This window comes from Eucalyptus grandis, chromosome 8 (genome assembly GCF_016545825.1).
Source record: "Eucalyptus grandis isolate ANBG69807.140 chromosome 8, ASM1654582v1, whole genome shotgun sequence".
NCBI classification, from domain to species: domain Eukaryota; kingdom Viridiplantae; phylum Streptophyta; class Magnoliopsida; order Myrtales; family Myrtaceae; genus Eucalyptus; species Eucalyptus grandis.
Window position 1 is genome coordinate 1,734,760 of NC_052619.1, and position 141,449 is coordinate 1,876,208.

The window sequence follows — 141,449 nt, forward strand, 5'->3', positions numbered from 1 at the left end:
CCAGGTCTCGACGTAATTTTGCCAGTGCTTTCTGAAGTGCCCATTTGGCACAACATTGTTGGGCACAACATTGTTATGTTTAACCATGACTTACCTAAAAAGAAAAAAAAAAAAAAAAAAAGACAAAGCTTTTAAGGTTGAGATGGACCTGAGATGTGGATATATCTTATCAGCAAAAGCTATAAGACAGTCAATACATGACAGATTGTGATCCAAACACATTAACGAAAAGTACAGCAAATTTGTTATACAACTTTATAGTTGTATATACAGAAATTAACAGCAAGAAGAAGACACTAATGAGATTATACAACTTTATAGTTGTATATACAGAAATTAACAGCAACAAGAAGAACAAAAATAGTTAAAAGAACGCGTACTCTTAATTGCTCAAAATCTGTGTGGAATAAAGTCCCGTAGTAGTTTTCATGTGGTGATCACTTTACAGGAACTTGAAATAATGAGGAAACGATAAAGGGCATAAAAAGATTGATAGAGCTCGAGAGTGTTTGTTTTGTGGAAAATGATTAGTTTGAAAATTATTTTCTTAAAAATGATCGCTTGTATTGCTAATAAAAATAAATAAACAAAAAATATTTTATTATTCACGAAAATGTTTAGATTTAAATTGTTATAGGTAATGAAAATAGTTTTCATTGACTAATTATTTTAAGTGATACAAGTAATTATGTTTAAGAAAATCTTTTTCCAAATCATTAATTTTTTGCCAAAAAAAAATGGAGCCTTAATTATAGTTAAATTTTGTGAGTGCTGACCATAGAATTAGATGAATCAACATGGAAGGAAAAAAAAAAAAAAAGATGAATAGAAGGTCTAGAATAATGGAAGATATATAAAGGCCTACTAGAGAATGAAGCAAGATGAATATGTTGAAAGAAAAATTGAGCAAATAGAGTGGAAATTGGAGCTCGAATTCTCCCGCCAGCTTGACCATTAATTCTGATCATGTTATATTCTTTTCACATCTTTGCACAGAAGAAAGAGGATCAAACTTGAGAGAGGAAAAAAAAAGTCAATAGATTAATCACTAACAGCACTTACCAATAGGGTACATCAAGATTTGACTTTGGGGTTCATATTTGTTGACTTTGATAATGGACGAGTTTATCAAGATCGAGGGCTCTATTGTCAAGTAACATTTTTCTAGATGATCTTACTAACAGGAAAAAGGCCAGTGACCTTCCTACAAGTTAACCTTTTCATCACTTTATCTTAAGGGTCAAGATTCAAACCATGGATCTATTCTACTTTAAAGAGGAAAATATATAGTTAGGATATATCCGATGTTTATAGATGGAATCCCAACATAGAGTAAAGTTGAAGCTTTTCTTCTGTTTTAAGGGTTCCTAGTTGAGTTGGGAAGATATTGTGCTTTGAATATAAACTTCGTAAAGCTAAACATTCTTAGGAACTATGAGAATCAATGATATCCAAAAGTAATGAAACCGAGCAATTTCGATTTATTGAAATCCTCATTTTGCAGTTGATGATGAATATCTCAACTACATGAATGACACAATGCATGCAATGATAACAAAGTAGGTGAAGTACCAACATGCGCACATGATGTTTGGGAAGAAAATGTCAAGTTCTATGTAGGAATTTCAGAAAAGACAAAATTAATAATAAGTGGATTCAAGAAACAGCTGTAGTGATGTCAATGGAGTCTGAGATTGAGACTCTTATGATATGTGGAACGATGACTGTAGACCACCCAATGAGAAGATACAGGTTTATGATGGGTTAACGAGGAAAAGAGGAGTAAAAAGGAAAATACGGACATAGGTTTTATGGAAAAATCTTGAGTTTGTTCATCTTATTCAAGACTGCAATACTAAATTGAGGTCTAGGAAGAGAGTAAAAACTTGTTATCCTTCAAACTTTCGGTAGCATTGTTGAGATATATTAGACAGAAAGAAATCATAGCAAAAACAGAACTAAGTTTTTATTTGACCGGACATAACTCGAAAGCAAGCACCTAAATACATAATTTTCAAAGGTGAAATAATTTTTCTTATTTTGAGGTAACTTCTATGTACAATTCATATCCCATATGGCATAACATATGTTGAAAGGTTAGTGTTTCAATTGTATGAATTTCTTTGATCTGGACTCCCCTTGTTTCAAAAGAAAAATTAACAAATTCATGTGATACAACTAATGTGGCCTCAAACAGCAAGAGATACCATAAAATCAACAATCACAAAATGAGTTGAGTAATAGAAAGTATTAGTTGTACATACATACTTCCAAAACTCATACAAACTAGACTTCCAATAATGAGAACGGTAAACTATTTAAGAATGTGAAATACCACATTTATTGGGAGCCTAATCTATAATAAGAAATCAAATTGCAGCTTCACTCTCCACATGTTGTGTAATAAAAGGACTCTAAACTAGTTCTGTTATTCTTCCGCCCTCGTCTTGTTACATAAAAATTTTAGCTAGGACAATAAAGAGAGACTCAAAAAACACATATTGCGTTACAGATTTAGAATGATTAGGAGATCAGCAGCAACATTTTGAATTGACTCTTGCTTTAACTGCCCCTTCACTACCTACATTCCATTATTCCCCTCCCATTTTACATTTGCTGAGCAAACATTTCTCTGTTTTCTGCTGAGTACAATATTGAACAAGATCTTGCAATTATATTAGAAGCGGAATCATAAATGCCAAGGTGAAAAAAAATGGCTTTTACACACTGCCGATAAACATAAATCACAGTCAAGCCCAGCCTTTTCCCATATCGTATAGCAAGCCAACCAATAACAGACACTTATGCCACAAACAAACAAGCATGCTTCAAGGAAGATGAAACTCATGGATATTAAGGAGGTTGAAAAATGAGTAACCACCCCCAGCAACTATTTCCTATTACCAGTGTGCAGCTCTGATACTGCCGGTTAACCAGGATTTGAAAACATTTGAGAACCTAACGATGCACATGCCATATTAAGTTGTCGACAAACCATGATGTAAGTAAGAGCGCAAAAAATAAATATGTACACAATTTAATGTACTCCAAAAAATTTACTTGATAAGGAGATGGAAATCCAGCGTTTGGAAGGTGAGATCATGGCAAATATGATCATGGATGGCATAAAAAATTCAGATTCTGTATTATTGAAAGAAGTTCAATAACAATTGATCCTTGAGACTGAGATCTGTATTGTTGACCATTTATTAAAATTTTGAGATTAACATGCAACTCAGATAAAAAAAACTGTCATTGGTCATTTCAAGCATAGCACAATAGTGTGCTTCAGAATACTTAGAGAGCAAAGTGAACAAACTTGTGCTTACTTGCCAATTGCCTTAGTACTCCCTTTTTCCACTACAACAAATCCCATCTTAGATAGGTAAATTGCAGACATATGAAATGCTCATGTACGATCAACTCAAGAGACGAGTCAAAACCCAAGCAGGTGACTTGAAGATGATATTCATTCTTTAACTGCTGAGTTAAAACTCATTGGATCATGCCTTGATACTTGGTATTTGTTTATACTCTACGTAAAGTAAGTGATTAAATTTTTTGAATTGCATTCATTCCTTCCCAAAGAAACCATCGAAGGTTAAGAAAATAAAGGTGTAGCTCAATTATTAAAGTATTATTGAAAATTTGAGGCACTGGTATACCTATGATGAAAATGTATGATGCCATGTAAGTTAAGTCGATATTGCGTTTCATCATTGAATCCACGTTCAGCAAAAGACGCGAACCACTCCTTGACTCGAAAGAAGTCTTTCAAGTCTTCCACTAAGCTGAGAATGAGATGGCGGCCACTTCAACTTTGACAGCATGGAAAATGCATAATCATGATTTTGACTATGATCAGAAGCGTGCCTCTTAATGGTCAATGCACTTAACTAGGTCTTTGAGCTATGGTTGAAAAATCTGTATTATTTAGAAAAGAAAGTGGGACAGACTCTGACGTCTGAAGTTGGACAAGTAATCTTCTCCCAATCCCAGGAAATTACATGACATATCAAGACTGTGGCCATCATTTAAATTGACAAATTCAACAGTTCCTAGAGTTTTCTCAATCCTAGGATCACAAAAAGAAAAGACCGCAATCATCGACTAAATATATTTTCAGATTTTATATATCATTATCTCATATTATATAAAATTAATGACAAATTATAGATGATTACAATCAATTACAGACAAGCATAAATCTCTTGGAAACTCTCTTTTTTTTTTTTTTTTAAGCATCAGTGGACCATTATTGTGGAAATGTTAGTTTTGATGCGAGAATATTCTAGTCCAGACAAGTAAAATGAATTGAATTTCAATCCAAATAAATAAAATGGATGCTTCATCAAAAATATATTTATATAAGCTAATCACTTCTATGTAACAATTTTTTTTTTGGAATTTAGCAATGAAGTGGTATTGGGCCAACTTTCGCACGCCTCAATTAATTCACTTTTCTAGGCGATATTAAGAGCACACTCCTACATATCGACATGTTGCATTTTGGATTTTACTCGTAAAGTGCCTCCAGGAAGGCTTGATACTCAAGACCACAAGTAGAGGAGAAAACTTTTAAACCATCTAAACCAGTTGTTTCTGTGTAGCAAATACAAGCGCCCGAACTTATTTAAAAAAAAAAGATAATGATAGACAAGATAAAGTGAATATTATATTGAATAATTCTGTTGATAATGCGTGGTCTGCACAATATTATGTTAAAACGTATGCTTTTTCAAGATCCATGTGTCGATCACGCTATTTTCAGATCTCCGAATGATATCAAAAAAATACATCCCAATGCCTCTTTTCACACATGGCATACGATGTGAGTAGCGAGAACTTCCATCGAAGCAACCGGCCATTGCTATCTATAAAAGCTTCTCAATGGCACTTTACCTAGCACGTATTAACCAACTCCAGCAACGAACAAAAGTCATGGCATCCTTACTCTATGAGCTTCTTTTTCGGATCATCCTTCTCTTGATGATCCATACTTCACTTGCTAAGCCACTATGCCATCCAGATGAGAGCTCTGCCTTGATGGAATTCAAGCGAAGTTTTCAAATCACCACAGCAGAATTTCGTTGTGTTTATCCAAAGGTTGAATCGTGGTTGCCAAATGGACATGGAGATTGTTGCTCATGGGATGGGGTTGAGTGCAACGAGGCCAATGGTCACGTGACAGGCCTTGATCTTATTAGCAATTGTCTCCTTGGTAACATAACTTTCAACACTAGCCTCTTTCACCTACTTCACTTGGAATCGCTCAATCTCACTTTCAACAACTTCAACTCTTCCTCAATCCCATATGGTTTTGGCAATCTTTCTAGGTTACAGTACCTTAATCTCTTTGGTTCAGAATTTTCCGAGAAAGTCCCCTCAGATATCTCACGGCTCTTGAGATTAACTTCTCTTGACTTGTCTTCTAAGTGGGCATCTCTTGAGATGCCTAGCGTAGAGAACTTTGTTTAGAACTTAACTATGCTTAGAGAACTTGATCTCTCTATTATAAGCATGCCATCACCATTCCCCCATATACTTGCGAACTTCTCTTCTTTGAAGTCGCTTGTATTGAGAAATTGTGGATTGCATGGAGAATTTCCAATAAGCATCTTTCAATTACCAAAACTAGAAGTTCTCGACATCAGTTACAATGACAATCTTTCTGGTTTTATTCCTGAACAACAATGGGGTAATCCCCTGAAATCATTGTCTCTTGAGGGCACGATTTTCTCAAGTTCACTTCCCTCTTCACTGAGTAACCTTTCTCAGCTTGCTTATATAGATCTATGTGGAAGTAAATTTATGGGTCAAATCCCCGCTTCCTTCACTAATCTCACCCAGATATCATATCTAGATCTCTCTAAAAATAATTTCACATGTGGTATTTCTCATTGGCTTGTCGACTTGCCAAAACTCAACTATTTGAACCTTTCAAGTAATATTCAATTAGCAAGGTTTTTTTTTTAAGAAAAAGAAATGGAAACGACATGATTCGATCGCTAGCTATACTAACAAGTCTTGTCTCTCTACACTTGGCAGTTAATCAGCACAGTGGTGCACTTCCATTTTCATTTGAGAACCTAACACGGTTGGTTTGGCTTGACCTTTCATTCAACAACTGGCAAGGTGAAATTCCAAACTCCTTGTGGGAACTCAAGGATCTTGAATATTTGGCACTTCAACACAATAATTTGAGTAGCACTATGGATTTACACAAACTCAATAACTTGACAACATTGCTTTTAGACTTCAACAACATATCTTTTGTTAGCAAGACCGAGATCAATGCTACTCTTCCAAAACTTTCCACCTTAAGTTTGGTTTCATGCAACTTGCATGACTTCCCAAGGTTTTTAGGCTACCTAAATGGATTGGAGTGGGTAGATTTGTCAAACAATAAAATCAAAGGGAGTATTCCTACATGGATGTGGAATGGTAGTAAAGAAACATTGATGAATATGGATCTTTCTCACAATTTTCTAACTAACTTTGGGAGCAGCCCATAAATCTGCCAATGCCCCAGTTGACATAATGGATCTTTCTCACAATCTACTCACTAGCTTTTTGAACAAGCATATCAATCTAGCATTGCCCATGTTGAACTATCTTGACATTAGTTCTAACTTACTCAAAACAACGCTTCCTAGTCCACCTCCGTTAGCAATATATTACAATATCTCCAACAAAAACCTCTTCGAAGAAATTCAATCAATTTGTAGAGCCAGATCCTTTGTCATTCTTGATTTGTCCATCAACATTCCGAATGGCACAATTCCTTCATGTCTAGGAAATATTGATTCTTTGAAAATTTTGAATCTTGGGAGAAATAAACTTGAGGGCATGATTCCTAATAGTTACCCAAAAGTTTGTGTGTTGAAGATTATTGACCTCACAAATAATCGATTGAAAGGGCCTATCCCAAGATCTTTGATAAAATGTCCAATGCTAGAGTATTTGAACATTGGTTGCAATCAAATTGATGATGGTTCTCCTTCATGGCTATCGAAATTGACAAAGCTGAGAGCTATTATCTTGAAATCCAATAAGTTTTATGGTCCAATAGAAACATGTCGAAGCCAGTTTAACTTTAGCAATTTGCATATCATGGACCTTTCCAACAATGGTTTCACTGGTGAACTTCCATCTAAGTTGTTGCAAAGTTTCCATGCCATGAAAGTGATTGTTAGTCAAGACCAATTTGAATATATGAATACTTCTCAAGGGCTCCCTCTGTCCTTGGAAACATATGAAAAAATGGTGGACTATGATATGAAATTGATGAGTAAAGGCACGGAGAGGGAATACACAAAGGTTCCATATGCCCTTAAGGGAATTGACCTCTCCAACAACAAATTTGAAGTATGCATACCCGATTTCATTGGGGATTTGAAGTCACTTGTTTTGCTTAACCTTTCAAACAACATTCTCACTTGTTTCATTCCACCTTCCTTGGCAAATTTGAGAGTTCTTGAATCTCTAGATCTTTCTCGAAATAAGCTCTCAGGAGAGATCCCACAACAGCTTGCCCAGCTTACATTTCTTTCATCTTTCGATGTCTCTCATAATCAACTGTTTGGATCAATACCACGAGGGAGTCAGTTCAACACATTCGGGGCCAGTTCATTTGCCATGAATGAGGGGTTATGTGAAAGTCATTTGCCAAAAAAATGCACAACAATTGGGGATGACATACCATTACCAACATCACCGCTAGAGGAAGAAAATGGCGACAAGTCTCTGTTTGACTTGGATTGGAAAGTTGTGCTAATCGATGCTGGAGTTGGCTTTTTGATTGGTGTTGTGTTAGGGAACTTTTTCATTGACGAGAAGAGTATGTGGTTTTTGTACTACTCGCAATAATGGCAAAAGGATGGAAAACATCAAGAAGGCGTTGAACAATAAGGAGTTGCAGATGCAATTATATTACATGACACGGATTAGTATTAATCATCATGTATCTAGTTTGTATTAGACACAGGAGAAACACCATCGATGTATAAATAAAATTTCACATACGTAGTTCCATCCATCCTTGATTTAAAGGGTCATGACCATTGGCTCTCTCCAATCAATGTTGTGCAATGCTGCTTGTGTAAAAAAAAAATTACCCCACTAGTGTAATTACTTAAAATAATTATAATATGATTTTTAAAAAAGTAAAATTTCACTTGTTTGATTCATGTTGAACAAGTGTTTTCCATTAGTTATTATATGTAAACGCTATTTTCCTGTTCGTTATGTTGCATTATGATTATATTATATGATTTTTAGGAAAATAAAAGTTTACTTGTTTGATTAATATTGAACGAGTGTTTTCCATTAGTTATTATATTAAATGTTGTTTTCTTGTTCGTTATTTTATCCTTCCATTTGTTTTTCCTAAAATCATATTATACAGTCATATAATGCAACATATACATTGGCGATCCACGTTCTAATGTATGTTGTGTTTATGTGCCAAGCAATATTTTTTTTTTTTTTTGGTCGGCTTCTTGGCTGTAACATTAGCTACTTATACAATCTAATTGTGGAAAGCTACTAAATATTGGAGCCCATGGACATGGTAGAGACAAGAAGAAAAATATGAACTCATTTATTTGCAATTTATTCATTAAACAATAAAAAGTGATGGATTGTTACTCTTAAACACCAATTTATTTCACAAAGAAATTCCTTAACTTTTCACTTAGAAGAACGAATGCTACATTTGGCCGGCTTAGCCGCCGGTAAAAAAAAACCAATTACAGAAAGGTGTGGATGTGATAAAATATGCTATCCAACATACTAATAAAAATTATACCAAAAAGAAATTGACCTGCTAATACATGTTTTGTTTGAAAAGAAGCTTATTTACATCTGCCTATTGATAGGATCTTGCCTGATGCAATGAAAATCCCTTACTATATTTTTTATCAATTCAAATTATCCAAACATGTTAAATGGTTTTGCCGGACTCGCTTTCAAAATGCTATTCATTCCCACAGAAAACGAAATATGTGATGATTTAAGCTTGTTAAATGCTTTTTCCCCCTTGGTTCTAAATTTCAATTATTGGATTTAATAAAAAGAACATGTAATTATTTTAGTCATAGAAACTTGGATCCTCCACAATAAATTGCCTATTAACTAATAAAATATCTAAAATAAAAGAAGACTATTAATTATATCAGTTTTAAATGAAGATTGTATAATTTTTTCATTTATTAATAAACTCAAGTTTGACCCAAAAGTTCAGGTTCATCTTTCTGGCGAGACTCTTCCCACTTCTCGAGAGGGAAGAAAGGTCTCTTCAATTTCCACATGGTGAAAGGAAATAACAAAATCAAGGAGCGAAATAATATTGGATTAGGAAAAGCTGGCAATTTCTCCATAGACCAGAGAAACAAATTAAGGTTAAAAAACACACAAATATAAAGAATTGAAAAATGATTTGTGAGGCTTTTTTTAAATTTCTTTCCCGAGAATCTAGAGAAACATATACGAAACTCAAAGAGACAAGATATTGATGGAGGATTTTTCTCTCACGATAATATTTTATTTTATTTTATTTTGCAAATTTGACTAATAAGAGATTATTGCATTAATTTTTTTACAAGAAAATCATAAAATCAAAATAAAATTTAGTTGTACCAATTAATGGCGAATTATATTTAAATATATTTTTTTAAAAAAACTCATCAAAAATAGTAAAACAAAAGTAAAATGAGTCATATAACCTAAGTTACATCAATGATAAAAAAAAAAAAAAAAAAAAAAATGAGGCTGTGTTAAGACTCTTCAAAATCCAAAGAAACCTTCAAAGTCAACCTCAAAAGCCACTCGAGTTGGTGGTGATTTTGACAAAGTTGCCCAGTTAAAACACTCGCAAGACGTCCGATAGGGCTAATACATGTTTGCAGATCACATCAAAAATAATCATATATCGCTACAACTAGTTACAACCAAGTGATGCAGGTTTTTCAAGATAGGAAGGATTTCACCGACCTGCAAAAACCTATAATGTAGACATGTTTCAAGAATTCGGAATCTAAGATTTATTTTGTAGGCTCTCCGAATGATCTTAGAACTTGAAACCCTCAATATCGTCCAATTTTTTATACCGAATATTACCTTTTACTTTTAGTTTTTTATCAAGTTCAAAATTGGCTATGATTTTATCAAAAACTAACACATTAAACCCAAAGATGGCCAGGAAAAAAGAAGTAATAAAAACATAAAGGAATGAATGTATCTGTTTTTTTTTTCTTTAACTTCTGGCATGGTCAATCTCTATAAGAAGGGGAAGGGAGGGCGCCTTTAAGGGAGGGAAGAGGAGATAGAGTGGGGATAGAAATGGGGCTGGAGACTCTAGTTAGCTAAGGCTTCATGTATTTAAATGTAAAAAATTGAACATGAGTTAGCAAATTAATAATTACAAATCACAATAATGAACTCGAATCCTAAAAATTTCATTTTGAGCATTTAAGTCTTAAAACTAGATACATTTGAGTCTTTTCATTAATCATGTCAGTCTAAAATGGACAGAAAATGTCAATATGACTTGTGTTAATTATTTTTCCAATCCTAAGCGTCTTTTGTTAAAAAAAAAAAAAAAAAAAAAAAAAAATTGCAATGTAACTTTTTCATCCACTAAAGCCTAAAAGAGCTACACTATAACTAGTTTTAGGACGTAAATGCATGAAATGAAAGTATTAGGACCAAAGAGAACACTTGCAGTAATTGCCCCAACAGTTAACTACATTTTACAGAATAAAAGGAGTACGCCAAAATTTTTTGGATCCTATGACCTTTATAATCTATGCTGAAACGTATCCAATCATCCGCATATTCTCTTGTACTTCTCTAGTTGCAACTTGCAATCGGTCATTGCAGGCATCTCATGGTCCTGTCAAGCGAGCCTTGAATTGCATCATGACTCAATATGAGAATCCACAATTGCGTCTTGCCCCTCAAATTAGCATATTAATATGATGAGATGAGAACCCAAGTGTGTTGATTTTTATTATTCGTTGACAAGGATAGGTTGGAACGATCCTACTAAACTTATATGCAGCTTCCATGAAACAAAAGACCAGTGATTTCACCGGCAATTGCAGTTGGTTCCTGAGCTCTTCCAACTAGTTATAATTTGAATCTATTCAATTCCTGATCGCCAACTTCTTGCAATTCCTTCCTAGTGTGTTTGGATATAGAAATTAGCATATTTATATGATAACAATGTGGCGTCAACAGCTAGAGATGCCATAAAATCAACGATCACAACATGAATTGAGTAATAGAAAGAATTGGTTGTATATACTCACTGCCAAAGCTTAAACAAATTAGACGTCCGCCATAATGAGAAATGTAAACTATTTATGTAGGCCAAATACTAGCTCCGCTGGTACCCACTGTAATTAGAAATCAAATTGCAGCTTCACTCTCCACACATTCTGTAATAAAAGGACTCTAAACTAGTTCTGTTGTTTCTTTCCCAGTCATCTAGTCACGTGATGAGATTAGCTAGGACAATGTAAGAGAGATACTCAATTCACATCTCACATCACAAATTCAGGATGATTAAGAGATCAACCACAGCATTTTGAATTGCCTCTTGCTTGAATTCCCTTCACTACATATATCCCGCTATTCCACACAGAACCAAACACTTGCTGAGCAAACGTTTGTCTCTTTTCTGCTAATTACAAATATATAACAAGATCCTGCAATTACATTAGTAGCAGATTCCTATATGGCAAGGTGACAAAAAATGGCTTTTCCAAACTACCTATAAATATAAATGAGGGGAAGGCCCAGCCTTTTTCCATATTGTAAAGCAAGCCAACCAGTAAAAGATACATATGCCACAAACAAACAAGCACGCTTTAATCGGTTTGCACTAACTGTGCAAGGCAGGTTCCTGGTTGGATGCGACCGATGCCGAGATTTGATCTGTTGAAAAAGTCTGATAAAACTCATTGATATTAAGGAGGTTGAGAAACCAGTAACCACCCCAACAATGGTTTCCCATTTCCAATATTTAGCCCTGATCTTGCCAGTTACCCAGGATTTGAAAATCTCCAAGAACCTGACAATGCACGGGCCACGTTAAGTAATATAGAAACCACAATTTAAGTAAGAGACACAACAAATGAATATGTACAGTGAAATGTAATTTAAGGGCAACTTTGAAAGGAGATGGAAATGCGGCATTTGGAAGGTCACATAATGGTGAATATGATCTTTTGTGAACCAGAAAAAATTCAGATATTGTATTCTGCAAGTTCAGTAACAATTGATCCGTAAGCAGATGAGACAGTAATCTCAATTGCATTTGGGCTTCAGAAAAGAAGAAATTACAGCACAATCAGATGTACATGGTACATGGCAATGTTGGCCTGCAATGATTCTTGGGAGTTCTGTATTAGTGACCATTTATTACAGCATTATGATTAGCAGGCAACTCAAATGAAAAACAGTCATTGGTCAATTCAAACAGAGAAGAACAGTATACTTCAAAATAGTTGCACAGCTGGACTAAGACTGCAAAAGTGAACTAATTTCAGACATGCCAAGATCCTTCATCTTTTAGAAAGACACTGAACCAAACAGAATGAAATAGTGGCAATTTGACCATTATAAACTACATGATTAATGCAAGATTTTAAAAGTCGGATTGGACTGGCCAGTTCTGCTGATTGACCAAGGTTAGATATCCAGTCCAGACCACCAATCCATGAGTGGTTGAAATCAGATTGAACCGATGTTGACCTCATTCAACTTAGGCAGCCGTTGCTTGGCAGTTTGCTGAGAGACCACATTCCACTTTGTTACCAGAACAGACAAGAGACATTTCATGCTACACACAAGCCAAGGTAAAAATGCAAATTGCAGTGCTGGACGTGGTTCAAACTACTGCTCAGTAAATCATGCATTGCTTCCAACACTTTCATCCACCAAGCCAAACTCCCATGCGATCATAACTTAAAGTATAAAAGAATATTAAAATGGCAGTACCAAGAAACATCTAAATGACCATGACACAAGCCAGTCAGGGTCTGGTTTAAAATAGTGCAGTTATTTTCAGCACACAGGAAGTGCCAACCCTTTTGCTGTAACATTCCTAATACACAAAAAGGAAAGGAGGCGCAGAAAAGGAATCGAGTACTCACAATATATAGTATCTCCTCATCATCTCCATTGCAGATGGATCTTTGGCTTGACAACTGAAGAAGTCATCATGATAGATGCTTACTTTGGAATTGCTAGATGCATACCAGCAGTCATAAGTATTATTCACCTAAAACCAGTGTGAGAATAAGTAACGAAGTTGTGCAATCAAAAAACACATACAAAAGGAACCACAACAATCCCAATGAAATAAACATAATATTCAGGATGATTGCAAAAACCTACATATAATGGTTTGAATTTAGCTGATAGCACAAATGTTAAAAAGGTGCATTTGTTACCTTAAATTTATCTTTGGTCAACCAAGCAACCCCAAAACCAGGTCTGCAATCAGCAGGAAGGGCCTCGTTTGGGGCCTCTGCAAGTGCTAATTGAGTCTGACCTGATAAATGATCCTTATATTCTACCTGCAATTGTAAGAAGGTGCAAAATAGTAATGTAAATTCGGCAGTCAGTAAATGTGGTAGCTTTCTTTTCCTATAACTGCAATTGCCATTCTTTTACCTCTACCTGCAATTGTAAGAAGGTGCAAAATAGTAATGTAAATTCGGCAGTCAGTAAATGTGGTAGCTTTCTTTTCCTATGATTGTAATTGCCATTTTTTACCTCTTCTGAGTTAAACTAAGATACTTAGCCTGATAAAAACATCTGTAATCTCTATCTATCTATGCATGGAGCACAAATGATTAATGACTACAGTAAAAGTTCATAAACACTCATATGCACCAATTCCCAGGAATGCCTGATTTGGAAGGAGCATAACAAGGCACTCACTCAAGCTAAGAAGAGCCAACAAATTGCTATCAGAGTTAATTCCAAACTATACAAACCAAAACACCCAAAGTATAGACATACACAACCCCAACATATGTTCAATCTTAAATGAGCATCAAAAGGATCAGATTAGAACTGAGTGACTGTTTGAATAAGAAGACTGAACAAATAGAAACAAACCAGCAAACTATGTCTGATGCTTTTGCCAATTTTGTCAACTATATGTTTAGATCAAGCTGACTTGGTTCATTTTCACTATGATAACAAGTCTCTTTATTAAAGTAAGATTGGTGAAACTAGGCAATTAGTAAATTAAGTGTCTCTAGAAATACTATGGGAAACCGGATTTAACATCAAATGATTCAACAATCCATTCAAGGTACAATTTATCAAATCTAAACACAAGGAGGGCAGTTGCCGAAGACAGGTTTAACCTAATCAAACAGATTTTACCACCCCCTTCTCCTCTTCCCACCTTCATCCAAATCATAGAAGAGTTAAACTTTCAATCTCTTTTTCATTTTTATCTAGAATGATTCTTTTAACTTTTATTTATCTCAAGTGCAGCAAGAATACTCACTTCCATGAACATTTCTAAACAGGTTCAAACTTCATTGTATCCAATGTATCAACTAACATGCAAATGCCTTTTCAGCTTCACAACAGCTCATAGTATTCTTACATTTGAACACTATTTTTGCAGAATCAATACCAGCACATTCACAAGGTTCCCCTGTGACTTAAAGAATGATATGGCATTCATAAATATATCGGCACGTGACATTGTTAAATAAATGACAAAATGACAATGAGCATAGAGTGAAATTACTATAACTATATTTCCTTAATTGACATTCATAGCTAAAAAAGACAGTAAAAGGTTGATTATGATAATAGGACAGATAACATAACAAGTAGTTCCTTCAACACATGCTTGATTCCTAATTAGTTGAACCTCCATATAATAAGTGATGTAAACATAAGATTCATTGCGCACTCAAATGAATGAAAAGATAGCTTCTACTGGTCATGCACAACATTATCCAATCTAAAACTCAGCTTGAAATGGCATGGGCACACAGGGGTGTGCATGCTCCTGCACTCAGGCGCAACAGAGATGAGTAAATCCTAGATAGTACTCTATAGCATTACAAATGTATGTCAAATATTACAGACATTTTATCAGGCAGCTGTATAGACAATAAGATTTAGGCCAGAGAAAAATATGCAGATAACTATGAAAATTCCGCAGTTCCAGACAAAACAAGGCGACAATGGAAATACCGAAACCGAGCCTCATTGGCCACAAAAGATAACAGGGATAACTGAAACTCCCAACAGACAAGAAATGCACACTAAAAAACGGTAATTACTCCTCAGAGGACATAGAATCACCTTAAATACTGAAGCCCAATAGTAATCATAATGGCACCGGAATTTCCTTTTCTCGGACGAGCTGAAGACAATCTTGGCGTTATAATTCAACAGCCCAAGCTCGCAAACTTTAGACGACCTTATATCCACACCTGCAAGAAAAAATTCAAAACTCAGCATACGACACTCGAGCGCACAACACGACCGACAGTACGAAAACGAAACTCGCTACGTTTCATTGATCAAACGAGTCATCACATACTACATCCTGTCCATTTATCATCATTAGCTAGCAGCTGAAGTAGCACAAAACGGCCAAGACGGTAACAATCCACAACTTAGCTCAGCCAACTCGAATGGTGAAGACACCAAAGCATGAGCAATCATTCAACGAAACTTACTGCTGGAGACGATTTTGCACTGAGCAGGCAGCGACATAGGGCTGGGGATCGAGAAGTTACTGACGAGGAGGGCGACGACGCCGATCACGAACGACGAGGAGAAGAAGAAGACGACGGGGAAAAGGAGAGCCAGGAACAATCGGAGCAGTACGGAGAGATTCCCGCTCTCGCCCCTCGCCCCGCGATGAGGCGGCGGCGAGGCCGCGTCGCCGGCGGAGGGATCCATAGCTCCCGACGCCTTATCCGGACGGCCGATATCGGGACACTACGCGCGACGGAGAAGCATGGGGCGAGGAAACCCCGAAGCCCTCTCCGCGTCGGGCCGAGCGATTCCGGAGGTGGCGATCGGAGGGAGAGTCTCCGGCCGCCGAGGAACCGAGGGTTTTCCGGCGAGGCGGGCCGTCGTTCGCGGCCTCTCGCGGCGGAGAGGGAGAGAGAGGGCGGAAGCGACGGGACGGTGGAGGAAGATCTTTTGGTCGTCGGGAATGGAAGCGAGTTAAGTCAACGGATCGTTTTGGGCTTCGGACGGGCGCTTTGACTGGGCCCAGAAAAAGGCCCACAGAGAGAGAGAGAGAGAGAGAGAGAGAGATGCTCTCTCCAAACTCAATTAGAATATCCTCCGTTTAATTTTATTTCACGAAATATAAATAATTTAATAGATATCATTTTTATATCGCTTGAATTAATTAATTAATCAAAAAATTTGTTATAGATAACAATTTATGTTTAGATACTGTCATCAACAATAAAAATATTCTTTATTGATTTATTTTTATAAGTAATATAAGTAATTATTTTTAAATATTTATTTTCTAAATCATTCATTTTTTATGAAATTATCAGAGTCATAACATCATTCTCCTCGAATCCTTGAATTCGAGTGACTTGAATAATTTGATTGAGACGAGATTTGAGCTTGATTTTGACTTTTGGAGATTATTAGAAGCTTGATCTGAGTAAACATCAAGATAGAAAGATTTATGCTACAAGGAAAAAAAAATCGAGCCTAAGTTGGACTAGAGCCGTTCACGATTGCTAAAGGAGTGTTAATATCACGATACAACTCCATTTCTATGTCATGTAACTAATTTGTGCGATGCTAACTGATGCCTTCTACACACACCTCCGGTCAATTCCCAAAGGTTACAACGATGACATCTAGACGAGTCAAGTTCTAGTTTTGAGCTCAAATGACTTTTAACGGTCCATTGGTAACAAGGATATTCTTTGCGAAAAATAAGGAGTTGTCCTTAACAACATCGTTGAACAAATGATAATTTGTCCTTCAATCTTGAGGCACCTAGATAATTAGTAGCTTTCCAATATTGATTAATGACGTCGGGCCTGGGCTTTTTCTCGAGAGCCATCATCATCTAGGCCTCTTAATCATCTGCAATCATAACATATGATATAAAAGTCAAACTCTTCGAAAATTTATGAATATATAATATAATTTCTCTTTCCAGACGAAATTATTGGACCTAGCAGTTCTCTTGGAAATATCGGAAATGGTCAAAGCTAGATTTACTCCTGTCGATGTTTTATTGGTGACATCAGGGTCGGCTCTGGACCACCCCCGTCTAGACTTAGGATTGAAGTTTAATTGTCCAGAGCCAATGATTATTTCTTAAATAGAATATCACTTCGAAGTGAAGAAAAAGATTCACATCTCAATTGACTTTGAGAACTGCCGAATTTTCTTAAAAAGCACAAATTTTAAATCGGATCTCAATTCTAATTCAGATTTCTTTTTACCATGTAAATAGAGCCAACTTTGATCGGTCTTAATTCTGACCTAATTTTTTTGTCTAAAATAGAACACCAACTTTCAGTTGATACTCATCTTTAGCCCGGACTTTTTTTTTTGGTTTACATGAAAAATCATAAATTTTAAATTGGGTCTCAATTCTAACCTCTATTCAATTTCCATTCAATGATACCGTTAAAGATCGGACGTATCATTTCACGTGTACATCTCTATCTTTCTCCACCTTCTCATGTCATTTTAAGTGATCTTTGTTTATTTTCCTATGTTCTTTCCTTCAAAAAAATCTCTTGAGGAGAAGCTTGAGATCTAAGTTCATCGTCAACTAAGAGTTTTATTGGGTCTTAGACTCCGCAAGATTTAGATTGATGGGTGCTTTTCTTCGCGAAGGAGTTCTTTGGAGACGAGGAAGATGAAAGGAAAAAAAAAAGGCGGGTGGAAAGATAAAAGACAACTTGGAATGGCACATAGAGGGAGGGATGGAGAAAGAAAGATGTACATGTGAAATGCCACATTTCTTTAATGGCATAATTGGACGGAAGCTTAACAAGGGACCCAATCTAAAATTCGTTTTTTTAATAATACAAGAAAAAGTTGGGATAGAATTGAAATATGAACATAAAGTTTGTATCTTTATATGAAATAAAAAAAAAAAATGTCCATATCAAAATTGGAATCAGAATGAAAATCGATACTTCTTAAAGGAATTAGGGCATCTCAAAAAAGAAACCTGTTGCTGCGTAGTAACCCTTGAGAGAGCATCAAAGAGCCATTGGAGGGGAACCCAAAATTGATGATCGAGTTCATCACCCATCATACAATTTTCGTTGTCCATGCATTAATGGACGATGTGAATGAAGGCCATCCAATGATGATGATCTTTCGCATTCTTTGCCCGCGGGGGAAGAGGGAAAGCTATGCTCAGCAAATGCAGACACAGACACACGTCCTTTTTCTTGTCAGAGATTAGTTGTTTCTCGTCTGGTTCTTGGAGCATTTTCTCTGTCCTCTCCCAAGTTCCCAACTAGGAACAAGCTCGTCTTGCCTTGTATATTGTCTCCATACGATACCTGCAAAAATGCTAAAGTTAATTGATATTGGTTTACAAAGTTAATTTAATGATGTGGGAACTGATTTTTGAAAACTCCTCAAAGGACCACTCACCCACATTGATAAATAATTCAATTTTGTGAGTTAGTCTTCATAAGACTAGTATCATGCTATAATCTACACAGAATGGCTGGTCCAAAATGAAATTACAAGTACAGGATGACTTGACTTGAGCTTGAATTGACTATAGAGCAAAAGATAAATGTACAGCTTTAATATCTACTCAGTTCACCATTCGATTGACATCAAGTTATACGCTTCACAAATTTCGTGATCTCATGATTGTTGGTTCGCTTTCAATTGGATCGAAGAGGTGGGGCAAATTAGGTCCGTGTCACTGGAAGTGAACATTCATGTATTGGGGACCACCTATTGACAAAGAAAACATCATGTTGGGAACCCCTACCATCGAACCCAAAATACATCTAGCTACTTCCAAAATAAGAGAAAAACCTCAAGATGGAAAAAACGTGAGCCGCTTCAATTTTTTTTATACAAATGACTACTTTAAGTATGACATGAGAACACATTGGTTTTGAGAAAAATAAATGATTTGAAAAACATTTTCCAAAATTAAAAACTTGTATCGCTTGAAATTATTAATCAATAAAAATATTTTCATTTTCAATAATAATTTTATGTCTAACTATTTTCATGAACAACTAAAAAAAATTTAATTCATTTATCTTTATGAGCAATGCAAGCCATCATTCTTAAGAAGACATTTTTCAAATCATTTATTTTTAACAAAATTAACGGACCCTTAGAGTGGTTACCAATGCCTACGGCATTAAATTTTGAAATGAATAATGACACGGTGGTCTCTAAACTTTTCTTCAATTTTAATGTGGTTTTGAACTTTTCTTCAATATTCAATGTGTTTCTTAAATTTTCAAAAAGCTAATATATATAATGTAGTCATTCCGTTAATGGTTCTAACACCATTACCAGCGCTGAATCTAACCTTAGATTTGCCACGCTGATTATATGCAGCTATATTTTTTTTTTCACCCCAAAGGAATGAAAAAGAAAATGGCAAGAAAGATTTGTTGACTTGAGAAAACAACGAGGTAGTTCACATTCAATAAATATTAATAATGTGACAGCCCACATGAAAAAATTGCATGTGATGTGACTTTGCTTAACGGAACGGCTTACCTTACATAGGGCCAAGTAATGTCATGTCGAGATAGTGCACAAAACAGGGAACGGCACTCATAGCTTTTGCTTCTTCGTTCACCATTCTGGTCCCAAGCTTTTGTATTTTCTAGATCAATTATCACGCAACCCCAACAGGAAAATTTAACATGGAGGAATTGTAATTGTCTCGTTCTCGAGCTTAATTTAAAGAGTTCTATCTACTATTTTTGTTTTTTAATTAAGTTTTCCAATCACTTAAATCTAAGCGTCTGTTTGTTTACACTTGAAAAAAGCACAATATATATAGAAATATATATATATATTTTTTTATATATATATTTTTTTTGGGTTCCCTTCGAAATTTAAGATATCAGTCAAATTCCAAAAATAAAAAATATCATTAGAATGTTACATATGAATTTATCTATAAACATTTGAATTCGAATTGTAGAAAAATCAAAATACGTGAACTGCAAAATTCAGATAAAGTAAAATACAAATGTAAAAATCAATCTACACAGTCCCTAGACAAAGTTTAAGAAGAATTATAATGGGCATTCAAATGGGGAAAAGTGCCAAAAAAGTCCTAAACCTTTTGCCTTTGTGCCAATTTAGTCTAAACCTTTTAAGTTGTGCCAATTCAGTTCTTTCCAGCCAATTTTAGCTGGATTTTCTTGTGAACACCGGCCGGGTGACGTGGCATGATCGGCGCGTGGACAACTTTAATAATATTTTTTATTTTTATTTTTAAATACTTTTATTTTATTTTTTTTTCCTCGGTAGGTCGCCAAGGTCCAGTGACCGGCCGGGCGATCCGCGCGGGCGAGGCCGACCTCGCCGGATCTGGGTCGAGCCTCGCCGGCTAATCTGCGAGGCGGCCATGGGCGAGGCTCGCCCTCGCCGGATCTGGCGAGGTCGAGCCTCGCCGGCCCTCGCCTGCCATGGGCGAGGCCGCGAGGTGAGCCTCGCCCATGGCTGATGCGGCGGGGCCATGGGCAAGGCTCGCCCTCACCCGGATTTGGCGAGTCGAGCCTCGCGGCCCTGCCCATGGCCGATCGCGAGGTTGGGCGAGGGCGCGAGGCTCGACCTCGCCCGGATCCGGCGGGCGAGCCTCGCCCATCGCCCATGGCCGGATCCGGCGGGCGGCCATGGGCGAGGCTCGCCCTCGCCGGCGATTGCCTCGGCCGGTCGCCGGACCCCGACGACCTACCGGAGGAAAAGACAAAAACAAAAAAAAAAAAATTAAATTTAAATTTAAAATTTAAAAAATATTAAAATATTATTAAAAGTTGTCCACGTCGGCGCCGATCATGCCATGTCGGTCGATCGGCGTCCGAGTCAGCAAAATCCGACTAAAATTGACCGGAAATGACTAAATTGGCACAACTTAAAAAGGTTTAGGATCTGAATCGGCACCAAAAAAAGGTTTAGGACTTTTTGGCACTTTTCCCCATTCAAATGCGATGAGCAATCTTTTGCAATGTTTAGCTGAAGAAAGTTGGGAAATAAGGTGTTTTCCCGTATATGTTTGTTTACATTTAAATCTGCAAGATCAATTAGGGTCTAGACAACAATTTTAAAAAATTCCCAAATTACTCTATAAACTCTCTTCTGAATTAATTAAGAATTCTTACTATCCTAAGGTTATCTTTTTTTTCCCTTTGATTTTCACATATCTTTCTTATTCGACCTCTAGAATGGAGAGGGTTTGAGCCAAATCTCTCTCTCCCCCCCCTTTTTACCTTTCTCATTGATTGATTTGGTTCTCAGCTCTCTCTTTTTTCCCTTGCTTTCCTTTTGTTTTGTGGAGCTTTTCTCTTCTTATCTTGTCTAAATCTAAAGGCTTCTCTCTCTCATTTCAGGAAGGTTTCTATCCCACTCTAATCTAAATTTAGGGATTTTTCTATGCATGATTTCAAGGTTTTTCTTTCCTCTGGTTTCATTGGTGTATAAGTTGAGTTTGAAGAAGATCGAAGGAGCTTTGTGAAGGATTTGCTCTCACAAGTGTCAGATATGTGCTCATTCAATCTTGTTTGGAGATGCCAAACCTAGGCACAAATCATCAAAAGCCAAAACCATAACAATAAATGGAGATCTTGATATTCATTACTGAAGAAGATCTAGTGATTGGCCCCAATGTTCTTTTGAAGAAGTCAAAAATTCGCTCTTTGAGTGAGGGTGACTTTTAACCTTATTCTGGTTATTCATCTTTTTTATATAGAATTTGTTTATTTTGAAATTGTCCTGGGCTTGTCTTGGTTTGCAGACTTGCAGTTGAACTGCCCTGCATATCTTTGGTATTTATATGGAAATGGATTAAATGTTTGAAAAAAATAATTAAGAATTCTTAAATCTTGATTCGTTTAATTAATTCAAGATTTATTTATCTGGAAAACCTCCCAAAAATAGTAAACTCTATTGTATTCGTTACAGGTGGAGGTGGAAAATACGTCGCTTGCATGTCGGCGACGACTACGACTATTCCTCTTTCAAATTTGGATTATTTTATTCAGAAAAGATAAGGAATGTGCCAATGGCTATGGTAACGAGAAGAATAAAATCGGAAACCGACACTTGTCGGTGATGGAGATTTTTGTTTTTGCATTAACTTGGTTATTATAATATTTTATCTTCAATCTTTGAAAATGCAAAAAAGGTACAAAGAAAAAAAAAAAAAGAAAGACGTGCATTCATGTATGTGAGTGTCATGGACAAGGTGGAATCACGTGTTTACAGTCTTATATTAGAATAATATCTTAGATGGTTAAACGCACACTAAATTAGATGGTTATGTATTGACATATTTGTAATTTACCAATCGGAAAATTAGTCAGATATTTAGAGGACATCCGGGGTAAAGAAAAGCATGTGTTAGTTTCAAAATTGGTTAAACCTTATATTTTGCTTCCACTTGAAATGCTATGAAGCCGTTTTCTAGTTATTTAATGAAATTTTTCTTATCAAGGAACAAAAATAAAATTACCAAGGAGGAGGACAAGTGGGTCATGTCTGTGCCTCTTGGAGTCATCATCCATGTTCATTAAGTATACATAGAACAATTGATGTGCGACAAGTGTCCACGCGCGTGATGGAGAAATCAATGATTTTTTTTTAGATTAAGTGATAAATTGACACGTGGTATGAAAGAATAGAGTAGGAGAGATATGCAACACATGGATTCTAGGGGGAGGAAGGGGACCTAGCTATCACCACCTACATACCCATCTCCCATCACAATCCAATTGAATTGGTTTGATGAATGTATGGCACAAGACAATTTAACACCAAACTAGGAGGGAAAAGCAAGCCTAGTATGGTGCAAGAACATTATAATGATGGTATGGAGAGAGCAAGGAAGTGAACTATATGACCCTTTTTATTACACGGTAGACCCATTCATGGTACATCTGAATGATCTAATTAATGGATGCATGGAAGAAACACAAGAGATGGGTATAAGAGGAGGAAAGACCTCATCACTATCTCCGATCACCATCTACCATCACCATTTAGACGAATAGTCAAATGTGTGGCACTTGACAATTTAACATCACACCAAAAACTTTGCAAATGTGCAACGACAATCCTTTGTTCATAAACCCAAACAAGCCTAGGTTGTCTCGATTTAAAGCAAATCCTACAATTATGTATAAAGAAGGAGATGGAGCTTTTAATTCAAGACATAATTTTCAAACTAGGGATTAAGATTTTGCAATGGATATCTTCACCTAACTACAGACACACGAATTCACCTCAAAATTCATCCATACATTATTTTATAGACAAATTTATCGATTCAGAAACCTAAAGCCAAAGTACCATCTGTTCTATCCTTTGGCTCTTGTTTTCTTCTCGCTAAACTAGTTTTCTCCCAGTTCTCTTACACGCATTGTGTTTGTGTAAGTGATCCTTAACAAGAATGCAAGTTTCTAATGCAATAACAAGCACGGCAGGCTTAAACATGGTCTCTCTTTTTGGCAATATGTAGAGAATCCAAAGCGTTGAAGGGAGGGGGATTTAAGAGATGGTTGGAGGAGGGGTTGACATGACATGCTCTCTACCCTTCGATGCAAGGGGAGCAAAAAACAAGGACACAACCTTTGAGATCTCATCAATGAACAATGTCAAGTCTCGTGATCCTTGTCTGGATCTCCAGTCATAAAAAAAGAGGGGCGTTGACTGTTCGACATGTGAAGGCCATGAGAGGATGATGCCACCATCGAATTCAGTGCCTTTGCTGGCTATTGATAATTACTATAGTCTCTGTCTGCCGCTTCTCACCAGCACCGTCACGGTAATGTAATAATGGAAGGGAGCATCTTGCATTGTTGCTGAGAGACGTACACTTTGGTCAGCGATTCTAGCGATGTTAATTACTGCTTCCCATACACGGCTTAGTCCACATGTGAGAGATCACAAATCCATGTGCCCCAGGGAAAATTATTGAAAGAGTTTTAAATCTATTGAACGTTTACCAATTAAGTCCTAAATTTTAAGATTTTACTAATTAAATCCTTTAAAAAAATCGATTGTCTCGATTGAGTCTATTATTTTCTTCTATTTTCCTTCTTTACTTCTTTTCATTTTTTCTTTTTCCCTTCTTCCTTCCACTAGCCATCGCTGGGCCTCATCAACGGCTAACGAAGGTCACCGGCCTTAGATAAGGGCCACCATCCCTTGATTTGGGGAGGGTGGCCCTTGCCGTGGCCCTTGCTGTCACTCACTTGAGGTCAACAACCTCCATTGGCCATCAACAAGACCAGCAATGGCCAACAAAGGGAGGAACAGATTAAAAAAAAAAAAAAATGAATAAATAAAGAAAGAAAATAAAAAATTCAGAAAAATATTGTAAACAATAAATCACGTTAGCGCCAATTGTATCACATAGGACGGTTAGCTTCCTAATTAGCAATTTCCCGTCAAAATTAACTAGATGAACTTAATTAGCAAAATGTGAAAATGTTTCGGACCCAATCGACACAATTAAAAGATTTATAATTGAATTGACAAAAATACAATAAATTTAAAACATTTTAGACAATTTTCCCATGTGCCCTATATGGCCCACTTCTATCTTCCACATATCTAAGTGAGGATTTAACTAACAACAGGTAGATTAGGATGCTTGCTCAGCTATTAAATAAAGACTTCTTCTTCTTTTTTTAAATATGCGATCAAGTGTCCATACATATCTTTCATTTTTAAGCGTGCTTTTCTTGTCATTTTCGCCGGACGCAGTAGATGTGTAGACACTTGAGCGAGTTGTAGTTCAATGTAAAGGACAATAAATTAATGTGGGAGCTATCAGTATAATGTTTAAATCGACACTATATATAGCATGTCCCGAATAATGTAGTGACCTTCGGTGCTAAGGACAAAGCCGCCTATGAAGAAGCAAATCATAAGCGTCACATCAGATGGTTCGAATCGGGACCAATTCCAAAATTAAGATAGTTTATAGCAATTCTCCATTAGCTTTGACCTGGCCTTTCACCGCGTTGGGTGGCCAGACACTCCGAACCAAGTTTACACCCTTTTTTTTTTTTTCCATGGCCGATTCGAATACGAGGAAATCTCTTGGTATTTTCTCTCTTTTGGGTGTTCCGTGGTACTGTCTCTTCTAGGGAAAAAATCAAAGAACGTGGGCAAACACGAATCCAACTGGTGTCTCATGTACCTAAACCATGGAATGAATCCGACCCATTTCGATCTAGCTTAGAATATTCTCTCTCCCATCTCTCTGAATGCCAGTACGGCGCTACGCAGGTGGGGAGTGAATTTTCTCTCCTGGGTTCGATCATACGAATTGCAGAACCAGAAAAGGCCAAAAGAAGAAGAGCGTAAAGGCCACAGAGAGAAGAAAAGCGGGGGGCATTCTCTGATCCAATCTAAAACCGTGTCTGATAGAGAGAGAAAGGGAGAGAGAATCTCTCACCTCGCCACGCCGAAGGAAACTTCGAGGAAGAAGGCCGGGGAAACGTATGATGTAGAGAGAAAGAGAGAGAGAGATTCACGATCAGATTTCTCATCATGGCTTAAAGCCGTACCGCAGGTGTTCATAGTTTAGTCCGAACGGTCTTATTGTTTCCCGGCACGGATTCTGCCGAAAAAATTCTTGGAATGAACCGAAGTTGAGTTTTCGAAAAAGAGAGAAAAAATTGGGCGTGGCGAGGGCTATAATTTCATCAAATTCCAATTCATTGATATATATGGACGAGAAGCGATCAATAGGGAAATCACAGTCGCGTGTATGGCTTTAAAATTGGGGGAAAATTATAGTTGAGGCCTGCTGATGAACGGAAAATTAGAGGTAATTGATTTTCAGTCAGGTCCAATCTTATCCCGAAATTGAAAACCGGATTTGGTCCATTTTCAAGGTGGTCCAGTGGAACCGGTTGAGTTCAAAGGAAAGACTAGAGGCGTGAGCATCACGGGACAAAAAAGAAAGACCCAAAGAAAAAAGGAAACGCACGTGAGACATTTAAAAGAAAATAAAAAAGGGGTTGTCCAGACTGCTTGAACATTGGTTCCACTTTTAGGAACTGGAAACTAGATTGACATTTTTTAGAATTAGATGGAACTGGCTAATTTGATTTAGTTTGAATGGTTCCCAATTTAGTCAGTCCATCTTACTCACCCCTACAGAAAAATATATTTGTGCGTGCACATGTGAGCATAAGTTAGTCCTATAACTCAACCTAAAGATGTCTCCAGGCACTTTTGGCTCGAATCGGGTTTGGGTGGGCTTATAGACCGGCACGCTTGTGATTGGATCTAGTATAGACATCACCCATGTACAAATTTAGTCAACAAGAATTATGGTGAATGTCACCATCGATGACGGCAAGCACGATGGCTACAATTGTCGCCTCTTCAGTAGATTTACATATCCAATATCAATCAAGGTTCGCCAAAAATAGTGTCGAGTAATATATACCCATTTCGTAGTTACGTCCGATTTTTCTCAAGCAAGAGATAGCATGTCTTATCTAACTATATCCTAACCTTAGCTGAGATTGTGTGTGAGTGACCAAACATGATTCATAACCTTTTTTTTACCATAAAAATATAGACCGATCTACAATATTGATATATTGTACCGCTCTTGAATACAAAATAGAAATTTATCGCGTTATATATTAATTTCGCAAATCAAAATTTATTCCACCTAAGATTCCTGTTGAAAGAATTACAGATTTCTTGTCCTTTCTGCGTGCAATTCCGGTCCATGATGCTCCACGGTGGAAACCAATCAATGGCCGCCCCCGCTTTTTACCTGATGATGACGACTCCTGGAGATGACAGTGAAAAAGGGGCAGAAAGAACCCAAAAGCCATTAACAAAATCTTTTAAAAGGAAAGGTAAAGAACCGCCAGGTCGGTGGGCAAAGCACCTACCATAAGAGGAGAGAGAGAGAGAGAGGATAGAGGGAGCAAGCAAGCAAGCCAACCCAGCGAGGCAGAGGGCGAGGGAAGAAGAGAGAGAGAGCTGTTTCAGATTTAACACACTTAAAAAAACAATCTTCTGACAGAGAGAGAGAGAGAGAGATGTTAATGTTGATGCTTATATCCCTGTGAGTCCTAGGAGCTCATCTCAGTTCCTCATCTCATCTCTCTCTCTCTCTACATCTGTTGAGACCTGAGACCCCACAAGTGGTGGGTTGCTCTGCATCTGGGTCTCCCCAAGATTTGAAGCAGAGTGGTGTCCAAGGCTCTCCTCTTTCTCTCTGTCTCTCTCTTTAGAGTCGAGTGAGGTACTTTCTTGAAACACGTTCGCTCCTCCTTTTCCTGACTCTTGTTCTTGTTCTTGCTCTGTTTCGCGACTGTTCATTTCTTTCTTTGGTACTTTGCTTTTCTTCTTCCTTCTCTGTCGCACGTAACGCAGATCCCGTTGACATTTGACCCCACATTCGTCCATTTCTCCCTTCTCCGTTCTCTTCCAAAGTAATTCGCAGAGGATCTGGTTGTTCTTGGGTGTGAAGTTCGTTTCTTGTTCTCTTCTTGATCCTAGCTCCGCAAATTCAGTTGACCAGTCATTGCTTATCACAGTTAGATTTTGTTTGAGCAAGGACTAGATGGGTCGTCACAAATTTACTGATTCTTGGGTGGTATCCTTAGATTTAGTTGCCCCTCGGCAACAGAGTGCTCTCACTTCAATTGCACTCTGCATTCTTTATGTTTCTTCTGCGGATCTTGGTTTGCTAATTAGGTTCTGCTTTAGTCAAAACCCAGGTGGATGTGACGCTATATACTTTGGTGGGCGTCCATTTCAATGAAGATCTTTGGAGTTCTTGCTTTTCCTTTTGTTGCCTGTTCTCTTTTAATTGTGAGTTTTTCTTGTTGAAAGTCAACAGTTATTCTGAAGAGAGAACATCGATTTCAAAGTATTACCGACAGCTGAAATGGGGAATGCCTCTCATCTCAAGGAATTATGAAATCACATGAAGCGTGTCCAATTAGTTTGCTTTCCTTGATTATCTGTGGTTTCTTTTTGCCTTTTTTTATCCTGTGGGGGCTTCTCACAGAGAGAGAGAGAGAGAGAGAGAGAGAGAGGGGTCCTACTATTAATGTATTAGGTCGGCTGTGTTTGTTGAGTTTGGGCCCATTGTCATGTGAGAAAAGGGGAAAGTGACATGAACATTTTTTATTTGTATGAATTTGCTGTCCTGTCTTGTGAGCATTGAACGGTTTTGCGAGTCCTCTTATGAAGTCGGCATTAGAATATTGACCGCTAATAACACTAGATCTGGTATATCTAACTATCTTTCTTAGATCTGTTTATACTGATCTGTCTTTTATGCCAAAATGGATACTGTTGAAGATAGCCACTAGTCCTAGAGACTTGATTTGAGTCCTACAACCACGCTCACCTAACCCTCTTACAATGATCGCTCGCTTTCATTGACAATGCATTATTGGTTTTTTCCTCTTCTGAGGTTGATCTATGGGTTCCCTTTGGTTAAAAAAAACTAAAAATGCACGATGTCTCTTTTCACTACGAACTAAGTTCTTAAATGCAGTTCTTCTTTACCAAAAAAAAAAAAGTTCTTAAATGCAGTTCTGTATTGACTGGCTACCTAGGGACTAAACTTCTTTGATTTAATGTATAAAAACTATTCAGATTATTGCATTTGCAATTGGCATTGCGTGCTCAATATCTTGCTTTATGAACTATAAGTGATGAGAAAGTCATCAACATTATACTGCTGTACTTGTTCGAATATCATTTGTCTGATCAGTGACCTTTCCCAGAAATTCATTTATCTAAGCATGGTGAAAAGTTCATTGTGAAGTAAGCTTCAAGTAGCTTTCAAACGTATCTTGTTAGGAGGTTTGACTTGAAAACCAACATCTGATCTGTGCAGAGAGTTGTAATTTAATAACGATAGGATGATGAAGCATAAGGATGGAAAACCAGGGTCCCTACAAGACAAGCGAACTAGAGTTCTTCCAATGACAATTTTGCTCATTGCCTTATGTGGCTTGTCATTTTATCTGGGAGGTATTTTCTGTGCTGAGAAGAACAAATTCGAGGTAAAGAATGTCAAGGACATTGCTAAGGCCGTCCCTTCTCCTAAAGAATCGACAGTTGCTCCACTTCAGATGAAGTTTGTCACGTTCCCTGAGTGTAGCTCAGACTACCAAGACTACACTCCCTGCACAGATCCTAAGGTACGAGCAGACCAAATAGTTTGTTGTGATCTGATCTACCAGAACGAATCTGAGATATGTGGTTTTCTTCTTTTGGGCACAGAGGTGGAGGAAGTATGGCATGCATCGTCTGACTTTCATGGAGCGCCATTGCCCAGCGGTTTTTGAGAGAAAGGAATGCTTGGTCCCGCCACCGGAAGGGTACAAGCCGCCAATCAGATGGCCAAAGAGCAGGGATGAATGTTGGTACAGGTAATTGTGTTTCCTCAATCATGCTAGAAAACAGAAATTTCTGAATTCATGACACGATAGTGAAAATGGATATGTGGATCGGGTCATAGGAATGTGCCATATGATTGGATCAACAAGCAGAAATCAAACCAGAACTGGCTGAGAAAGCAAGGAGAGAAGTTTCTTTTTCCTGGTGGCGGTACGATGTTTCCCAAGGGTGTGAGTGCATATGTTGATTTGATGCAAGATCTGATCCCCGGTATGAAAGATGGCACAGTTCGAACAGCCATTGACACGGGTTGTGGGGTGAGTTTGTACTTACTCATGAAGGGAAAAGAATTGTGGTACTTTTTTTAATAAGCATTTCTGAGATGTGCAGATGCTTCTGTGGTTTAATAGATTTGGCACTTACAGTTCTAGTGGTAGTTTTAGCTGATGCCTACAATATCTTTAAATTGTTTCAGGTTGCGAGCTGGGGAGGCGATTTGTTGGATCATGGGATATTAACTGTTTCTCTTGCCCCTCGAGATAATCATGAAGCTCAAGTCCAATTTGCCTTGGAACGGGGGATTCCAGCAATACTAGGCATCATCTCCACGCAACGGCTACCTTTCCCGTCGAACTCATTTGATATGGCCCACTGCTCAAGATGCCTTATCCCATGGACTGAATTTGGTAACTCCTTTTCCTGATGCGTTGAATCTAAATACCAGGAAGAATTGGATGTCGGGTATGAAATCTCTCTTTTCTTACTTATCAAAGTGCATTGGTCACAGGTGGATTATACCTCCTAGAAATCAACCGGATACTGCGGCCCGGAGGTTTCTGGGTCCTCTCAGGACCACCAGTCAACTACCAAAACCGCTGGCGTGGATGGAACACTACCGTGCAGGAACAGAAGTCAGATTATGACAGACTGCAGAAGCTGCTCACCTCAATGTGCTTCAAGCTGTATAACAAGAAGGATGACATCGCCGTGTGGCAGAAAACCTCAAACAGCAGTTGCTACAACCGCCTCGCGAAACCTGATGCCTACCCACCCAAATGCGATGACAGCCTTGAGCTGGACTCTGCTTGGTATACTCCGCTCCGTCCTTGCGTGGTTGTTCCGGATCCGAAGCTCAAGAAGATCAGTCTCAAATCCATCCCCAAGTGGCCTGAGCGACTGCACGTCGCACCTGAGCGCATGTCAGAAATACACGGAGGAAGCGCGAGTGCTTTCAAGCACGATGATAGTAAGTGGAAGGTGCGGGCAAAGCACTACAAGAAAGTACTACCTGCACTTGGGACTGATAAAATAAGAAATGTCATGGATATGAACACTGTCTATGGAGGTTTTGCAGCTGCTCTGATTGATGATCCATTATGGGTTATGAACGTTGTCTCGTCCTATGGTGCCAATACTCTTGCCATCGTTTATGATCGCGGGCTTATTGGAACATACCATGACTGGTAACTTCAATGTTGACTTTTGTTCGTAGGATCTTTTACGACTTTAATTGCATTTGATCATTCCAATTTTTATCTGTTTGTTCTGGTTCTTTTGGTAGGTGTGAGGCGTTTTCAACATATCCTCGAACATACGACCTTCTTCACCTCGATGGTCTCTTCACTGCTGAGAGCCACAGGTATTGCCGGTGTCTTCCATCAATTTTCTCATCACCAGGAATGTGCATTTAATAATTGGCGTCTTCTCTAGCCTCCTCTCTAAGCACTTCAGATGATGACGCCATTATTATGGTGTGCTTTCAAATTGACCCGAACACGGCCATTTCATGGTGCAATGAATGACAAATAATTTAGTTGTGAAGTAATGCCATGAACAATCCTGTTTCGCCTATATAAAAAAATGAGTACCTCCAGGAACACATATATATTTCCTGAAAGTGGAGTTGTTTGAATCTTGGCAGGTGTGATATGAAATTCGTTCTCTTGGAGATGGACCGAATCCTCCGTCCCAATGGGTATGTGATCATGCGGGAGTCTAGCTACTTCATCGAAGCGATCGCGACCATCGCAAAGGGGATGAGATGGGGGTGCCGCAAAGAAGACACTGAGTACGGCATTGAGAAAGAGAAACTGTTGGTCTGCCAAAAAAAGCTTTGGTACTCGTCGAGCAAGAGCTCACGGCAAAAAAGCGAGTAAGACACACACTTCATGTACAACAAAAATTGCAGAATAGTAGTATAGACAGTTGAGAGTTCAATCCAATCCTGCATATCAGACACACAAGGAGATCAGTCGAAGGAAACCCAACAAGGGTTCAGGGATTTCTGCATTCAAATTCTTTCAGGCAATGAACAGTGACTAATAATTATCTGATTCTGGTTAAGAGCCTTCTCATACAAGTATATTGTCCTCAAGGCTGGAGATGTAATTTCATTTTTTCTGTTTCTTCCTTCTTCTTTTTTTCATTCTTTAGTCCTCTTTCTTGCCCCCCTGTCTCTCCTCTGTTTCCACACTGAGCTGGAAACTGCAGGAGCTATACTCAAATGCGGGAGGTGTATTCAAATCAATTTTTTCCTTTTTTATTCTGGCAACAGTGTGAGATATGCTGCAATGTCATTACCCTCTTTTTATCATGTTCAACTCTTCTTGTGAACGCAACAAAAGCGAAAGGGGGCGCTCGGATGGTGTTGAATGTGGTGATAACAAAGGCGGTTCTATAAACAAAGATGCAAATGGCTCTCTCTTCTTTTTCAATAAGAAAAAGAGTGGTTTCTTCCCGAGCCTGTTGCTTGCGTGCTCTTGTATATAGGAAGATTCCGTCGGTTGTGTTTTGATAGGTGGGACCTCAGAATTTGCACGGAGGCTTTAGTAAAATTGAAAGTTGTCCTGTTTCTGCAGAGAGAGAGATGGAAAGTTATGAATGCAGGGTTGCTCTTTCTGTGACTGTACCTTGTCTTCTGCTAGAATCATCTGATTGGGTTCGATATGAGGCCAAAAGCTAGATCCTTATTGCGCTGGAACGAGGGAGGATTTTAAGTTGGTTGGAGTGTGGAGTGATTTTCAATTCCCGAATTCAACTTGTTCAAGTCCACAGGTGCAAAATGGGTCTAGAATTCATCTTTTAACCCATATTTGGTAAATTGGGTCATAAATGGATAGCCTTAAATTATAAAAAGGCTTAAATGGGTCATGAATGGTTGTCTAACAACTAGGGGTGAGCATCGGTCCCAGGTTAACCTCGGCCCAATCCTAAACCGGCCCAATCCCACTAGTCCCGGTTTGGTTCCCAAGGGCACTAAGCTAGTCTTTGGTTTTAGGATTTCTGGATCAACATTATGCAGTTGGTCATCGGTCCTAAAAGTTTATAGTCAATCCAATCAACCCTAAGTATATATATTATATATAATATATTATTTATAATTTTTTTATATATTAAGACTTAAGTCAAATAATGTGGATAGTATTAAACAACTTCTCATGACATTCAAAAATGACTCATCACGACATTCTCCTCCAATACTCGTTCTCTTGTCTTCTTTGTCTTCTCAGTCTTCAATTTGCCAAATAAAAAGAAACAATTTCCTTGTTTGCCACTTGACACTTGCCTCGCTCAACTTCCCGGCTCGTTGCTCAACTTCCTATCTTGTCTCATATCTCTATAAGAAGTCTTAATTGTTTTTATGATTTCTTGCTTTTAGCAAATGTGAAATTTTTATTGTTGTCTTATCTTAAATTTGTTGAATATGTACTAGTATTTATAGTTTGGTTGCTATACATTACATTGTCGATAGATATGTACTTTGAAACATTAGGTTTACCTTTTCAAGAAGTACAAAAAATGAAACAAAAAAAAAAAATATTGTTAGTCCTAAGTTGACCTTGGAACTAGACCGAGCTCATTAGGTTAATCCGATTCTCAGTCCTAGAACATCAATCCTTGATCCCAAAAATTGAGGATCAATCATATGCGAGTTTGTCTTGGGATTACGGAGTGGATCGGTCCAACCCGGACCATACTCACCCTCAATAATAAATTAATGGATCTTAAATGGGTTGATAACTAACCCATATGAAAAATAGACAAACAAACTCATTTCTAACTCGTATTAGGTGGAGTTGGACTTAAGAGATGTCAAGCCAATATTTATGATTTTTATTTTATTTTGTTTAATTTTTAATTTTTGTTATTTTATTTTCCTCTTAGAAGAAAACATATAAATAAAAAATGAAAAAAAAATTAATTTAAAAACCAATTTATTTAAATTCGATCTTTAAAAAAAAAAAAAATAACCACTAAATTTGTATTGCATGAAAGTGTCTTGGTAATAAAATTTTTTTTAAAAATCATTAAAAAAAAAACAAGTTTTCCTTAAATTAGATTAAATATGAAAATGTTCCAACAATATAAATGATGTTGGGTATAAGCGTTAAATTTGTATTACATTAAAATGGATCAAAATGAGTTAATTAGATCAATTTTGGTCGGACCATTTTTTATCCAACCCATCTATTTTATAGTTCTACTATCAACCACCTAGGCTTAAAGGTAAGCATGATTTTAGAGTAGAGTTGAGCACTAGATCAATGGGAACCGAGTCGATTCTACGCTCTAGGATATGTAGGTTAGGTTTCAAATTCAAATTTGTTTCAATAAGTAAGTTATAAGTGAAACCAAGAACTCGAGATAAGTCTTTGTATTTTTGTTGTTTTATATCTTTGCAATTTTATGATATTTCATCATATATAATGATGACCATAATTTGAAACTATTAATTTGAGTTTTCATTTTCGATGATCTTAAGGATTTCATAATTTTTTTTATGTCTAAATATGAGTCATGACTAAGATGTTAATTATTAAATGTGATAATTCGTGACCATCATTCATTTGAAAATACAGATGAAACCTACATAAACCCCAAAACCTGTAACGAGGTAGTTTCAGATTCCTGAATATGCAGGTTTCAGATTCTTGAATATGCAAGGTAAAAAATCGCAAGATCCACTAAAATTCCAAATCCCAAAATTTAGAAACATGTTCGATTAGATTTAAGATAGAATTTAGAAGTAACCCAAAACCGCTCAACCCTTATCTAGGCCTCCACGTTCCTGCCTAGAATTATCTCATTGCTTGGAAGCCGCTTAGTGCTTATAATTACTTCATAGGTTAACACTAATTATAAAGAAAATTTGTCTTTCCCATCTGGCAATTCAAAGTTTCGAGGCCTTTTCCTAATCGAAAAGGTTTGTTGAGACTCGACAGGCTTTGATGAGCCTTTTTCAAGTCTCAACAGACCTTCCTGAAAGAAGCCAAAATCTCTGTTCTCATAAAGACTAATTTTTCGAATTCCGCGGCATGCATGCTTATGAAGCATTTGAAGAATGATGTCGGTTCAAATTCCTTCCGACTTGGCTTTGGCATGCCTTCGCTTTCAAATCGCATTACAACAGAAACCAAACAATATAGGCGACGACAACTTATCAAGCATCTGCTAAGAGCCATTTATTTCGACAAATATAAGCTCCCAATCACTGGCACACAACAAGAGAACATAAGTTGCCATAGAAATAAATATCAGGAACTCGAAATAACCACAAGCAAAGTACTGCGAGTCTGATTTTATTCTCCAAAAAGAAAGGCGGAAAAACGGCACCCCTTGCACATTCATCCCGCTACTTTACGGTTATAGCCTCGGCCAGGTTGAATCCACTGTCCATGGCGTTGTCCATAATATGCATGCACCGGTTCATCACGCCATCCACCAGCCTTCAGAGGTAGCAATTGCTGCATCTCCGGACCTTTGCGAGGACCAAAGCTCATATCTGCCAACTTCTCACTTATATCAGCCACTTCTCTGGACATTGGACCCTTTATCACAGAAGCTGCAACATTAAGAAGCATTATTTGTTAACAAGTAATAAATGACTAAATAAATGAACTTTCCTGAACATTCTCCAGAACCTAAACCACCGATGACAGGTGGGGTCTAGGACCGTGGGTAGATTCGTCATCTTTTCTGAATGAGGGCATCTTATTTATGGCTCATGATGAGCTAATATAAGTTCAGATTTTAATTTACAACTCATTTCAGAGTTACATAGTTTTAGGTTCCGCGCAATGAATGAACATAAAGTTAAGTGTCCATAAGGAATCCAGGAAACCTCGCTCGTAGAAACATCACAAAAGGGAGCAATTACATACCACACATACCTGAATTTTTACCCATTCTTCAAATTGGATACCTAGCTTTTCTTAAGTTTAATGAAGTGCTTAACTTTTCAAATGAGGGTCAACGTTAGGCGTCCATTAAAATCGCGGAAAATGTCAATGTGGTCACTAACGCCGTTAAATGACAATCAATTGTCCCTTTTGACGTACAATGTGGCCTCTTGAGATAATGCCACGTCAACAAATCAGACAACTAAAATCGTCAAATCAAAATCATCACTCGATGTCTAGAAGGAAATGGCACAATTTTTCATAAGTAAGCCAAACCATGTAGCCAATTGTACTTAAGTGAGCCACGCCAGCACATGACATGGTAATTTATTTAATGAAAGCATCACATTGAGCTAAATTTGGAAAGATGACATACTTGATTAAATAAACAAAAGGCAAAGGTCCGAATACTCACGGCGCCATTACCGCATAAAGAAATTAGACTTACTTGGGCTGTTGTTTCCTGATGGTCGAAATCTTGGCTGTTTGACAGAGGAATTTGAATATGGCGCAACCTTGTTTGAATCCTTATGGAACAAAAGAAACCTGTTTAGTATTTCTTGACATGCGATATAGTGATACATTGATAAACTTAGAACTCCAAACCACTCCAGCTACTCACTCATACATTACAATGGATGGAAGCAACTATTATTAAATAGCACGTATGATACATTACCTAGGCCCAAAAACGCAAGGTAAAAACCACACGAGGACTTAATCTTAAATGGTCATGAGCATGTATGATATCCATAGTCAATAAGTTGAAATTGTTTACCAATTGCACGCCCAAACGATTTACTTCACTAACTACCCGACATGTTGAACAGTTCTAACGATGATAATCAATATTTTTTGATAGGAAAGGCACGAGTCTCACCTGGTTTACCATATTAAGCTTCCGCTGAGCTCCTGTAAAAGTACAAACAATTACACTTCTCTTCGCTTGGAAAATTGATATACATAGTGCTCATAAATTGATAATCACTTCAAATAACCAGTAATTTATTTCATGCTACCTGGCTTCAGAGCCACTGCTCTTGGTGATGAATTGTTGACACCAAGCTTTCGATTATCCGACATCCCAGGATACCTTCTGCCATTTTGCACCTGCAAAGAAACTCTCGTTCCCACTGCAGCGAAACATGACAAATTAACTCCAAGCTTATGACTGATGATAAAAAGTAAAGTCTAGATAAGAAGACAACCAGGTGGAGGCGTCCTATTGGCAGTTAATCTCGATCGGAGGGCAGGAGGAATGTAGTAGCAACTCTGGCACAGAAAAAATAAACAATGAACAAATATACCAAAAGAGAGCCCAATCTGTATCATAAATTTAACAACAAAAATTCAAGAAAAGTATAAAAGGTTCACCTGAAAGAAAGGATGTTGAAGGGCCTCAGCTGCTCCGGGCCTCTGGAATGGATTCCATGAACAGAGGGACTGCGATTCACAATAAAATATTATGATTGAACCTAGAGCAAGCTATATGTCATAAAAAAGGTGCTCACCCTAATGAGATTGATTGCATCCGCACTGGCAGATGGTATCATTCTGGACAAATTCACACCAGGAAACTACATTGCAGAATAGCTGAGTCAGACCATGCCTGCTGAGGGGGAAAAACATCGATCAAGCAGGTAAAACTTGTAAGGGTACCTGTGGAAATTGATAATTAATGGACCTGGCAAGATGAAGACCGTCGGCCCATGACTCCCAAGTAGGACTTCCTATTACACCACATATTTTGAAAACTTCATCCGCTTCACTGCAAAGCAGGCGCAAGCAAGGAAGATCATCAAACACTGAATGTCCAACAAAGAACTAGAAGAGAAACTTGAACCCTGAACTAAGCATGACGATTATGAGAAAACATTATATTTGACAACAACAAACGAAAAATAGATAAATATTGATTGGACGGTAAGTGAGACTTGGAAAAGAAATGGATATGCCTTAGCAAAAGATCATATACCTGATGCCAGGGAAGAGTGGCCGTAGTGTGAACATTTCAGCCATAATAGCACCCATAGCCCACATATCTGTAGGAACATCAAAATCTCAAAGATTCAAAAAGGCACCTACAAATGCTACGTCAGAAGACATCTATTTTTTTCTTCTGGGACCCTTACCAACTTTAGAACCATACAAGTGTGACTGAAGCAGCACTTCTGGTGCTCGGTACCTGCATTAATGTTTAAGATTTATCATACTGTTGAGACAAAAGCGGAGTGAATCAGTCAGAGATCACATAAAGGAGAAACAACCCACCAGCGTGTTGAGACATATTCAGTGTATGGTGGATCTGAATTTATCTCACGAGCAAGACCAAAATCAGCAATTTTCACCGTGTCTTTGGTTTTCAAAAGGTTCTCTGCAAAAGACCAAAAACAGACATAAGACTGAAACACAAGCCAGCCAAAAAGAAACCTACAGTGGCTTTGGCACTTTCTATGATCAGATAGAGACTAAAGAAACCACCCAAAATTTTCCAGTAAATAAAGAAGGGGATCAATAAGCTGATCATGACTATAACTCCTAATAAGCATCATTTACCTGGCTTCAAATCACGGTGGAAGTACCCATGATGATGCATATAAGCAAGACCTTGAAACACTTGAAAGAACCAATTTCTTATTTCAGCCTCTGAGAAGAGCTTCTCTCTGTCCTTCATGAGATGGTAGAGGTTGCATTCCTGACAAAAGTAGACATAAAATCAGCCAATGAATTCCAAAAGATCAGAGAAGGAATAATGCGGCACTACTTACCATGTACTCAAACACAAAATACAGGATATTATTTTCCCAGATGAGTTCTTTAAGCTTCACAATACTAGGATGATTCATTTTTTGCAATGACTGCCACAAGACAAAAACATCAGAATCAATACATAACCACAAAATTATATGATAGAGAAAACACAAAAAGAAAACTAAATTCTAGTACCTTCACTTCTCTCAGGTTCACGCACTCCTCCCGAGAATAGTATTTCCTCTTCATTTTCTTTATTGCAACCTGTTAAGGTTAAAGATCAAGTAAGGAAGTTTACGCATGCAGAAACCTAGTCACAGCACCAAATATATGGAGAAATTGCAGTTCCAGCCAAGTCATGAACAACTTACAACTTCTCCAGTATGCTTATTAATAGCTCGCCAAACGTTCCCAAATGTTCCATCACCTACTTCTTTAAGTAATTCGTACCTGTAGAAGTCAAAAGGGTGGTCAAATGAAGTCAAATCCCAAAACCTTCAGTCTACAATAGCAAAAGAAGAAAAACTCACCTCTCCATTGTAGCAGCAACTCCGGTGCAACAAGGCTCTTTCTTTATTCAAGAAAACAAAAGAAACTAAAACAGAAATATGGCATCTACTTCAGTGGATGTCTTGTGCTGAACACCTCCGAATACTAATAAAAGCACCAAAGCCCAGGTCCCAGCTGAAACATCCGTTGCTTTCTATGAGCTGATATGAGAAAGCATGAGATGAATATACTGCTGATGGATAGGTTTCTCAGCTTTCCTCACTGCTGGAGCCATGGATTGTTGATCACAAATTGGCACCCTTGGCAAGAAAAGACGATGAGCGAGAATCATGTCGACAGCGACAACAAGCTTAAACAAAAGACAGCCTCAGGGATACAAGTGCCAGCCGAGGTTTCAGAATTCCCTGCAATCTCCAATAAACAGCTTCCTCATCACTCTAGCCCACTTGCCACAAAGAGAAACTTCCAATGACGTATCTAAGTGCTAAATAAGAAAAGCCAATACTCAATATCTCAATATCCGCCAAACTTCAACTTCAGATATGCGGTAGCAGAATTCAACCCTGAAATAATGCCACTAATTGGGTTAAAAGAAATAAAACCACCTAGAAATTGACCAGATACCGAAAAATTGGACATAAACGGAGACAAAATGGTAAACAATTCACAGGATTGCTCTTACCTCTGAAGAGGTTCTCCCAGAAATTTTCACTTGATGGCCTGTTGATGCACCAAGTGCATTAAAGATCCACAATAAATCACAGCTTGCATTACGCCTCCAGCAGTGATCATTCACAGAAGGCGACCACTAAGTGCAATTGACGAAGGAAACCAGAAGAAAGTCACCAAGCATAAGAAAACGCCAGTCGAACACTTCCCCAAATGAAAAGAGAAGAGACTGATCGCAGGTTGACCAAAGGCAGGCTTGCTCCATATCTGAGAAAATAAGAAGCTCCTTAAAGCCAGATCCTTAAAAACCTATAAACAAAGAACCACATGAGAGATTTCGTCATATTCAGGAAATCAGACCATGGACAAACATTCATCAAATAGCTTCATCACAACTTACCCGAAATAAGCTAAAAATAAGATATTAAAATCTATCGCTGGAAACAAAACAAAAAAATATTTTCACGGACAGTGCCCTAGGACAATATCAATAGAACCTGCGCCTCCATCAACCGGATTAAAATATTTCTCCACAGTCAAAGAGTAAAAGACCCACTATTTGAATTTGCAGGCCCTTCATTCATGTCCTAATTATCATGGATTCTGTGCTCGGCCTTAGGTTATATACCAAGTCGGAAGAGAAAATAATACCAAAAGGCATGTAATTAAACAATAAACCAATCCCAACAATAATTAACAGGGAGTGATAACTACCGCACCATCACCCGTCTCCACCAAATAGAAATCGGCTAATGTCTTGGAAAATAGTGGGCAAAAATTCACCTCAGAACAATTACCCCAGGCCGCAAAACCCTAAATTCACACAAGAGACCTAAACCTAGCCCACACCCAGCCTCCAAAGCTTGCAATTGTAATCAATGACGGAAACAGTGAACAATTATCAAAATTCGCGCACACCCAGCTCACAAATCATTCCAAAAACTCGCGAACCACGCAACCAATCAAATCAACGCAAAATCCCAAGGCAGCAAAACCCTAAATTAACAGGATAGACCAAAACCTAGCCCCCAGCGAGCCTCAAAAGCTCGCAATCGTAATCAAAGATGGAAAACAAGTAACCAATTATCAAAATTCAAGCAGACCCAAATCACGAATCATTCCGAGCCGCCCTAAAATCACACCCAAAAAAAAAAAAAACTCGCGAACACGCAGCCAATCGAATCAACGGAAGACCATATCCCCAAAAAAACCAGACGAATTCCTCAAGATCGCGCCGCGACGAGACAGCCAGCGACCGATAATCCACGCGCAACCAAAACCGATCGCGACGGCGAGCGCGCGCGAGCGAGAGAGAGGATCGGATCGGGACCTGAAAGCCGAAGCGCATAAGAACCGGCGCGGGCTCCGGCGGAAGGAGGAATCCAGAGCTCTCCCTTCTTCACGATTCTCGTCGGCAGACGCGCCCCACAAAGCTCGCGCGAAACAACCTTCCCCGAATCTCTCTCCCTCTCTCTCTCTCTAAGCTCTGCGAGAACGCGGCTTCCAATTTAGAGAGAGAAAATTTGCCCTGCTCCCCGCCCCCTATTTATAGCAGGAAGAACCGAGAGAAATCGCGTCGCCGTTTCTGCGAAAGGAAGGAGGGGAGGGAGATTCCCGAGGGAGAACGACGCCGTCTGACGTGGCGCGCGGTTCGGATCCGACGGCTGGGAAGCGCCCGCGGCGGGGCCCCCTCCCGATCTAGCGGCCACGGACGCGAGTTCGGCCTCGCGTGCTGGTTTTGCGGTGCTGTGCCGCCCCGCCTACTCGACTTTGCCGCGGGAGCTTCCTATCGCGGGGGGGCGCGACCTAATTTTTAGGCGCGATCCGGGCCGTCCGTTCCTCCCGGCTCGACCTAACTCCGCACCCAATCTGGACCGTCCGTCCCGTAGGAATTTGACTTTCGTGTTTCGGACATAAATTAAAACTCGGATTTGGAGCACAACGTGGATCACCATGTTCACATGTGTCGATAATTTCGTCGAGGAAATTTCCATTGCGAACTCGATGATCATTCACTTCACGGATAATATTTATTTAATGTTTTTCAGCAAAAGTCTTTAGTTTGGTGGTGTCGATCGTCACGCAGCATTTTTCGATAGGATCTTATTGAAAATATTCTTTTATTTTTTGTTTGAAAAGTCCATGACTTGACAATTTATTATGGTGTATCGAAAAAATTAATAAAAAAATCATCATTGTCGTCATCATCTTCATTATTATTATCATTATGGAAAGTGAGTGTGCCTAGGAAATTATTAGCATAACGAGGCTTTGTTTTCACGCCGTCGGTAGAGGAGAGAGCAAACCTTAATGAACAAATGTGAGGAGAGACGATAGAGAATATGCTCGAGGGCTGATTTTTTCTAGATCATTCTTGTATAGTATAATCTTGGAGCATGTAAAATTTACAATCCTTCGAAGCCTCCGCTTTTGACTTCTATGCTTGCGAATTATTTATTGATTTCCTCGTTAAAACTATAAAATATCATGCAAATTGCGAAAAATCGCAATAAGATAATACTAAGATCAACATGATGGATTTGTAAGTTTTGAGGTATTCCAAGCACTTCATGAAAAAAGTTGTTTTATCAAAAAGTATCAAACTACGAGTTGATGGCTCAATTGATAAAAGAATGTGAATAGTATTTTACTGATTGGACGAGAAACGTGAATCGATGAGAAATTTGAAGTATCGAAGCCGAAAAAAATCGTATGCAACTATGTAAAAGGTTAACAAGGCGTAAAGGTAAACTAAAAGTAAAATTGAATAGCCAGTGTTCATTAATTGATCGGCAGTCCTTCGCACAAAGTATAATTCAAGTATTAATACTTACTACTTAACAAGGTCACAAAGGAATTAAATGCACCTTATATGACTCCTGAATTTTGGCAACTTCTATTATTAGACGGTTATTTAACACTTAGACAACTCCATTACTCAACGGTTGTTTCTTCTCCACTCTTTCACACCTAGCATCGTTGGTCACCTTCAATACTCTTTGATCCACAATTTGATGGTTACAATAGCCCACACTGCTTAGCTTCTATCATTAATTGCATCCGATATTTATGGCTACCCGATCTATCAGTTGTGTCACTTTTCCCGTTAGTCAAACCTCATTTAGAGATGCCCATGGTCTAGGACTTGGTTATTTCCTTTTACACCTCTCGTTGCCTAGAACCATTCATCTTGCCAACCATATGTATTTACCGACTAACACCCCACAATTTTTACCTTGTCGTGTTTTGCTCAACCTCTTTCAATCCAAGTCAATAGTCGAAGATGTGGGTTTTTTTTCTCCGTGTCAACAAAAAAAATGTCTAGTATGCCTGTCACAATTTTCATGAATAAAAATAAGAATTGCTTCAAATGGACTTGGATTGATAATGCAAGTATAATGTTTCACGCAAGATTACAAGAAAACACTACCATATTCAACGTCGATATGAATGTCCAAAGGTCACGAACTCGATCAGTCCAACATTTGAATTTGTCCAAAGAAGCTCGACGTACCCCAAACGGCACTCAAACCATACATAAAAAAGTTCCATTCCACTCGTTTCATTATCGTCAAACGTGTCCACAAGTTAAAAGAGCACAAGGACACAACATGGAATGAAGCGTATACGACATATGTTACCTTGACTATTCGTACTTAATTTCTTTTTATTGGGAGTCAAGAATTTAGCATGTGGGTCCCCTTGGTTTGGGCGCCCGACAAGAAACGCCGCTTCATCTAACCTTTACCGAGAGGATTTCATCGGGGCTTCTCAATTCATCGTTCTTGAATATCGGGGGAGCTAGAAAATTCTCGAGGGTTTCTCAACGTTTCCAGCGTCTGACCTGCGAGTTAAGCTAGAAAATTCTCGAGGGTTTCTCAACGTTTCTAGCGTCTGACCTGCGAGTTCAGCATCGATCGATCGGGGCGTAGAATGATATTTTAAGATTACTTATCTTCACGATGAAAAAGGCAAATCAAGATGGAAAAGATATGAAGGGGATTGCCGGGTGATGATGACTTTGTTTATGTTGGGTGGACGTGGGGGAGGCGGCGTGATGATGACTTTGTCGACCGTGTGGTTGTTCGCCAGGTTGCTGCTTGTTTTCTTTCATTTCTTTTTTTATTATTCGAGTTTTAGACATTTTGACAATTTATTTATTGAGTTTAACCAATTAATTTAATTTAAAAACATTGACTAGGCGCCGACTATCTTATATAGTACATCTAGTACTACTACTAATGTGAAATTTTTTATAATTTTTCTGATTTTTCTTAAGTTTTGTTTTTCTTTCTTTCTTTTTCCTACCAAATTTGACGAGGCTCACAACCATAGACAAGGGTTAGTCAATCCTCGCCTAGATATAGTGAGGATTTTGTGGCCCTCACCTAGTGGTTTACAAGGGTTGTTGGCCCTCACATATGGTCGATGAGGGTTAACTGGCGACCCTTGCTGGATTTGTTAGGAAAAGATAAAAAAGAAATGAATTAAAAAAGTTTCAAAAAATTTATAAAAATTGTCCACGCGAGCTTTGATCGTTCTATGTGACACTATTTGGCATTCATGTCACTAATTTCCAGTTACTATTGGTTAGACAAATTCAAGTGGCAAATTAAAAAAAAAATTATGATTCGATTGACAAAATTGAATATATCTAAAATCAAATTGACAACTAGACGATAGTTTTTAGATTTTGTTTCCTCTTAAATGGGTAGCCAAAAGTTTTAGTTCTTAAATTAACAAAAAAAAATGAAAAGACAAGAAAATCTCATCTATATTCATGCTTTTATTGATGTTCCTTAGGGATTTTCAATACTGGTGTTGTCAATGCCGGTAACATTTTCGAAGAACTACTTGGTACCAATGTTAGGACAAACTCATGTCCTTAAATTGAGTCATTTATCGGAGTCAACCCCAAAACGTAAAATGGGGTAATGACAAAAAACTACCGGGGTTTGTAACCATTTGGCAACGTCCCCTCGGGCTGAATTCCCGCGATGAGGCTGCTTGGCATGCCAGTCCACATGATGGTAGGGACCAAGACACCTTACAGGAAGATGAAGGCAGCTAGTTACAAATGGTTACAAATGGTGACAAAATTGAATATATCTAAAATCAAATTGACAACTAGAAGATAGTTTTTTAGATTTTTTTTTTCCTCTTAAATGGGTAGCCAAAAGTTTTAGTTCTTAAATTAACAAAAAAAATGAAAAGACAAGAAAGTCTCATCTATATTCGTGCTTTTATTGATGTTCATTAGGGATTCTCAATACCGGCGTTGTCAATGCCGAGAGCTCTTTCGAAGAGCTACTTGGTACCAATGTTAGAAAAGCTTTTCCGATAAACTATTTGGCACCACTATTAGTTTAATTAAACACTACGTCAATCTCATCAAAAGTGGCTAACTTTTAATAATTAGGCTTGGAGTACTGGCCCCACTACTTTCTAATTTTTTAAAGCACGATAATTTGCAATAATTACTTGGAGATTATTAAGATCAGAGGCGAGCATGTGCATTTTTTCTTTCTTTCTGATAAACCAAAAGGAGGGAGCTGCGATCACACGTTAGCTAATGATGTATTTGATTTCAGCCATTATTATTCCACCGCACCACCTGCAAATCCAAGTTTCAAGATTGGCAAAGCCCATCATCGTGGCCTACCAACCAAAGTGCTGATATGCTTAAGAAGCCTAACTGGGCAATGTAACATAGAACCATTTAGAGGTTCACTTGTGACGGAAATCAAATTCGTGACCTTACGAAAAGATAGTTGACATTTGTACCACTAGGCCAACCATCTTGATAGTAATTGGAGGTGAAAGACGGTCACCGCAACCTACCAAGGTGCTGATAGCTAAGAAGTTTAACTAGACAACGCAACACAAAGCCACTCAAAGATTTGCTTGGTCTTGTGAAAAGCAATTGACATCTTTATCCACTAGGTCAACCACCCTTGATAGCTATTTGGGGTGAATTCGTTCAAGTGTGATTTTGTTTGCCATTTGAATCGAATCAAATAACATTAGGAAGTTGCTTAATATAACTTCCAATGACAACTCCACCTTGTGGAAAAAGAAGCATTGCATATCTCAATACAATGCACAGATTTACTGTTTTTGATATTGTCTCCAAAATGGAATTGCTCAAAAGAAAGTACTTTCTCTGGATTCACAAATGGTGCATTTTTGACATCATGAACTTTGTAACATTTTATTCTCGTCATTTAAATAAATATTTGCCATATCTATTTTGTAGATGAATTTTTGAACATTTGAACATATTTGATAATTCCACATGATTTCTATTCTCAAAATAGAAAAAAGAACAAGAATATGTTTCGTACAACTCTTAATTTATTTTTGTAATGTATAATTTTTTTTAGTTTTAAAATAATTTTATAAAAACTTTCTAGAATTTTTTCTATTCTTTTTCCCTCCCTTCTTTTTCCTCCTCTACTTAGGTTTTGGTGATGGTTGACGATCGGCCAAAGACGAGACCCGACCACCTCATTAGCCTTTGGGGAGTTTGCCCATTAGCTAGAGGAGGAGGAAGAAAAAAAAAAAAAAAAGAAAAAAAGACATGTTTTAGATTTATTATAGAAATAAAGAAGTAAGTTTTTTTTTATTTTTTTGTTCCAAATCTATTTCTAATTACTTATTCGTTATAAGAATAAAAAATTAATTGATGTTATCAAACTAATTTTTACTTTTCTTCTATTTAGCGGAACAAAAGAACAGAAATATTGAGGAACCGAAACGTTATCAAACATACTCAAACTTGTCAGGTTAAATTGATTTTCAAAGGATTCAAACCAATATTTTCTCCGAGCATATTCGTCACGCTTCAACAAAAGTAAAACCAGACTCTTTTTTCCCTTACACCGAAATTCACAGTGCCGTCCTAATTCCGAAAACTTAACGTACAAGTCAGACCCCCGGTTTCGCCCCTCGAAACTTAGGTACGCCGAAAAGGTCCGGACGTCACGGGGTAAAAAAGGAAGTCAAAATGCGCTAAGATTCGAACTAGAACCAGAAAAAAGAAAAAAGAGAAAAAAACCGCGAAAAGCCCAGTCGCCGTCGAGATGGGTCGAGAAACGACGCTTTCAAAATCGGGCGGAGGGAATGATGCTGTGCCGTGCTGGCGCACCCGAACCACTGCTTTTTTCAAAATTCTCTTCTTCAGCGGGTCGCTGCCCGCTCGCCTTTTCTCTTTAATCGTATTCGCCGGTCAATTCCCGAATTTCTCCACGTTCTCCCTCTCTCTCTCTCTCTCTCTCTCTTCCTTCTTGGATCTCTGAACTGGGCCAGCTCGGGAATCGCATCCCGCCTCCTCCGCCGCGGGCGACGGCGACGGCGACGGCGGCACCGCGCGACGCGCATCCGCTGCTGCTCCGGCTTCCCGGAGAAAAAAAAAGAGCTCCTTTCCAATTCGGGATTCCGCTGCCGTCCCTCGGCTCCTGGTGAGCTGAATCTGCTCGGAGTCATCGCCGCCGCCGCCGCGAGAGCCGCGGTTTGCTCCTGATCTCGAGAGAGGGGAGCCCGCGCGGGGAAATGTCGGCGGCCTGAGCTTCGGGAGTAGCGGATTTCGGGGGGGAATTGGGGGTCGCGCTTTTGTGTGTCTCTCTCTGTGATCCCGGGCAGCGGCGGCGGCGGCGATGTCGAAGGTGGTGTACGAAGGGTGGATGGTGAGGTACGGGCGGAGGAAGATCTACAGATCCTACATCCACATGAGGTACTTCGTGCTGGAGCCCCGGCTGCTCGCTTACTACAAGAAGAAGCCTCAAGACATTCAGGTCCTCCCTCTCTCTCTCAAGATATTCCTTTGGAGAGTAGAAGAATGAGTATGGGCAATTCGCATGCTTGGTCGCCTGTAGCTGTTTTTTCTATGATGCGCAATTTAAATTTTCGATCTTCGGCTCTTTTTTTCCCCCCCTGAGTGGCAAAGAAGGATTACCATATTGGACTGTTGGCTGTTTTGTTTGTTTGTCTTAGGTTCCGATCAAGACCATGGTGATCGATGGCAATTGTAGGGTGGAGGATCGCGGCTTGAAGATGCAGCATGGGCACGTGAGTTTGTCGTTTCCCTCGACTTGCTTATTTTTCGAGCATCCTATGTCCGCATCTAAATCTGCGGAAATCGATCGGCCTGGAGCGTGTTATTGCTTAATCTAAATTGCATTGATATGCAGGCGATTGAATCTTCTATTGAGATAATTAACTGATCTCACGTCACCTTGTCATTGCGCATAACTATACCCAGTTCCTCCGGTGCTTTTTATGTTGCTTATAAAGTGATCCTCTGGGAGGTGTAGGTTTATTTGTCTGAGCTTAGTTCAGTCTGCCTTTCTTGACATCCTTGTTTTCCCACTATATCCTTTGTAGACTTCAATATTGGAATTTCTGTGGTGTTGCGAGTTAAATTCTTAACATAGTACTATCCTTTTAGTATGGTATGAACCAAAAGTCGTTTATTTCATGAACTGAACTAAATGAACCATGTCGTGTTTTATCTAATGGGGTGCTATTGATTGCAGATGGTTTATGTACTGTGTGTTTACAACAAGAAGGAGAAGCAGCATCGAGTCACGGTGTGTGGTTTCTATCATTTGCACGGATTCTCTTTTAAAGCATGGAATGTTATAATATATTCTTTCTTAATCAGCCGACAATGATGAATAGGAGATTGAATTTGTTTTTTTTTGGTCGAAAGGAGATCGAATTTGGTTGTATTGGTCTTTACCAAAAAAAAAAAAAAATTGGTTGTATTGGGGATTTTTATGTGGCTTTCTTTCCTTTTTGGATCTTTTCGTGTTAGTTATTATGTATGCATGGGAAGATTACTGTAGTTGCCTATGGTGCAGAAGGAAATAAGAGCTCAAATTATTCTAATTTCTTTAAATGGACGAACCACATACAAGACCTTTAATATTGATCAAATTCCTGTCTGATATTTTTCATAATAAATCCAAATAATTCATTGTTTATTAGACAATGATGTCAATGGAAATTCTCCTGATGGTTAAGAGCAATGTTTATAGTGTGAAAATTTTGGTCCTTTCCCGAATATAGCCATGTTTTTCTAAAGCTGCAATACATTAAAGCTCGGTGGAGTAGTTTCATGGAAGTTGCTGTGAGATGCTGCAATACCTTAAAGCTAGGTTTTTTGGGCCAGATGGAAGCTGTACAGGACGCCCATTGAGTCTGCAATATACAACTGTGCGTCTATGGCAGATTTTAGCCAGCATGAATTAGTACACTATCTGTTGCAGTCTCCATCAGGAATAGATAGGTGAAAGTATCCAGGACGTCCTTAGTTTTCCTTTTGGCCCCTCGTTTTCCTCTTTTTCTAATGATTTTTTTGACCATTTCTTTGTCCTGAATGAACTGGACAACAAGTTTAAGGTAACTGAAATCCAATTTCGTGTCCTTCCTTCTGACTTTATTGCAGAACTCTAGATGTTCTTTTTCTTTTTTGTGTACTTGCAAAAAGCATCTGGCAGAGAAAGTGGGGGCGGGGTTGTGGATCCTGCAAATACTTCCATGCTAAGTTGGGGAGACGAATCTGGATTGTGGTAGTATTGAGGAATGCGATTAACTATCAATTATACATTTGCCAGGTTTAAATCAAAACAAAATGGCAATTTATCTACACAGCATCACAGATGTGTGCCAGACAACTATATTGACGATTGCTATTGCAGTCCTGAACCTTGATAGTGCTATTTTAAAACTATTTATTATACTCCCTCAACAGGAAAAACAAAACTCTGTATGATACAAACCTAGACCAGTTATAAGCAGTCAAGAATAATGATTATATTGTTCAATTAGTTGGGACTAGTTGCCAAGCTACATCTAGGTAGCTTCAAGCACTATCTCTTGTAGAGCCTACACTTTTGAGCGAAGAAAAGCTTCATTTAATGGTTTACTTTTGCTATAAACTGCTGGTACTTTATTTGTTTTGCTGTAGTTTTAGTAGTGTAATGGGAAATCTTGATTGTGAACTTTGCAAACTTTTTTAGGGGAATGAATAATCATACTATGCTCTTGTTCCAGATGGCAGCATTTAACATCCAGGAGGCCTTAATATGGAAGGAAAAAATTGAGACAGCAATCGATGAGGTTTGTATTTCTTTAAAGCAATTTCATAATAACCTCTCTCAAAACTCCGATTCTTGGTTTTAAATTGCGTCCTAACTTGAGTAGCACTAGTTAGAATTGTTCTGTTTACTAAGTGTTGTCGTTTGAGTAGACTTCCACGCCAAGTCATCCAACATTATTACTTTCTGTGTTCAATGCTTAAATATTTCATAGTGTTTGAGTTTTTGATGTCACTTGAGTCTTAACTGTGGATGAGGAACTAAATACTTGCTGTTGTCACCAGCAGCAGGAATCACGAACTGTAAATGGCAATAAGTATGTTTCTTTTGAATTTAAGCCTGGGATGGACAATGGAAGGACTGCTTCATCTTCAGACCATGAAAGTCAGTGAGTGCTTCGGATAAGATCTCTCTAACCATGTCATTTGGCATGACGCTCTTTTTGAGTTTGTTGATGCTTGTCTCTTTTCACCAACATTTTCTTTGTTTTGCTCTATGGCATCATCTAACTTCGGACGCCAATTCTAAGTTCTTTATTTTGCTGCATAGCATCATCTCACTTTTCTCAGGGAATTCGCTTGTATCCTTAATTTTCTGAGTTTTAAAATGTTTAGGCTATGCTTGCTACACGGAATGGAGGTTGGAATGGAACCGCCATTCGGTCTCCATTTGTATCATTAGCGGAATGAGTATTCCGATGGGAGTGCAAACTCCATCAATGGATGGAATTAGCATTCCTTGCCACAAGGGAAGGAATTGGCATTCATTTTTTTTTTAAACCAATTATTAATTTTTTTCAAGTTTAACCTAACTTTTTTCTCTATCTCATACTTCTTTATACAAGGGCATATTCAACAATTGACTCCGATAACTTTTCAATTCTCACATTGTTTTCCTATCACAGCCAAACATAAAATTAGGGATGCCTAATCTGTTCTATTTTCCTAAATAGGTAAAAGAAAAAATTATAGGGAACCAAGAGAGTGCAGTGCAAACCCCTTGGTTTGTGCTGGAGCATAGAGAAACCTCACATTGTGGAGAATAGTTGTTAGGATGCATGGGTTGCAGTTTGCTCATTGTGAAGTGGGCCTCTACTTTGATTATGGAAGGAGTCTCCTTAAGTAAATACTGAAGATCCAAAGCAGTTCTTATTATGTCTATTCTTTGTTAATTTTCCATTCATATTTAGCTGTAAAATTATTCTCCTTAGTGTCCTGCTCCAGGCTGCTGAACTTAGAATTTATAAACTTAGTACATGCCAGTGTATCCATAGAGTCTCCCTGGGCACTTTGACAGTAATAATATGGTCATTCATGCACATATTTCTGAGCTCTAGTGTGAATTCTCTTACTAATTTTGATATTCAGGTTCAGTGCACCGGAGGATGAAGATGATGCTCATCGAGACCTAGAGCGAAGGAAAACAATTGGAAATGGTTATTCAGTCCCCTTGATTTCTCATATTTGTCACGATTGCATTATCTACCTATCTAACTTGATCTCCAAACTTTTGGTAGGTCTTCCTGACTCAATCCTTGATTGGACCAGGGAAGTTGGCTCAGAAATGTCTTATCAGAATAACAATAACCAAGGATTTCCCAAAAAGCACTGGCGTCTGCACCAGTGTCAAAATGGTAGTGTGTTGTGACTAAATTTAGTTAAAGTTGGCCATCCCTGATGCAAAAATAAAACAATTGATTTTTCTATTGGTGACAGGTCTTCGGATTTTTGAAGAGCTTGTTGAAGTCGATTACTTGGTATGAATCTTTAACTTATATCTTTTGTGTGCATGAATTGATTACCTCTCCCACCTTTATTGATATTTGTTTGGTGGAGTTGCTTGATTTTGCTGCATGTTAGGATGTTTTGGGGTCCTTCAACATTTTTCATTGCGTTCTATGCAGCCAAGGAGCTGTGGTAGAGCAATGAAGGCTGTTGGAGTTGTTGAGGCTACGTGTGAGGAAGTGTTTCAGCTTGTAATGAGAATGGACGGGACTCGGTTTGAGTAGGTCTTTTCCTTACCACTTTCTGGTTAATAAAATGGGCTCGATAGAACTGCAATATGTCCTAGCTGGCATACTCTAAAGCATTGTTGATACTTTATGTACACATTTTAATTTATTATGGTAATGCTTGTTGCTTATTCTGACATCATCTAGAATAGTTGATCTAGTTCTTGGGTAGCATGATCTAGCAGCATAAAAAGGAACCACTCAGATTTGTCCACTCTGAAAGTTTGACTGCTTGGAGTTTATTCTGATTAAAACATAATTATTTAGTTCGAAGTTACTCTGTGAATCTCTGCATGTATGAGATGATCAATATGGTATGCAGATTGAAATGAGAAAGGACAATTTACTGTCTATGCAGGTGGGACAGCAGTTTCCAGGATGGTAGGTTAGTTGAAGAGGTAGATGGGCATACGGCAATATTATATCACCGGCTTCAGCTGGACTGGTACCCAATGTAATCTTCTTTTCTTTGGTTCAATCTCCTCTTTGTACTTCTGATAATGTAAGTAAATGCAATAGCTTTTTTTTTTTTTTTCGATGTTGGGGTTGTTACATCATGGTTTTTCTTCAATGAAACTCAACTCTATGTATGCACGACACTCTGATGTAATGGCAAATTTATGTGTGACCTTGGGTTATGAGGATACAATTTTGTAACTATTATTTTGATGAGATGGCTGGAATTGCATAGCTCAAGTAGATTTGAAGAGTGCATGAAATTTTTGGAAAAATGACAATTCACAAAACCAAAATGCCAAGGAAACCAAGAGAGAGTTGTTGACAACCTAGCTTTAGTTTCGTTTTTAGTTTGGAGTTTGCAGTTTGAAGTCGTAAGGCCCTTGAAAATGAGAACTTTCATGTCTCGCTCTTGTTGTATGATCCTGTGAAAACTCTGTGTAGTTATCCTGGTCTGTTTGGACTTTGTAGTGACATTTATTTACTACTCTTTGTCTTGTCTTTTCTTGTACCTTGTGAAATTTGAATTTTTTTTTTTTGAGCACTCAAAACCTTTTGGAATGTACATTGTGAGGCCTAATCTCATGGATTTTCTTTGATTTGGCAAATTTTCACATGTTGTTTTCCCTAACTTTGTAAGGCCTTACATTCATTCAAGTCTGTCATGAAATGGATTCTGGTGCAAACTTACATTAGAAGCCTTGACCTTAGAGAACTAGTTATGGGCCACATATGTCTTATGCAATTCCTTTGGATGAGTCATGCGATTAGTGATTCGATTGGTCATTTAATGCTTGCTATTACATATTAGGAAATCAATGGGCTTCTTTGGCATTTAATTTTCTGGTTTGTTTACTGTTTCTACCTTGGTATATTTCTCATTTATGAGTAGTTCACTCACAATAGACCGGATGTTGTCAATAACTCTATTGCAGGTTGGTTTGGCCACGTGATCTTTGTTATGTGCGGTACTGGCGCCGAAATGATGATGGGAGTTATGGTACAGTGCTTCTCCACCGGTGTCAAATTCAGTTATTTTTGTCGCATGAAGAAATTTCCTTTGCTTGATGTTAGAACACCCTAGTATTGACTTATTTCAACCTTTATGTATAATTGCTTGACTAATTAGGCGCATTTAAATATTGGATTCTTTGCAGTTGTGCTATTCCGTTCTAGAGACCATGAAAATTGTGGCCCACAGCCTGGATATGTGCGTGCACATGTTGAGAGTAAGTCATAGATGTAGATTTCACAAAGCCAAAAAGGATTGTAGATTTTTTAATATAATGAAAAATACTGATATGAAAATCATTAGAGCAATTTTAACATGTGCTCTCAGGTGGAGGGTTCAACATCTCACCGCTAAAATCTCGAAATGGGAGGCCAAGAACACAGGTTCAGCATCTTATGCAAATTGATCTTAAAGGATGGGGTGTGGGCTACATTCCAGCATTTCAGCAACATTGTCTCGTTCATTTGTTAAATAGTGTAGCTGGTGAGTTCCTTCTCACATTTCTCTCTTTGACTTTCTAAGTTTAAGGTTGTTGCTGATGCGCATTATACTTTGAGGGGTTGAAGACTGCACACATTCCCGATTGTCATATGTATGTCCTCATTTTTTCATTACCTTTCCATTTGCATCTTGTCTGGGTTTCAGCACTAAATTCTCGCATATTCTGTATAATAGTTTGACTTGATTATACTCAAATGTGAAGATAATTTCTGATGTCTAAATTCATTGGTTTTCAACTAGCTGCAATATATATTGAGTACTTGGAGGCGGAACATTTAAAATTTTTTTGCATAATTTCTTTTTCAATTATCAGAGCTATTTTTCTAGCCTAAAATGTACTGGTTATCACAATTAGACTTATGATGGTCTGTTTTCTTTTATGTTTGCTTATCTATGAGCTAGAGAGAATTTCACCTTTCTCTGCTGATGACAAATCTTCATTATGTACTTCTTGCTTAAAGGAATGCGTGAATGGTTTACCCAGACAGATGAAAGAAGTGCCCTTCCAAGAATCCCTGTCATGGTTAATATGACATCGGCTTCTATTTCTGCAAATAAGGCTAAACATAATGAATCTAATGTTCAACCAGCACCTTCTCTTCAAACTAATGCTTCGGGTAGAAATTCTGTTATGATGGACGAAGATTCTGATGAGGATGAGGAATTTCAAGAACAAGAGGTTTGATTTACTTTTGGGTATTCCTCATTTATGAGTGCTTATCTTTTCAGGACCTTAACTTTATTCTCTTTTCATTAATGTAATGGTGGTCTAGGAATACTCAACTGGTCTTGAGGGTGAATTCAAGAAAGAAGGTAAATGTTGTCCTTTGAACTTTGACTACTTCTTGTCTCAATTGTTGTGTAAATTGAATATAACACTTTGCTTGTATGTTGTAAATAAAATGAAGCCATGGAGGAAGAAGCAGCGGAAGAAATTGATTTGTCATGCTTTTCTGGTAATTTACCTCATGTTGACCGTGATAATGCTCGTGACTGCTGGACAATTTCTGATGGGAATAATTTCAGAGTTCGGAGCAAGCATTTTTGCTATGACAAATCAAAGGTCCTTTATATCTTTCTTCCGTGCTCATATACTCATTTTTACATTATCATTAGTAGTCATGCACTCACTACAGTTTTTGCAACTTTTGTTATGAAGATCCCTGCAGGAAAACATCTAATGGATCTTGTTGCTGTTGATTGGTTCAAGGACACAAAAAGAATAGACCATGTTGCTAGAAGAAAAGGATGTGCAGCACAAGTCAGTACTCAGATTGCTAAAATATTTTGCTTAAGACTGTTCTCCTGTCTGAAACCCCATTAACTTGTTGTATGAGGTGCTTTTCATCTGGTGTGGTGTGGTGGGACTTCTGTTTTGGTGCTTTGTTTGGGGGGGGGTGGGGGTGGTCATGAGACATTGTGAAAAATCATAATTCTGAGTAGGCACATATCATTAGTGTCCTTGTATTTAGCTCAGTAAAGGTGGTGCATTGTGTTATCCAAAAGCAAAATCTTAATGCCACTATACCCAAGAATAGCTAGTCAGGTCACTACAGACAAAGGAAGGAAAGATCAGTTGATGTAAACTGGATCTTCATCTCTCAACCAGATAGAAACTGATAGGGATAGTAGGTGGGTGTTTGGGACTGCTGACCCTGTTCCAAACAGAACCGCATCGAGTTTCAAATAAGACCATGAACCTGTTACCACCTTGAATGGGGTTTAAAAATGTAAAAATGTAGTCTATAAACCGTCCTGCTTAAGTATATGAGAACCTGAAACCCAACTGGAACACGATTAACATGTTAGTATTAATAAATTAATATATTAATTTAAAAATTAAAAATATAATTGCCTGAATAATCTACTGTATTTTAAGAAGAAAATTATCTTCCAGTAACATGTTCAGTACACTTCTAGTTTTAGAGTACCAGTCAATTAAATTCTGTACTTGTCCTAAACTTTACAAGTTTCCTACATGGGACTCCAGACCTGTCCCTCAATTCAGAGTGGTGGAAGCTAGTCATGTTACAATGGGGTTGGGGCAGGTCAGTAATCTGATTTAACTTGATCTGCTGAAGCCTTAGGAACAGAACAAATAGAGTAAAATCTTTGCATAAAGAGACACTGTCAGAGTTGCTGATTATGTCTCTTTTCCAAGTTTGTGCTTTTTAGGTTTTCCTCACGTAGAGGCAAAAGAACTTTCTCAATTTCAGCCCCTTGTACTGTTCATATTGGTGGTGTATCTTGATGGACGATTAAATTTTGTGCTCTGCATTTGTTGGAACTTTGTACAGGCTGGATTGGCCTACTCCACATTAACATACAGCTAACAGTTGGTTGAATTTGATTTAAGCACACAGTTTCACAAAGGAAATGGCGGAACTAAAATGTGGGGTTTGGTCTTCAATCTCTGTTAATGAGTGCTCATGTATCTTCCACATTTCTAGCTCAATAGAACAAACAGAAAAGTTTTGAGCTTTCTGAAACCATGTACTCTTAATGTCAGTTTTCAATCTTAGAGCAGTCTCTTCAGAAAAATTTCTTTAGTTATTGTGTGCACTTCATTTTTCCTTGCCACTTAGAAGCTGATAGCTTTTCTTTCTACTTGATTAGAAGTCTTATCCAGGTCTAGATGCGTCAAATGATGACATCGGGGAACTATATATAAACGTGAACAAAAGGAAAGCTGCAAGAATGAAATAGTTCTATAAGTACTCAAGCATTGCCATATTCTTTTAAGGGCTATTTGGACAAGGCTCTTGTTAACACGTGCCCTGGGGCACTTGCTAATCATACATAATGCAGAAATGTTTTCATTGGCAATGTATTGTGCCAAACATGGGGAAAACATTGTTTGGGAAATGAGAAAGCTTTCTTTAGTTGGATGCTTAACAATTGCCCTGGAGTACTTCTTAACAAACTCCTTTTGACAAATAATGATGGTTCTAGTAACACTATAATGTCACTTGGCTTTGCATTTGCCTAGTCGGCGATGAACATCACATATTTTAGTGAATATCGCTGTGACATGAATATAACCACAGCTGATGCATAATGGCCTTTAGGATTTGTTTATACTGTGATTATACCTAGCTCCGTATACCTAGCTCCGTATATCTAAATAATTGTTGTAAATTGATGATTTGTCCTCATTTTGTGACCTTAAGTACTTTTCATCTGAATTTAGGTCTTTCTACGTGTCTCTACAGGTTGCTTCAGGAAAGGGGCTTTTCTCCATTGTCATCAATGTGCAAGTAAGCACCTCAAATTGAATAATCATTTATTTTCAGTTTAGCTAGTTTGGCAGTAGCATAACCCTATCATCTATGCAGGTACCTGGCTCAACCCACTACAGTATGGTATTTTACTTCGTAACAAGAAAATTAGAACCTGGATCCCTCTTGCAACGATTTGTCGATGGTGATGATGAATTCCGCAATAGTAGACTCAAGCTCATCCCTTCGGTACCAAAGGTACTTGGCTCAGCCATTTTATGATATCAACAGATTGACAATACTAACAGTACTTAATCGCCCTACATTTTTCAGGATGAAACATATGATTACTTCAAGATCCTTACATTAGACACACATAGACATGTCTGGCCATAGGTGTATGTGGATAATACTATGTTCCCGAGTTGCTTTGATGGGAATGCTTGGGCAATTTGGTCAAGTTGCTTATATATATTAGTGTAGAAAATTATTAGACGTCCTAGTGTGTGTTACTAAGAAAATTGTGATAATAAGGCCTCTCCAAATTTAAAAATTTCACATTCGATCAAGTAATGATCTATCAGTATCTATATATATCACTGTGGTAAGGATCCTATTAATTTCCTGGAGTACTTCTTCTGATAATTGGATCCTTACCTTTTCTTCTTTTTCTGCAGTATTTTTTCTTGAGGATGTTGACTTGTAATGCACATTATGCAGGGTTCGTGGATTGTTCGGCAGAGTGTTGGTAGTACTCCTTGTTTGTTGGGGAAAGCAGTTGACTGCAATTATATCCGTGGTTCTAACTACCTGGAAGTAAAGAATCATCTGGTTTTGCTTAGATGCAATGTTTATGGGAATTTGATGATATTCCGTTTGTTTTAACATAATTTTCTCTTTTTGTAGATTGATGTCGACATTGGTTCTTCTACTGTTGCTAATGGAGTTTTGGGGCTTGTGATCGGAGTCATCACAACACTGGTTGTTGATATGGCTTTTCTTGTACAGGTATGCTAATGATATTGTGCATACTCTGTTGAATGTCTTCTGTTGTGGTTTTGTCCCCACTTTGATGCAGTTTTCATATAGTCCAAAGTGCATTAGTTGCTAACCGAATCTTTTAAATGTGTTCTAAGATTTTGGCATGTATGACTTGTCTTTATTCTATACTTAATAACAAATTCACAGAAATATTATATAACATTGGGGGCATAGACATTCTTGGAGCATAACCCTAAGCTAGCGAAGTGTCTGGTTTTACTCGAGCTAATATGGAGTTGATGGCGATCTTCCCCATTACTTACTCTACCTCAGACATATATTCATACAATATTGATTGCTGTGTAATATGTCAATAGGGTTCTCATTTTTAGGGACACATCAATAAGAGATCTGCATTGGTTTTCCGTGTCAACTTTTTTAGTGAGAAAATGAAAAAAATTACATGACTTCAGTTTAGGAGCGTTGCACTAGTCTGTAAACTTTTCTGGGCTTGATTTTGACCATCTTACTCATTGAATTCCACGTCCTAGCTACCATTCATAGCCTCAAAATGAACATGATTCTCTTAGAAATATATTTGACGGAATGAGAAATTTAAAGCCGCCTAAAAAGAAAGACAACAAAAACTACTACAAGGACTAAGCCTTTTCCACAAGGTGGGGCTGGCTACATGAGTCATTTTAAGCTCTAGATGCTCCATCTCTTTTTGTGTTGTTTTCTCCCAAGTCCCTTTAGGCCTTTCCTTTCCCTGTCTAACCCGAGTCTCCATCTCCATCTCAACATCTATCTGGGCTTTCCTCTGGTTGGCTTTTCTTTGCTGTGTTCGGGTCTCTCTCAATTCACTCAACAAAGGATGGCAATAATGGATCATTGAGAACCCAGGAAAATGACATGTTGCAAACAGCTGAAATAAGGGATACTGGAGCTGGAACCTCTTTATTAACTGCACGAAGCTCGAAGGCTAATTCATGATGCATTGGAGTGACCTAGATGAGGAAATTAGAAATAACAAACAGCAAATGAGGAGAAGTCTTTTACCACGATAAGCATAACATGTTTGATTATTTCTTGTTATATGATTAGGGTATATCAGATGTCTTAATATTGAAAAAAAATGCCTCCATTGTCTGTGACTATATTTGTTCTTTTGAGGAGGCATTATCTATCAAATGCTTTTTCTTATTGGCTTGAGCTGCCGGCCACTTAATTTTGGGACATCTAACGCTTCATGTGCTGCTTAAGAATAAAGGAAAAAGGAAAAGATAAAGAAATCTAATGCTTCAATTTGTGTAATGCATGATGCAGGCTAACACTGTTGATGAGTTGCCAGAACGGCTGATCGGAGCAGTTCGTGTCTCTCATATCGAGCTTTCATCTGCCATTGTTCCCACTCTGGATGCAGAACCATCATGACCCATCCAGGTTTCGAATGCACATTATTTGTTCAGGCAGAGGGTACTGATTACCGCCTCGATTTTCATATCCATACAAGAATCACTTTCTGTTGGGAGGAACAAAAAGAACGAGTATTTTGATCTTGTGCTTGACTTCCTCAATCACAATGCCACAATTCATTCGTCTTCTCATAAATTTTCTCCATACGTACAGTGTCTGTGGTTTGGTACATGCCGAGAATAATGATGAATTTTGGTAGTGCATCTTTGATCTCCAAAAGCGCCTGCAGATGCTTGGCTGTGAAATATGATTATTGGCTCTGAATTAATTAGTCTAGGAAAAGATATTGATAGCCTCAGGAATCCAACGTGGAATCAGTAATGGCTTTGAAAATTAGAAATTGGCATTGATCACTGCTCTATGACCCGTGAATATGGTTCTCGTGAAAATTGGTAGGAACTGATGCTCGCTTTATTGTTCTAGCTTCAAACTTCCTCCTCCACACAAGTAGGCAACAACAAAGCAACAACAAAGCACACACTGCCTAATCTGTTTTCCGATTGACAAAATCTCTAAAAGCATCCAAAGAACTCACCGAACTCTCAGGGAAGCCCCTCTCAAACCTCTCTCCCAGACCCACCGATCTCCTCCTGATCCCTTCATCCGTCAAGACCCGCTCCATTCCCTTCAAAACATCATCCTTCTGCACCATCTCAGCCGGGTACTCGTCACACACCAGAGCCCCTATCTTGAGATGGTTCACCACCAGCTTGGCATTGTAGTATTGGTCGCCCCTGATCGGCCATGCCAAAATCGGGACCCCTCTCACTATCGCCTCCACCGTGGAGTTCCACCCGCAGTGCGACACGAACCCGCCAGTCGATGGGTGGCTCAGTATCAGCAGCTGTGGCGCCCACCCGTGTATGACCAGCCCCCTCTCCCCCACCCTGCTGTCCAAACCATGTGGAAAATAGCTGCTTTCCATCTGGGCCGGTCCTCCGCCTGGTGGACCGGGCCGGGCCGACTTCTTTTGGATCACCCATATGAATGGCCGGCTCGACTCCTCCAGCGCCTTGGCTAGCTCCGGGTACTCCTCCGCCGATGGGCCCACCTCGCTGCCGAACGAGATGTACATGACGGAGTTGGGAGGCTGCCGGTCGAGCCACCCGATGATCTCGTCGTCCGAGTAGTTGGACTCTCTCTTGGGCCGGATCCCCCGCTCCTGAAGCAAGGACGCCGCCGACCTCCAGTACTCGTCCGGCAGGAGTGGGCCGATGCCCCAGACGGGCCTGCCCGTCAGATTGGCCACGTAATCCAGGAACGGGCGCTCGAGATCGTCACACGTGTTGATCAGTAACGCGACTGAGCTCTTCACTTCTTCCACCCACGGGGCCGGCTGACCCGGAAGGGGCGGGCCCATCTGCAGCCCCGATCCTCCTGGGCCCCTTCCTCCACCTCTCCCTCCCCGGTTCGAGGGCATCCAATGGCGCCTCTGTTTAAGATCCGAATAACTCAGCACCATCTCATTGGGCAAGCCCGGCAAGGCACGGACCTCCCCAGGCTTCATGTCGTCGGGCCGGACCACGTACGCCGCGTGCTGCACCGCGGCCCAGCACGCCCCGGAAGTGATGAAAGTCACCGTGGGGATCCCAAGCTTGGAGAACACCTCCTCGGTCTTGTACATGATGTGGTCGATCACCGCGCAAACGGGCCGGGCTCGAGCCGGGTCCCGCCCGGCGAGGAACGACTCGATGCCTCGGGCCATCTGCTGGTGCTGGCGGGGGAAGCCAGCAGGCGGGTCGGCCGGCGTTTCCTGCGGCGGTGGTGAGACGTCGACCAGAGCGAAGAGAGGGGACTGTTGGAGAGCGGAGGGGACGGAGGAGGAGATGTCGGAGTCGGCGAGGACGGTGATGCGGAAGTCGCGGCGGAGGAGGTACTTGCAGAGCTCGATGCAAGGGAAGAGATGGCCTTGCCCGATCTTGGGCACCACCAGGATCTCATTCTCGGCTGACATGCCTTGGTCGAACTTCTTGATGTTCTGCTGGTTAAGGAGGTCAAAGAGAAGGAAGATTTCGCAGGCTAAGTATCTGTAGCCCGATCATAATTTACAGAGAGAGAGAGAGAGAGAGAGCAAGCTTGGACTGGTAGGTGGCGACTCGGATCGGATTTTGCAGGTGGAAGATTGCTGCGAAAGTGGGTATTGGAATGGAGGAAGTACCATACATTCTCTCGGTCACTGTGATTTTTTCTCTGTGATTTTTAGTTACGATCCAACCTCCATCAAGATCAGATTTTGGATTTTGGGTTGAGTTTTGGTCGCCCCACATGTCATTGCCGACGCGAAATCTGCAGGCATCATCATGCTTTGTCTCCCTACATTAAATCAAATGAGAAATCTTGCGGGACCCGCATCGTCAATGGCTCACCTCATGGTCGGCATATCTCTTGGGAGTGACTAGATAAGATCGGTTTTTTCCTTTCGACGGAAGCAACCGCAGAACGCTAGAGAGGTCTAATGTAAAACCCTGCTTTTGTCCAAATGGGGATTATGATATTCGTTCGATCTTCCGATAGGGGGTTGGCCCTTTCGATAGGAAATATCTGGACGCACCGAATTATGTGACGACGAAAGGCATTGATGCGTTGTCCATTAGGCACTCACAAAAGTCTTTGGATGCAACGTCGTGACTGACGCCCAAAAGATCCAAAGGATGTCCCCAGCGTTTGCTGTTTGGATTATAATCCGTGTCTATGAGAAACCACCGAAAGCAACGGCAATATCTCTACCATCTTTATTCTCGCTTTCTTTTCATGGACAGAGGACCGAGATTGAAACCAAAAGCTCTTTAAAGACAAAGCAATCTGTCTTCTTTCTTTCGTCAGCTATTCAAACTCTTTACTAATTTGTAATGAAACAACTCACTTGGCATGACCCAGTAAATTCATCTGGCAACCTGAACACATGCATCCATTTCAACAGGCTATACAGACTCTCTGGTTTATTCATGAAACGGCTCGCCATATTCATGCATTAGATAGGCCATATGCAAACTTCCCAGACGAAAATTCAGTAGAGATGGGAAGTTTTGCAGGCAGAACTAAGATAAAGTCTCACGGTTACATAGGCAAAGACCTAGTTGAGACAGAACTGGTCCGAAGTCCCTGGTTGATAAAATCTCTAAAAGCCTCGAACGCCCTCCTCGAGCTGGCCGGGAAACCGTGCCCGAACTTGGCCTTGATCGAGGCCGCCTTCTCGTGCATCTCCTCGTCCGACATGAGGCTCTCGATCCCCTTCGCTATCTCGTCCTTCTTCACCACCTGGGACAAATCCTCGGCCACTCTGTACCCCACCTTGAGGTGGCTCACCACCAGCTTGGCATTGTAGTGCTGATCCCCCCGGATCGGCCACGCCAGGATCGGGACCCCACGCCCGACCGCCTCCGCCGTCGAGCTCCACCCGCAGTGCGACAGGAACCCACCCGTCGACGGGTGGCTCAGGATCAGGAGCTGCGGCGCCCACCCTCTTATGATCAGGCCCCTGTCCCCGACCCTGCCCTCCATGCCGTCCGCGAAGTCGCCTCCGGACTTGGACCCGATGACCCATATGAAGGCCGGGTCGACTCCTCCAGCGCCGCCGCCAGCTGCGCCAGCTCCTCCTCGTCCGGGCCCACCTCGCTGCCGAACGCCACGTACAGGACCGAGCGCCGCGGCTTGCCGTCCAGCCACTGGACCACCTCGTCCTCCGTGCAGCTCGACTCGCGCCCGTGCTGCCGGATCGCGCGGTCGGAGATCAGCGCGCCGCCGGGCGCCTTCCAGTACTGCTCCGGCAGGAGCGGGCCGATGCCCCAGACCGGCATCTTCATCTGGTCCCCCATGTAGTCGAGGAAGGGCTGCTCCAGGTCGCCGCACGAGTTGAACATGAGCCCGATCGAGCCCTCGACTTCCGGCACCCAGGGCGGCCGGCCGCCGGGCTTCGGCGGCCCGCCTCCGCCGCCTCCCGGCGGCTTCGGGCCAGGACCGGGCGGGCCACCTCGAGGAGGCCCGAAGGGCTTCCTCTTAAGATCGGAGTGAACGATGGCCATTTCTTCGGGCAGCCCGGGAATCAGGCGAGCCTCGCCGGGCCGGACGTCGCTCGCCTGCGCCTTCCACGCGCCGAGCTCCATGGCCGCAGCGCAGGCGCTGAAGGTGACGAAGCTGACCACGGGGACATCGAACTTCCAGAACACTTCCTTGGTCCACCCCACCTGGAAATCCACGACCGCGCACAGCACGCCGGGCGGCTCGCCGCCGGCCGCCCGTTTCTCGAGGTGGGCGGAGAGGTCCCGGCCGGCGGGCTGGTTGAGGTGGTCGGAGACGCGCATGGGGGGGCCGGAGGAGCCGGCGATCTGGGCGACGGCGACGAGGGGGTTGGAGGAGAAGGAGGGAGGGATGGCGGAGGAGAGGTGGGAGGGGATGACGAGGGTGGCGAGGTAGCCGAGGCGGGTGAGGTGGAGGCAGAGCTCCATGCAGGGGTGGAGGTGGCCCTGCCCCGGCCCGGTGACGACGAAGATCTCCGCCGTCGCCGACATGGGAAAAGCGGCCGGATCGAATCGTTTCCCTGTGATCGGCGTTGAAGCTTTCAGGGAGCGAATTGACGGAAGGCGGGCGTCGCTGGCGGATTAAAAGGAGGGGAGCGAGTCAGTCTTGAGTGTCAAGATTGGATCGTTGGATCATGGGAACTGAACTCCTTTCTGTTCTCCACTGTGGAGAATAGAAGAAGCAGGAAGTGACCAAAAATGAAAAGAGAAAGCAAGTGAATTGACCGTTTGGTGAGATCAATATTCAGCTCATTTCATAAGCACTTTTCCATGCCCATTGTTTCTTTATTATATTAATATATGGGTAATGTTTTAAATTGTGATATTATAAATTATAAATTTTCTTAATACTTTTGTTCAACTGACATCATAATGTATGGAGTGGGTATCTTATTTTCTGCACTGATAGTTTTGTTATGATATGATAAAATCCGAACATGAAAAAAAGAAACTCGAGATATTTGGTATAGAGGCCTATCATGGAGAAGGGAGTCTTTCTAATCTTATCCCTTGTGAGGTAGAGGCCTACCAAAAAGTAGTAGAAGCCAATTGCACAAAAAGAAAAAAGAAAAAAAAAAAAAGTGGTTTATTTGAATATGCCTTTCTGTCTTCTTTTAATGTAGTTGTGACATGCTTCTTGAATAATTATTTCGGAATCTCTATATACTAGCAGAGATTCCCTCAGTACCTTTTAAGAAAATTTCCAAATTGACAAGTTAATGTGAGATTATCTATGGGTTTTGCACTATTTGAATATAAAACAATTTTCTAAAAGATCCAAATTTTCATGCTTCGATGGGTTTTCGAGATCTTTTCGATAACTTATGTTGCATTGAAGGGATATCTTATATGAACATAGTAACAAAGGAATCAAAGCCCATAGTAACAAAGGAATCAAAGAAAGCAATGTGGTTTCTCATGTGTGATCATTTCACTTGCTTAGTCCAGCTAGCAACTGATCTTGAAATCTTTCATCCAATATTCCTTAATATAAGATGGAAGTCTATTTTAACTAGATCAACTATTCAATCAAATGATATCGAATATAATTCTCATCTCTTATTGAAAAACAAGTGGGCTAACTCTTTGCAAAAATTGTGCTCAATAATTTCATGAGAGGCAATTTGGCCAAGATCGCCTCGTTAGTTAGTGTGGATGCTACGATTGATCCTTATGGGGCCATTGCACCAAAGATTTGTTTTGACATGAAATGTATATATTCATATATCTCTAATTTCTATTTATGAGATAAAGTACGATAATATCTGCATCAAGAACATAGAAATGCCTATTTGGTCTCGATCCTTATAAAGCGAACAAGGGTCATGTTTTCTTTTGCTCACCAATGGGAGTTCTCTTCACATTTTCTTCATAGTACCATGTTGCTGTCGATTATCCACTGAGTATTCAGCCTTTGCAAGGCAATCCTTTGCCATAGCTTCTCATATTTCCCTATCAATGGACATCTTAATTCGTCGTTAAATCACCCAATGACCATCCTTTCTTCTCAATCTCTTACCAGCATGACCTCACTGCTTACGTGGGATGAAAGGACCCGTCCTACCCATCAATCCAAGTCTCGAATCCACAATTAGAAGATGTGCAGTGTGAAACAACATTGGAAGTCCGAACCAAATCGAATACGCCTTTTGAAGTTCCAATGTGGATGTGAAGGAGGCAAGTGCCGTATATCCGCACTAGCGTAGGACCATATATGCCCCTTGCAGTCACTTTACATTATCTAGATATAGACAAATTATTAGATGCAATAGCATAACCACATGCTCCACCGAATGTTGCATTACCCTTCCATTTAGGTCTCTTCGAATTTCGTAGTGTTGGCTAAATGAAAGAGTTCAATTTAATAGGTGATAAATTACCGTTTTATGAGTTACTTTCTTTTAAATGAGCGAAAGCACTGCTATTAAAATATTTTCTCGGTCCAAATATTTTTTACAAATGAGGATTATTTACCTCTAGTCAACATGATTTTGGGTGATGAAATTGATAAAAGCATCTAAATCAGCCAGTGCACTTTTAGGGAATCCACCCTGAAACATGCCACTGACCTTGACAGCTCTTTCTTTCACCTCCTCATCACTCATGAGCTTATCAATTCCCTTCCCTATCTCCTCCTCCTTGACCATCACCGGGTCTTCATCTGATACCATGTACCCAACCTTCAGATGGTGCACCACCAGCTTAGCATTGTAGAATTGGTCGCCCCTGATGGGCCATGCCAAAAACGGGACGCCGCGCCCCAGGGCTTCTATCGTCGAGTTCCACCCGCAGTGCGACAAGAACCCGCCCGTCGACGGATGGCTCAGTATCAGGAGCTGCGGTGCCCATCCGGTTATCATCAGGGCCCGTTCGGGCACCTTGGCTTCCAACCCGTGAGGATAGTACCCTTCTTCGGACCCGCCGGAGCCCGGTTGGATCGCCCATATGAACGGCCGGGTGGACTCTTCCAGCGCTTTGGCTAGCTTGTCGTACTCCTCTACTGTCAACCCCACGGAGCTACCGAAGGACACGTAGATCACGGAGCCACGTGGCTTCGCGTCTAGCCATCGGATGACATCCTCCTCGGTCACGTTGCTTTGCTTGTTGGGTCGGATCTCCTGATCTCGGATGAGAGAACCGGACGACGTCCAGAATTGATCCGGGAGAAGTGGACCCACACCCCAAACGGGTTTACCGACTTGATTGGCTAGGTAGTCGAGAAATGGACCTTCGAGATCGTGACACGTGTTGATCACCAAAGCGATCGAGCCCTCGGTGGCATCCACCCAGTGTGGCTTCTCTCCGGGCGGTGATGGGCCGATCCTCGGCGGCCCACCCGGACCTGAAGGTCGAGAAGAACCCGCACCCGAACCCGAGTCCGACCCCGCTTTACTTCCCTGCTGCTGGCCCCACTTATGCAATCTAACCACTTGAGACCGCCTTTTAAGGTCCGAAACCGTGAGTCCCATTTCTTCGGGTAACCCGGGAAGCAAACGGGTCTCCCCGGGCTTGATGTCCACCGCGCTAGCCTTCCAAGCCGCAAACTCCAACGCGGCGGAGCAACCGCCGGAGGTGAAAAATCCGACCGTCCGGATCCCCAGCTTGCGGAACACTTCCGCCGCCCAGCCCATTATGACGAGAACGTCGAGGACGGCGCAGACGGGCCGGGTCGAGCTCCCCGACCTGGCCTCGAGGAAGTCGGTGAGCTGGGCCATCCCCTGTTGCATCTGCTGGTGGAACTCCTCGCCGCCGGGGCGCGGAGGAGCAGCGGCCGGGACGACGAGGACGTCCGTGAGGGGGTCGTCGCGGAAGGAGGAGGGGATGGAGGAGAGAGGCTGGAGAAGACGACGAGGGTGGCCTTGTGGCCCCGCGAGGCGATGAGCTTGCATAGCTCGATGCAGGGGAAGAGATGGCCCTGCCCGAAAGCCGGGAGCACCCAAATCTCACCTCCTGCCATTGATTTCGGATCGATCTAGTGCGAAAGTTAGGGAGACATTGAAGTAAACTTTATACACGAGAAGTTGCTGACTGACAGGTGTGAACGAAATGCACATCTTAGTAATAGTATATAAATAAATTATCTAGACATGGAATAGGGGCCCGAGATTTGTAATAGAAACTGCACACAGACCTTTAATTGTGGATTCAGAATATGAATTGATGGGTAGGACCGGGCGCTTTCATCCCACGTAAGCAGTGACGTCATGCTGGTGAGAAATTCAGAAGAAAGGGCAACGATTGGCTGATTTAACCACAGATTAGGATGTCCATGCTGATTGCGATAAATGGGAAACTGTCGGATTTGTGAGCGGGTCAGTCTTGCAGTGTGAATGGACATCTACAGCGGACTACCTTGTGAGGCTAAGTACTCGGCGATGATCGACAGCGATGTCATAGCATAAAAAAGGGGTGAAGAGAACTCCCATAAGCAAGTGAAACAAAGCATAAATTCTACAAGAATCAAGACAAAATGGACATTTCTACTTGAATCAGTTCTTGGCGTAGATATTATCTTATATTATCTTACATTATCATCTCATAAATAGATATTAGTGATATATGAACATATCCATTTCATATCAAAATAAGCCTGCTTTATTTTTGACCTTGGTTTCTCTTTATGAACCCTGCCCTCGTGCAGAGATCAACCCCAGACGGACAAGGAAATCTTGGTGGCATCGCCCCATTTGAAATTGAGCACATTTTTTGCGAAGAAATACTCCACTTGTTTCTCAAGAGGAAATGGAAAATATGCTCAATATCATTTGATTGAATAGTTGATAGTTAAAATAGACTTCCAACTTATAATAAAGAATATCAGCTCTTAGAAAGATGAAAGATCTCAAGCCAAAGTTAGCTGCTAGGTGGACTAAGTAAGTAAAATGATTGCACCCCATAAATTGGTTGCTTTCCTCGGTTCCTTTGCTACCATAGGCTTTATACGATTAACTAAATCCTATAGATATCTTGTCAATGCGACATAGGTTATTGAAAGAATTTTGGAGACCCACCAAAGTACAAAGGCTAGGATCTTTTGGAAAATAGATTCATATTCAAAGAGTGTATAACCACACAAACAAGCTAACATTGACTCTTCAATTTAGGATTCAATTCGGAATTTCCTTGGAAGGTATCGGGATAATCTGCTAATATATAGAGACTTGTAGGCAAATGTATGAAATTATTTATCGAGAAAGATGTTATGACAAAACTAAGTTGAGAGGGGAAGGCATTTTCAACCTTCCCCCCGCATAACAGTGGACAATGCCACTACTGCTTATGGTAGGCCTCTACTTCAATGGGGTATGCCACTCTTTTTGAGGGATAGGCTAGAAAGGCTCCTCCTCCGTAATAAGCCTCTTTATCAAATAGCTAGCTTTGCGTTTACGTGTTTCTCTCTTCTTCTTCTTCTTCTTCTTCTTCTTCTTCTTCTTCTTCTTCTTCTTCTTCTTCTTCTTCTTCTTCTTCTTCTTCTTCTTCTTGCCCTTTTCTATGGCATAGTCATAGAAATGCTACCCTGGCCCATGGAAGGTTTTCAGAAGAGACGTAAACCGGTACATGACTTTGCATCAGCAGGAAGCGATGCTCTCCCTCAAGGAAGTCAACTTGAACATTCTGCCCTCATCTTGAACATTCAGTAAAGTTGTATGCAACAGATAATACCAATGCTTATGTGCAAGAACACTTGATCCTGAGTCCAAACATGCTAATTTGTGCGTCGAGCGGAGTCTATGAAGGAGATGACAGATCTTGTTTATTCAGTGGGCAATATACTCGAATCGATCCAATCGTATTCCCTGTGTAGAAGGCGATGAGCATGGATCGATACAAACAAGATACAATTTCTGCTACCTTCACAAGAAAATTTCACTTCACTTGGAAGGAAAAAGAGAAGAACCGAAAAAGGCGAAAGGGGGAGGGTTAGAGGAAGAGAGAGCGCAGAACATGATGAGGGCGGCCTTTTGGTTCCGTGAGGCAATGAGCTTGCACAGCTCGATGCAGGCGAAGAGATGGCCTTGCCCGAAAGCCGGGAGCACCCAAATCTCACCTCCGGCCATTGATTTCGGATTGATCTAATGCGAAAGTTAAGAGAGACATTGAAGAACTTTACGTACAAGAGAAGCAGTTGACCAACGGGTGGGAGCAGGGCATGGCAGATTCCTTTGACTTAGAGGTAGTGATGATGATGCTTTGCTGGCTATCGGTGTTATTTGGATGTCTGGCCAGGTTCGTTGAGTTTGATAATGCAACCATCACTTATTACTATTTTCATAATTATTTCGTTACTAATTTATTCAATATGTCATTTTCAACCAAGGCTCGTTAAAAAAAAAGTCATATTCAAATGAACATCATCGAATGCGATAGATGAAATAAATTCAGATGTAGGGTTTGGATATCTACGTTTAGTTTTAGGAAAAGAAATACAAATTTATAGAAGGTGCAGTGTATACAAATAACAATACATTGTTCCGATCGTGTCCCTCTTCACTCCTCAGTCTCAATGTCGGACTACAGAGAGTGCGTGCCCAAAGACGGCGGTGCTCACGGCACCGCCGTCTTGCCGACGATTAAGTCCCTAAACGCGTCTAGGGCGGCTGCCGCGCTGGCTGGGAAGCCATGCTCGAACGTGGTCCGGATGCGTGCGGCCCTCTCCCGCGCGCCCTCGTCGGCCATCAGATTCTCGATCCCCTTGCCTATGTCGTCCCTCGTGACGTCCTTCGACATGTCCTCGGACACGGGATGCCCGATCTTGAGATGGTCCACCACGAGCTTGGCGTTGTAGTACTGGTCGCCCCGGATGGGCCACGTCAGGAACGGGACCCCGCGCCCGATCGCCTCGACCGTCGAGTTCCACCCGCAGTGCGACAGGAACCCGCCCGTCGACGGGTGGCTCAGTATCAGCAGCTGCGGCGCCCACCCGCGTATGATCAGGCCCCGCTCTCCGACCTTCTCATCTAGGCCGTGAGGGAAGTAGCCCTGGTCCGACTCCGAGTCCGGCGACCCGCCCAGGAACGTCCTGGGCGGGCCCCGACGGCCTGCCCCGTATTGGATCGACCACACGAAGGGCCGGGCGGATGCCTCCAGCGCGGCCGCCAGCTCCGGGTACTCCTCCGCAGTGGGCCCCACCTCGGACCCGAACGAGACGTACAGCACCGAGCCGCGTGGCTTGGAGTCCAGCCACTGGACGACCTCGTCCTCGCTCACGCTGGACTGCCGGTTCGACCGGATCTCCCGGTCGTGCAGCAGCGAGCCGGCCGACTTCCAGTACTGCTCGGGCAGGAGCGGCCCGACGCCCCAGACCGGCTTGCTGACCTGGCCGGCGAGGTAGTCGAGGAACAGGCCCTCGAGCTCGGCGCACGTGTGGAACAGCATCGCGATACAGCCGCCGGACTCCTCCACCCACGGCGGCTGCTGCCCCGGTCCCGGCGGGCCCATGAACTTCGGCCCGACGACACCCGCCGGCCGGGGGGGTCCGGGTCCCAGATTCGGAGGTCCTCCACCCCCGCCTCTGCCGCCGCCGCCGCGGAGGTGCGGCGGCATGCCCATGGGGCGGCGCTTGAGGTCCGACGCCGTGAGCGCCAAGTCTTCGGGGAGGCCCGGGAGCCGGCAGGTCTCGCCCGGCTTGAGATCCTCGACCTTGGCCTTCCAGACCGCGAGCTCTATCGCCGACGAGCACGCGCCGGAGGTGAAGAACCCGACCGTCGGAATCTGGTACTTGGCGAAGATCTCGCCGCTCCACCCCAACATGACGTCGAGGACCGCGCAGGCGGGCCGGGCCGGGCTGGGATCGTCGGGCCGGGGCGAGAGCATGCTCTCGAGCCCCTGAGCCATCTGGGAGTGGTGAGCCCGGTGACCCTCCATGGGGTCGGATCCCGGCTGCGCGGGAGGGATCGGGGAGGAGGGTATCTCGGCGACCTGGAGGAGCGGGTGGTGGTGGCGGAGGGCGGAGGGGATGGAGGAAGAGAGGTTGGAGGAAATGACGAGAGTGGCCCTCAGGTTGCGGGCGGCGATGTGCTTGCAGAGCTCCATGCAAGGGAGGAGGTGGCCTTGGCCGAAGAAGGGCACTACCAGAATCTCAGGCGGCGGCGACGGCGATGCGGAAGACATGTCTGCAGATATTTCCTCTGACTTGGGTAGGTTCTTGATCTCGGTCTTCTTGCGGTTTTAGCTCCCAAGATCCGTTCTTTATAGAAAGAAAAAGAAGGGGATAGGGAGATGGAGAGAGAAAATATTAACTGGTCCGGAAAGGAAGGGACTTTTGAGGGTCCCATCGCGCAAGAGTTTTGACCGTTCGTTGCGTCGCGTTATGGCGGGTAGTCAAGTGCTGTCGACAAGAGACGAGAAGCAATTCATTCATTCATCGATTCGTTTCGCCGACATTAAAGGGGATTGTCGACATGGAGGAGGAGATGCATCAATGCGTACGCGTCGACGACGTGCTTTCCCCTCTCGGTTGTTCGACGCAAAATGACTCGAGTTGTCTCGGAGAGTCCATGTGTCGACATTCACTATACGCCTTAACTTGGACAGCAAGGGGAAAACAGCAGGGGAAATCACCCAATTCGCCCTCCTCCGGACATTGCTCAGCAAATCCGAATAGCTTTCATATGGAACTAAGCTGAAGGCTTCAGTTTGACGGGCGAAGTCTGATTTCGCTGTTTTCCTTCATCTTTTTTCTCCGACCGTGAAGTCAATTTTACTTGTGAAGGAAGTAGAACTGTATCCTGTTCGCGTGGATTCATGCCCATCACCTTTTACACAGGGAATACAATTGGATTGATGTGAGTGTATTGCACATTGAATAAACAAGATCTATCATCACATTCATAAACTCTGCTTGACACTCGAATTGGCATGTTCGGACTTAGGATCGAGTGTACTATGGCCATCAGAGGAAACAAAAACTGAAAGATAACCATCGTGCGGCCATGTTGCATGTTTCTGTACATAAGCATCAGTATTATCTGTTACATACAATGTTTCGAATGCTCAAGACAAGGGCAGAATGTTCAAGGCGACTTCCTTGAGGAGGGCATCGCTTCCTGCTGATGCAAAGTCATGTACTGGTTTCCGACTCTTCTGAGAACCTTCCATGGGCCAGGTTAGCATCTATGTGACATTGCAATAGAAACGTAAAAGGGCAGAAAAAGAGAGAAACACTGCCGTTAGGTCCATGAGATGGAACTTCTCCTTAAAAAGGAACATTCGTAATGAACAGATCGGCATTCACAAACCTAAAGAGGGTTCCTCCTCTCATTCCTTTAAAGTTGTGAAGGTAGTACACAGTCTCCATTTTCGGGAAAAGGGTCTTTGTGAGGGCTGCCAGCTTCCAATAGAAAGATGCAGGATAGTCTTGTCACTGTTAAGGATAAGGTCCAGAAGGGCACAAGGGCAAAACTTCCATTACATTCCGGCGAAAGTGATGGTAAAAGAGAGAACCTTCCTTAAGAAGTTCCAGAGAAGGCCAGATAAACACACATTAATCTCTGGTAATGGTTGGGACATGTTGAAGTATCCGTAACCCATGGTCTAGTCATTCGCTCTGAAAGCTAGATCAGTAATTACATAATAACTGTTCATCTCAGTAACTACATGACACTGTTCAAGAAACCAAAACCAAAAATGTGGTCATAAATTCAGCAAATATAGTTGTTCAAATGGATGCTGTTAGGGCTGTCAATGGGTTGGGTTTCGACGTTACCCAACCGGAATCATAAGGCAGTGTGTTCCAACTCGACCTGGCCTGAAAAGCTTAATACCTAAAGCAATAATTTGGGTCTGGTTGGGTTTCGAGTTTACTTCCCACCCCCCCCCCCACCTCTTCTTTATCACCCAGTGAATTTCCCATTGGGTTCCTCTGCTAGTTTTAAGAGATCAGCTCAACCAAATTTTGAAGCATCACAGTACATTGTCTCTACTAAGTTCAATAAAAGTGAAATTCGACAAAACCAAAAGTGAATGCTATACACCTGAGGGAGACGACACATCCTTTGCATACACAGCAATTTACAAGTAGGTCTACAAGGTCATTGAACTTAAATCTTTAGACAATTATCTCTAATAACACCTCCCTTCAGGGTCAACTGTACAAATGTAGGTTCATGTGTTGAAGAGTATGATGTGCAGACAATAGCCAGAAGGACTATTTTGAGTCTGTTCCATAAAGTGGACAGCCTTCCTTTCTCTAACCATGAGCTGCCATAAAACCTTTCCAAGAGTTATAGGCAAAACTTATCTTCAGTCACTTGGTCTGCCAAAGATAGGGGTAAAAATCTGGCCAATTGCTTCTAGAGCCAAAACATTCCAACTTTCAGGATGTCTAACTATCTGCAGAAGGGGTCACACTCCCAATTAGTATGATTTCTTGCCAGCCTATAATGAACTCAAACAATGAGATTCAGCCGAAAAAGAAAAAAGAAAGAAGGAAAGCTTACTGCAAAGTTGTCGTCAAGTTCATACAGTCTTCCCATCAATCGAAATGAGAGGTCTCCAGGGAAGTTTTAAGTAGGTTCTGCAAGTTGAGAAATTGTTTGAGCCACTCTATTGATGGAGATGAAAAGAAAATATGACACAAAAAGGAAGTTCCTGGTCATTCATGAATATCACTTGGAGAGAGAAAGCAAATGGGTCATGTGGTTTCCTATTGGCATTTTATAGCATCTGTAATCTCATTTGCTCTGGGCACGGTACTTCAAACTGGTCATTCATGAAAAAATGATTGAGAGATCATAAAACTAGAAAAGGACTGGTTTTGTCCATATCTAAATATTACGTATGACACTTTAAGCATGAAAATATAGAAGGAACGAGAGAACTTGAATGGTCCTGAAACTTCATTTTCTTTGTTTATCAAGAACTAACCTCCAATACGTTAATCATTGAGAAAAGTCAATAGCAAGTTTGGTTTTGTGGTCGTAGTTGGCAACTCTGCAATAAACTCACAATGAAAATGAGAAATAATATATTGTGACATTTTTTCAAAAGTACAAGGACCATCTTGAACCAAACAAAAGTACAGGGATGATTTTGAATTTCGGAAAGTATAGGGACTACTGAACAATATTTTAATTTAGCCACTATACAGTCAATTAGTTCAATTGCCCAGTAGGATTTAGTTTTAACAATAATGGTGTAAGGTGGATGCTCACTCATGCATACTAGATAAGCAGTCCAATTCAAATTACAAAAGTAAACGAGAAAAAGACCAGTATGATGACTAAGCAGACTCACCTATATCAATACGAGCATAGTTCCTGAAAAATCAAACACCAATAAGATTCACTGATAAGTTGGTAACAGCTGAAACATCAAATAGTGCCTACAGCCACAAGTAAGACAGGAGAGATGATGCCATTGGAAAAGAGTATGTATAACATAATAATTTCAGTTGCACTTTAGTCAATTAGAAGAGATCACAAAAGGATGTATGCATTTATGACATATACAATCTTGATATGTAACACAGGAAAAGCTGAACTCAATCCAGGCAATTAAATTTCAGTCATGCACCCACAAGACAGACACAAGGAGCACCATTGATAAATAGAACCTAAATGACTTTCCGCCTTTCTCCGTATATTTCAGTTAGTACATGAATGAGGTCTCTTCACCAGAAACCTCAGCTATAATTAAGGAATTTGAGTTTGACACCAGAATTTTTATAAAAGCCATTCATAAATCCCATCAGGACAGGTGCAACTCAATGCCCCAACTGCTAACTGCAGAAAACAATAAAACATCATCCATCTTTAATATCATAAACATCTAAGTCACAGGGTCCTGGTTAGCTGTAAACTGACACTAACTCGATTTGACACAATGTAAAATCTATTATTAGTAAGGCAGGGAGTCAGATGATTTCTTTGATGATAGGGAAGCCAACAAAGGCAAATAAATGTACATCTCTCAAAGCTAAACTAAAACAAAGTAAGCCTAAGATGAGAATTGTCTTAAGTATCAAATTATCAGAACACATCAGTATCACTGCAACGTTCTCTAAGATCAAAGTCAAACCCAGGTACTCTCATAGTTCATAAATAACTAACGTTAGATTACTAATAAATGGGTGCATTTATCAGTAAAATGGGTGTTTATTCGGCATATCCAGATAAAACAAGGACACCAGCAAAAAATAGTTAATTGTGACTACATAAACTTGTGATGCATAACATTACGAATGAGCAAAGCTCAAATTATCTCACAACAGCTCACTTAAAATGCACATATGTGGACCCGACAGATAAAATTTACCTAGCATTGGATTGCACTCCTGGATGCTGTTCAGAACAATCAAGAAGTTCCCGATCCTGCAAACAACAACCCCGTATCAGCGGACTTGACAAGGAAAAAAAAAAGAAAAAGAAAAGAAACCAAAAACTGAAATTGGAGCAGCATACTTGAAAGGCCTCCTTCATAGCCATTATAGTAGCGCAATCTATGTGTTTAGTAACCTATCATCTCCCACTATGAAACCATACAACTAACTATCCAGCATCAAACAAGAAATCAATTGGAATGGCAGTGTCGCATGGATTTGACATAGATTGGCTGGTGTCAATGCACTGATTGCACATTAAAAAGAGCAAGAAAGTGCAGTGTTCTCATCTACACAGTCTAGAACTAATAACAAAAGCAGATTGACTTTTTTCCTTCAAATTTTAAGCAGCTCTCTTTTCTTTCGAGCCATCTTCCATGCAACAGCAGTGCGGTGGACGTGGACTTAGAGAAAGTGCGAAAATAAAAAAAAGCCCAACATAGAGAAACTACAGCAGAATCTCATATCTTTGCCTTTTTCGTGGTGCTTTGCAAGATCAAATAACTACTAGAGAGCACTACGGAAAGAACACAGACAACCAGGAAACTAGAATTAGTTGACCAAAAACACTTCAAAACTGCAAGACATGAGAGCATGTAATTACAGTTCAGATTCGCTAGACGCTGAATTCCTCCTCTCTAAGATTTTATCAACGTGAAAGAACAGAGTGCACGTAGAAACAGAGCCAACGAAAGTCACGGACAAGAGTCCAAAAAGTGAGAGAGAGAGAGAGACTCAAAAAAGCCGTTGACAATAACGGGAGGAGCGAATCACCAGCAACGGGCGCACAATGCATGAATCTGGAAAAGAAAGAGGAGGAAGGATGCAGGTGAGTACTGAGGGGAGTGAAGGGCGGTGGAGGGCGATGAAAATGGTGACGAAGATAAGCTCGAAAGAGGAGTGACGGGTGGAGATCCTATTGTGAAGCGAAACTCCTAGAATGCAAGGAGCAAAGAAGAGGGTGGCAGTGGAGTCGATGAGAAGACGCAGTCGTCGACGGCGGCGGCTGCAAGGAGTGGAGAAGGCACAGTCGTCAACGGCAGCAGAGTCGAGAAGTGGAATAACGGCGGAGTCGACGAGAGGAGAAGGCACAGTCATCAATAACGGTACGTCATCAAGAGGAGAAGGCAGAGTGGTCGGTGGTCTGATGTGTTTGGGTGAGAGAACGTGTTTTTCTGGAGTTAATAATGTTCCGACCCTAACCCGACCCAAAAAAAAATATGTTTATTTGCTTGTTTTATAATTATTATCTGAATAATATTAAGATCCAAAATATGTACTTAACTTGTTTTGTGTTTGATTCGTGTTTGGATCATGTTTGGGTCAGGTCGGGTTTTTCACACCCCTAGATGCTGTGAGTGAATCAACCATCTATAACTCAAGTGACTTGAAAAAGGTAGAATAAATGCCAAAATCAAGCTCAGAAAAGGATGCATAGAGACCTTAGGTGCATTTGGGATCTGCTTTTGGAAGGGATTAGGGTGCGTTCGGGAGTGGCTTTGCCAAGCCACTTTGGGCATCCAAAGTCCTTTGGGCTAAAAATTAGTGTTTGGGAAATTATTTTGCAAAGATGGTTGAGGTAAAGCAGGCATTTGGAAGGCTGAGAGCTTAATAGATGACAAATTTTCTTTCATAAATATTCTCACTAACATTTCGTTTTTCCGATTTTGCCCTTGTAACTGTTCACTTTCTTCTTTGTTGAGATTGGCAAGCGAGATTGCGAGGTGCCAACGACGGGTTGGACGGAGGTCGGGGTGAGGCCAGTGTGGTCACGGCAATCGTCGCCGGCTAGTGGCATGACCTCGGCGACCCCCGCGAGTCGCGTTGCTGTGACACGTAACCTCCGGCGACACAGATCTGGGTCGCTGGAGGTCGTGCGACCCAGATCTGGGTTGCGGCGACTCAAGCAACCCAGATCTCGGTCGCGGTGAGGTCGCGTGACCTCCGACTCTGGGTCGTCTGAGTCGGCGAGACCCAGATTTGGGTCGCTGCGAGGCCGTGAACGATTTCCGACTGCCGGGTCGCCTGAGTTGCTGCGATCCAGCAACTCGGTAGCGGTGAAGAAAGGGACTTGGAGAGGTCGAGGGCGAGAAGGGTGTTCCCGCAAGCGACGACGACGACGGTGAGGCGGGGGCAAAGGGAGAGGTTGAGGGCGACGGCGTTGGGGTGAGACTCAACGGCCGTGGATGGAGTGGCGGATGAAGGAGAAAGACTTGTGGTCTCCGGCGGCCGCGTGAGGTCTTGCAACTTGAGACGTCGGCTGCCGGCGACGGCGACAAATTTGGATTGCCGGCAGCCCTACCCTTTGCCAGCCAACCATTTATTTATTATTATTTTTATTATAAAAATTCTTTGTAAATGTAAATTTTTCCAAACATCATTTTTTGCTTAAAGGTACAAAGGTACTTCATAATGAATTTTTAGATTATAATTTACCAAATGCAATTTACATTTTAAAAAACTCCTTTTAACTCAAATTCCAGTCCTTAGCATTTTTTCAAAGATTTTCCAATGCACCCTTTGAATCTCCTGCAATCAAAATCCATTCACGCTAGACTCAGGATTACGGCTTCTACTTCCTGCTTCTAGCCATACAGAAGTCAATGACGAAAGAAATGCACCATTAACTGTCTGTTGTCGCTGACGGTGACAGCCCAACTCGGTTGCCCTTTTAGCCTGTCAATTGATAAGAAAAGAAGAAATTTTGTCACTGGTATTCTTTAAAAAGATGTGGAGATATACAGCTGTGGCCACTAGCCACCAGGCCACAGACACAGCGAGAGAGAGAGAAGAGAGTTGAACATTTGTTATGAAGCTTGTTCTTCAACAAATGTTCGACAGACAAGAAAAATCACATCTTCAACCATCCAAACGAAGATTGAAAAATAAAATACGTTCTGCACGAGCATGCGGAGTGAACGTGAAGACTGCCAAGATTTCATTATTAGTGCCAACAAACAGAATTTGGGATGAGAATATGTGCTAGCATCATCCCAAATTCTGTATTTTTTTTTAAACAGAATTTGTGATGATGCTAGCACATATTCTAGACAGAAGAGTGCCAAGATCTCATCATTATTGCCTATGAACAGAATTAGAAAGGAAGCAAATATTCAAGACACTTGCAAAGACAAAGGGACCTCTAAAATACAGTGCATAAAAGAGCAGAATTTGAAAGGAATACATATTATGTATACACTCCATTGTTAGTAACTGAAGAAAAGACAGAGAGCGACACAATTTCAGTAACATGCTTACTTGTTCGAGCAATTCATCGTAGTCCCTTGGAAACGGCACATCTATCTCAACAGAGGGACGACTTTCACCAGATACAGAACTCCTCAAAGGTCTGAAATCCTTTGTCACAATCTTACTGTTCTTTCTCCTCGAATTCAAGCAACAAGACAGCTACACCCCCATGAAAATTCTTAATCGTGAACACCAGAAGCGCAGGACATTAAAAAGGCGACACTCTTGGAAGCAAACATGTTGGACAGCTACAAAGTTGATATTCATAAGACATGTAAACCTAGGAAGTTGGAATTTCCTCGACATTACCCGTTTTTGCTGATTCGGTAGGAAATAATGGCGATTCGAACACTACACAACCCACCAAAGCGGGTTCTACGAACATCACAGTAGAGAATTTCAATCAGAACTCGCTTGCCGATGTCATACCTCCAGATAATTCTTGTATGGTTCAAATTTTGGCCCTTAACGGTTCCATATTTAATGATCGCAACAATTTCAACCAAGACCCGTAAAAAGTTTATTGGATATTCAGACTAAAATCATCCAGTGAAGTAGGGAAAAGAAATTCAAGTTTATTGAACAAAATGTGCAAAGTTCTAGTTGCAAAATTACTAGATGAACGTAGTTCCTCTCAACTCCTCAGTCTCAAACTATCGACTTTAACGCATGCTCCTTGCGAGACGGGAAATTGAAGCTCCAATCCGTAAACGTCCAATCCGACGCTGAAGTTTCAGATCGAATTTTTTTTTTTTTTTTTTTTTTGAACTAAGTTTCAGATCGAATTGAAAACTCGCGAATGCTTCCGAGGCCACTGTCACGTTGATCCCCTTGAATTCGTCATCCATCGCGCTCTTGGGCATGTCGTTGGACGCCACGTGCCCCACCTTGAGATGGTCCCCTGGGGAGTCAGTGTTATAGTACCGTTTACCTAGGAAGGGCCACGTTGCGATCGGAGACCTACGTGGGCTCGTCGAGTTCCAACCGCCGTGTGACAGGAACCCGCCCGTCGACGGGCGGCTCAATATCTCGGGGCCGCAGATCACCGAGCCGGACGTCTTCCAGTACTGCTCCGGCAGGAGCGGGCGGATGCCCCCGACCATCTTCATCCGGTCCCCCATGTTGTCGAAGAAGGGCTGCTCCGGGTCGGCGCTCTTGTTGGTCATGCGACCGATCGAGCCCTCGACTTCCGGCACCGAGGGCGGCCCGCCTCCGCCGCCTCCCGGCCTCGGGTCAGGACCGGGTGGGCCACCTCGAGGAGGCCCGAAGGGCTTCATCTTAAGATCGGAGCGAACGATGGCCATTTCTTCGGGTAGCCCAGCAGGCAAGCGAGATTCGCCGGGCCGGACGTCGCTCGCCCGCACCTTCCGCATGCGTTCAAACTCGACACGCGCGAGGGGCGAGGGGTCCACCGTGACATTGAAATTCCGGAACAGGTCCCTGGTCGATTCCGCGCCGGGAACCACGACCGCGTATAGCTTGCGGGGCAGCTCGCCGCCGGCGGCCATCCTCCGTTCCTCCAGGTAGACCGCGAGGTCCCATCTGAATTTGAACCAGAGGATTAAGAGCATGCGGTGGGCAGAGGAGCTGCCGATCTGGGCGACGGCGACGCGGGGGTTGGAGGGGAACGAGGGAGGGATGGCGGAGGACAGGTAGGAGGGGATGACGAGGGTGGCGCGGTCGCCGCGGCTGGCGATGTAAAGGCAGACCTCCATGCAGAGGTGGAGTTTATCTGGGTCCCACCCGGGGACGACGACGAGGAACTCGAACGTCTCCGACAGATCGGAGCCAACGGGCAACTTCCACCTGCGTACGATCTCGAGAAGCGCGAGGGGCACGGGGTTCACCGTGACATTGAAATTCCGGAACATCTCCCTGATCGATTCCTCGCCGGTAACCACGACCGCGTATAGCTTGCGGGGCAGCTCGCCGCCGGCGGCCATCCTCCGTTCCTCCAGGTAGCGCGCGAGGTCCCATCTGAATTTGAACCAGAGGATTAAGGACATGCGGCGGGCAGAGGAGCTGCCGATCTGGGCGACGGCGACGAGGGGGTTGGAGGGGAACGAGGAAGGGATGGCGGAGGACAGGTAGGAGGGGATGACGAGGGTGGCGCGGTCGCCGAGGCTGGCGATGTAAAGGCAGACCTCCATGCAGAGGTCGAGTTTATCCCGGTCCCACCCGGGGACGACGGCGAGGAACTCGGCCGTCTCCGACATGGTGAAGCGGCCGATCGAATCGTTTGCTTTGCTGTGATTATTATTAGGGTTCAAGATTCTGGGAGCGACGCCGATTGATGTTACGGATTTCAAAGGATTTGTGAGTGAGTGAGCGAGTGAGGAGATCTGTATGATCGTCCGGTATCGAGCCGGGGGAAGTGGGACCCACGCCCCCAAACGGGTTTTACCGACTTGATTGGCTAGGTAGTCGAGAAACGGACCTTCGAGGTCATGACACGTGTTGATCAAACGGGTGAAAAATCCGGCCGTTCGGATCCCTTGCTTGCGGAACACTTCCGCCACCCGCCGGTTATGACGAGAACATCGAGGACGGCGCGGATGGGCCGGGCTGAGCTCCCCGACCTGGGCCTTGCCCTGTTCCATCTGCTGGTGGAACCTGTCGCTGCTGGGACGTGGGGGGGTGGCCGGGACAGCAAGGACGTCCGTGAGGGGGTGGTCGCGGAAGGAGGGACGGAGGAAGAGAGGGTGGAGAGGACGACGGGGGTGGCCCTGCGGCCTCGCGAGGCGATGGGCTTGCACAGCTCGATGCCAGGGGAGAGATGGCCCTGCCCGAAGGCCGGGAGCACCCGGATCTCACCTCCGGCCATTGATTTTGGATCGATCTAGTGCGGAAGTTAAGAGACATTTGAAGAACTTTATATACAAGAGAAGCCGTTGACTAACGGGTGGGAGCGGGGCATGGCGGATTTCTTTGACTTAGAGGTAGATGATGATGCTCCTTTGGATATAGGTGTTATTTGGAGATCTGGCTAGGTTAAATGAGTTCGATTATGTAACCATCGCTTATTACTATTTTCATCATTATTTTGTTACAAACTTAGTCAATATGTCATTTTTAACCATGGCTCGTTAAAATAGGTGGTGTTTAAATGAAAACCATCGAATGAAATAGTGAAAAGAAATTTAGATTGATGGAAAGTGCGGTGTATACAAATGATGATGCATTATTCTGATCGTGAAATTACAAGCGGAACATGGTTGCCTCTTCACTCCTCAATCTCAGTGTCCGTAAACTTGAATTTGGTTTGGACTTCCAACGCTGTTTTACAATGCACATCTTAGTCCTAGCATATGAATAAATTGTTTACACATGGAACAGGGCCCAAAATATGCAATAAAAACTGCACACGTACTTCTAATTGTGGATTCAGAATATGGATTGATGCGTAGGACAGGTCCTTTCATCCCACGTAAATAGTGAGGTCAGACTGGCAGGAGATTGAGAAGAAAGGACAAAGATGAGGTGAAACAAAAATGACTGCGTGACAATATTTATAAATTATTGTGGGACTTATTTCTTTAAGAATTTATAGCTCACAATATACTATTATTTTCACAATATTCCAAGTAATGTTAACAAAGTCCTATAGGAAACTATCGAATTTGTGAGCGGGTCAATCTTGCAGCATGAATGGTTATCTACATCGGACTACATTGCAAGGCTAAATTCTTGTGGACGATCACATAGTATCATGTTAGCGGGTGAAACAAAACATGACTCCTATTCACTCTATAAGGAACAAGAGCAAATGGGCATTTCTACTTGAATCGATTCTCGACCTAGATATCACCATACTTTGTCATCTCACAAATAGAAATTAGTGATATATAAATATATTCATTTCACGTCAAAATAAGTCCTCTTTATTTTTTACATTGGTCACGCTTTATGAACCCTGCCCTCATACAAATCAACCCAGCCTCCAACCCAACTAACAGGGAAATCTTGGTGGCATTGCCCTATTTGAAATTGAGCACATTTTTTTTTTTTTTAAGAAACAATCACTTGTTTCTCGAGAAGAGATGAAAAATATGCTCATATCATTTGAATGAATAGTTGATTTAGTTAAGATAAATTTCCAACTTATGATAAGGAATATAAGCTCTGGTGATAGATTCACCTCAAACTAATTTTTTGATCACTAAAAACTTCAAATTAATACAATCGTGATAAATTTATCCCAAACTAATCTTTTGACCATCAATAATCCTAAACGATACACCTATGATAAATTTACTCAAGATTAATTTTTTGACCACGAAAAATTATAAATTGGTGCATTTGTCATAAACTTACCCTTCGTTAACTTCCATCAAATTTAAACGTTAAATTTGCTAACCTAGATTACACATGATGATGTAGTATGGTGATGTGGTAAGTTCACATGGAAATCTATAGGGTAAATATCACAAAAAATCTCAAATTTATATGCTTGTAATAAATTTTGTGGTACTCTTGTGATAAATTTAAGGTATACATGTGACAAATTTGGGATTTTTCATGAATTAACCCTATCGATTTCCATGTGGACTTGCCGCGTCACTATAGCATATTTTGACAGAAATTAATAGAGAGTAAATTTGTTGTGAGTATACCGTTTGAAGTTTTTGATGATCAAAAAATTAATTTGGATAAATTTATCATATATATATAAGTTTGGAGGTCAAAAAAATAGTTTGGGATAAGTTTGTCACGTGTGTACTAGTTTAGGGTTTTTAACAATTAAAAAATTAATTTTGAGTAAATTTATCATAAATGCATTAATTTAGGATTTTTTAGGGTATCAACCCTAAGGAATATAAATGGAGTGGCTTGATTCCAAACAAGAACAAGAGCGAAATTTTTCTCTCGGGTGGTCCTTCGTCTCTTCGCAACTACATTTCCTTAGCCTTTGGGTTTCAAGAAGGGAAACTACCGGTACGCTATACGGGAGTGCCTATCATATCCTCCGAGGGCTTGGGAAAGGCGGCGCATCACCCTTATTGATCGGATTACAGCTAGAGCCCAATCTTGGGCTCATCGTTTCCTCTCTTTTGCTGGAAGGTTGCAGTTAATCGGAGTCAGTCTTGCACTCTATCCAAACCTTCTGGTCGAGTGTTTTCACATTGCCGGTTTCGGTTCTCAATAGCATTGAAAAGATTTTAAGGCAATTTCTTTGGAAATGATCTGCCCTCGGTAAGGGGGGGCCGAAGGTGTCGTGGGATGATATATGCTTACCAAAAAAAGAAGGGGGACTTGGTATTCGAAAATTGAGAGATTGCAACAAGGCGTCTATGATGAAGCACATTTGGATTCTGTTCACAAATAAAGAATCCCTTTGGTGCCGTTGGATTCATTCCAACTTTTTAAAGAGGAACAACTTAAGGAAAGCTTCATCTCCTAAAATTTGCTCTTGGGCATGGAAGAAAATTTTGCAATTAAGTGACTCTCGGCTTTCCTTCCTTTGGAAGATTGGAAATGGACGCTCAACTTCGTTATGGTTTGATCATTGGCACCCAAAAGGCCTTCTTGATATTATTATGCCAGATCCTATTATTCAGTGGTCTGGTCTACCCAAGCATGCAGTGGTGGCTGATCTCTTTTCGCCTATGGGCCTTTCACTTCATAGTATTATGGAGAGCTGGGGTCTCTCTATCCCAACGCTCTCCCAAGCTCCCGGACCGGTTTTCTTGGCGTTGGCATCCGTCGGGATCTTTTCGGTAGGATCTGCACTGGAACCACTTCGGGACCAAAAGAAGCGTAGTGCCACTGGGCTTCACTTATTTGGAACAACGTCATCACTCCCAGGTTCCAATTCAATCTCTGGTTGATTGCTAGAAACCGTTTGCCTACCCAGGAACTTCTCATTTCCTATGGTAGAATTGATTATGTCACCTGTGCCTTCTGTGATGATGTTCCTGACTCTATAGATCACTTGTTTTTTGATTGCCACATATCGGCTTCCATTGCTTATTTTTGGGCTTCTCGATGCAACCTTCCTTGGCGCCCGAGGCCGTGGAAGGAGAATCTCCAATGGGCTACCTCCTTCCTAAAGGGCAACGATTTCTTTCACAACAGCTCGTTACTCTTTTGCTGCCATGTGCTACTTAATTTGGAAGAAGAGGAATGCTATCATATTCCGCGACGAAGCGGTGGTTCTTGCTGCAATGAAAAATCACATTATCAAGATGGTCAAGGACAAAGCTCTCACCTTCTCTGATGTCCTGAATACCCCTAGAAATAGAAGGCTTGAGAGAAACTTGGGCTTTGACCCTTCCATCTTCGCTGATCGTGAGGAGAATGCGTAGATCCGGATGAAGACCAAGCTGTGCGATCTTTTCTCCTTCCCGCCTTGGGTGTCTGGCCTTCGGTCCTTAGGCGGCTGAGGTTTTGTTTAGCGTTTTCTTTTCGCTTGTGACCTGTTGGTCTTTGCTCCTTGCTTGTGTTTGTTCTTTTCTTCTTTGTAATCTTTTGTTTCGGCTCCCTAACACTCTCTATGCGTAGCGCCCTGAGAGTGTATGTTTTGGAGCCGGTCCTGTATTATTGTCCAAAGCTATATTACCTTTTACCTTTACCAAAAAAAAAAAAACCCTAAGGAATATAAGCTCTTAAAAAGATGAAAGATCTTAAGCCAAAGTTAGCTGCTAGCTGGACTAAGTAAGCAAAATGATTGCACCCAAGAAAATGGGTTACTTTCCCGTGTTCCTTTGCTACCGAAGGCTTTACACAATCAATAAAATTCTATGGATATCTCGTCAATAAAGCATAGGTTATCGAAAGGATCTCGGAGACCCACCAAAGTACAAAAGCCGGGATCTTTCGAAAAATAGATTCATATTCAAAGGGTGCATGACCGCACGAACAAGCTGACATTAACTCTTCAATTTAGAATTCAATTGGGAATTTTCCTTATAAGGTATTGGGGTAATCTGCTAATATATATAGATTTGTAGGCAAAGGTATGAAATTATTTATTGAGAAGGATATTACAACAAAACTAAAATGAGAGGTTAGACGTCAACCCTTCTCCTCTCGGTTGTTCGGCCGGAAACAACTCAAGTTGTCACGAAGAGTACGTGCGTCGGCAGTGACCATACACCTTGACTTGGACAGCAAGGAAAACAGCAGGGAAATCACCCAATTCGCCCTCCTCTGGACATTGCTCTGCAAATCCGAATCGGTTTCGTATGGAACTAAGCTGAAGGCTTCAGTTTGATGAGTGAAGTCTAATTGCGCCTTTTACCTTCGTCCTTTTTTATCGACTGTGAAGTCAATTTTACTTGTGAAGGAAGCAGAACTGTATTTTGTGCGCGTGGATTCATGCTCATCACCTTCTACACAGGGAATACAATTAGATTGATGTGAGTGTACTGCACATTGAATAAACAAGATCTGTCATCACATTCACAAACTCTGCTCAACACTTTGAATTGGCATGTTTGGACTCAGGAAGACAGGAACTAGTGTACTATGGCCATCAGAGGAAACAAAAACTGAAAGATGACCATCATGCGGCCATGATGCACGTTTCTGTACATAAGCATCGGTATTATCTGTTACATACAATGTTTCGAATGCTCAAGACAAGGGCAGAATGTTCAAGGCAACTTCCTTGAGGGAGGGCATCGCTTCCTGCTGATGCAAAGTCATGTACCGGTTTCCGACTCTTCTGAGAACCTTCCATTGGCCAGGGTAGCATCTATGTGACATTGCAATGAAAATGGAAAAAGGCAGAAAAAAGAGAGACACTTCTGTTAGGTCCATGAGATGGAACTTCTCCTTAAAAAGGAACATTCATAACGAACAAATCAGCATTCACAAACCTAAAGAGGGTTCCTCCTTTCATTCCTTTAAAGTTGTGAATGTAGTACACAGTCTCCATTTTCGGGAACAGGGTCTTTGTGAGGGCTGCCAGCTTCGGATAGAAAAATGCAGGATAGTCTTGCCACTGTTAAGGATAAGGTCCAGGAGGGCACAAGGGCGAAACTTCCAAAACATACCAACGAAAGTGAACTTCTCTGTTCAGATGATGGTAAAAGAGAAAGCACCTTCCTTAAGAAGGTCCAGAGAAGGCTAGATAAACACACATAATCTCAGGTAATGCTTGGGACACATTGAAATATCAGTAACCTATTGTCTAATCATTTGCTCTAAAGCTAGATCAGTAACTATGTGATAAGTGTTTGACTCAGTAACTGCATGCACTGTTTAAGAAAGCAAAACCAAAATGGTCATGAATTCAGCAAATATAGTTGTCCAAATGGATGCTGTAAGTGAATCAAACATCTATAAATCGTGTGGCTTGAAAAGTTAGAAGAAATGTGAAAAACAAGCTGGGAAAAGGATACATCCAGACCTTATGCGGTCGAGTTCTCCGTTGAATATAATAAGCTTTCTGGCTGTGTTTGTGACGGCTTCTCTGTAAAGCTCTTCCACAACAAGCATTTCTGAATTGGACAATAATCTCCCGACATAAAACTTACTCAAGCCAATATCAACAGGAAGACAGGGTGTGTGGTACTACCATTGACGTTAAAATAGGGATAGGCGACAAGAAATAGCTCATCGTCTGGTCTCACACGGTCTGTCATTTTCACTTTCTCAGTAAAGCCGAAATCTTCGAAGAAGGAGGGTTTGGTTAGGTAGTCCAACTTAAATGAAGATCCTTCGAAAGCTGATTTTCGTGCAAATTTGACTTCATTGGCCTCAGGAAAAAACTGAAAGTTGAAATGGCACTCGGAAGTCAATAGACTCTTTAAGAGCAGAAAAGATAGGCAAAATAAAATGGCATGAGAGTAAGAGATGTATGGCATAGAGTAAGAGTCCCATTCGAAGATCAATGACTCTTTTGATTGCATCCCTGTATTTCTGTTCATGTCTTTCATGTTTACCTATCCTTCAACAACATAAGCTCCAAAGCAAACTAAATCAACAGTCGAAGAAAGGTAGTTTGCTTATCTCCACATATGAATGTCATAGGAGTATATATTGAACTCACAATTCTGGTTCGTGTAACCTTCTCAGCATCAACTAACTGGTCGCAAAATTCACGAATCAACTGCATGCTTCCTGTCATCTCTATTCCTCCTTCACCATCACCTGACACAGTCTCATAGAGTGAAACCATAGTGAATGAAATAGGGATCATATAGCGTTCAAGGATGCTTAGCCAAACAGAAAAGACTATTTTTGCTTGTGTAATATTTGTACCCATGCACCCAAGAGAGAGAGAGAGAGAGAGTCATCACCCTTAAATCACATAGGACCTAAATGCTTAATACCCCTTACGAGTGATTAACATGTCAAAAATGCTAGGCAGTGCATAAAAAGGAAACAAACTGCCTTCGGTGGCAAAGACTACGAGTGAAGGGGAACTCAAGGCTTTGGTGCTAACCTGGGACAGAATCTAGTCCTGATGTTGGAAATTCAATCTCCTGCAATCAAAATCCATTAAGCCGAGACTCAGGTTTACAGCTTCTCTTTCCTGCTTCTAGCCATAACAGAAGAAAATGACGAAAGAAATACACCATTAACTGTCTGTTGTCACTGACAGCCAGCTCTGTTGCCCTTTTAGCCTGCCAATTGATAAGAAAAGAATGAATTATGTCACTGGTATTCTTTAAAAAGATGTGGAGATATATAGCTGTAACCACTAGCCACCAGGCAACACAGAGAGAGAGAGAGAGAGAGAGAGAGAGAGAGAGAGAGAGAGTTGGACATTTGTTTTTTTTGGTAAAAGGGAGAGTTGGACATTTGTTGTTAAGCTTGTTCTTCAACAAAAGTTTGGCAGACCAGAAAATCATATCTTCGACCATCCAAAGGAGGATCGAAGAATTCTTTCTGCACGAGCATGCAGAGTGAACGTGAAAAGTGCCAAGATCTCATCATCATTGACTATGAACAGAGTAACGATGGTAGATCATATTCTAGACAGAATAGTGCCAAGATCTTGTCATTATTGCCTATGAACAGAATTTGAATCGAAGCACATATTCTAGACAATTACAAAGATAAAGGGACTTCTAAAACACAGTGTATAAAAGAGCAGAATTTGAAAGGAATACATCATATATATACACTTCATTGCTAGTAACTGAAAAAAAAAACATAGAGCGGCACAATTTCAGTAACATGCTTACTTGTTCAAGCAATTCATCATAGTCCCTTGGAAACGGCACATCTACCTCAACAGAGGAACGACTTTCACCTGATGCTGAACTCCTCAAGGGTCTGACATCCCTTCTTACAATCTTACTGTTCTTTCTCCACGAATTCAAGCAACTAACCAGCTACACCCCCAAGAAAATAGTTAATTATGAACACCAGAAGCGCAGGACATTAAAAAGGGGACACTTTTGGAAGCAAATATTTGGACAGCTGCAGAGTTCATATTTATAAGACATGTAAACCTAGAAGGTTGGAACTTCCTCGACATAAACTTGTTTTTGCTGATTTGGTAGGAAATGTGGCGATTCAAACACTACATGACCCACCAAAGTGGGTTCTATGAGCTTCATCGTACAGAAAATTCAATCAGAACTTGCTTGCTGATGCAAGACATCCACATAATCTTTGTACTGCTCAAACTTTTGACCCTTAATGCTTTCAAACTTAATGATCTAAAACAATTTCTATCGCCTATAAACGTTGGCCACTCTGGGTCTTTGTGCAATTATTCAGCAAGGATCAGGAGTCTGCAAATGGAAATTATCCACTTCCCCTAAACAAGAGCCTCCAAGAATTCATTCAAGAACCAGACGTACGATGCATCAACTGTGCCAAAGGACCAAGAACCGAAGCTGTTTCTATGAATTGCAAACAGAGGCATAACTACACACGGAAAAAAAAATCTGGATCCACTCCAGGATCACGAATCTCTGACCTCTCTATCCGAAAGATGAGATTTTTGGAGCGGAAAGAGCGATGCAACTCCTGCTCCAGGAACACTGGATAACGGCATTTTTCCGACCGCTCCTCGACTCTCAGGGCACTGCGAAACGAGTGGACGTGCGGTCGACGAGAAAGAAGTGAGAAGCCTTTTCCCATCGAAGCAAAAACGACATGAATGTACCTTGAACGTGTGTCTGACATTTCATCCGGAAATGTGACAACAGACCACCTGGGCCCAACATGGAGGAAGGGATAACAAGGCTTATTGCGTATTTTAGACTAGACCAGTCGAACGGTCTGATCGGATACGATTTAGATTGAGACGAAAATGGTCTGATCAAATAAATCTGTTTCAATAACTTATAGTTGACCTGATCCATTTTGTTAAAACACTTTTATACCTAAATCCAATTTAAAAACTCATATCCAAATTGAGATAAGTGTGAGGAGTTAGTAAGTAAGAAATAAATTATAAACTAGTTTATGACCTATTTAACACTTATATTTTGTTTAAACTTATTTTATGACTAATTTATTTAATATAACTAATTCATTTATCACCCGTTCAACTTCCATATGAATTTTAAAAAATGGGTTAATGATCCATTTTGATGGGTTTAGTTCAAATAAATGTTCATAAATTGACCATTTGCAATTAGATATCAAGATGGAATTGACTTTCATTATAGATATTTTAAAGGAGTACTTGGGAAAAAAAATAGGTATGTACATAAATAAACAATTTCAAGATACAATAAGTTAATTGTTGTTCATACATATCAAATACCGAATTTCTCCTACCGTATGCAAACAAATTTAACAAATTTATTTGTTAGAATATTCTGTTAAGGATGCTCATGTTATATGAAACAACATGATCTTTATCATCTAATTATGCATTGAATCCAAAGAACATGTATTGGAATTCGAAATGGGTAAATTTGATTTCAAGAAGAGAGATGACACAGCACATCACCACATTAGAGTAATGTTAAATTTTGCTTTCGTGAGAAAGAATACAAGTGTCGTTGATTGACATGATTATCGTTCGATGAAGTAGCAGATTGCGATGCGAGTTCCTGGCTACAAATAGCGCCGCAAGTACTCTTCGACCGTGACGTAATTTACGTCCGGATAGAGCTCGGAAGCTTCGACGGCATCTTCTCCGATCTCGAAGTTCGCGAGGCATCCCTCGTAGCACACATGGTAGTAATGAATCAGTCCGACTTGCTCCGCGTAGTTTTGCTCTTCATTTAGGAGACGAACACCGCATTAATCAGTCGATCGTGCTACATCAACATGCACATGCGTTTGCAACTCGGAAGTAAAACATGCATAGCGCGAGTAGTAAAGCTTTCGACAAGCTGCTTTGCAGCAAGATCAGTTCGCCTGCGAAATCGCTTTTTACCTCTCATCATGGCCAGAAAATCTTGAGCTGAGATGGAGGACTTCTGCAGATCTTTCCCGATGAGTTTCTCCCAAATGCCGACGACCTCGAGCTGAGACAGGATGTTCTTAGGCGGCCTGATGTACACGGTCTTGTTGAGAGCCCGAGGGTCGTCTACGCTTTCATGGTGTACATGGCAATGTCGTCTTCGTCGACGTAGATCGCTGTCCGTACGGTCAAATACATGCACATTGATCATAACCCTTTCGGCGAGAATAGCAAACTAACTTTTCTTTACCGGTGTAATTTCGAAAACTAAATTGAAGAGACCCGAAAACAAGTCATTAAAGGGTTGATCTTGCAAAATAAGCAATTTTTTTTTTCTTGCACTGAAAGATCGGTACCTTTCTGGTTACCATCTCCTAACAACAGCACAGAGTCTGTAGAGGGGATGATCTTCCCCGGCTGGCATAGACCCCGAGGAAGTAGCCGGCAAAGCAATTCGCCGACACATACGTGTGCGGAATCCCGGCGTCCTCGATCGCCTTTCTCACCACCATTTTGTCATCGAACGTCACCCTTCCGGGGTCCATTGCATTGGCCATCCTCGCGGGATCGGTGCCAAATTCAGATGGCAAGAACCTCTGCGAGATTAGTCCGAGCATGAGGTGGTATGTCATCTTCATCGAATGTGACATGGAAGCCGGACTTGGTCAGTTGATCAGAGTAGGTGGCCATCGGTCTCCATCGCCTTTAGTGTGTACATTAACATCACATTGGAAGACTTTGTTCCAATAATTGTGATCAAAGAAACTTACTGCTAAATTTAAATGATCACTTTGGTAAATGGTTCTTTTCTCCACTTTTCTGTTTTTTTTTTTGTTCGCAAGAGCAGAAAAAGAACAAAAATATGTTTATATACATTAGTTAATTTTTTTTTATTTCCCAAAATAGATCAGTGGTCAAGAAATTTATTTGGAATGGAAATAAGAAGTAAAAATAAATAAATAAATATTTTGTTTTCAAGAGTAGAAATTGAAAAAATATTTATGAATAAAAATTGTTCTCAAAAGCAAAGTGTTATCAAATGCACTCTGAAAGGCTAAGAATAATTTCACTTCTCACACTAGAGTTTTGCTAGTGTGATGGCGTTGTTAAACTGAGTTTCTAATGGTGCTACGTTGAATATAATTTTCATTCCGAGAAGAACTAGCTACTAGAACGTTATAAGTTGTTTGATTCTTTTCATAAAAATTAAGAACAATTCCCCGATAAGAAAATGAAAAAAAAAAAAAAAACCATCGTTTGTCCTTTCAAACTACTTGCTCTTGGTACAATAATATTAAGTAATAATCTAAATAAAAAAAAAAATTCCCAATCTATAAAATGTCGCACTTATGACCCAACATCCGAAATTTTTGTATACTATCATAATCCTGATATTAAAAAATGATATTTTCTCCTGCTGTATAATACGTTGCACTAGGTAAAAGAATAAAAAAGGTCGTCAACAGTGATACAACATAAACAAAATTGTATTTTATGACATTAAACTTAATAAATCATTATAGAGTATTGTAAAATAATATTTTACGATGTTTTGTACTTAACCATGTCCTCTCATCATAAATTCGCAAAATTTCTTTATTTTCTTCTTTCTGTCATACATTGATCGAATTTAGGTGGAAAATGTCATAATAACTTCTTTTGGTTGGTGTAGAGATGACCAACTAAAATCGCCCCATCTCAAATGGAATAAGAGGCTCTATCCGGAAAAGATAAAAGGACTTAGCAGAAAATGAAGAGAAGAAGAGAAAAGAAACAAAAAGTCAATGGGAAAAAGTACAAAAGAAAAAAATATATTTAAAACATATTGCATTGGTACAAATTCAGACTTAAATTTTCAAATATACTAATTTAATTATAAACCTTTTCAAATTTGATACTAATATAGTTCATTCAGCTAATTTAGGCTTGAAATTACTAACATGGATATCTATCATTTTACATGGCACAACTAGTGTTGATGTGGGCATTTAAAAAATTTAAATTTTTTAAAATATATTTTTTATTTTTTAGAAATTTCTAATTTTTTTCATCAACTTTTTCTATTCTTTTTCTCCCTTTCCTTGTCTTTGGCTTGTGGTTGGTACTTGGCTGTGGCTGGCAACCAGCCATAAGCGAGGGCATTGGGGCCCTCCCCAGGCTTGGGCAAGGGGACCTTACCCAGGCCGCAAGGGTGGATAGCTCACCAGATCTGATGAGGGCGGTCCTCACTCGAGTCAAGAGAGTGGAGCCCTCGCCTGTGGCCAACGAGGGCCATGACCCTTTCATCGGCTCTTGCTTTTGGCTAGCGAAGGGTGTTGGTAGCTAACAAGGCTAGTGACAGCCCTAATGCTCTCCCCAGCCTTTGTTTGTCTCCAGTTGCTAGCCATGGGCCAAAGGAAAAACTTGGGAAAAAAAGAAGGAAAATTTGATGGAAAAAAACGAAAAAATTATCAAAAAATAAAAAATGTCTATGTTAATATCAGTTGTGCCACATAGGATAACCAACATCCATATCGGTAATTTCTAATCTAAATTGCTAGGTTGACTCAATTGGTATTAATCTAAAAAAGTTTAGAATTAAAGTGGTTCAATTAAAAGGTTTATAACTAAATTGGTATTAATGTAATAAATTTAGTATTGTTTTGACACTTTTTCCTGAAAGCCATTAAGAAAGGAACAAAGCAAGACAGGAATTTAATCTTGGAAGATAGATTTTCTTGATTTCCAAAAATGTCGTGGACACTGCGCTGCCCGTCACTCTTGTAACAGTGATGGTGCACTCGGCTTCTGCTGTTTCCTGACGGCAATGCGTGTCGGATTACCTTAACATTTCCGGCCTCTTTAATGGCGTCGACAAGCTTAAGCTGAAGAAGAACGTGGTGGCTCCGGATGTGCACGCCGGAGATTGCACACACGACCACATCCACCAGCTTAACCGCTTCGACCAGGCTCTGGTAATCGTCAAAGGAGCCCGGAACGAGTTTCGCCCCTCGTCCCTTGAACGACAGCAGCATCTGCACCTTCTCTATGTCCACACCGATCTCCGGCCTTTGAAGAACGTAAGTCTCGTGCCCTAGCTTCAAGCTCGCGTTCACCAATCTCTTTCCCAGGTACCCCGTTCCACCAACTATCAAGACTTTGCTCTTCGCCATCTCTCTCTCTCTCTCTCTCTCTCTCTCTCTCTCGAGGTAAGGAAAGCAGCTAAGCTCAGTGGGTATTTATACAAGCGAGAGTTCCTTGTTTTTTTCACTGTGTTGGGGTTGGTGGGTGATGGTGAGAGCGCTTGCTTTGTTTTAAAACTAAAGATAGGATTGTCCTTTCTATTCACACCAAAGGCGAAGCATCAGTTTGACAAAAATGACAGTTTGACTCATTGTTCAGCTGTGAAGATGAGAAGGTAAAAATTCTGCTGATATAGATCCATCGGAGTAATCATTTGTAAATTTATTGTCCTAAGATTCAAGAATCATCATCGCTCGCGTGCCAATCAAGTGAGGTCAACATACTAGAAGAAAAATTGAATAGTATTTTTTCCTTTGGCCATATTCGTTTAAGGTATCATTTGATGTAATGCCATATGTTTCTAGAATCTTATTAGTATTAACTTGACGTGACACTGGGATGTGTGACATTATTTAAAACATTGATTATGTAAATCATAATGATCATCAATTTAGCATTGATCAGCGGATAATGTAGCCGAATAACCTCTTAGAATAAATGCAGTGGTTTGGAAAAGAGAAAAAAGCTGGAGCTTTTAGAATAAGCTCCCTTTAATAAAAAAAAAGAAAAAGGCAATTTCAGTAGCTGTGAAAAGCTGGCTGAGAGAATTGTCCTTGTGACAAACGAATAGCTATGGGGCTAATTTTGGGATGGAATCAAATGATGGTTCTTGCTATTTTCGCCTGAAATTGAAACGACAAAAGCGCTATGAATCTTGCCAGTGCAAAGCACATGTAACGCTTCTCGGACATGAAGAGACCTGTCCGGCACCACTAAGCCAGTCGACGTGGTTGTAAAAAGGCGGACCTCTTTTTTTTTTTTTTTTTTTTAATTCTCTTTGTCATTGGGAAATTATCATAAAGAATTAATAATCGTTAATGGTGTCACATCACCAAAACCCTTTAAGTCAAATCGAATAAAGTCAAATCGTTAGAAATTCTTGCTGCCAACTAAACCATCATAAAAGCGTCTTCATTTTCCACGTAAAAACAATTGACTAAAACATCTAGAATGGTTATAAGTATGTCCCTAAGCTCAACAATGAAATCGGCCCAACCAGGCAACCATGATTAAGGCTGAAGGAAGTGCAAATTAGGGCCTCTCTAAGCCACCTAATTCCATTACACAAGTTAGTGCCTTTTTTTTTCTTTTCCTGTTGGAAAATTATTATTTAAAAGCCATAATAATCATATCATATTACAAAGCTTATAAGTCATAAAGTGAATGAATAAAACGGAATCAGAAGAAAATTTTGCTGCTGATGATGGGTGAGCATCGAGTCAACTCATGAATTAGATCGAACCAATCGAGTTCCTAATTCAGGTGCTGAACCCATCTACCACCACCCGGAAACTAACGGTTATGAAATATTTTGTTGATGTTGTAAGGTTCAAAACGGTTTAACTAACGTGAAGAGAAAAAGAAGAAAAACGATTCAGCTACAATACAAATTATCCTAAAGTCAACATTGACCAATGTGATCATTTTTTTTTAATAGAAACCAATGTGATCATTTGAAAGATCCAAAGATAAGGAGATGGACGGCCACTCGGCCCCCATCTCAACAAAACTTTTGAAATTTTCTAGAGTTCACTTTTATAAAAGACATAATAAGTTCAAAATGTTTTGCATTAGCTAATAATTTATATTTTAGAGTAAAATTTTAAGGAATTAAAAATTAAAGTAGAAGTCATACCATATAAAAAAATCAGGTGAATTTTGTTATTAAAAAAAATAATAGTCACAAATCCATAAAATATTAAACGTATATTTCACATTCCATTGTTTTCATAATCTATCCAGATATAACATAGTCTCAAATCAATTTCTAATGTAATTTAGAGCGGAGCAAATCATATTCTATTATTCATGACGTTATCTATACCCTCTATACATCTCATCTCTTCTGTACATATGGAATGGAGATCCTACAAGCAAAAATTGAATACATTATATATGTCTTTTTCTAGGATTAGAAAACTTTTGAAATTAATATGTTCCCTTTGACAGGTCATAGTGATACCAAGCAGCAACTGAAAATACGTAACTTTTGGATTAGATTGCCACATCTCGCTTTATTAACACTAAAATAGCTGATCCTTGATATATTTTTTCCCAAAAAAAAATTCAATGCACTATGTAGGTATCGCTATTTCCTAATGTGACACCCCCACAAGCAAGTGTCCCGACCAGAAAAGGCTAAACATGCCTTGCAAATTATGCCTTCAATCATCCATGTTATTAAACAGACTGATGAATAAATAGGTACGTATGCATAAACAATTCTACTGTAGTACTTTCTCAACCCTAATTTGCCTAACTCTCCCAAAAAGAATAGACACTGCCTCTATACATAATTTGCATTAAGTACCCACTAGGGCAAAAAGCTTTTCCACTGACCCTATCTCAATGGCACATTTGCTCATAAGAAGACATGATGACTGAAGTGAGAATGGAGCAGATATGCCCACTGACTTTTGTTTGGTGGAGCAATTCTTGCAACTGAGCCAGCAAGGCCAACCCGAGCAGACAATATCACATGGATTATACAATGATGTAAGAAATGGATAGTCGTGCCTTTTGAACTACTGCTATTGGTAGGTGGGTGCTCTTTTTATTGGATTGAGAATTAAATTTGAAGATAAAAGGAGGGCTGCCACAAATCATGACGGTTTCTGCCTTCTGCACGTTCACTTGACTGATTGTGCCTTGCATGTTGCTCAATCTAGCAATCTTTTAGGATCTCTGTAACATTCTATTTTTGTTTGGGGAAAGTGTAAAAATCCTAAACCTATTAGATTTGATGCGTGTTTAGTCCTAAATTTTTTTATAATGTCAATTTAGTATTAAACTTTTGACCTAATATCAATTTAATCCTAAAACTTTTGACATAACACAAATTTAGTATTTCCAGCTAATTTTAGCTGAATATTGCTGACATGGATGCCGGTTGATTTACATAACACGCCTAGTATTAACGTGGACAATTTTTAATAATACTTTAATAATTTTCGAATTTTTTATTTTTATTTATTTAATTATTATTTTTTCATCTTTTTTCCCTTTCCTTCCTTCCAGCCTCGTTGACCAGCCACCGGTGAGGACTCCAGCAAGGCTTGACCCTTTGGATAATCATGCCTCATTTCAGAAATCATTTCCTTTTATAAGTGGAGGACATCATTTCCTTTTACAAATTTCATTTGTTAATCAATCCCTATTTACATTAATTAAACCAATTTTTGGTCATTGACTGTTTCTTGTTTAGGCCTTATTCTTTTTCTTTTTTTCGATTTGTTCATTCTTTTTCTTAAAATACTTATTTTGTTCTATAAAGCGGCTATATCTATCAATTTTTGAAATTTTTTTATTGCTTAATACTACTGAGATTTACGTATATATATTACTTTGTATTTTAGTTTTCTCTGATGACCAAAAAAAAAAAAAAATTCTCTGTTTTTTTTTTTTTACAACAATTAAGGATAAAAGAGATATTTCCTTCAAAAAATTAAGATGAGGCTACACTTTTACCTCATGCATTGCGCATGTCAACGGGAAAAAATGATGATGAGTTGATCACCGTGAGAAAATTAAAATTTAAGGGGTATTGTATAACTGTTGAAAGTTCAGGCGGTAAACATATACTATCCTAAAAGTTCATGGGAGTTTTGAGCAATTTTTGTTATTTATTCTGCAAAATTTTATTTTACTTACTGAGGTAAATTTTCTATACTTCTTGCTTCTTCTGTTTCTTCATGGAACTTAATGTACATTTTCTAGTTTATGTTTTCAATATGGCTTTTATTGTATAATATATTATGTTATAAGATATTGCATCTAAAGAAATATGTTTAGGTGTAGACTCGACATATACAGGACGATATGTTCTTGAGCACATGCTCTCCTGCAATTAGCAAAATGGAAATTTTAGTAGAGAAGTTACAATCTTCGGACTTTACCTTTTTATTTTTTATTTGTTAAAGATAGAGAAATAGACGATACATTCAGATGTGTGAGCAAATAACAAGTGTTAGTGACTCTCATGACCCAAAAAAAAAAAAAAAAAGGAGTTTTTATTACAAGAATTGCTAACATGACTTGCTAACAAAGCTATTTCTCTCACATCATTGTCACGGTACGTGCATCTCTCTCTCCAAGTTTCTTTTTTGAGTTTTGGTAATGTACCATGACATTGGCATCATTTTGAAGAATGCCGTGAATGAAATACTAATGATATTTTGAAGGTTTTCTTTTTTAACATTTGAGAGTAGTTCTTGCTGTTGAAGTTTGGAATAGGGGTGTTCAAAGAAACCGGGAATCGCTTGGACCACTCAAAATCGGACCGAACCAAACCGGAACTAATGATTCTTAAATGAACTGATTTGGTTCTCGATTTTAATTTATGGGAATTTGTGCATATACCGGTTTGGTTCTCGGTTCCATTGACGGATCCGCCCACCCATCCATCTGGACTAGATCGGTATTATAATAATATATTAATTTTTAATTTTAAAAATGGTTAACGAGTAGCAATTGTGGCTTCAAATTTGAAGCCCCTTGATTACGCGCTTCTATAGCTCTTTATAAGTCACAAAAAAACTTTCAAAGAGAATGGCCCGAAAATTAGTTTTCTTTCTCGCGGTGAAGGCACTTAATATCGAAAGTCAAAAGTTGCTTAATGGCCCCTCGAGCTCTTCTTCACCATTAGCGACAGACTTCATGGTTCAGGTTCGGGTTCGGGTAAATAAAGTTAGCATGTGTTATGTTCAAACCAAAAACTTTCTGATTGCGTAGACTTTAAAGTAAAAAGAACGGCAATATTTGGTTGATGTTTGGTGAAACCAGTTCCATGGATCCACTCGGAAACTGGAATAGACCGTAGTGTGGTTCCTAGGTGGATCCATGCAACCAACCGGCGGTTCCCAGTTTTAATTTTTCAAAACCAATCTTTAGTGAGCGGTTTTTGGTTCTAGGATGGGAACCGCTTGCTCGACCATGCATATCCTTAGTTTGGAATGGACCTAACCCACATGGGTCATGCAATTTAACCAGGAAGGGTCATATTTGATGAGAAAACTGTTGGGGTTTCTGAATCATGTATAAGAAATATTAACATAAAGTACGCAGCGGAAACAAATATATATTTTACACATGATTCTCCTAAGGCGTTGTTCGTGCGTTTTAATCAAAAATCTAAATATCAAAGGGAGTTAAACGAAATACCTCTCGAAGCGCGCTTTGAAACGAGTCGGTTCGGTTGTTCTACAATTCGAGTCCCACAAGCATCGGACCTCTAGTTCAGACACACCAACAACGAACGTCGAACGGAAGAGAGAACCTTCGGATATTCTCCGCTTCGATTGTGCTAGCAATCACGTGGAAATGATCAACGTATCCTCAATGTATTATAGCCACGGCCCGAACGAGATAATGATCTTCTTTCTTGCGTCTCAAGACACAAGAACACGCACACTATTTGCTTTCTATTTTCAGCAAAGCATCATTGATTTCTCGCTAGTGTTTCTCTCGAACAAAACCAAAACCACACTAACTTTTTCTCTGTTTTTCAACAGCACCTTTAACTCTCGTCCCTCGTTTATTTTATATTAAAATTGATCAACAACGGTTGCTGATCAATGGACGATCAGCAACCGTTGCTGATCGTCCGCCAAGCACGAACGATCGTGCATGAGCGGTTGCTCATGCACGATGGTCAATCGTGCATGAGCAACCGCTCATGCACGATCTTGGCATGATGGTCAGCGGTTGCTGACCATCCATGCTTCGTGCATAATGGTCAGCAACCGCTGACCATTATGCTTCGTGCATGTGCACGAATGCACGAATTCGTGCACATGCATGAAGCTTTACCTTTTTTTTTTTTTTTTTAATCTTATTTTATTAATAAGTTAATTTAGGGCATACTACTAACAAAAACTGAGGTGAGAAAAGCAATCGAGGAAGCTGAAGTCCCTTCAAAATATATCTCGGCCAACTACTTTGGCTGTTGTTTTGTGGGCAATCTCTCTCAGCTATCGATTTCACACCTCCATAAGACATTGTATATCGCTACACAGATGGCAACGTCAAAGGTATGCGAGGTGAATAAACCTAGTTCAGGCATGATAAGAAGGGTCATATTTTCCTGCATTTTTAATTGTAACAAAATTTCCTCTAACCATGCCTATGATAAATTACAAGACCCGGTCGCACTTATAGGTAAAATAAAAATGGATGATATTTTCGTTTGTAACCCACCATTCAGGAGATTCGTATGGAACAAGTTACAATGGACGAAAAGAACGTTCCCCATCTACAACATGGATGCGGTAACATTCTTCGTGGACTTAGGAATTTGGTCGGTAACTTAGGAAAAAGAGGTTGATTGAGTGGTAAAACAAGGGAGAACCTGTGCCTTAAAGAAACCGTAACCCTCATGATCCATTTCTTCTCGAGACTACCGATCCCTAATCCCGACGTGGGTGCCGAATGCAGACATGTTAAATAATCAAATGACGTCGAAGTAGGTTGTTCTTCAATTTGAGTTTGGAGTGTGAGGGAGCTTTTTACTTTTATTATTCAATAATTTCTTGTTAGGTGAGATTGTGTCATATTTTAAATATTCATCTCATGTCAACAATCGGGCAAGAGCTTAGTTAATCAACGAGTATCCTCAAAGTTGTATCCTTAAACGTCATTAGATCACACGTATATCCTATCAAAAGAGCGATCACTAGCTCCATATTATTAGTCTAAATTTGGACCACGAAATATTTCAACTGCTTATAAAATCTATCAAGGTCGAGACCTTAGCTTGGTTGAGTCATTTCCAACAATTTTTGTTATAATTTAAGTCACAAGTGTATGAATTTCTATTTGGCAACTCATGAAAGTGTCTGATACTGCGTTATTCTTGCAGCTGTTTTTCTTGAAGAAGATAGTGCAACGTACGCAATTGAAACGATTGAATCCGAGAATACTGAACAAAACGGTGTACCTGAGGCCACCAGAGAACATTCTGTCCCAAAGACAACTGGTAGAGATGTGGGAGAAGCTCAGTGGAAGGACCCTGGAGAAGAGAAGCATTTCTGCTGAAGACTTCCTTGCCTCCAAGAAAGGCCTTTACCTATTTTTATTTTTTCTATTTAGGTGAAATGTACTCTTGCCTAACTATAAGATATAGTCACTTAAACGAAACACGCATAGTTTTTTATTTATCCACCACTTCTGAAGAATTAAGTGTCGGAATATCCCTAGGTTCACCAAGTATTTTAAACAATAAACACGTGATGCAAAGGTGGTCTTGTCTTTGAATGCTGACTGAGAACTTGATAAAACCCTTTGTATCTTTATTATCAAGAGTGACCTGCTACATAATTACTCAACTACAAAAGCTTCAGATATATTGTATATCGTCTATGCGCAGCAAGGGAGAGTGGGGCATTTTTACCACATATTCTGTGAAGGCTGCTTTACAAACTTTGAAACTGGGGAAGATGGAGAAGAAGCTTTCCAGCTTTATTCAGAAGTTCAATACGCCCGCATGGGTGAATAGCTGAAGATTTATGCATGATCGTACAAAAAATATTTGAACGAATTGAGTTCACTCTCGCTATCAAAATAATAATCTCGCATTCTCTATAATGATTGTATCATTTCTGTTATTAAACAATGGTTTAAGCCAAGATTTTCGATTTATGGTGACAAAACAAAGACCAGCTGAGGGTAATCCTACGATGATCCTTGCTAAGTTTTTTTTTGGGGTTATTCCAAGGTTGTTTTTGGTAATTAGTGAAAATAAGGTTACTCAGGCACATGGAGATATACAAGAACAGGCTTGCGCTTTTCTCATAAATCGACTTAATCGTTCAGGTATTGCCAATAGGGAATCCTCTGTTTCATGATGTTACTTCCGGTGATCTGAGAATATTCCAGCTACACTAGCTGCATTTCATGTATTCCTAGTCTCTCATCACAATAATATTCCCATTGTGCATTTGTTAGGCAGCCCTCCTTCGCCTTCTCTAACTATTTGTTATAATCAATCTGTGCATATATCGACATACCCGACATTTTCTTTCCTTCTCTTTTGTTTTGGATGGGCCATCCAAGACACCCCCTTGATGCCTTTTGGTAGGGCAGTTTCATGGAGGTTCCTCCCTATCAGGACGAGCTCGTTCATCCTCTTCGAATCAGGACCCCATACTTTCCCGGACAGCCATCCAGCGGCAAATCAACCCCCAGAAAGAGAGGCATTTTCTCAAGTAAAACAACGTGAGGAACTAAACCGAAATGGCTAGAAAGAAGTTCGTATACCAATCGCAGACAATACACCCTTCGTTCGGTACAAGTCCTCCCCCTTTTCTTCAAGCAGTCTCTCTAACCAATCATGGACCTTGTTCATGGACATTGCACATGGGAGAAATGTCTAAACTGATATCGTCAGGGTTGAGCAAAAGCAAACTGCAAGTGCTAAATTGCAGACGACAACATACGGGACACAAATTCACGTGCACGTTACTGATTAGTGACGAATACCGAGATTTATGCAAATTCCAAGGCCTCATGTTAATCCAAGAGTATTAAGATTCTATCTCAGAGCACAGACGGGAAAAACAAGCCCTGTCAACTTTTTAAAGGTCACTGGCCATCACTTAAAAATTTTCACATGTTTGAGCACCGCCAATTAGATGTAAAAGTACATTCATATTATTTAAGTACACCCACACAGCCAAATACAGAATTGGCTTATAATAATTTTATTTTTAGCTTTGAATGAAGCTGAGGCTACATAGAAAGGGAAAATATGTCATTGAATCCGAATATATCATTATTGAATGGAGGAATTATTACGAAAATGCAATTTAAGTAGACCGACATCATTATAGCCATCGATTGAGCGGGCACCTCGATAGGGACGCACATGATAAATGGTTATAATCACGTTGGTTTACATAGACTGAGTCTATGATGACTGCATCCAATGGCTTCTCCGCGGTCCTCAGAGACTTGTCCGGCACCATGAAACGAGTCGACGTGGCCATAAAAGGGTGGTCCTCAGTTTTTTTTTTAACTTCTCTTTGTTATTGGGAAATTGTCATAGAGGACTAATAATTGTTAATGGTGTCATTATCACCAAAACCCATTAACTCAAATCATTGAAAATTCTCGCTACCAATTATTTGCTTGTGAGTGTTAACGCGTAACTTCAAGACGAAACATATAATATGTTATCTAAATGTTACTATTTAAATTCGAAATCTTTTTTTTTTTTTGTCTTTAGGAATGCCTTATCTAGTTGTGCAAAATCTAGGGGTGCAACTGAGTCGAGTCGAACTCGGCTCCACTCTCAATCTCAAAGCTTGAAGTTCAACTCAAACTTGATTAGCATTTTTTTTCCTTGTTCAAACTCAACTCAATACAAAATTGGATGTACTGGAGCTTGGCTAGATTTCAAGGGAACATTTGGTAACGTTTCTATTTCCGGAAACAAATTTTGTTATAAAAAAATGATTCTTTTTATTTTATTCTCATGAACAATTTTTAAATATTTTAAATTGTTTGATAATTGTCAAAAATTTCAATTCTAGGAATAAAATTACGTTTTGTACCTTTTACTTCAAATCATTTTCTTTTAATTTTATAATAATTTTTTTTCCTTTTTCTTCTTTTCTTTCTTTCCTTTCTCCTCTTTTCTTTAAGAGTTGCCGTTGTCGGCCTTGGGATGACCCGCGACCTCGCCCAGTGTCATTAGCCCTCGCCGAGGCCATGCCTTGTCGACTGAGCCTTGGCTAGGTGAGTGACCTTGCCAAATCTAGGCAAGGTTGAGCCTCGCCTAGCCATGGCTTGGCAAGCCTCTAGCGAGCTCATCGAACCTCATCGAACTACTCATCAGCGACCGGCAACGATGGCAGTAACGATGATTGAAGAAGAGAAGAGAGGGAAGAAGAACAAGAAGAAAAAAAAGAAAAAAGAGAATAAATGGGTTGGCTTGATTTTGACATTGTTTTTGGAAACAAATAATCAATTTTTTTTTTTTACTTTTCGATTATGTTCCAAATCTACTTCCGAGAATAAAAAAAAAAAATTTGTTTTCAGGGAATAAAAATTTTACCAAATGAATTTCTATTCCAAATCTACTCTCAGGAACAAAAGAACATAAATTATTTTTTTGGTAAAAAAAAGAACATAAATTATTACTATTTGGCAAGTTGCCAAATGCATCCTAAGTATATAAAAGCCAACATTCTTGACTTTTCTCGCTTGACTTTGAAAGCCAACTTTCTTGATTTTTCTCGCTTGACTGAATTCGACTTGGCTCGATATAATTGCACTCTCTCTTGTTGTTTGTTTTTAAATGAGATGGTCCAAATGTAGTCACATATGAATAATAATATCATTAACATATATATATATATTATATATATATATATATTCACAATCCATGTAATAAAAAAGGAAAAACACCTCTTCTTTTCTCTCTCCTAAGTATATAAGCCAACATTCTTGACTTTTCTCGCTTGACTTTAAAAGCCAACATTCTTGATTTTTCTCGCTTGACTGAATTCGACTTGGCTCGATATAATTGCACTCTCTCTTGTTGTTTGTTTTTAAATGAGATGGTCCAAATGTAGTCACATATGAATAATAATATCATTAACATATATATATATACATATATATATATATATATATATTCACAATCCATGTAATAAAAGGGAAGGAAAAACACCTCTCTCTCTCTCTGTCTGTGTCTGTGTCTCTGTCTGTGTCTCTGTCTCTCTGTCTCTCTGTGTCTCTGTCTCTGTCTCTCTCTCTCTCTCTCTCTCCATTCATCAACTCAAAGAACTAGGATAGCTCTCCCACCTCACATCACATGGCGAAGAGCAAGGTCCTCATCGTAGGCGGCACCGGCTACATGGGGCGGAGGCTCGTGCGGGCAAGCCTGGACCAGGGACACCCCACGTACATCCTCCAGCGGCCCGAGATCGGCCTCGACATCGACAAGCTCCAGATGCTGCTGTCCTTCAAGAGGAGCGGCGCCCACCTCATCGAGGGCTCGTTCTCAGACCCAAGGACCCTCGTCGATGCCGCGAGGCAGGTCGACGTTGTCATCTCTGCCATGTCGGGCGTCCACTTCCGGAGCCACAACCTCCTGCTGCAGCTCAAGCTCGTGGAGGCCATCAAAGAAGCTGGAAATGTTAAGGTAATTAACCTCCCATGAAATCCTTTCCCTCTTTTTAGAGCAGCCCTTGTTGACTTTTTACTATTTACTAATTTCTTTCACGTAGCATAAATCTCGAAATATTTGTGAAGATAAAAAGAAAAAAATTACCAATTTGCAACCCGCGATAGAACCTTTTGTCAGTTATTTCTCTTTTATTTCTTATTTTTCTAGGTGCATGCTTGACTTGGACGTAGAGTGAAAGTCAAAAGAGGATGAGATATTTTGCGGACTTTTTGAGCGTATATGTATTCGAACAGGAAAAACAGAGCAAGCACTCTCAAAGTAAAGTTATAATTACGTTGATGGGGTAAGTTATAATTACTCATTTGAATTATAATTACGAGTGAAAAGAAAAATTACTCATGATGGTGTAAGTTATAATTACTCATTTGAATTATGCAAATTATGGTACAAGTGCGTGCATAATTTGATTATCACAATTAGAGGGGCCAAGCGCTTGATTTGTTCAAAATAATAGGCGCACGTCTATACATTCGTATATAGATCTAGTTCTTATTATATTTAATTTTACACACTAACTAATGGAAAACCTAGAGAACCGTTTATCTAAACTCAATCTCACTATATCAGATTAATCAGGCAGTAGAAAATAGTCTGATTACGTTTTACGTCGTATCCGATGGCGTAACCTTTTCTATACTAGGGCCTCCTCCGTCGTTGGAAGGTTATATACATATAGAAGACCATCTCCTCGAAAAAAAATTAGTGGGTGATGATTTCATGATTTGATCCTGGCCTCATACATCCTTCTAGATGGTTCAAGCCGGTTTAACCAACAACTCCTCAGCTACCGCGATAAAGAGCAAAATATAAAACTATTCCAGCTACGACACAAGTCACGCTAAAGCCAAAATCGACCAACTTGACCCATCGTATTACCCGCACAATTTGAAGTATTGTTGTTATAATTTTTCTATATAACAGACATGTAACGCTGCATATATGTGTCGCTAATGACCTGATTTGATCGTCCGAACAAACAATCGTTCCAACCAAAAAGCCAAACGAGTCTTGCGAATTATGTGTTTAATTATTCATCTTATGTTATAATGATAGGCAGATGAACAGATAGGAACGTTTGCGTGAACAATTTTTCAGATTATCTATGATGTTGAAAAGCTTGTTCCTACTGACCATATCTTAATGGCAGATATGCAAAATGGAGATATTACATTAAATGGTGATAATGATGCATACTCGTGTCACTAGCGACCTGATCTAATCGTCGAAACAAACAATCGTTCTAACCAAACGGCCAAACATGCGAATTATGTGTTTAATTATTCATATTATGTTATAATAATAGGCAGATGAACCGATAGGTACATATTCGTGAACACTTTTTTAGATTATCGATTATGTTTTTTTTTTAGGTCGAAAATGGAATTTTTTATTTATATTATAACCGGTATAGTTTCAGCAGAGCCCAAGACCAGGGCATCGGTCCATAGTAGGGCCCAAACGGCCTTGTGGGGAGAGATTATCGATGATGTTGAAAAGCTTGTTCCACTGACCATGTTTTAATGGCAGATATGCCAATAAGAGAGATTATCTCAGGTGGTGATAATGATACAGGTGGGGCCAACCAAACAGTGTTTTTAAGCAGACAATAGCAGATTGATTGATTAAAATAATAATGTTAGAAATAGATAAACGTGTCTTTGTGCTGTTTTTACTACGCTAATGCATGTTCACTTGACAGATTGCGCCCTGATTATTGCTCAATCTAAAAATGTTTTGAATCTTTGTGCAATTCTAGTGTTGTTTTGTCATGCTTATGATCAAGGTATGGAATTTTGTTATATGGAATTTCTGTAGAACAAGTCTCTTCTTTTCTTGTTTCTCCTAAATAAAAACTTCTAGTTTGTAGTACCTTTAATTTCTTATTTAAATTGCATGCTTCTAACTTTAGTGATAGTCCTGTTCTCATAGTCCTTTTACTCTGACAGTTGGATATCATCTGTAATATTGCAAGTGACTTTTTTAGTTATAGATTCAACTCCAACTTTGGCTATGATTTATATTGTGCTTCTAATTCTAATTGATGGGGGATATTACACGAAATTTCCCGGATTCTTTGGGATAGTAGACATTTACTCATATTAATTTTCAATCCTATCATCTGAATTCTCATTTTATTATAGTAGTCAACCCTTAGTTATATTATCCGTTAGTATGTATAAAAGAAAATGACACAAATAATCTCTAAAATTTGATCCGATGTGCACTATGTCTTTAGATTTTTAATTTTCGACCTGAACTTTATTTTTATAGATAAATTAAAGATAATACATCCATATGTGTGAGCAAATCACAAAAGTTAGAAGAAATTAGAAATTATGTTAAAAAAAAACTAATTAAGACGTTGTGACTGTGAATGATCCTAAGAAGTAAATTATGTGCTGATGGGTGTAGTATTGGTTTAACATTGTAAATTTATGCGACGAAGATTCCCTCCTCTGCACAAATGCATCAGGATAAACGGAGATTCTCTCCTCTTGCTTGTTTTGATCTTTTTATTCTCTATTTTGAGCAATTGATTCTCTTACTTGTTCAAATTTGTGCAATAAAATCTTTTTATTACCTAAATTGTTAACGCCACATTGTTAAGAAAGCTATTTCTCTCGCGTCATTGTCATGATGGGTGCATCTCTCTCTCGTCCCCACATCTTTTTTCGTTTTGCTAATGTATCATCGTCACATCCGCATCATGTTAAAGATCGCCGTGCATCAAATACTAAAGATGTTTTCAGTGATTTTAAATTTATGCAGCGGTTCTTGCCGTCGGAGTTCGGGACGGACCCATCCCGCATGGGTCATGCACTTGAACCAGGAAGGGTCTCTTTCGATGAGAAGATGGAGGTGAGAAAAGCAATTGAAGAGGCTAAAATCCCTTTCACATATATCTCGGCCAACTGCTACGCTGGTTATTTTGTGGGCAGTCTCTGTCAACTATCAACTCTCACTCCACCAAAAGAAACCGTATGTCTTTATGGAGATGGCAACGTAAAAGGTATGTGAGATGCATAAACCTAGTTTAGGAATTGCAATGAAGATTATACTTTCCTCCGTCCCTAATCATAGGAAATTTTCTATAATCATGCCTTTGATTGATGGGTTTCAACCGCACAATGCCGTATTTGAAATCCACCAATCAGGAGATTGGTTGAAGCAAGTTTTCTCCAACTAGAGACTGACAAGAACTTGTTTCCCATTAACAATGTAAACCCGGTAACAATTTCGGTAAACTTATGAAAAAAGAGTTGACTAAGTGATAAAACAATTGGAATCTGAGCCTCAGGAAACCTTAGGTCTCATGTAGAATTATCAGCACAACAATGCCCTAATCCAGTGCGGTTCCCAAATACTAACATGTGAAATGATCAATTCATTTCAAAGAAGTGTGGAGTGGGTGACCTTGCTCTAATACCATGTGTTGAGAAAATCCAGCGCTTCCCACACACTTACCTTACACTCGCAAGTCTCTCTGCGCCTGTATTGCAACTAGGGAGGGGATGTGCCTATTTATAGACTTTCTCCCCCGACATACTCTTGCAATAGTGGTAAATGCACAGGATACGTGTTCTCCGTTTAATCCACACTCACTCTGACTATTAGCCAAGTCACTTGATCAAGGTTTCGTTTCTTGGATTCTTCTAAACACTGACGTGGGCTGCTTCTCCACCTCTATTTTCAACTTCTTCAAAATATTTGGGATCATATTTTAACAAGTAGGTCATTCGTTTATGTCAGTTGGGAGCGTGAGGCAATTATGACTTGTATTCTATGAATGGATTCAATCTTTCTGCAATGTCTTGCTAGGTGAGATTGTGTCATATCAGGAGTTATATTTCTGACTGCTCATAAAATCTATCAAGGTCGAGATTTTGACTTGGTTGAGTCATTTAGCCAAGTTCAACTTGTTATAGCAACTGACCTCCTAGAATTATGACTTTGTTACTACCGACTTATCAAAGAGCAACACTTGTTTTCCCAATTAAGACACAAGTATGCATGAATATGTATATGGATTAGTCATGAAAGTGTTTTGATACCGCATTATTGTTGCAGCTATCTTTCTCGATGAAGATGATATCGCAACGTACACAATAAAAACGATTGATGATCCGAGAACACTGAACAAGACTGTGTACCTGAGGCCACCTGAGAACATTGTGTCCCAAAGACAACTGGTGGAGCTGTGGGAGAAGGTCAGTGGAAGGACCCTGGAGAAGAGAAGCATTTCTGCAGAAGACTTCCTTGCCTCCATGAAAGGTACTTACCTAATTAATTAATTTGTTAGATGACATCTATTTTTACGTAATCTTAAGAAAATTTCGACGCCTTCTGGAGAATTTAGTGTTGGAATATCCTTAGGGGTGAGCAACAAAGACCACCTGGACCGGGAACCACCCAGACCGGCTGAACCGGCCAATTTTGGGCCGTTCTCGGAGGGGTCTGTACGGTTCCTGGTAATTTTCAGTCCGGTTTCTGGTTCCAGGGGTAGAACTACTTGAACCAGACCGAACCAACTTTTTTTTTTTGCTTATTTCTCAGAAATCTTCAAAGAACAGCGGCCTCTCATGCTCGCTCTTCCCTCTTGGCTCTCACGCTTCTTTCCCTCTCTCCCCGACGGACGACGGCGTCCTTCAGGGTCTGGAGGAGGAGGGCCTTCTTGGAGGTGGGACAGGAGGGATTGACTTAGAGAGAGAGAGAGAGAGAAGGAGAGAGAGAGAAATAAAGTAAATGCCTTCAATTCGATAGAAACTTGTTAGGAAGTAAAATAAATGTAACAGAGAGACACATTAAACAGAAGTGGGCCACGCTACTCTGCTCTATATGTTTTTGTCAGACACGTCCCTCTCTTCAATCTTTAAAATTTGACCGGTTCCATGGACCGGACCAGTCCGTTTCTCGGTTCTCAATTTTAGAGACTAATGCTCCCGATCTGATTCTCAATTTCACTTTAGAAATGAATTAGATTCACCCCTAAATATTCTTAAGTTCAACGAGCATGTCAAGCAATGGTGATTATGCTTCTTAATGCTGATGGAGAACCCGGTAAACACCCTTTGGTAAATCATGAGTGACCTGCTAAATAATTTCTTACTACGTTAACTTCAGATCTACAGTAGATCATGTATAGATAGTTTTGATCTATCCTTTTGTTTCAGGATTGGGCTATGCAGCGCAAGTGGGAATGGGCCATTTCTACCACATATTCTATGAAGGCTGCTTGACAAACTTTGAAATTAGCGAAGATGGAGAAGAAGCTTCCCAGCTTTATCCTGAAGTTCAATATACCCGCATGGATGAATACCTGAAGATTTATGCATGATCGTACTAAGAAGAAGATTTGCCATCGATGACCGTGCTCTTTTCAGTCTCAGGAGAAAATAAAGACCATCTCAGAGCATTCCTACAATGGTTCAAGCCAACGTTTTCCGGGTAATTCAATAGTTGTTTCTTGTAATTTGTGAAAATAAGATAACTCACGCTTGTAAGTCGACTTAAAAATTCAGATATTGCCAATAGGCACTCTTCTGTTTCATAATATAGCTCCCAGTCATTTGAGGACATTCCAGTTACAGAGAAGAAGCAATTTGTGCATTTCTAGTCTGTCATCACAAAAGGGCCCCGTTTGCTAATATTTAGATTTCTTTATTTTTCTGTTCTTTTAGGGCATATTTGATCATCATTATATTTCTGAGAAAGTTTTGCTTAGAAATAATTTATTTTATTTTGTTCCTACGAATAATTTCTTATTTTTTAAAGGTGTTTGTTAACTACCGAAAATTTTTATTCCCGAAATAGAAATGCATTTGGTAGGACTCTAAATTTTTTTTTTTCTTTTAATATTTTAATACTTTTATTATATTTTTCTTATTTTTCTCTTTTTTATCCTTTTTTTTTTTTTTCTTTTCACTTCTTTCTCCTTCGTGGCCGCCGTGGCCAACAACCGGCTTGGCGAGGTCTAGTGAGCTCACCTAACCGAGGCGAGCAGTGATGCTTCAGCGAGGTCGTTGGCCTTCGTTTGGCCAATTGCCAGCCATGGCCAAGGCCAATGACAGGCCAAAAGGAAAAAGAAGAAGAAACATTAGACTAGGTTCTATGAATTGTTCCCGCGAATAAATAGTAATTTTTTTTTACTTCTTGATTATGTTCCAAATTTATTCCCGAGAATATTATCAAATGAATTTATGTTCTTTTTTTTTCAAAAAATAAAAGAATAAAATCAATTGTCTCGGGAGTATTACTAAATAAGCCCTTATCTTTCTGTTCTTTTGTTTTTCGGAATAAAAAAAGAATAGAAATCCATTTGGTAATGTCAGCTAATTTTATATTCTCCGGAGCAGAGCAATGGTTAGGGAATAGATTTAGAACAGAAACAAGAAGTTAAAATGACTTACTTCTTTGTTCACAGAAACACAAGGAGGAATGATGTCATTTAAAAAAAAAAAAAAAAGATCAACACAACCTAATGCTCATTCTTATACAATCAACACAATGTCCAATCTCCCGATCCGATCTGAGTCCTCATTTTTCGGAACAAAAAAATAAAAATTCAAAAAAATAAAAAATTTAGGAAAATTTTTTAGAAATTAGATTTTGATTAGTTTTACTAGATTTTAATGTTAATTCTAGTTTAGAATTAGTTTAGCATAAAAAATTGTGAAAATATTTTGATGAAAATTGAATTCAACATTGAATAATGTTTAGGACTTAATTGTATGTATTTTTTAATATTTTTTTCTTTTGGAGACAATGCTAGATCGCGAAAGCTTGGTGACTCCAACCAACGTTTGTTCTTCCTTTTAAAAGATCTATATACTTGTTTATTATAATGTCCAAAGATTTACTATCAACTTTCTCATATCGTAAGTTATAAACTAATGTGACTCTTTGTTGCCATTTCCAGCTATCTATTTTTGACTAACTATTATGCTAGATTTTCCTAGGTTATTTTAGAATATCTAGATCGATTAAATCATTAGAAAAGCCCTATTTTATCCAAACATGAAATATCAAGTCTCTTTATATTTAAATAAAAAAAAATAGGGGATAGAAAGTTTTAGGTTTGCACCAAACACATTTTTGTTCTTTTTCTATTTTTGGAATAAAAAAATTGTGCAGTTACTAAACACGTTAATCTGCTTAAAAACTTGTCTAGGGAGTAGAAATAGAAAAAACTATATCTGAACAGTAATTATTTCTGAAAACAGAAATATTATCAAACGCACCATAATTTTCCCATTATGGAAGCCATCCCTAGTCCTTCCCTACCTGTCGGCATAGTGTTATGGTTAATCTGTTTCTAACATATATTGACACACCGGACACTCGTTCGTCCTATTTTGATTGGTCGGGTCATACAAGACACCCCATGAACCGTTTTCGTAGGGCAGCTTCATCGTGGCTCCTCCCTATAAAGACGAGCTTGTTTATCCTCTTCTCATCAGGGCCCCATACTTTTACTGGAGAGCCATCCAATGTCCAACGGACCCCCTAAAGAGCGAGGCAGTTTTTGAAGAAAAATAAGATCGAGGATTTAAACCAAAATGGCTAGAAAGAGGTTCTCAAACACAAATAGTGGAATACGTACCGTTGCTCATAACCAATCACAGACAATACACCCTTCATTTTGGACAAGTCCTCCCATTTTTCATCGATAATAAAGGTGTGTTTGATTTAGCATTTTGAACAACCCATTAAAAAAATGCAAAGCAGTTTGACATAAAGGACTTCAAATAAATGTAAAGATCATTTGATAAATTATGAGATAAATGCCGTTCGGTAGAAAATACATTTAAAAAACCTTTTGGGTGAGTAATGTTAGCTTTTTGATTTTTATTTGTTTAAACTTCAAAAAAATAATATATGCAAATTTTTAAATCTAAATTTTGACAATATTGCTAAAAAAATCAAAATATATATATTTAAAAAAAAGACCAAACACTTTGTCGATCGATGAAGGGCTATGGTCGTTGATGAGCCGAGATCTAGAGTCAACGGCCGTTGGCTCAGGCAACCTCTGTCGAGGGTCATGTGACCTTGACAAGGGTCGCGCGACCCTAGCGAGGGCCGTTGGAGGTCGCCTAACCTCGAGCAACGGCACGCAACTTGAGCAACCCTCATCGAAGTCTGGCGACCTTGATTGATAACCATCGGCTCTAGATTTAGCTCGCCGGCAGCCATAGCCCTTGGCCATACCAAGGGAAGGGTTGGTCTTTTTTTTTTTAAATTATATACATTTGCTTTTTTTTAGCATTTATATATATTTGATTTTTTTAGCATTTAAAAAAATAACGAGGGCAAAATTAGAAATTTGAAGAATGGATGATGGTAGTCTTGGAAGAAAAAATGAGTTTCGGCATTTGGCCAAATGCTAGAGGTGGCAAAATGGGTCTTAGACCCATTTATAACTCATTTAAATCATAAATTGGTCATATACGGGACACTTATTTTTTGAAGAAACTAGTTAAATGAATTTAACAATTGAAGACTTAAGATAGATAGGTATGAGTTCAACTTAGAACCCATTTTCAACCAAAGCCTCACAATCTCTTTCTTCCCTCTTTAACTTTACAAAAATATATATTTTTAATAAAGTCGAAAATATAATTATTTTTTATATTTCAATTTTATTTGTTATTTTTTTTTGCTTTCTTTTTCCTCCTCCTTTACCTAGTGGCTGGCACGGCGACCGGCTAAGCGAGGCTTGAGCCCACCGATTTGGCGAGGTGGAGGCCTTGCTAATGTCTGGCAAGGTTTGAGCCTCGTCGATCTAGTGAGCTTCGAGTTGGCGGACGTTAGGTGAGCCCAATGAGCTTAAGGCTTGTCTATGGCTAGTCGCTAGCTATTATGGCTAGTAGCTAGTTGAAGAAGAAGACCAAAAAGAAAATAGAAAAAGAAAAATAAAAAGAAAATCAAAATAAAAAATTATATTCTTAAAAAATAAAAATAAAATAATTAAAATTCGATTTTTTTTTTAAAATAAAATTTTTAAAAATATATATAAAAATTGTCCATTAAATTTATGTTGCATAGAATTATTTTAGCAATACCATTAAAAAAAACATAAGAAATAAGCTTTCTTAGGTTAAGTTAAATGGGTTGGGTATAGATCGGGTTGGGTATGTGTCAAAAATTTTGCACTACGATAAATTGGTCATAAACGGGTTAAATAGGTCGATTTGGGTTGGACCATTTATAACCCAATCTAAACCCAACCCGACCCACCTATTTAACAAGTCTACCAAATGCCGAAAGGTCAATGCTAATCCCTATTGGCATTGGGCTTTCGGCCTTCTTAATACTGGCTTTCATTTAAAAGTTTCTTCAAAATGATTACAACATTTCCTCAAGGTGTTTTGGAAGCTGAAAGCCACTTGGAAATATTGAACCAAATGCACTCCAAGTCTTACCAACCAAGAATTTACGCACACATCGCTGAGGTTGAGGAAAAGCGAACTGCAAGTGCTAGAATGCAAACAACGGGACACAGAATTCGCATTCACATAATTGTCCAGTGACGAATACAGAGATTCATGCAAATTCCAAGGCCTCGTCGTAAACCAAGAGTATTGAGGTTCCATCTCAAAGCACAGATAAGAAAACATGCTTTATCAACTTTTTAAGACCCCTGGCCATTATTGGAAAATTTTCACATATTTTAAGCACCAACCATTAGATGTCAAAGTACATTTTTAGTTTGACTTGGCCTCTGTGGGGTTCTCATATGAAAAGTGTCTTTACTCTTTCGTCGGTGTTTTTCCTATTAGACAAACCGATCTTTTCCTTTTGGTTTTTGACTTACCAGCGAGTGTAATTTCCACGATACGAGGTTATTCCAAGCATGGCTCGCTCCAATACTCGAAAAGAAAATAGAAATACGGAAAGTAAATTGTCAAAAGAGTCTTAAAAATAGCGTCGCTCTTACGTACCCAAAAAAGAAAAAAAGTAAAAAAAAAGAGGGTAGTTTTTGGATCATTTAGAAAAAATAAATTATGGTGAAGATAAGAAATAATATAATGTGCTTAAGGCATACATAAATAACTGACTTGAAACAAAAGTTATAATGTTAAAATAAGTTTCTTTTGGCGCCAAAAAAAGGGTAGTTTTGGATCATTGATTGATTGAAGCACAATAATTTCCATCGTCAAGTCTTTTCAATAGAGAAGAAATATGGAGGTGACATTGCGAGATCTCACACCCCAAAGCGAATCTCCGGTCTATTTCTTCCTCTTGATCCTTTTAAGGACCTACTCAAATCCAAAGGAGAGCGATCTTTTAGCAAGAAAATTCCCAACATAAATGTTAGCATAAGTTATGCATCATGTAAGAAAAACATGATTATGTACATCGAAACGCCAAGACAATTACTTGCATGTGCCAAATTGTTCGCGTACCAAAATCAGAACTCTTGTACTGAAAATGCGAAAAACCAATCTCTGTTCTCAGAGGATAACAAAGCCTACAAATGATTTTGAGGTCAAATCTCACATTGTTGAATGGGTAGCGAGAGCACAAAATACGGTTCACCAGTTGATATTGAATAAAACTATCATAACTTTTAACCGATATTTATTCGTAGCATATTAGAATTTTGATTTCTATCCATACGTAAATTTTTGCCAAAAATTCTCCGTTCATGAACAACTCCACTCTTCTGGTTCCCGCAATCTTCATGAACATCAATTGTAGCGATCTGTTCTAACGAGGTTGTGGAGGGACGATCAAGACCAAATAGATCCCAACACAATACAACTCTTGACAAGCCTCTTGGATGGCAAAAGAAGTAGGATTGCACCAAATTGGACAAAGGGAGAGTGTTTCTAGATTGTACTTGTAATTAAAAATTGACTCACAATATGTGCCTTTGGGTGCAATGGCACTCTTTAGCATTGGAATATGCAAATGTTAAGCATGCTTCGACAAGCTGACTACTAGGGAGATTCACTTTTTGAGTCGACAAGACATTCCAAGGTCGTACCCTTCCATGTTAAAAATGGAAAATCGGGATTCAAGAACTAGAAAGTGAAGTAAAGATCAAATGCGGAAAACAAGATCAATTATAGACAAACCTCTAGCAATTATTATTATTTTTTTTTGGTAAGAAGTAAGAATATTATAACTTTTAAACCAAAGAGCTACATAAAGGCACAACAAACAACCGACTCCAAATATGCACTCAAATTGACACAGGCGTCAGACTGAGTGGATGGGAGGCGGAGGGGCTGCACAGCAAAAAAAGGCAAATGCAGCAAAAGGCCAAACAACCTCTAGCCATTGTTCGTATTCATGTTCATCGGAAAATCCAGAAAATTCAGCGAAATATCGGGCACACTCTACTAACCCAATTCTCTCGTGTATTAATGGTGTATTCCAAAATTAAGAGGGTTTGCATTAAACCTTGTGATCACCCAATAGAAATGAATGATCGTTCATTTTATATACTATCTCCCATCAAGGCGGTTACCAAATAGGCAGTTGTCACGAAAAGATACGAAACGTGGAAAAATTACATATGGAGTAACCGCTACTTTAAAGAAAAAATGTGGGTTAAAAAATGTGGAATCACGCAATATAAATAACATTTTCCCACTTGATCCCATCATTTTCAACATACGGATTATCCAACCAAATCCATGAAAAACTTTATGTTTAAAGAAAAGAAACAAAACACATGGATCATGGCAACATGTCCTCTAAGAATGAATAATATATTCCATGTATCACAATGCATCTTATTTCTTTAATATCAACTTATATGTGACAATACATTTTAATGAATAAACCCTATGTTTATTCCATAATCAAGGATAAATGTTATTCTTATAAATAAACAACAAATTTTTTTGGTAAATAATAAACAACAAATTGTGTACACCAAAAATTGAGAATCAACATTACAACAGAATAAGAGTTTCATATAACAAAAAACCATCCATATGATGACAAATCACATGATGAGACATATTCCCATACTAGTTATATGATCATTATACTTCATCAATGGCATGCCTTTAGTTAAAGGATCAGCTATCATCAATTTAGTACTAATGTGTTTTATGACCACTTTATTCTCTTTAACACGTTTCCTTATAGCTAAATACTTGATATTGATATGCTTACTTCGATTGCCACTTTTGTCATTTTTAACCATAAAAACCGCAGTTGAATTGTTACAATATATTCTTAATGGCCTAGAAATAGAATCAATAGGCTAAATCCCTAGGAATTCCTAGGAATTCCTCTTTATTCAAGTTTATCTGAATGAGTTGTACGATGATTCCTTGCTATTTTGGAGGGGCCGAAACTTTATTGAGAAGAATTGGATGATAAGTTGAATGCTAGTTAGTCCTAAATTGATGTATGTTGCATCTATGATGATATTACAAGCTAGTGAGTTAAAACCTCACAGTTTCCATGTGATTTGCACATGAGAGGGGGTAATAAAATATTTTCCATAGGTGTTTATTCCCTTTAATTAGAATAGTGATGAAATTACCTCTCTACCCTTGTGTCATAGTGTCCAATTCTCCATGATGTTGAGGTCGAATTCTTTTAGCGTGTACTGAGTTGACGTCACTGGGATCCTCCCATTTGTGTCTCCACTAAATCTCGAAAGGATTGATTTAGATGAAAAAAAAAAAACCCCAAAATTACAATCATGTAAGTCAAATTAATTAAGGAATGCTAATTTAGTTAATTAATTTATTCGAATAGATCCACAAGTGAATACCCCCACTGATGAGTTTCTTCAGTAGCAAGAGGACTGAAGAAGGCAAGTCTTTCCAAGAAAGCCACACCTCCAAGCTTAATTAGTATTTAACCCAAAATTTGAAAATTTGATATATTTTTAAGAGCCTCATATTCGAGAAAATCAACAAATTATCATTTCATTCACCTGCAAAGACTCCATGGTCGAGGGATTCGGGTGACATTTGCGTGCAAGGCAAGTTGTACGTTGGTAAGGTTAAAGTAAGCCGTGACATAGTTTGTTAGGCATGAATCATAGCCCGATAATATCTTGCGCTACGGCTCCTGTCGAATCAAGAGAGATTAGTCATTAATTAGGTTGTTCATCACCGAAAAATGGACATTCAAATTAAAAAAAAAAAAGAAGAAGTGAAGGAACGAAAAAATTAAGGAAGAAAATGCACCTACCAAATGATAATTAGGTGTGTCCACTTCAGCTCGTGTGTTTAAGTTATGGTCGAGGAAGGACGGATCGAGCGGACAAGTAGGGGAGTATAGACTATTCATGTTGATCATCCTATACAATTTAATGTACCCGTCAAGCTGAATTGAACTATGGAGATTGTTTGAAATCTGGGCGTGCCCCACGCATAACCGATCATCCCCTCAAAATCTATCTCGACATTCTTATCTGGATTTCCCCACTTGCGCTTAAAAAATTTCACAATTAATTTCTTTGTTTTTGCATTAGTGGGTATAACACGGAAAAACCATCGAATAAAGTTGAGGTTAGTTGAGAATTTGGGCAAACACGATGATGCCATTAAGATTTATAAAAGTGTCTATAGTTGAATTTCGGTTCTTATCGTAAATTGCCTCGGCAAGTTGGTGTGCATAATGCCCTGAATGGAGGGGAAAAAACCATTCACCACATTCATCAATTAATCAATTGTTCTCTCAAAAAATAAAAGAAATTGATATTTGAAAAACCTGTAAAATTATTAATTGTTAAATTAGGGTCGATAATTACTAACCCGCATAGCTTTCCTCTTGCTATATAGAACTCACTCTTCGAGCTGAACTGCTCCCTTGGAAATGACGGGTAAGCCCTACGGGGGCGCCTACAGTTGATCCAAGCAAGTTTGCCGTGCCTTCATTGGGCCCTCCCGACCATAAAAAATTAAGAAGGGTATTGGGGCGTATGCCACCCAAGAAAAAGTTAAAGAGCATATTGACACGGTGAAAGGTCGTTGGACCTGGGTAAGTCCTTAAAAGGTTCAAAGAGAAAACAGGCAGGAGATCCGCCCTAGGGTGGGAGACCCCGAGCTATCATCCATATTATCTCTCTGTCAAGAATGCAAAGATAGATAGGGAATTAGAGGGTTCTAAGGTGGAGAAGGTAGACTCCACGTCAGGATATGCTTGCATACGTTGATTACCATCGGATAGGCTAGTATAGTAGCCACCTGCACCTGGGTGAGTAGGGGTGGATGAAAAATCCATGATGGAGTTAGCACGCCTTACGGCACTACATGGAACCGTAGGCTAGCTCCATACCCCCGATTGCATGCAATGCCAAACCCACTCCATCCATACTACGGAAACCTTTTGAACAAATTCAATAGAAATGCGTGGGCATCTCTTGCTGTTTGGTAATCTCATCGAAATTCATTTTTCGGTTAATGAGGTTATCTCTAAATATCTACTAATCAATTTAAATTTACAAATCTGTATTGTTGTTGCAGTGCTCTACGGTGGCGTTGGAGTAAGAAAACCCGACATCAACCTGCAAATCGACGAACAACGGGTTCGCAGCTGCAAAAGTATATGATGTCGCAATTAGGACAATTTGAACAAATTTACTTATCTTCATTCTAATGTAGCTGGGGAAAGAAGGAGCAAAAATGAAATTTCAGACGTACCTTTGTTCCAAGTATGTTGTTGAATCTTAGGGTTGGGCTGTTGGGCCCATTTATCACAAGAAACGGGCCGAGTTCTAGGGCCTCGCCGAACCCAGCCAAAGTGCAACCTTGGGTTGCAAACATAGGACGTAATATAAATGTTGGAGATTAATGAACATAGGTAAAAAAATTCACTTGTTAATTTGCTTTTAAGTGGCACATTCACGTAAAAGTTAATTCTGTAATGGGAATAACTCCATTGGGCCACAGGAAAGTTAGCTCATCGCCTCAAAGAACCAATACAAGAGAACCTTCTCGAGGCCATCGTTCACTAAGACGTAGCCAGAGTAGTGGCGAAAGTTTACCGGGGCTTGGCTGGGGAGGGCGATAACGTGGTTGGCCTTTTACAGCGCCTTGGTTGCTTGGTCGAGTCATTCTAGTTAGGGAGAGGTGGCAAATGCCGGCATTTGATTTAGCATTCTCAGGGAGTTTTCAGCCTCCAAAGCCTCTTGGAAAAATGTTAGACCGTTTGGCAACAATTTTTAAGTAGCTTTCAAGTGAAAGCCAGTCTAAGAATGTTGAAAGCTTAATGTTAATAGGAACTAACTTTGAGCTTTCAGCATTTAGCCAAATACTAAAACTTATTTTTTTCTTCCAAAACTATCATCACTAATTCTTCAAATTTCTAATTTGCCCTCGCTATTTTTTTTAAATGCCAAAATAATGCAAAAAAAAAATCAAATACATAAAAATGCTAAAAAAATAAATATATTTTGGTCTTCTAAAACAATTATATATATTTAATTTTTTTATCATTATTGTCAAAATTTATATTTAAAAAGTTGCTTACTATTTTTCAATTTTAAACAAATAAAAATTAAAAAATTCCGATGAAGGGTTTGTCTTTATATATTTATATATATATATATAATTATATATATATGTATTTATGATTTGATTTTTTGGCATTATTTTCAATTTATATTTAAAAAGTTGCACACCTTATTCTTTCAATTTTAAATAAGTAAAAAATAAAGTGTCATACATGAGAGTAGTATATATACTAATTAAATTTTGGTACAGAAATAATGATGATTTCAACGTGAATCTTGCTCCATTAGATCTGAAAACCCGATTGACCTTTAGTGAACATATTAGCTACTTGAAATACTTGCTCATCGCTAGTAGATGATGCTTTTATTTATCATCCTTGGAATTCAATTATTCATCCATCACATGATGTTTGTACTCATTTGTGGAATTTATAGTTCATCTTTATCATTTTGTACACAATGGACTTGTCAGTTCGCTCCAACTTTTCCAAAACCTAATGAATGTATGTGGCCCATTCCTCAATTATTTGTGCACCGCTCCCTCTTTTTGTGGGGTCATTGACAATGGTGGAGCTGATAACGAAAAAAGTGCTAAAAATGTCATTAATTTATTACATTTGTATCAATTTAGTCATAAACTTTTTTAATTTGACCATTTTAGTCTTAAACATTTCCAATGAGTATCAATTTGGTCCATCTAGTCAATTTAGACAAGAAATCGCTAATGTAAATGACAGTTGGCACAACCAGCAATGACGTGGACTTTTTTTAAAAACATTTTAAAATATTTTTTCCTTTTTTTCTTATTTTTCCTTATTTTTTGTTTTTTCTCCTTTTCCCTATGGCTGGTATCAGCCATGGTCGGCGATCGGCCACAACCGAGGGCCAGTACCAGCCATGGCCGACGAGGGCGTTGCGGCCCTCGTCGTGTCATGTAGGATGGCCAGCATCCACATTAGCAATTTTCTGTCAACATTAGCCGGATGGACTGAATTGATACAAATGCGAAAATGTTTATAACTAAATTGATCAAATTGAAATGTTTAGACTTGAATTGACACTAATACAATAGGTTAAGGATTTTTTTGATACTTTTCCTAGCATATAACTCATGAAATCAAAATGCTAGAGGATGTAACTCAACTAATATCAAAATACTAGATGATTTGATCCATCAAATCAATACGTCAAAAGCTCAATTATTTAATGCGATGCTATCAAGGACTGGTTCGATAATTTTACTCTTGATTCGTGTATGGACATGTATGAATCACACATCTTTGTCAGTATAGCTGCACATCACTGATTGAGGAGAGAGCCGACCCCAAAACAGGTGAAGGACGAGGCGGACCCCTAGAAGTAGACGAACTTGACTTGTTCACTCTATCACCCACGGCCGTTTAAATGTCTTATAAACTAGATTTTTATGTTTCATTTAGGAAGTTTTTTTTTTTTTTTTTTTTGTCAATGTTTGCGATAGGAATGTTGCACAAATCAACGATGCTAAGCCAAAAGAAAAAATTAATTAAGGTTTGATATTAACGTGGCTACCAAAGCGGAGCACATGTGGGGTAGATAATATTCGTCTCCCGGATCCATCCTCCATACTTTGAATAATGATCCTTCATGGGAGAATGACAGAGTGAGAGGTGGCCCTCTTATAAGTTCCGCATGTCTTCATCTCGTTATTTTCCTGGCCGTCTTTCTCTGACCTTTTCCCACCTCCACCACCAGGCTTTCATATTAAGAAAATAAAATAAAAATCTAAGAGAAAATTTTTAGATACATATTGCAGGGAAAACATTGAAAAAAAAAGTAAATCGCAAAGACACGAAGGATGGCGTTTCATTCTTTTGAAAACCTTTACTAAAGGTACAAAATAGATATTATAAAAATGAAAAATCTAATAAATAGGAATGAGTCGGTGATAAATGTCAAATTAAGAGCTTCATATTCAGATATTTTCGTGGATAAGATAATTAGAAGAGTAAACGAATAGTTTCCACTTACTTTTTTCCAAATATGTGAAAAAATTATCAGAATGCTTGTGAATCTCGTACATTGTTGCACATGCTTTGCGCGCAATATTATTACGGACATAGAGATCTGGGAAGGGGAAAGTGCAAAAAATCATAGGGACAATGCCACCATTTCGACACCGTCATTACCAAGCAAATGACAGTCCCTTCTCCTCGTTAGGTTTTGCAATCTAGAAAATCTGATTAGTAGGTTTTTCTCGAAGAGTCGAGTAACGAATGGATCTAGTATTCTCAAGATCAAAAGCGAATGTCTTTTAAAATCAACCTTTTCTCTTTTTTCTTGATCAATGTTTGAGAAATCCAGGTTGCTAAAGAGTAAGCACATTTTTTTAGGCTATTTTCAGAAGTGTGATGCTATGTGATTTGTTAATAGGTTTTGTTAATATAATATTTTTTTAGCTACTGTGATAATAACAGCTTATTGTAAGTCATAATTTTTTTAAGGAATGGATATCATAACAATTTATAATTATTTATTATTTAGTTTTTTTGTGATCCGTAATAAAAGAATATTCTCTTAATAAATTAAAGATTGTTATATAATCATTTCTCTATACTAATTATTATGCGCGTATGAAATGATTGAACTGTATTGGTGAGGAGTGGAGAGTTGTCAATTGACGCCACTAACCTAACAAAAATCAAGAACAGGGTTACTTGAAAGATGCAAAGGAAATATAAAAAAAAAAAAAATAGTGTTGGGATTTATAAGCAAGGCATAGACTCATCATATTAATACATGTTGTTTTGATATAGTAAGAGAAATGCAAGCAAGATAATCTCATAACGTTTTAAAGTTCGACAGTTTGCTATTGACCACGTAACTATTGCTAGGGGACCGAATGACTTGCTCTTCCACCCCCGAGGTAGTTGCCACCTCTTAACACACGGTATAGCTTCCACAAGGTTATTTAGTCTTAGGTTACATGTATTTAAACAAAAAACCTTAAGGGTCGTGACCAATACACGTATGTATTGCTACATATTAATGCAATATAACGTGTGTAAAATTTATGAAAATCAACAATCTGTGTAATGTAATTACGTTCATGCGCCTTATCAGTTGTCTCATTTCATATCATCAATAAAACATGTGAAGGTTTAGTATGCGAGATCATCACTTAATTTCATAAACTGCAATTTATGAAATCTATATACCTCATGTTTATTTCTTTTCAGGCTAACAGTTAAAAAATGGTTTGTCTTGCCCTTCAGAATAATTCTGGATATGCTATTACTATGTGACTTGAAGTCGTATCATATGTATAGATCTGTATCAATCTTAGGCTTTGGAAATATGGTAGTTTATATTTGCGTGGTGCTGCCATCACCGTCTCACGGTGTGATGGTCAAAGGATATTTCCCCTCTCAAACACAGGCACTTGGAAGTTTCCAAGCAAGACTAAAATCTCCCTCTCTCTCAACCAAGGTGTGTGGCTGAGGATTGACCAGCCATTTTCCAAGCTAGCGGTACAGCTAGCTAAGCATTTTCCTTTACATTTCAATTCCTTGTTAATAACATTTTTCCATTAAATGAATTAAGGAAAATAATCTTTAAACTTTAATGCAATGTGTAATGTATCCTGGAATTTTTAATATGTCCAATGTGGTCCTTAAATTATGTCTAAGTGTTCAATTTAGCTCACAAACTTTCAATTTGAAAAGTTTAATCCCTTAACCACTTAAAGATGTTTGATGCCATCCTCCCGTCCTATTCACAAGTTCCTAAAATTACACTATTGCCCAAATTTATAAAAATCTTTTCATTTCAATCCACTATCTATATTGAAAATATGTAATCTCTTTTATTACATTTTTACCTTTTTGGTTTTTATAATTTCATTTAAGTAATATTTTAACTCATAATTTCTAAACCAGTAAAAGTATAATCTCATTTAGAGTTATATCGGATTGATATTCCCGCTATTTTAAGAATAAATGTTTCATAGGGTATCTATATATGATATTAACTTATCTACATATAATTGTTCTTGTATTAATTTAGACCTTGTTCTGATTTTTTAAGATATATAAAATCTTGTTTCTCATTTCTAAATTACATTTAGTCAAACGTGTAAGTTAGGAAATTAAAATAGCAGGAATATCAACCCAATATTACTCTAAATGATGTTCCGCTTTTACTAATATGGTGATCATAAGTTTCGTATATTTAAATAGAAATAACCGTCTTATTCATAAAAGACCAAAAATGCAATAAGAAAAGATTGCAAACTTTTTGTTGATGTAGATAATGAATTGATATTTTTTTTTTTTAAAAAATTGAGGAAATATAGTGTTATGAAAACTTATGAATAGTATAGAGGATGACACTGAGAGTTTATTAATATTTGAGGGACTAGATTGCACAAATTGATAGTTTAAGAATCAAATTGAACACTTAGAAATAACTCAACGATAACATTGAACAAATTCAAAGTTCAAGGATGACATTATACATCATGTCAAAGTTTAAGGACTATTTTTATTATGTCGCCAATGAACTAAGTAACCACATTTTAACTAAGGAAATTATATGATTTTTATCATCTAACTTTTCAACTCAAAATTAGTCATAATTGGTAACAGCGCTAAAGATCATATTAATTTTCAACACTTATTAGTGTTATCAAACGTGTCCTTAATGTGGTGAATAAGGGCTTGTTTGATGAAACTAAAAATAAGCATTGAAGGTTTAAGCATAGAATTTCAAGCGTTGAAAATAGAAACAAAAGGCTATTTGATCATTAAAATTTCTCACCAAATATGATTAGTTTCTTACTTCAATAAACATAAAGTTGTGATTATTATCAGTAAGTTTTCATAAATGGTCAGGTTCTAAATTACTGTAAGTTCTATTTCCTAGTGAACAAATTAAATGCCCTTTTTTACTTACCAAATTAAGTGAACTTTTGACTTAATTGAGTCTTTTAAATCAACACTAAATAAAGTCATCCAACAAGTTTAATCTATTTAGATGCTCTATTTCTAATTTTCGACACTTAACTAGGTTATCAAATAGGAGGGTTAACAGGGGCTTGTGTGATAAAACTATAAGGATTGCTTTGATAAGTGCTAAAAATTTAAGTATTGAATATTAATTACTAAGTATTCAAGTTTTGAAACTGAAAACAAAAATTATTTGATGATAGATGAAAATAAAATACTAATTGCTGCTAATTTCTTTACAAACATGGAATAGTGAACATTATTGCAAGGTTTCGATAATGTAATTTGTAAAATATATATTTCCATTGTAATTGTATCATCGAATCAATTCATTAAATCCTTCCTGTTTTACATTATTGAGTGATTTGTGACTTAAAACAATCAATGTTGTATGGTTCGTAACATTGTCAAAAGCACTCAATGGGAATAAGTACTGAAAAGTTTTATTTTCAAAAGTCAAAACATTAGTTAATGCAATAAGTAAGGGAAGGATTATCTAATTCATACGTCAACAAAAAAAGTTGTCGATGGCAACTAGAATCTCGCCAAAGCTAAAGCCAAGCAATGATGACTGTTGTTGTATGTTTGGTAAGAGATCAATAATATTCAGCTAGCGTGTGCTAAATGTCGTGCACAAAGTCAATAATAATCAAGTTATCGTATAAGCTTGCTCATTAGGCATTTTTGTTGTTGTTATCTAGTCCTATCCTATATCTATTTTATAAGTCATTGTGTGTGTGTTATCTACCATGCACAAGTTACTAAAATCTGATCCCTCGCTCATGTATCCTCACCCCAATGGTTTGCTCATTAGGTGTTGAATTGTCAAATTTCAGCACTTATTTTTGCAGCTAGAATCTTGCCAAATTTAAAAAAAAAAAAAAAAAAAAAAAAACTATCAATAGCGGCCATTTCTTTTTGTTTGGCAAGAAATTAATTGGATTCAGCTGCATCAGATATTCAGAAATGTACACATAAACCGAAGAATTCAAGAGTCTAAGAGACTTTGTTAAACAAAAGTTTTCAAACTTTTCCTTTTCTGTAACCACCACGGGTGGAATAAATTAGGCAACAGAATTAAAAAGTTACTATCATGCGTCTCTTCAAGAGTTGCATTCACAGATTTTTCTTCCTCTTGATTTTGATCTCGATCTTGAAATTTCTTCTTTGGGGCTCTACAATCTCATTTTATATAGCTTTTCTTTTCACAATTCCAGCAAATTATTCCTCCACATGCTCTAGATTTGCTTCTCCCTCTAAACTTTGATATGCCACATTACTCGTTCTGCCCACATTGATTTCCTCTACCATCATATTCAAGGCAGCATCTAAAGATTCACCCAATTCTCTACGGTGAATATCCTTGCTAAGAATCAAATCTCGGATTGCTTGGAGCTTCAACTTTATCTTACCAAACGAACTGCTCATTGCAATCACGGTTGCACTCCAACTTTCAGGTAGAGAATATAATAAAATTAAAGCCCTTATCTCGTCATCGAATTTGATATCCACTAAACTCATTTGAGTTGTGATCACGTTGAATTCATTGATGTGATCAGTCATGGAAGCACTCTCGTCTATCTTTAGATTGAAAAAATGACGTATCGAATATACCTTGTTTTATACAGAGGACTTCTCGTACATATTGGACAATGCCACTATCAAATCCACCATTGTCGCCTCATTGGCAATGTTGAAAGCAATGTTCCGCGCCATTGTGAGACGAACCAAACCCAGAGCTTGCCAATCTAACAATTCCAACTCTTCTTGCTTCATAAAGTCTATTTTCTTTCCAGAAAGAGGTTGATGCAAGTTATTTAGGTACTGCATATCCTCAATCTATATCTTCTAGAAACCAAAGTCCTTGCCATCGAACCGATCGATCTTCACCTTTCCTTTATCCATATTCGCTCCCACTATTTCACCAAAACTATGCTCTAATACCAATTGTTAAGAATGTGAATATATGAAGAGAAAAAATAAAGAAGAAAACAAACGAGAATGTTTACATGGAAAACCCTTCCCAAAATCGAGAAAGGGAAAAACCACAATGCCACACTTGGCAATCTTTTGATTATCAATATCAGTGTTACAAGCTCTAGGATTACAAGTTTCAGTGTTATAACTATAAAAGATATTGCCCCCAGCAGTATCAGTGTCACAAGCTCGAGGATACAAGTTTCAGTGTTACAATTATAAAAGATATTGCCCCTATATATGGGAGGAGTTTGGAGCATACATAATTAATATGGAAATTAAATGTATATCATTAGTAGCAATAAAAGCCTATTGTCTGCTTTAACATTATACGATGAGTAACCTATTGGAAAGTACCTACCCAAAATAAATTGTTATTATTTATTGTTATTTTATTTGGTAAGAATACCCAAAATAAATTGTTTTTGTGCTTGAAGATTATTTTCCTCTATCAAACTTCACAACTCCATTAGCTCCATCTTAATAAGATCTTTGTCAAACATTTACAAGAGGATATCCAATCCGGCGACTTCTCCAAATAGCCATGCAAGTAGAGATGTTTAAGATACTTGGGAGGCTAAGATAAGCGGACAAAGATAAAAATCTCATCCTTACCAAGCCTCATGCACATTGAGGGACTTTAGCTCCTTTAACTTCTCAAGGGAAGTGCACAACAACTCACCATGTTCCTTAATCAACTTGGTGATTTCTAATTGCCTTAATTTTGTCAGATTCCCAAGATCTTCCAATACGCTATCGTCTGCTTCCATGAGACATAGCTTTTCTAAGCACTTGAGCCCTCAGACTCTGCATAATGCCTTGAAGCTAATTAGCTCGTAACTCTCAATCAGGGGTCTTTCTCTTGGTGATAAATCAGGATGTGATGAATTCTTTTCAATCCTTCAACCTCCTTAGGCAATTCAATCAATAACCAAGCTTCATTTAAGATCCAAAAATTCAAGACGCGTAAGCCTTCCAATGGAATTTGGGATTTCTTCAATTGAGGTATCCCTTAAGCTCAAGTACTTGAGAAGGATTAACTCGAACAATGCATCTGGAACGGTCTCCAGAGGTGCACCTGTCGGATCCAACAACTTGAGAAGCTTAAAATTGAATGGAAACAATGGATTCTCAAAAGTCTCCAATGGCGAAGCTTCAGACATTGTTGTCTCATCCGAGGAGACATTAAACACGAAGAGGGAATGAAGTTGAGAGAGTTTCTCTTCATTCAAATCTTTGACCGTTCCTCCTTGGACAGATAGGTATCTTACTCTTTCAGGCCAGTTGGTGCTACCCTCACTAGTTTTCTTTAATAAGTCCAGATAATCAGAAAAGGAAGCAATACTCTCTCGCACAAGGTTATCCAATTTGAATGTGGAAAGCTCTCCATCACTTCTTTCTTCCACTGGATGGATGCACTTTCTATAAAGAAGATCACTGAGAAAACCCTCTACTTCTCTTAGATTGGTTAGAAATCAATTTGCAGCCCATAAGCGAGAAACTCTGCTACAATTGATCTCCCTATTCTCAGGGAAAATGCCCAAGTACAAAAGGCAGAACAGACGATGGTCATTGTAGGGGTGAGCATGGTCCGGGTTGGTCCGGGCCACCCCTAACCCTAGGACCAACCCGTACGGTGTCGGTCCTCAATTTTAGGACCGAGGACCGACCCTATTAAGCTCTGGGACCAAGGACCGGACCGACCCAATGGGTTCGGTCCGGTTCAGTGGTCAACTGGACCGATCGATAATTTTTTCGTCTTATTTTTTATACTCCCTAAAAAAGCAAACCTACAAATTCAAATTACACATTCATCGACAATGCGGCATTGTGCAACTAAACTATAAATACCAATACATATTTAGCAAATTTAAGATGACACAATAATAGAAATTTCGTATCTACTAACCGCTCATCGAGATATGGGACAAGATGAAAAGTTCTTGTAATCATCTATCTTTAATATTCATAACACCATATGTAAAAGTGTTTTCCTGCATTTGATCATGTAGAGTCCACTCAACCAAAAATGAGCTTCACACCACTTGACTAACAAATCACCATAGCAACTGCAAGACTACTCTACTCTTCAAAAATTTCTACCATTTGACACAAATTGAAAAGCAAAGTGCAGCTGAAATTCATTAGTAAAATACAATTAAATCATAAAATACAATTAAATCATAAAAAGTTCAAAATACTTAATATAAACCATGAATATATAACTTCACATCTTGTTAATTCACTTGAACTTCTAAAACACTTGAAAACAAAACAAACGACACATAATTAATACTCAACAAAAGTTTTAAATTGAAATTACTATTAGTGCTATTGATAGAACATCTCAATATAATATAATATAACAGAAATTTTACTTAGGTTTGAATATATAAAATAATTATAAATAAATTAAAATAATATAATATAATATACAGGGGTTGGTCCGGGGTTGGACCGACCCAAGACTCTTAGGACCGAGGACCAACCCGCAGAGTGTTGGTCCTGAAATTTCAGGACCAAGGACCGACCCGGTCCCTTGAGAACCGGACCGGACCAGGCGGGGTTGGGCCGGTCCGGGTCGGTCCAGGGTCGACCCTAGACCGCTGCTCACCCCTAGGTCATTGGATAGGATCTCCAGTACTTGTGAGGAAAGGTTCAATAAGGGGAGGTCATTTGAGGGGAGGATAATCGGCGCCCATTCTTCACTTCTTTCTTTAGGCAGACTCTTATAGCATGCATAGTAACATTTCTATTTTTTTTTTTTGGTTCTTTTGTTCTCCATAACAGAAAAAGAAAAAAAGAAAATTCCATTTGGTAACATCACTTAATTTTTCTATTTTCGAAAGAAAGGCAGTCGAGAAATAGATTTAGAACAAAAACAAGAGGTAAAAAATAGTTTCTTGTTTACAGAAAGAATTTCTAAAAATAAGTCAATGTTTTTTTTTTTTTTTTTTTGTTCTTCCACTTATAATCTCACGGCTGCCGGCCGACGCCAGTCGGCGCTAGTCACCGATCATTAGCCACACGGTTGCTGCCACCACCAACGCCTAGAGGTAGGGTGTGCAACGGAAACCGCCCAAACTGGGAACCGGCCGGACCGGACCGGACCGGTCGGTTTCAGGCGGTTCTAGAGGGTATCGGTCCGGTCTTAGGTTCCTATTTTTGGAACCGGTGACCGGTTGGTCCAGTTCCCGGTTTCGGGGTCGGAACCGGACCGACCGGACCGGACCGATATATATATATATATATATATATATATATATATATATATATATATATATATATATATTAGTTTCTAAACTAATTTACAATACCCATTACTAGGTTCATTTTTCCTCAAAGCTAATCCTTTTTTGCATTTTTCTACACTCTACAGTAAGCATCACATCAACTTTTCTTTTCTAAATTTTGAATTTCTTATTTTCTTTTTCCCTCTCGAAACCTAAACGGCTAAACCTAAACCCCTCTCTTTATTTTTTTTTTAGTTTCTGCTCTAATGTACAGTAACCATCACATCAACTTCCATTTTCCCAAATTTTACAACCCAATTCAGCGGCAATTCTCACTGTCTTTCCCTCTCAAAACCGTAAGCCCTCCCCCTTGCTCGCTCGACGCCTTGCCCGACGCCCCCAACGCCTCACCTCACGCCTCACCTCACGCCTCACCTCACGCCGACGCTCGGCTCTCTTCCTCCGAGTGCCTCATCGCAACATCCCGCATCACACCTCGCTCCCTTGGACGCTCAGCTCTCTTCCTCCTCGGAGTGCCTTGTCGCAACATCTCGCCTCACACCGTCCGATTCCAGCCGGAGCAGGAGGAAGGAGTCGATTGACTTCCGGTAGCTGTTGAAGGCCTCGACGTCGACCGGGACGCCGCTGCCGTTCGGTACATGGCTATGAACCCGCCCGGGTTGACCCGGGCGTAGACCGCGCCGGCCCCGTCAACCACCTACGCCTTCACCTCCAACGCCTTGTGCTCCCAATAAATTTGGTCCAAATCACCGCCGAACTTCGCGTAGAGGGCGAAGAAGTCACTCCCCATGCGCATTGAGTAGAGCCCGTTCAACGACGTCAGCAACATGGCGGCCGTGAAGTTACTGGTTCTCCACGAGGGTATGATGCAGGATTTTGGTTTTTGTTTCCACAAAGTGGACGTTTATAATTTAATAGGGCGTCTTGTTGGTCACAAAGTGAATAAAAACTTGACCGGATCATAATCTCGTGCGTTACTTTACTAGTAATTACTACTTATTTTTTTTGTTAAATGAAATGAAAACAAGTAATGGTTCATTGAACCTGACCGGACCAGACCGGACCGGTTGGTCCGGTTTGGTTCTCGGTTCCAAGACAGCCGGTCCGGTCCACGGTCCAGAAAAGTGGGAACCGGTCCTTTCCGATCCGGTTCCCGGTTCTTGGGTGGAACCCGACCGAACCGAACCGATCACCCCTACCTAGAGGAGGAGAAAGAAAAAGGGGAATAAAAAAGAAAAATCTAAAACAATTGTTAAAAATTAAAAGAAATTCCATGACACAAAAATTTGTCGCGTACCAAACGCATTCTCCTTTTTTTATTTCAGGAATATATATTTTGTATAGCTATCAAATGCTTTGTTTTACTTAAAATTTGTTTTAGGGATAAAAATTAAAAAAAACTATTTCTAAAAAAAAAAAATCCCGAAATAGAAATATTACCAAAACACATACTTAAACTTACTAAGAACCGGTTGGCAAACTTTATTCAATGCGTGGCCCACATCAATCTCGATGAAAAGGGTGCCCGAGATCGTATCCCAAAGCGGCAGCTACTAGCCCAACCCCGGCCGCAATCAGTGTGGATCAAGCGAAATTTCGTGGAGCAAATCCTCCTTCTTTTTTCCCCTGGGATTTGCCCTCGGGTCGAAACACCCATATGTTTTCCTCGACCCTTTTGTCTGCCATCTTTCCTTTGCCGTCTCACCAGTCCATTGATCTAGAATTCAGCTGTTGCAGGTGCGTTCTTGCCAAGTTTGGTCAACCACAGAGACTTGTTCGATTAGGAGCAACAAGTGATTAAATTCAATAGTTCCTCGTATAAAATTGTTGACTCTTGGAATATAATAATATGGAGACAACAAAATTGTTTCAAACACTGACAAAACCAGAAGCCGTCTTTGAATCACGAAGGAGACGGTCTAGAAGACTTGAATCTGCGAAGGAGCCAATCACAGCCAGGCCCCTCTTGAACCTCTTCAACAATGCGCTCCAAAAATAGGAATGAAATCTGAATATTATATATATTTTGAATGATCGTCATCTAACGTGCATATATTTTAGATTTAGGGTGGTATCCAAATTAGAAAACTTTCCTAATTTGAAAAATTCCTAAAAGAAAAATAGAGATGTCTCCTACGTCACATCAATTCAATTCTTACCTCTCTCATCAAAAAATCAAATTCGGGTGTGTCCTCAAACAGAAGATACTCAGTTTGATCTAGCAAAAGTGACTACCTGCGGGGACGGCCGATCGTCTTTGAATCATGAAGGAGACGGTCTAGAAGACTCGAATCTGCTAAGGAGCCAATCACAACCAGGCCCCTGTTGAACCTCTTCAACAATGGCGCTCCAAAAATAGGAATGAAATTTGAATACTATATATATTTTGAATGATCGTCATCAAACGTGCATATGTTTTAGATTTAGGGCTCTATCCAAATTAGGAAACTTCCTAATTTGATAAAGTGCTAAGCCAGATATGCGATTTTTACTCGATATATACAGCCAATCACACTCATAATCCTTTGGAAACAATCGTCAGTTTTATTTATTGCCACATTATAATCGAATGGAATATTCAGTGCATATCTTTTGTGATGTGATGACTGTCTCTTACCATGAATGTCTATCTTTATTTGAATGTTTCCTGTTTGAAAAATACTAAGAAAATATCATCTCTATATTTTTGCACGATGATTTAAGATAGAGTTTCCTTAATAGATTAGACTTGCACGTTTGGGTAATCTCGCTTGAGACTTGGCTTGCAATACTTGCGCTCCCTCTTTCTATTTGGTTTTAGTAATAGACGGTCCAACACAGACGCACGGACATAAGGAAACACTCGATTAAGCTTGCAAGCCGATCGAATCGAACTTTGTTAGGCTCGAACTCAGCTCGACAAGTTACTCTAGCTGCTTGAAATCAAGTCGAGCTCAAAGAAATTGAGCCGATCTCGAGGAAGGGAAAAAGTCCAGCACGAGGAGCATGACTCATTTACAGAGACTAATCAAAGCAACTTCGAAATCGGGGAAGATCGAGCAGAAGCTTCCCAGCTTAGGCCGGAAGTTCAACGCCCCCGCATGGCCAAATACCTGAAAATCTGCGCATGATAGGACTAAGAAAACATATGGATCTAGATTTTAACTTCTTAATTATAGAAGATTCTGTCCTGTGTCTCTTTGTGATCAAAACTATGGTTTAACCTAATATATTTCAACCTACTCTCATGCTCCATTTATTTCACAAAAAATATTTTCCTTATTTTTCGGTGTTTGGTTCTCTTAAAGAAAATGAGTCAATGTAAAATATTTTCCTACAAAAAGTTAAATTCAAGAAGATGATTTCCTATTTGAAACAATTGGAAAATATTTTCCAAAATATGACTAAATACATTTGGACTCAAACTCTGCACCTGGGCATGGAAACCTCAGCCGGTCTCCAATAGTCGAGCCTGGGTCATCGAGGCTAGCTTTAGGCCTAGTCCCCCAGCGTCCGTGTCCAAGTCCATTGAGGCCAAGCCCAAACCACCGGTACCCATACCCAATGCTTCAGCACTCGAGCTCAAATCTATAAAGGTCGTGTTTGGGTCCCCGACACTCAAGCTTTGGTCATGACCCTTAGGCGCAAGTCCCCAAAGGCCATGCGCGGGTCCTTGGTGCTCAAGAAACGTTTGTTTTTTATAAAAATATTTTAAAAAATTCGAATTTTTAATTTTTTTCAATTTTTAAATTATTTTTAATTTGATATATTCATTTCTTTTATTTTTCTTTTCTTTGCTTCTACCTTGGTTGGTTGTGGCTACAACCAATGACCAGCTACGGGTGAGCTCAAGCTCGGTAAGCTTTGAGCTTCTCGATCTGACAAGGCTTGAGCTTTGCGATCATCTCTGTAGCAGCAACCAGCCAAGAAAGAAGAAACATAAAAGAAAAGAATATATAAAATTAAAAGTAATTAAGGAATACAATTTTTTGATGATTTTCCTTATCATATTTTACTTACTAAATAATGAAAAAATATTTTTCGGGTCTTTTCAGGTTTCCGTAAAGACTTACTGAAAAATATTTTTTAGAAATGATGCATTTCACGTCCGACAAACAGATCATAATCTGCTTTAGGTCGTAGAGTTGCAGTAATTGACTTTAGCGATCAAAGGTCTTCTTTAAAATATTGTCGGCAAGGGGCGGGGGGCGCCGACAGACCAACAGGAAGGTATGGTTCCTGTTACAATAGTTTTTTATACATCTATTGACCGCACTCCTTCCTACTTCCTAGGTTTTTTTTTTTTTTTTTTAAATACTTCCTAGGTTGATCATCTGACTTCAACCTGGGGAGGCCCGTCTGTCATTATTGCATTAAAAAACTCATACTTTCATTGTCAAAGAAAACCGGAAATAAAAATTTTGCAAACGTCAAATGTCAAGCTCGAGCAATAACTACTCTGCACCACCCACAATCGAAAGTGCTGAAATTACTTCGCATGCTTTTACTTTAGTTGTTATCGGGGCGGGGAGGGGCGACCAATGCCCAGCGATCTTCCATGAGTATTATCGTAAGGATTCCACCCCAACCAATGAATATTCAACTTGAGAAATAAGCATCCAAGTAATATCAACATACAATATAGACATGCGGCACGCCGACACGTCATTTCTTAAAAATAAAAAATTCCAACACATTAGAATACGTTATATATTAAATATATACTTTTATTTTTAATTAATTTAATTCAAATTTACAATTAAATAAATTATAATAAAAGAGCCTACAATGAATTTGTAATAATAATATAAATGAATATATTCATAGGAAATTCGAAAGATAATTTCATAATTAATGCATATGCATATTTGGAAACATATTTTTAACTGTAACATAAGTTTTGATGAAACTAATGACTAATAGGAAATTATAATTAATTTATTTAAATAAACTTATGACCTTTTATAATTATCAAAATTTATTATTTTTCAAAATCACTTTGTAACGTCTTATATATATTTTTCTGTTAAAAAATGCAAACCCGTGGGAGGTACACCCCAAACCCCATGCCCAAATTTATTTTACTCTCTTATTTCTTTGGCTCAGTTCTTCCCCACTTCCCCCCCTCTTCTTTGGCCAGTTCTTCCCCCTTCCCCGCCTCACTCCCAAGAAAAAAGAACAAAAAACACCCGTCATACTTCGCTTTATTAAAAGTTCAAGTCACCCTCTCATCCACCCACCCTGCAAAAGGAAAACATCACGCCAAGGTCCCATCAAAATCCCATTTTTATTTTATTTTTTATTTAGTTTCCTCCCTCAAAAATCTTACCTACCGCCTCCTCCTCCTCCTATTTGCACGACCCTCTTCCTCTCAATCTCTGCCCTCTCTCGGTCGCCTCATTAGCCATCATAATCACTCGCCTCCAATGCTTCCTCTTTCGCAGCCGTAGCCTTGTCGCCAATCCTCCATTGCGGCATCGTAGTTGCGACCCTCTGGGTCGCCTCAGTCTTTACTCTTCCTCTAACCCTCCCTTGCCATCACTCCGGTTCTTGCCTCTACTCTCTCGCCCTCGCCTCCTCCTTCCATCATCTTCTTCAACGATTCTCCCTACCGGACACGAGTGTCCGAGCGTATTGAAACGTGTCAAACACGTTGACCTGACACATGTCAGACACAACATGAAAGTGCTTTGCACCAACCGCGATCCAAAACTCTAAGGTCAGAGAGCCCATAACCACAATTCCATTGATTCGCCCATGAAGTGAATAATCTCGTGAAAGACAAATAAATCCTTTACAACTAAGCCAACCACTCTGGTTGTCCTGCCTCTGCATGCTGACGATTCTACGACGAGGATTCTTCATTAAACTTCCTAGGAAAAGGGTTTTTCGGTCATTGGGTATTATTCACGTTAAAGTCACCTAGTAATCAGCACAAAGAAAGAAGCTTGAAAGCGTTAAAAAAAAAAAAAAAAAAAAGGGACGGCTTTAAGGCTCCAATAATAGCAAATCGGAATCGGTAATTGGCATTATTGCTATTCTAATACATGATCTGATCTGCTATATTTAGCTTAAACCCTGACCAGTCAACCGGTGTCAAGGCAGACATCATTATTACGTGGATCAAGACGCAAATAATGAAATAACAGGGGAGGAAAAAGAGTTCTTGACGCAGTCTCATTCTCAAGTAGTTGATAACGCACCAACTCAAGATTAAGTCGCAAGATTCAAATTACGGCACGAAACCTCTCTGTCTGTCTATATATAGATCCTCTTGTTGCTCTATTCATCGCCTCCCAGAAGTAACATAAGCTCTCCCGTAATCCTCACATCACATGGCGAAGAGCAAGGTCCTCGTCGTTGGCGGCACTGGCTACGTCGGGCGGAGGCTCGTGCGGGCGAGCCTGGACCAGGGCCACCCCACGTACGTCCTCCAGCGTCCGGAGACCGGCCTCGACATTGAGAAGCTCCAGACGCTACTGCGCTTCAAGAGGCGTGGCGCCCAACTCGTCGAGGCCTCGTTCTCAGACCTGAGGAGCCTCGTCGACGCTGTGAGGCGGGTCGATGTCGTCGTCTGTGCCATGTCGGGGGTCCACTTCCGGAGCCACAACATCCTGATGCAGCTCAAGCTCGTGGAGGCCATCAAAGAAGCTGGAAATGTCAAGGTAATCAGCGTAACGCAAACTCATTTTTTTCTCTTTTTAGAGCGGTCTTTATTGAGTTGCTACTATGCATTAATTTCTTTCATTCTGTTCGGTTCGAAGTTCTTCTTAGGGTTTTAGAGAGTATTATGCACTTCATATGATGCTCAATTTCAGAGCAAGTACCTATATCTATGGTGTGCCTAGTATTAGTAATACAGCTTCTCGTGCTACTAGATGTAAAATAATTTATCTAAGATCCGTCTTCGGAGTAATCGAGATAGGGAATCTGTGTCTTGAAAAAGAAATCAAGATTTTACATAACAACAAAAATATATATCTGTCTAAAATTTTATTGATAGCAACAAAAATATTTCAAGATTTTATTGATAACATAACTCAGTGAGTAACTAAAATTCTTTTTTTTTTCCATATAAATCTGGAGGTATTTGTTGAAATATTCTTTTTACCCTTAGAGTAGGAAAAAAAATATTTGTCTCATTTTTCACTTATGATAGGACTTTCTTCACTTATTTTTCTTATTCTTTTCTTTCTAGCCCTTATACACATGTTTGACTTGGACATCAATCCGATGTCCACACCGTAGATAACAAAATATGTCGAGAAAGTCAAAAGAGTAGGAGAAATGTTACAATACTTTTTGAGCTTGTAGATATTCATACAGGAGAAATAGAATATACAACGCTAATATAAAAGAAGATTTTGCACCGGCAATCTTATTTACTTTTGATTTGAGGGCTTTGATCATTCACTCTCGTAGTATCCATCAAATCAAAAGTGAACAAGATCACTTAAGGAAAATAAATTACATTGAGGCATAAGTTATAATTACCGATTTGAATATTTACATGGTATTGCAAATGACGGTATATATGCGCACATTACATGATTATCACAATTGGAGGGTCCAAGAGGGTGAAGAATTGATTGTTCGCACCACTTAGTGCAAAAATCTAAACAATTATTTAGCTTATAAGGAAAGAGCATATATGTGTGTCTATATATATGTGTGTGTGTTCATATTGACAAGACTATCTCCTTTACGCAATTACTAGATGATCATTTCATTACTTGATCCTGTCGTCATCCATTTATCTAGATGGTTCAAAACGGCTTAGCTAAAGTCAACATTGACCAATTTGACATGCTGCTTTGTCGGCTCGATCATTTGAAATATTCGAAGATTAAGAGGTCGCCCCCCACCTCAACAGAACCGTTGAAAATTTCTAAAAGTCGCTTTTGATAAAAGGCATAAAAAGTTCAGAATATTTCGAATCAAATATATTTATATTTAAGAGTGAGATTTTGAGGAAGTTAAAATTAAAGTAGAAATTCGTTCCAAATAAATTAAAATTAGGTGGATTTCGTTATTGGAAAAAAATAATAGAGTTGCAAATTTATAAAATGTCAAACATATATTCACATTCGATCGTTTACATAGTTTCTCCGGATATAACATAATCTTGAATCAAATTTCTAGCATAGTTTTGGAGCATAGTACGTTATGTTTATGTCGACAATCATATAATCATCTATAGTCGCAGCATCCCATTTTATTAACCCTCAAATTGCTGATCTTTGAGTTATGTTATTCTGAAATTTTTTTGAAAAAACATGTGATGCGACCTCAATATGTCACTATTTCCTAATTTGGTGTCCGAACAAGCAAGCGTTCCAACCAGAAAAGGCCGAAGGCCAAACATGACTTGAATTGTCCATCTTATATTATATAATAGACAAATAAATAAATAGGTACAAACGTAACTTTCCGCCGCCTCCATAAATTTTTCTTTGCATTTTTTGCCGATTATGTGAAAAAGCTATTTTCGGCCGACCATATTTTAGGCGCAAATAGGTGCCGACAGGAAGACATGATGATTGATTAAGGTGAGGATGATCCAGATATGCCCACCGACTCTTTGTTCGGTGGAGAATTTCTTGCAACTGAACCGACAGGGCCAACCCAACAGTATTTTAAGCAGACCATATCGAATTTGGTTATATGATAATGTCAGAAACTACAAATGCGTGCCTTTTGAACTACTCCCATTGGTGGGTGGGTGCTCTTCTTTGTTAGATAAGAATTTAATTTGAAGATAAAGGAGGGCTGCCACGAATTATGATGGTTGTTGTCTTTGGAAAAGAACTTGTGCCGTGCATGTTCATTTGACTGATTGCGCCTTTTCGTTTGCTCGATCTAACAACCACCTGGATTTTTGTCCAGCTTTATTCTTGTTTCATGATAAAAGTGAAGGAATTGTGCTATGAAGTCTCTGTGGGACAAGTTTCTTCATTTCTTGTCCCTCCTAAATAATTTTTTTTAGCTTGTTGTGCTTTTGATTTTTGTTTAAATTGCATTCTTCTAACTTCAGTATGTTCTGAAATTGGGATAAATACTATCTTATTTCTTTCAGTTTGTCAGGTTAATATTTCATGTTTTTTTTTTTTGTAATAGATTCAACTCTAATTTTGGCTATGATTTTTGTTGTATTTCTAGTTCTAATTGTTAGAAAAATTGTACCAAACTCCCCCCCCCCCCCAAAAAAAAAAGATTATGAGGATAGTAGACATTTACCCATAAATTTTCAACCATTACACGTTATCTTCTTAACCTTTCTTTTATTAAAATCGTTAACCCGTTATTATACGTGTTTTTCAAGGAGTAAATTCGTACTTTCATCTCTCTCTTTTTTATGAAAATACTCTTTCACCCTTGATTTTTGTAAAAAGATAAAAAGTGAAGAAAATGGAGAAAGATTAATTAAATAAAAAATTAATAAAAAGTAACACAATTAAGTATAAAGGAAAAGGCTCAATAAAAAATGGCGAAGTGAAAAAAATTGCATATTCTTTATGTTTTAAATGTTGATGCAAAAATTGATTACTCAATAAAAATACTTTAAACCCCACCTTAGTTTGAGATAATCATTTCCCTGTATGAGTTGAGGACATCATTTATTTTTATCCCTTTTGACTAACAAATTTTTATTATTGACCTTTTTTTCTTTTCGAGGCACTTCCATTTTTTTATTTAATTTGGTTGATGTTTTTCTTAAAATACCTTATTCAATTTTATTAAAGCTGCTACATTTACCAAGTTTTGACAAGTTCTTATTGTTTAATATTATTGATATTTATTGTTTCTTTATTTTTAGTTGATTTAGTTTTCTTTCATTTTCTATATTTTTATTCTTTTGCAGCAATCAAGAGTAAAAGAGAAATTTCCTTAAAAAATGATATGAGAATTTTACTCCTCAAACATGTGCATTGCACATGCACGCGGAAAAATAACTCAGGGTTTATGGC

At 39.4% G+C, this 141,449-nt stretch overlaps 14 protein-coding genes, 2 long non-coding RNA genes and 2 pseudogenes across 24 annotated transcripts in view; 6 read left to right on the forward strand and 12 right to left on the reverse strand.

Annotated features, from left to right (window-relative positions):
• The window catches only part of LOC120296599, a 1,242-nt pseudogene extending 1,155 nt beyond the window's left edge, over positions 1 to 87 (reverse strand).
• A 7,026-nt stretch (positions 88 to 7,113) lies between these two features.
• On the forward strand, positions 7,114 to 7,869 carry LOC120296600 (receptor-like protein 9DC3). Its single transcript, XM_039318408.1, has one exon. It carries the CDS (start codon positions 7,114 to 7,116, stop codon positions 7,867 to 7,869), a length of 756 nt encoding a protein of 251 aa, XP_039174342.1.
• A 3,660-nt stretch (positions 7,870 to 11,529) lies between these two features.
• Positions 11,530 to 16,205, reverse strand: LOC104444236. Its single transcript, XM_010057878.3, has 5 exons — positions 15,729 to 16,205; positions 15,349 to 15,479; positions 13,461 to 13,586; positions 13,161 to 13,288; positions 11,530 to 12,076 (listed from the first exon to the last, which is right to left on the reverse strand). The coding sequence occupies exons 1-5, from the start codon at positions 15,952 to 15,954 to the stop codon at positions 11,773 to 11,775; spliced, it is 915 nt and encodes a 304-aa protein (XP_010056180.2). The 5' UTR covers positions 15,955 to 16,205; the 3' UTR covers positions 11,530 to 11,772.
• A 10,943-nt stretch (positions 16,206 to 27,148) lies between these two features.
• Positions 27,149 to 32,206, forward strand: LOC104444237 (probable methyltransferase PMT20). The gene is made up of 8 exons (XM_010057879.3): positions 27,149 to 27,496; positions 29,108 to 29,414; positions 29,497 to 29,645; positions 29,735 to 29,930; positions 30,089 to 30,299; positions 30,401 to 31,076; positions 31,175 to 31,252; positions 31,535 to 32,206. Exons 2-8 carry the CDS (start codon positions 29,133 to 29,135, stop codon positions 31,767 to 31,769), a joined length of 1,827 nt encoding a protein of 608 aa, XP_010056181.1. The 5' UTR covers positions 27,149 to 27,496; positions 29,108 to 29,132; the 3' UTR covers positions 31,770 to 32,206.
• Positions 32,207 to 34,970: 2,764 nt separating this feature from the next.
• LOC104444238 (cyclin-dependent kinase F-4) lies at positions 34,971 to 41,246 on the reverse strand. Of its 2 annotated transcripts, none has more exons than XM_010057880.3 (18): positions 41,053 to 41,246; positions 39,736 to 39,989; positions 39,074 to 39,616; positions 38,915 to 38,993; positions 38,739 to 38,807; positions 38,561 to 38,650; positions 38,349 to 38,487; positions 38,064 to 38,166; positions 37,925 to 37,977; positions 37,768 to 37,834; positions 37,452 to 37,560; positions 37,304 to 37,369; positions 37,167 to 37,235; positions 37,001 to 37,064; positions 36,812 to 36,925; positions 36,673 to 36,704; positions 36,241 to 36,319; positions 34,971 to 35,455 (listed from the first exon to the last, which is right to left on the reverse strand). In XM_010057880.3, the coding sequence occupies exons 3-18, from the start codon at positions 39,079 to 39,081 to the stop codon at positions 35,238 to 35,240; spliced, it is 1,359 nt and encodes a 452-aa protein (XP_010056182.2). In that variant the 5' UTR covers positions 39,082 to 39,616; positions 39,736 to 39,989; positions 41,053 to 41,246; the 3' UTR covers positions 34,971 to 35,237. The 2 variants fall into 2 exon arrangements, with proteins under 2 accessions (XP_010056182.2, XP_018729878.2); XM_018874333.2 differs by having other exon boundaries at positions 39,736 to 40,031.
• Positions 41,247 to 46,852: 5,606 nt separating this feature from the next.
• On the forward strand, positions 46,853 to 59,745 carry LOC104444241 (protein ENHANCED DISEASE RESISTANCE 2). Of its 3 annotated transcripts, XR_005545749.1 has the most exons (23): positions 46,853 to 47,515; positions 47,715 to 47,789; positions 48,257 to 48,310; positions 49,779 to 49,844; positions 50,107 to 50,210; positions 51,190 to 51,257; positions 51,339 to 51,455; positions 51,538 to 51,578; positions 51,726 to 51,826; positions 52,192 to 52,287; positions 53,225 to 53,289; positions 53,447 to 53,518; positions 53,629 to 53,784; positions 54,264 to 54,481; positions 54,576 to 54,615; positions 54,711 to 54,865; positions 54,962 to 55,063; positions 57,015 to 57,059; positions 57,138 to 57,278; positions 57,741 to 57,836; positions 57,927 to 58,028; positions 59,328 to 59,527; positions 59,609 to 59,745. XR_005545749.1 is itself a non-coding variant. In XM_010057883.3 (22 exons), exons 1-22 carry the CDS (start codon positions 47,378 to 47,380, stop codon positions 59,433 to 59,435), a joined length of 2,160 nt encoding a protein of 719 aa, XP_010056185.2. In that variant the 5' UTR covers positions 46,854 to 47,377; the 3' UTR covers positions 59,436 to 59,680. The 3 variants fall into 3 exon arrangements, 2 of the variants coding, with proteins under 2 accessions (XP_010056185.2, XP_018729680.2); XM_010057883.3 differs by having other exon boundaries at positions 46,854 to 47,515; positions 59,328 to 59,680; XM_018874135.2 differs by having other exon boundaries at positions 46,854 to 47,515; positions 50,110 to 50,210; positions 59,328 to 59,680.
• A 216-nt stretch (positions 59,746 to 59,961) lies between these two features.
• LOC104444240 (UDP-glycosyltransferase 76E4-like) lies at positions 59,962 to 61,431 on the reverse strand. The gene has a single exon (XM_010057882.3). It carries the CDS (start codon positions 61,429 to 61,431, stop codon positions 59,962 to 59,964), a length of 1,470 nt encoding a protein of 489 aa, XP_010056184.2.
• Positions 61,432 to 62,262: 831 nt separating this feature from the next.
• LOC104444242 (scopoletin glucosyltransferase) lies at positions 62,263 to 64,209 on the reverse strand. Its single transcript, XM_010057884.3, is given in 2 exon segments — positions 62,263 to 63,025; positions 63,028 to 64,209. Coding segments are annotated over 2 exon segments (1,449 nt in total). The 5' UTR covers positions 63,986 to 64,209; the 3' UTR covers positions 62,263 to 62,534.
• A 1,645-nt stretch (positions 64,210 to 65,854) lies between these two features.
• LOC104444243 (UDP-glycosyltransferase 73E1) lies at positions 65,855 to 67,542 on the reverse strand. The gene is given in 2 exon segments (XM_010057886.3): positions 65,855 to 67,325; positions 67,328 to 67,542. Coding segments are annotated over 2 exon segments (1,479 nt in total). The 5' UTR covers positions 67,452 to 67,542; the 3' UTR covers positions 65,855 to 65,970.
• Positions 67,543 to 69,863: 2,321 nt separating this feature from the next.
• On the reverse strand, positions 69,864 to 71,697 carry LOC104444244 (scopoletin glucosyltransferase). Its single transcript, XM_010057887.3, has one exon. The coding sequence runs from the start codon at positions 71,603 to 71,605 to the stop codon at positions 70,040 to 70,042; it is 1,566 nt and encodes a 521-aa protein (XP_010056189.2). The 5' UTR covers positions 71,606 to 71,697; the 3' UTR covers positions 69,864 to 70,039.
• Positions 71,698 to 72,300: 603 nt separating this feature from the next.
• LOC120286763 lies at positions 72,301 to 73,291 on the reverse strand. Its single transcript, XR_005545478.1, has 2 exons — positions 72,733 to 73,291; positions 72,301 to 72,607 (listed from the first exon to the last, which is right to left on the reverse strand). It is a non-coding gene; the product is annotated as an uncharacterized LOC120286763 (long non-coding RNA).
• An 81-nt stretch (positions 73,292 to 73,372) lies between these two features.
• LOC104444248 lies at positions 73,373 to 75,734 on the reverse strand. Of its 3 annotated transcripts, none has more exons than XR_005545476.1 (4): positions 75,710 to 75,734; positions 74,729 to 74,816; positions 74,360 to 74,425; positions 73,373 to 74,009 (listed from the first exon to the last, which is right to left on the reverse strand). It is a non-coding gene; the product is annotated as an uncharacterized LOC104444248 (long non-coding RNA). The 3 variants fall into 3 exon arrangements; XR_005545477.1 differs by lacking the exon at positions 75,710 to 75,734 and having other exon boundaries at positions 73,373 to 73,825; positions 73,933 to 74,009; positions 74,729 to 75,666; XR_005545475.1 differs by lacking the exon at positions 75,710 to 75,734 and having other exon boundaries at positions 74,729 to 75,666.
• A 3,753-nt stretch (positions 75,735 to 79,487) lies between these two features.
• LOC104444246 lies at positions 79,488 to 81,547 on the reverse strand. 2 transcript variants are annotated; one of them, XM_039299279.1, is made up of 2 exons: positions 79,841 to 81,547; positions 79,488 to 79,798 (listed from the first exon to the last, which is right to left on the reverse strand). In XM_039299279.1, exons 1-2 carry the CDS (start codon positions 81,275 to 81,277, stop codon positions 79,724 to 79,726), a joined length of 1,512 nt encoding a protein of 503 aa, XP_039155213.1. In that variant the 5' UTR covers positions 81,278 to 81,547; the 3' UTR covers positions 79,488 to 79,723. The 2 variants fall into 2 exon arrangements, with proteins under 2 accessions (XP_039155213.1, XP_039155212.1); XM_039299278.1 differs by having other exon boundaries at positions 79,488 to 79,805; positions 79,848 to 81,541.
• A 4,867-nt stretch (positions 81,548 to 86,414) lies between these two features.
• LOC104444245 lies at positions 86,415 to 90,122 on the reverse strand. Of its 3 annotated transcripts, none has more exons than XM_039298912.1 (9): positions 89,941 to 90,122; positions 89,198 to 89,347; positions 88,586 to 88,633; positions 88,453 to 88,492; positions 88,057 to 88,157; positions 87,583 to 87,775; positions 87,407 to 87,487; positions 86,882 to 86,999; positions 86,415 to 86,757 (listed from the first exon to the last, which is right to left on the reverse strand). In XM_039298912.1, the coding sequence occupies exons 1-9, from the start codon at positions 90,016 to 90,018 to the stop codon at positions 86,637 to 86,639; spliced, it is 930 nt and encodes a 309-aa protein (XP_039154846.1). In that variant the 5' UTR covers positions 90,019 to 90,122; the 3' UTR covers positions 86,415 to 86,636. The 3 variants fall into 3 exon arrangements, with proteins under 3 accessions (XP_039154846.1, XP_010056190.2, XP_039154847.1); XM_010057888.3 differs by having other exon boundaries at positions 87,407 to 87,505; XM_039298913.1 differs by lacking the exon at positions 89,198 to 89,347 and having other exon boundaries at positions 87,407 to 87,505.
• Positions 90,123 to 90,840: 718 nt separating this feature from the next.
• Positions 90,841 to 94,562, reverse strand: LOC104444249 (bifunctional pinoresinol-lariciresinol reductase 2). The gene is given in 6 exon segments (XM_010057893.3): positions 90,841 to 91,195; positions 91,357 to 91,515; positions 91,518 to 91,559; positions 91,740 to 91,811; positions 91,814 to 91,979; positions 94,206 to 94,562. Coding segments are annotated over 6 exon segments (933 nt in total). The 5' UTR covers positions 94,536 to 94,562; the 3' UTR covers positions 90,841 to 91,031.
• A 5,070-nt stretch (positions 94,563 to 99,632) lies between these two features.
• Positions 99,633 to 102,175, forward strand: LOC104446232 (annotated as a pseudogene).
• A 3,181-nt stretch (positions 102,176 to 105,356) lies between these two features.
• Positions 105,357 to 111,466, forward strand: LOC104444250 (isoflavone reductase homolog). The gene is made up of 4 exons (XM_010057894.3): positions 105,357 to 105,808; positions 108,623 to 108,863; positions 109,922 to 110,125; positions 111,025 to 111,466. Exons 1-4 carry the CDS (start codon positions 105,479 to 105,481, stop codon positions 111,186 to 111,188), a joined length of 939 nt encoding a protein of 312 aa, XP_010056196.1. The 5' UTR covers positions 105,357 to 105,478; the 3' UTR covers positions 111,189 to 111,466.
• Positions 111,467 to 137,752: 26,286 nt separating this feature from the next.
• LOC104444251 (isoflavone reductase homolog) overlaps positions 137,753 to 141,449 on the forward strand; it is a 6,288-nt gene continuing 2,591 nt past the window's right edge. The window contains exon 1 of the mRNA XM_010057895.2: positions 137,753 to 138,146. Within this exon, the coding sequence (XP_010056197.1) occupies positions 137,817 to 138,146 (330 nt within the window). The 5' untranslated portion in view covers positions 137,753 to 137,816. The remainder of the gene's footprint in view (positions 138,147 to 141,449) is intronic.

Excerpts from the sequence above, each read along its gene's own strand:
- LOC120296600 (XM_039318408.1), top strand. The coding sequence starts at position 7,114 with ATGGACCTTTCCAACAATGGTTTCACTGGTGAACTTCCATCTAAGTTG.
- LOC104444236 (XM_010057878.3), bottom strand. The coding sequence starts at position 15,954 with ATGGATCCCTCCGCCGGCGACGCGGCCTCGCCGCCGCCTCATCGCGGG. Across the intron at positions 13,587-15,348 it reads ATTGGGCTTCAGTATTTAAG|GTAGAATATAAGGATCATTT; the intron begins GTGATTCTATGT and ends TTACAATTGCAG. Across the intron at positions 12,077-13,160 it reads ATGAGGAGATACTATATATT|GTTCTTGGAGATTTTCAAAT; the intron begins GTGAGTACTCGA and ends GTGCATTGTCAG.
- LOC104444237 (XM_010057879.3), top strand. The coding sequence starts at position 29,133 with ATGATGAAGCATAAGGATGGAAAACCAGGGTCCCTACAAGACAAGCGA. Across the intron at positions 29,931-30,088 it reads CCATTGACACGGGTTGTGGG|GTTGCGAGCTGGGGAGGCGA; the intron begins GTGAGTTTGTAC and ends AAATTGTTTCAG. Across the intron at positions 30,300-30,400 it reads TATCCCATGGACTGAATTTG|GTGGATTATACCTCCTAGAA; the intron begins GTAACTCCTTTT and ends CATTGGTCACAG.
- LOC104444238 (XM_010057880.3), bottom strand. Across the intron at positions 38,167-38,348 it reads CCACCGTGATTTGAAGCCAG|AGAACCTTTTGAAAACCAAA; the intron begins GTAAATGATGCT and ends GGTCTTTTGCAG. Across the intron at positions 36,705-36,811 it reads AGCAGTGGCTCTGAAGCCAG|GAGCTCAGCGGAAGCTTAAT; the intron begins GTAGCATGAAAT and ends GTACTTTTACAG.
- LOC104444241 (XM_010057883.3), top strand. The coding sequence starts at position 47,378 with ATGTCGAAGGTGGTGTACGAAGGGTGGATGGTGAGGTACGGGCGGAGG. Across the intron at positions 51,827-52,191 it reads ATGGACGGGACTCGGTTTGA|GTGGGACAGCAGTTTCCAGG; the intron begins GTAGGTCTTTTC and ends CTGTCTATGCAG. Across the intron at positions 52,288-53,224 it reads CAGCTGGACTGGTACCCAAT|GTTGGTTTGGCCACGTGATC; the intron begins GTAATCTTCTTT and ends ACTCTATTGCAG.
- LOC104444240 (XM_010057882.3), bottom strand. The coding sequence starts at position 61,431 with ATGTCAGCCGAGAATGAGATCCTGGTGGTGCCCAAGATCGGGCAAGGC.
- LOC104444244 (XM_010057887.3), bottom strand. The coding sequence starts at position 71,605 with ATGTCTTCCGCATCGCCGTCGCCGCCGCCTGAGATTCTGGTAGTGCCC.
- LOC104444246 (XM_039299279.1), bottom strand. The coding sequence starts at position 81,277 with ATGTCGGAGACGGCCGAGTTCCTCGCCGTCGTCCCCGGGTGGGACCGG. Across the intron at positions 79,799-79,840 it reads TCGCGAGTTTTCAATTCGAT|CTGAAACTTCAGCGTCGGAT; the intron begins CTGAAACTTAGT and ends AAAAAATTCGAT.
- LOC104444245 (XM_010057888.3), bottom strand. The coding sequence starts at position 90,018 with ATGCCGTTATCCAGTGTTCCTGGAGCAGGAGTTGCATCGCTCTTTCCG. Across the intron at positions 89,348-89,940 it reads CTCATCTTTCGGATAGAGAG|CTGGTTAGTTGCTTGAATTC; the intron begins GTCAGAGATTCG and ends TTGGGGGTGTAG. Across the intron at positions 87,000-87,406 it reads CGACCGCATAAGGTCTGGAT|ACTATCCTGCATTTTTCTAT; the intron begins GTATCCTTTTCC and ends AACAGTGGCAAG.
- LOC104444250 (XM_010057894.3), top strand. The coding sequence starts at position 105,479 with ATGGCGAAGAGCAAGGTCCTCATCGTAGGCGGCACCGGCTACATGGGG. Across the intron at positions 105,809-108,622 it reads AAGAAGCTGGAAATGTTAAG|CGGTTCTTGCCGTCGGAGTT; the intron begins GTAATTAACCTC and ends AAATTTATGCAG. Across the intron at positions 108,864-109,921 it reads TGGAGATGGCAACGTAAAAG|CTATCTTTCTCGATGAAGAT; the intron begins GTATGTGAGATG and ends TTATTGTTGCAG.